Below are 102,572 nucleotides of genomic sequence, written 5' to 3' on the forward strand. Positions count from 1 at the left end.
TGACTTACCCCCAAAAGTCACTTAACCCTTATTGTTCTTCTGCCTTGGAACTGAAACTATTGATTCTAAGACAGAAAGAAAGGTGGTTTTTTTTTTTTTAATTTTTAAAATAAAATTAAAATTTGTAAGGAAGGGAGGGAGAAATTTTTTTAAATATAAAAAAAATTGAATAAAAAAAATTTAAATAGCATTTAGATCCCCACACTTTAGAGAAACTCTCAGGGAATAAGAGATACAACCAAGAAACAAGGATGCCCATTATCACCTCTACTATTTAACATTGTACTAGAAATACTAGCAGTAGCAATTAGAGAAGAAAAAGAAATTGAAGGCATCAAAATAGGCAAGGAGGCGACCAAGAGATCTTTGCAGATGACATGATGGTCTACTTAAAGAATCCTAGAGATTCAACCAAAATGCTAATCGAAATAATCAACAACTTTAGCAAAGTCACAGGATACAAAATAAACTCACATAAGTCATCAGCATTTCTATATATCTCCAACACAGCTCAGCAGCAAAAACTAGAAAGAGAAATCCCATTCAAAATCACCTTAGACAAAATAAAATACCTAGGAATCTATCTCCCGAGACAAACAGGAACTATATAAACATACCTACAAAACACTCTCCACACAACTAAAACTAGACTTGAGCAATTGGAAAGACATTAACTGCTCATGGGTAGGACGAGCCAATATAATAAAATGAACATCCTACCCAAACTTATTTATCTATTTAGTGCCATACCCATTGAACTTCCAAAAAATTTCTTTACTGATTTAGAAAAAAACATAACAGAGTTCATTTGGAAGAACAAAGGATCAAGGATATCCAGGGAAATAATGAAAAAGAAAAATACAAAGGAAGGGGACCTTGCAGTCCCAGATCTCAAACTATATTACAAAGCAGCAGTCATCAAAACAATTTGGTACTGGCTAAGACACAGAAAGGAGGATCAGTGGAATAGACTTGGGGCAAGTGACCTCAACAAGACAATATATGATAAACCCAAAGATCCCAGCTTTTGGGACAAAAATCCACTATTCGATAAAAACTGCTGGGAAAATTGGAAGACAGTGTGGGAGAGATTAGGTTTGGATCAACGCCTCACACCCTACACCAAGATAAATTCAAAATGGGTAAATGACTTGAACATAAAGAAGGAAACCATAAGTAAATTAGGCAAACACAGAATAGTATACATGTCAGACCTTTGGGATGGGAAAGACTTTAAAACCAAGCAAGACATAGAAAGAGTCACTAAATGTAAAATAAATAATTTCAACTACATCAAATTAAAAAGCTTTTGTACAAACAAAACCAATATAACTAAAATCAGAAGGGAAGCAACAAATTGGGAAACAATCTTCATAAAAACCTCTGACAAAGGTTTAATTATTCAAATTTACAAAGAGCTAAATCAATTGTACAAAAAATCAAGCCATTCTCCAATTGATAAATGGGCAAGGGACATGAATAGGCAGTTCTCAGCCAAAATAATCAAAACTATTAATAAGCACATGAAAAAGTGTTCTAAATCTCTTATAATCAGAGAGATGCAAATCAAAACAACTCTGAGGTATCACCTCACACCTAGCAGATTGGCTAACATGACAGCAGAAGAAAGCAGTGAATGCTGGAAGGAATGTGGCAAAGTAGGGACATTAATTCATTGCTGGTGGAGTTGTGAATTGATCCAACCATTCTGGAGGGCAATTTGGAACTATACCCGAAGGGTGATAAAAGACTGTCTGCCCTTTGATCCAGCCATAGCACTGCTGGGTTTGTACCCCAAAGAGATAATAAGGAAAAAGACTTGTACAAGAATAGCTGCACTCTTTGTGGTGGCCAAAAATTGAAAATGAGAGGATGCCCTTCAATTGGAGAATGGATGAACAAATTGTGGTATATGTTGGTGATGGAATACTATTGTGCTCAAAGGAATAATAAAGTGGAGGAATTCCATGGAGACTGGAACAACCTCCAGGAAGTGATGCAGAGCAAAAGGAGCAGAACCAGGAAAACATTGTACACAGAGACTGATACACTGTGGTACAATCGAAGGTAATGGACTTCTCCATTAGGGTCAATGCAATGTCCCTGAACAATTTGCAGGGATCTAAAAAAACCCTATCCACAAGCAGAGGACAAACTGGGAGTAAAAACACCAAGGAAAAGCAACTGCTTGACTACAGGCTTTGAGGGGATATGACTGAGGAGAGACTCAAAATGAACACTCTAGTGCAAATACCAACAACATGGAAATGGGTTCAAATCAAGAACACATGTGATACCCAGTGGAATCATGCATCGGCTATTGGAGAGGTGATGGGAGGGGGTTGGGGGGAGGAAAAGAAAATGATCATTGTTTCCAATGAATAATGTTTGGAAATGACCAAATAAAATAATGTTTTTTTTAAATTTTATAATATTTTATTTGATCATTTCCAAGCATTATTCATTAAAGACAAAGATAATTTTCTTTTCCTCCATCCCCACCCCCCATAGCCTATGCATGATTCCACTGGGTATCACATGTGTTCTTGATTCGAACCCATTGCCATGTTGTTAATATAAAATAATGTTAAAAAAAGAGAGAGAGAGATATACAACCAAGAAACAATTCCTAACCAGTCCATTTAATTTTTCTTTTTAAGAAAAATCCAGAGACATATAGGGCTATAGCCAGAAAAAAACAACAACTTAGAAATGATCTTGTACTATAAACTGATAGAAAGTGAGGACCAGGAGAACATTATATGCAGTAACAGTAATATTTTACAATGATAAACTGTGAATAGCTTTAACTATTATCAGCAATGCAAGGACCCAAGACAACTCCAAGAGATTCATGATGAGAAATGCAATCCACTGCCATAGAAGGAACAGATAGAGTCTGAATACAGATCAAAACATGTAGTTTTTCACTTTATTTTGTAAGGGGAAAAAGGGATTACTTTTAAAAGGGTTTGACTGGATTATTTAAGAGTGTGGTAATCAGAAATTTAGTTTATTCCAAAGAGGTTTATTTATAAAATGTAGAAAGAGTAAAGAAGTAAGAAAATCAGAGAAAAGATAAGGTAAGACATTTAAGTCTCTCTCAAGAGGTAAGTCTCTCCTGAGGTTAGTTTTTTTTTTTTTTTTTTAGGAAATCCAGCAGTTAAGAGTCAGCTTTTCAGGGGGCAGCTGGGTGGCTCAGTGGATTGAGAGTCAGGCCTAGAGATGGGAGGTCCTAGGTTCAAATCTGGCCTCAGACACTTCCCAGCTGTGTGACCCTGGGCAAGTCACTTAACCCCAATTGCCTGGCCCTTACTGCTCTTCTGCCTTGGAGCCAATACATAATATTGACTCCAAGATGGAAGTTAAGGGTTAAAAAAAAAAGGCAGCTTTTCATTTACCACATGTCAGTTCAAAGGAAGAGATTTTAGAACAACCTCGCCAGGAACAGGGTCTTGGGTCCAGCCTCCACTCCAAAGAATGAAGAATTGTTTCCAGGCTCCACTTCCAAAGAATGAAGAACTCACTCTCACAGGAAGTGACAGCTCCTTTTAAAGATGCTTCTTTTGCATCACTACCTGTGTCTTCCCCTACTTTTACATCTACCAATCACAGTTGAAGCTTTGCTTTAGGACTACCCAGGGGCAGTTAGTTTAATTCTGATTTGTCACCCACTATTGCACCTGTGGGTCACAGACCTCCCACTTAATGATTAAGTGGGATGTTTATACTTTTGGTGATTAGATCTCAAAATGGGCAGATCTCCATACTCAACTTTTAAATGGGGTGTTTACACTTTTAGTGATTAAATCTAAAAAAATAGGCAGGGGTTACAATTTTAGTCTTCATAATCAGGGGAGACTTGATTTTAATCTTCACAATCCCCCTGATGATCATTGGGAGACTAGTCTCCCCACTGATCATTTAACATAATCATCTTGTACCCCTAAACATTTCTAACTATAGATGTATACTATATTTCACCTTCTAAGAGGAAACTACAATAGTTAGAGATAAGAGGGAAATAGAAGAGAGAGAAAGCAAAACCAATATTTTGCTAGGCACATTGACAAAAAGCTAATTAGGGGGCAGTCACATTTGGCATAAAAGTGTGCATTTACAATAAATGTTCAACCCCCTTTAGTTTAATCTTATACTCAAAAGTTCATTCTGGATCTTTTTGATGCAGTGTAGGTTTCTGCAGGCATCCTTCTCCAAATAGTTCATTCTCTGGATTCAAGGAGTTAGCAAACTTCTTTTCCTGAAATTTTTCTTGAACAAAATTTTAAATCTTGGATTTTTTATAAAAATACAATACAATCCTCCCTGAAGAGGATGTTCACCACCACCCAGATCAGCTCAAAGTGGTTGAGTTGTGGGGTGTACGAGTCAATTATCAAAAGAAAAACCAAAAACATAAAAAAGAAAAATAAATAAAAGAAAAAAATAAACTTTGGGGGAAATAAAAAATTCAAAATCAGAATCAAAATATCAAAAACTATGTATATAAAATTTCTGAATAAAACAAGAATAAATTAATAACAGGCCCTTGTATTATGGTCCAATTAAAGAAAATTTCTGTCTCACAAATCTGTAGGGAAAAAAATATGCAGAAATATTCTATTTACCCATTATAAGTCAGGACTATAGGAAGTTGCCATACTAGAAGAGAGAAAAAAAGATTAGATTTTTATGTAAAAGGGAAGTGTCATTCCCTGGTCTGATCTTTCATCATTTCTCAGGGATAGGGGAGCCAGGACAGCCAATCATTAGGCATTTTCATAGAAATTATTTCACAAGGAGTGTAGTTCAAGGAGTCCTGCATCTTAACATATGTCAAGTGCTGAGTTTCACACTAGGTTCAAGTCCTTTCATATTGGTGTAGAAGTTCATCAATCCCACCTAGATTGGTTTCTTTTTTTTACCTGTGTTCTTTTTCTTTGGCACTATTCAGGTTAAGTCTGTATTTCTATGGCACTGTATAGATGAAGTCTGTGCTCTTTTTTGGATCCCATTTCCTAGAATCAGACACAAACTTTAAACACAGTTCCATAATATTTAGCAATAAATGGCAGGTTTTCATAGTCTAAAGCTTTTGGGTATGCATTTATATTGTGAAGAATGTATTTGGCTCTTCCCTGATTGTAACAATGAAGGTATTTAGCTTTTCCTTGCCTGTGAAAATTAAATTGTAATCCTCTGTCTATTTTTAGATTTTAATCCCCCAAAATGTAAGCATAGTTCTTAAAGTTGAGTATGGAGATTTACTCATTTTGGATTTTAACCACAAAAAGATGTGAACACCCATTTCATACATGAAGAGGGAGGTCTGTGACCCACCTGTGAAAGAGTGGGCAGTCCTGGAGTGGAGTGTCAGCTGTGATTGGTAGACGTAAAAATTTAGGGGAAATGACACAAGAGCAAAAGGTCTATAAAAGTGGAAATAGAGATACACACACACATACACACATACACACACACACACACACACACACACACACACACACACGAAGGGAGTCACTTGGAGTGAAGAGGGACACTTGGAGTTTGAGACATACTTGGAGTGGAGCCTGATGGAGTCGAGGCCCAGAGGAAGCATTTGTTGAAACCAAGAGTAGATCATTTATATATTTATTATGTCCCCAACACTCTCACTACATTCACTGAGCCAATGGAATTGCAATCTGAATCAGGTGTACTCTTTAATACAGACCTGGAAGCTCCAGTGTCCAAAAGACAATCATAATAGGTGTTACCAACCTTTAAGGTAACATGGGGCTCATCAGTATGGGGGAGGGGGTAGTGGATAGGGACAATGGGCAGTAAGACATCAGGGTCCAGAAAATCAAAGGTTGTATCCTCTGATTCCTATGCCCCACCCCTCCATTCCTCATATACCTTCATAATATTTGGGAAGTTCCTTGGGTTCCCCCCTGAAGGGCATTAGCACCCTGAGTATTTTTTGGGTGAGCTCCACTTAAGTTATACTGTTGTGGAGTTAGTTGGTTTGAGTTATCATTTTTCCAATTTCTACTCCTAGAATTTTCATTTCTACAATTGTGATTCCTATAATCATTATTATAGTTATTTCTATCAGTCCTAAAGTTGTAATTTCTATGATCATTATTATGGTCATTTCTATAGTTATTATTTCTATAGTTATTAAACTGCATATTATTTTTGATTGCCTTGAATAAATTTCTACAGTTCATCATTTTGTGGCCCTTCTCACAGAAGTGGCAGGTAATAGATCAATAGTTAGATTCTCGGAGAGGGGCAAGTGCCATTGATTGATATCATTCCCTTTTCCTGTATATCAATCTTATCTCTTAAATATTTCAATTCTTTCCAAAATTTTTCCATGAAATCATTAATCTCTTCCTTTTTTCTTTGTTGCCTTTAGAAACATAAACAATAGTTTTTCTTAATTCATCAAGATCCATTTCAGGCCACCTTGGGCAATGAGTCTTAAAATAATTCCTGATCACTTTGTAAGAGTTATTGATAAAATGTCTTCTAATTTGTCTTATGTCATTTTCTTTAGAAAGATCAAAGTCTAGGTAAAGACCTCCAAACTCAATGAGCCTGTCCATGAATCTGGTGGGTGTCTCATCATCTTATTGCTTAAGTTTTTCAAATTCTATCCATCTCTCTGTGGTTTCAGAGCACTCTCTCATTGCAGTTAGAATGGCCTTCCTACAAAGATATAATTGTAAATAATTTTCAGATTTGTTATAGTCCCATCCAGGATTCTGTGATGGCCAGTGTGCTGCCTTGCTCCCCTGAACTTTATTAATATGATAAATTATTTTATTTTATTTCTCTCATGTTCCATTAGGAAAGCCTGGAGTAGATTTTCAAAATCTTTGTAAGACAGATTATACTGAAAAAATGTCAGCCATCTTTTTTGTTATCACAAAGGGATCTTCATATGTGGGTACATTTTGTGTCAATTCATTTATGTCTTGGGCAGTAAAAGGTATATGGTGTCTTAGGATCACCACATCCCCATTGTGTCATATTTTGGGCACTTCCCTTAAGGGGAAATAGAATTTATTTTAATTGGGTAATGAGTTTTTTCTTGTATATGCAATTTGTGTCTTCTTTTGCAACATGAACAATGTGGGAATATGTATTTCATGATGGCAAATATGAAACTTGCCATCTTGGGGAGGAAAAAAGGAGGGAGATAAACTGGATTGCAAAATGTCTGAAAATAAATGTTAAAAATTGTCTTTACATGTAATTGAGGAAAAAATACAATAAATTATAAGGTTGAAAAAAGAAGAAAGAAAGAAATTATCTAGTCCAATCTCTCATTCTGATAAGGAAAAGGGAAACAAATTGCCCAAGTGATTCAACAATTGCGTAAATTGAGAATAGACCAATGAGAGAGTAATACAAAGTAGAGACAAGCTGTTTGTCTATTCTGGAGGTAAGATATGATTATTGTGCTTCTGGAGTGTTACTCTCATCCAGAGGCCGTCTTCATCATAATAACTGCAACTTATCCACCATAAATTCACATGTATTTGTGGACTCATTGGCATTAAAAATATGTGCTTTAATTTTTAAAAAAAGATAGTATTAAAAAGTGTCTCTTATTTTGCCTGTGTGCTGTGTCAAAAATAGTTGCTTGTCCCTAGTCCAAGCTCTGCACAGACTTGAGAATCCTTCAATATAGGATAATTATCTATCTACTACAATCCTTTTTGGGTTACAGAAAATGTTTAATGGACCCCTCTTTGTTCTAGTAATAATAATACTAATGATGATGATAAACAGCCTGCCTTTACATTTTAAGTTTGCTGATGTTTTAAATATATTCTCATCTGATCTTCACAGCAACTCAGAGGTAGGTGCTATAATTATTTTATTATTATTATTTATTGAATTAATCTTTAAAATATTCCCATTTAACAAATGAGGAAACTAAGACTGAGAAAGGAACCATGATTCATCTAGAATCACAGAACTAGTAAGTGTTTAAGATAGGATTCAAACCCAGGTCTCTCTAGATCCAAATCTAGCACTATTCATTATTGTGGTTTTTTTTTTAATAACCCTTACCTTTCTACTTAGAATCAATACTGAGTATTGGTTCCAAGACAGAAAAGTGGTAAGGGCTAGGTAATTGGGGTGTGACTTGTCCAAGGTGAGCAGTTATGAAGTGTCTGAGTCAGATTGGAACCCCAGAACCTTCGGTCTCTAGGCTTGATGCTCTATCCAGAGCCACTGTAATAAGGAAATTGTTTAAATGGTAAATGATAACTAAAGATTAGGCTTTGCCAATTTCTCTCTTCCACACCACCTAGCTGCTCCAACAACTTCTGAATGTCATTTTTTAAAACATTATTTTATTTGGTCTTTTCCAAACATTATTCATTGGAGACAAAGATCATTTTCTCCCCCCCCCCCCCCAGCCGATGCGCGATTCCACCGGGTATCACATGTGTTCTTGATTCGAACCCATTTCCATGTTGTTGGTATTTGCATTAGAGTGTTCATTTAGAGTCTCTCCTCAGACATGTCCCCTCAAACCCTGTAGTCAAGCAGTTGCTTTTCCTTGGTGTTTTTACTCCCAGTTTGTCCTCTGCTTGTGGATAGTGTTTTTTCTCCTAGATCCCTGCAGATTGTTCAGGGACATTGCATTGACCCTAATGGAGAAGTCCATTACCTTCGATTGTACCACAGTGTATCAGTCTCTGTGTACAATGTTTTCCTCATTCTGCTCCTCTCACTCTGCATCAGTTCCTGGAGGTTGTTCCAGTCTCCATGGAATTCCTCCACTTTATTATTCCTTTGAGCACAATAGTATTCCATCATCAACATATACCACAATTTGTTCAGCCATTCTCCAATTGAAGGGCATCCCCTCATTTTCTAATTTTTGGCCACCACAAAGAGCGCAGCTATGAATCTGAATGTCATTTTTTAAGTCAATGATATTCTAAGAAACTAAAGAAATTTATTCATGCAGCAAATAATATTTATCCAGTATATAAGATGTGTAAGACACTCAGGTAGGTCTGAAACCAGGGACCTTGTATCAGACCTAGTTATATTCTTATAAGGATAGAAATTGGACCATAAAATTAACTTCCAAGCTTGAGGGAAGGGAATTGTAAGAGAGATTGTAGCCAGTGTTGAGTGAGAAAGCCCAAGAAGTCCATGAAGGGCTGGAGGGACAACCCCCAAACACACACATACACACACTCAAACATACCAGAGAGGCCACTATTCTCTTATCTCCAGTGGACAGAATAGCTGTAGGTTTATTACTGGTTGCCTTCTCATCCCCATTTGCTGACCATATCATCCAAGCCTCTGGAACTGAGGTCTATTATCTAGCCCCTATTTCTGTCTTAGGGCACCCATTTCTCTGAGAAAGCATTCTGATATAGACACTCCCCATGGCTTGCCTACTTTTTTACTTCTCCTTTCTCCTACTCCCATTCATCCCTCTGATTTCATCAGGTAAGTAGAGACCTGAGAGGCAGAGACTTGAAAATGTTTAGAGGATTAGGAGATTTACACTTTTCTTTCAATGAAGGGTGGGGAAGGAGGGGTTAGTGTGTTATTGTGGGGGGGTCTTCACTGCCACAGCAACAAAAGACAAGCCCCCACTGCTACTACCACTCCCCACATCTAGTGATAAAATCAGGTCGAGGAAGCTGTGGAAACAATCCTGGGGATAACCATTCTGATCCAAGAAGAGTAGGAGGGACTGCCTAGGAGCAGAGCTGGGGAAAGAAAGAGAGCAACTCAAATTTCTTTATCTTCCATTCCCTGGCAAATTCCTCACCAGTGATGACTCTCTTTAAGTTTCTTTTAGTTCACTCATCCAGTGTTTTCAGGCTGCTTTTGGAAAAAAGTCTTGAAAGGAAAAATCTGAATCGGGTTTGGCCCTTTTCCCTATTTTTTCCCAGTCTCTTTGCATAATTCTATTCTTGGGAAAGGGAGGTAAGAGAGGAAAATCCATCAATTCTTCCCTTTCCAGCTAGAACTTGGTTATATCCCCCCTGACATCTTTACTCTTATATAAGGAAGAAACTTTTCTATTCTCTCTTCTAAGTCCATCCTACAGCTTGAGGCATACTGTCCCACAGGTAATAATAATAATAATAATAACAACAACAATATTAAGCTAATATTTAAATAGTACTCAATATGTGCCAGAAATTGTGCTAAATTAGCACTTTACAATTATGACCTCATTTGATCCTTGCAACAGCTCTGGGAGATTATCTTCATTTTACAGATGAACTGAGTAAACTGAGTCAAACAGAAGTTAAATTGACTCATTCATAACTAGTAAGTGTCTGAAACAAGATTTGAACTTAGTTCTTGATAAATCCAGACCCAGTGCTCTGTGATACCTGGAACAACAAAGACTAGTAAGGAGAAAAAGAAAAGAAGTGGGTCAGTCAGGTAGGGGTGGGATGAGGTCTGTTCCCACTTCTTGGACTAATCTCTAAGATACCTTCTTCTTACACAGATAATATCCTGTCCTCCTATGTGGCCCTCAGGGAGACTGTGGAACTCTCATGCCCTGAACCACCCACCTTGTATGGAGATGAGATGTTATCATGGTTCCGAAGCCCAGTGTCTGGATCCCCTACCATCCCAGTCATCCGTGTCCCTGTGACCAACAGAGGTCCCGAAGCTAGGAAGATCTTGAAGGAAGTCAGGCTAAGTCTGCTGGGGAATAATTCCTTATGGCTAGAAGGGGCTAAGGAAGAAGATGCAGGACGGTACTGGTGCGCTGTGCTTGGCGACTATGCCCAGTATCAGAATTGGAGGGTGTATGACCTCTCTGTGATCAAAGGTAAAAGGGATTGAGCAAGTGTATTGGGGATGGGAAGAAGAGAGGATGCAGACGGCCAAGGGAGTCTCAGAGGAAACGGAGAGAGGGAGAGGATAGAGAATGAGATCATGAAGATCCTCTGTCATCACAGTGATCCCTTTCCCTGGGAACCTTGGACTCTGAAGATGATGAAGAAATCCAGGCAAAAACTGCTGGCTGCCTGGGTTGTTCACTGTGGCTGCAGGGGCTTGTTGAATACAGGGGGTTCTTTGTTTTGTTTTGTTTTGTTTTTCCCCAACAGGCTCCCAGCTATCAGCAAAGACTACAGATGGTTCTCTCTGTTCAATCCTGGTATGTTCGGTAGTCTCAGCAAGATTCCTGGACTCTGTGATTTGGCTGGAAGGGAAAGGGAAAGTCAAGGGGAAGGTGGAGACTTTCAAAGGAAAGGATGCCTCCCTTCTCATGGTGTGTCCTCTGGAGGGGCCCTCAGAGTCTCGTATGCGAAGGGCCAGGAGCATCCGTTGTATTTTCCCCCAGAATAAGGGCATCAGTTTCAACTTGACAGGTGAATTTGGGGAATGGGAATAAAATAATAAAATAAAATAATCGTTCCCATTTGTATGGGAATCTCTAATCTCTAAGATTAAAAAAAAACAACTTTCCTCTCAAGAATTGTGTATAGTAGTGATATAGAATTGTATTATTACTGATTTTATTATTGTCCAAATAACCCATTTATAAGAGTATTGTTGGGTCATTTCAGTCACGTCTGAATTTCTGACCCTATTTTGGGTTTTCTTAGCAAAGATATTGGAATGTTTTGTCATTTCCTTCCCCACTTCATTTTTACAAACAAGGAACTTTGGCAGAGTTAGTGTCTGAGGTTGGATTTGAATTCATGAAGATGAGTCTTCCTGATTTGGAGCCTCAGTGCTCTATCCACTGTGCTACCTAGCTGCCCATTATAGAGTAAAAACTGGAATTATGACCCTGGGCAAGTCATTTAAATCTCAGAGTCTGTTTCCTCATCAATAAAACAAGGATAGTAATATCTGTACTTCCCATCTTCCAAAATATGAGTTATTATTAGGAGAATAACTCATAGAGGGGAGAGGATGATGAAATCCAAGTACTTTTTAGTGGAAAAGTCTGAAATCTGAAATTATCAAATGCAATGCATTTTTGAAAGAGGAGTAGAAAAGGAAGAAAATAACCCCCAAAATATTTTCAGGTGGAATTGCTGTCAAAGAAAGAATATGTGTTCACTGAGACTAGAATGGCAGAAAAGAGTGATGTCATGAGGTTGTTAAGTGTGGCACGATCCATTTCCAGGGACTGAAGAGGGACCATGGAAAGGAAAAAGAAACCTGCCACATATTTCAGGAAGAAATTACAGAAAGTTTTCAATGGGATAGTGTGAGATAGGGGGAAAGGCAAAATTAGTTTTCATATACTTATGAAAAGAATTGGCCCCTGTTATTAAGAAGTTAGGAAATAATAGGGTTTTTCTCTTTGAGATTGAGGAGCAAACAGTAGAATGTGTGGAAACAGGTTGTTCTAGTCACACCTGCAATTTCACAGATGGTAGAAGTTTTCTGTTGTGAGAGGAAAAATAAGGTAGTGGAAAAAAATATGACCAGGGATCCTAACTAGCTGTTGTGACCTCACGTAAGTTATTTTGTCTTTCTGATCTCCTCTGTAAAAAGACAGGATTGGAATAAATGAAAAGATCTCTGCCAGTACAAGAATTCTATAAATCTATGCTATTTAGGTGAGCAATTCCCTATCCAAAATGACCTATTTATAGGAAATATAATTTGGAATGAGGATGAAGACCTTTCCATTGGCTTCCACACATCCCTGCCTGACCCCCACACTCCTCATCCTCATCCTGAGTTCACATTCCACCTCAAACACTTAATAACTATTCAATCCTGGGTAAATCACTTAACCCCTTTCAGCCTCAGTTCCTCTATCTATAAAATGGGGGTAGAAATAACACTTACAATGCTGTGGTTAACTGGGAAGAGGGATGCACATACATACATACATACCTGGGAAGGGGGAGGAAGTAAGAAGGTGACATTAAAGGACAGAGAGAAGGAGACTAAGGAGCAAAGAGAAATTGAAGGAAAGAAAAGGGCCAAGAGAAAGAAAGACTGAGAAGGCAAAGAGAAGAACTGAAGAGATTAAGAAATAGATGGATAAGACAGAAATAACACCAAATAGAAAAAATGTGAGGTTGCTGTAAGGATCAAATGAGAATGATGTAAAGTACTTTGTAAATCTTATGGAGACAAAGAAAATTATTATTTTCTTTCTAATTGCAGCCTCCCCAGATTCCCTTCCTGCCCACTGTGTGGTCTCCCCGACTTGGGATATCCAAAAGATCCTGTTGCTGCTTTGTGTTCTGGGGCAGGGGGTTGCCATCTTGGCCCTGGGAATAGTTCTCTGGAGACGTTGGAACCAGTACAGAGGTTTGTCCACTTTCTCCAGTATATACATGAACAGACACAGACACTCATGCACAATGAGATATTGGCAGAAAAGGAAGAAGGAAATTAGACAAAGCTATAGAAAAGGTTCTGGAACCCCAACTTTTTTTTTTTTGTTGTTCCTTAGCCTCTAAACTCCCCTTAATGTCTGATTGTAGGAGAGAGTGGGCAGTAAGTGGTGAACAGGAGTACATTTCTGATATGTGTGTGTATAAAATCCTTCTGTCATTTCTTTATACTCCTTTTTCCCAGATGGCGCTACTCATTTCAAGCCAGAAACCCAAATTTATGAAAATATCCACTTGTCTATCCCCAGGTAAGGAAGGAACTGGAAGGCGTGATATATTAGTCCCTAATATAATGGGATGAAGAGACAAAGACACCAGGTATCTGAAAACAGAGGATATGTTAGTAGTTCATTTCTCTATTTTTCTTACCCATCTTTTTTATCCTTCCCCTATCTCTCAGCCCACCTGCCCCCAGGACCATGTGATATCGATGAGAAGGGATCTGGAGGTCTCCTTGGAAACCCAAGATGAAAGGAAGCCCTGTTACCTCATCAAAAACATGGGGGCTTGAGAGATTGTACAATCAACCTTCTTGTCTCCTCTGGAGAGAGCTGTTGAAGGGAGGGAAGAGAGGGAAAAGGATCTGTTCCACAAATGAAATGATGTTGTCATTTATCTCTTAGTGTACATCCAAGCCAGTCTCAACATGTTGGGGAATGCCATGCAGTGGTTACCTGGGAAGGGGGTGGCACATAATGCAGCAGTCAGTAGGTGATATTAAAGGACAGAAAGAAGGAGACTATGGAGCAAAGGGAAGAATAAAACTGAAGGAAAGAAAGGGGCTAAGAGAAGAACTGAAGAAATTAAGGAAACTGAGAGAGGGAAACTAATGGGCAGATTGAAAAGAAAAACTTAAAGGTGGACACATCTCCCATTGTCTCATCTTCCAAAAGTGAATTATGAGAGAAAGCAAAATTATCAGGGACCTGCTAATCTCCTAATATTATATATCTAGAGAGAAGTAGAAGAACAACTGTCATTTTATGAGAAGGACGAATGAATTCAAGCCATAGAGATCTTTAGCAAGAAAAATCCCACCAGTCTCGTCCACAATCTCATTTTCTACATACTCAAATACACAAAAATATACATACATAAACATATACCTACATGTAAACATCACTTTAATTTTCCCAGAAAGAAAAGTCCAAATCACAGTTTCTAGAACTGGTATTATCCAGACCCTCTCCATTGCCCATGAATCTCCCAGTCTCCTATCATGTGTCCTCACTCTTCTTGCCACCACATCTCTTGAGGACTTGTGGACCCAGGGATTGGATGCTGTGGTCACTCTTTTAAACATTCAGGCTTGAGAGGACAATTTATCCCCTTCCCCCTAGGACTTTAAGGGCTATAGGGATAGTTGGCCACTTGTCAGCATTGAGGTTAGCCCAGGCTCCTAAGACATTATCCCCACCCTGCTGGCTCCCTTTCCAAAGACAACTCCCTCATATTTCTTTTCCCCTCCTCCTTCAATGGAAAAACTTGGACTGGAAGTTTGGGGTAGGGTGTGGGGAGTGTGATATCCACCTTCTCTATCCCCTGAGGACCTTTAGAAAAGAAGATATGTGTAGAAAGTGAAACTCCCCCTATCTCAAGATCTCACACCTTGGAAAAGCTCTAATTGCTTTGATTTAAATTCTGTCCTGAGAGAGAAGGGGAGGAAGATACTCAATGACTGGATCTTGCCCCCCTCACCATTTGGGGTCCACAGTTTAGGACTTTAGGGTCTTTTATGGGTCTCTGTATTCCTTGACTTTCAGTATACTTTCCCATACTCCTTCCTATTCAATTTAGAAGGAAATAAATTCTAGTGTTTAGCATACATGTCATATACAGGAGAAATAAAGTAGATTAATTTTGATGATATGATATAGTTACCTACCTATATTCCCCATACCCCTTGAACAAGCTTCTCCCATGCCACTGCGGGTACACACACCCCAGATTTAGTTTCTTTCACCTTCATCACCTTACTCCCTCTTCCCCAGCTTCCAAGTTACTTAATCCCACAGGATGTTATTAGAATGAGGGAAAAGGGACAATGAGGTCCCTTTGAATTGAAATCTCTGGAACTGGAGAAGAGAAAGGAATTGGATTGTGATATCCTCCCCTTTTTTCAACATATTCTCAATCCCTTTCCTGCTCCCTGGAAAAAAAATCATCTCCAGCTACTGAGAGTTCTGCTAGCTGCATCAAGACCAGAAGTCATTTACCCTTCTGCAAGCTTCCTCGTGATATCTATGATATGGCAGCACCCTCTCTCCTTTTCTTTCTCCTGCTCAAATCTTCCCATTACTACCCTCCAAACCTCATCTTGGCTCTCTACCTTTATATATTGCTCAAATGGATTGAGGAAGTGATTGAAGAATTGATGTCTTTAGAAATAGCAATAGAAATAGAAAGGGTGCAGAGTAATTCTAGGTTTCTGAGGGGACACCCTTAAGGATATCAAGTCTCAAGAAGTGCTTTAGCTATTCTAAGGTCCACAAGGTTATATAGGGGGATACTACTGCCTAGAATAGGGTGGCTGAAACTTGGACCAAAGGGGCTGAAGCTGAACATGGCTCAGTTCAGCTCTAGTCCTTGGCAGCACTGGTGACCACAAGTTATATAGAAATTCCCTTCCCAATAAATAGCATGTAGTCTGAGAAAGCAGCCCAATATCTCTATCTTTAGAAGCACAAAGGGAGTGTGGATCAAAACTAGAAGAGAAAAGGGGGAAACTGAGCAAAGTATGGATTGAGGGCAGAGGGAGTCCCTGGGGGCAGGGTTGAGCAAGGTTGGCTGCCTATGCTCACTTCTCCCACAGAATCTGAGCAAAGCTTCAAGTCTAACAGTGGAGCCATTGAGCAGGTAGAATAGAGAATTCAATTGGGAGAGTAGGTTTCAGACTACACAGGACAGAGAAACAGATAGAGGGTTGTGAGAGAGACAAACACAACCGAAATATAGAAAGGAAGAGAAAGACTTACAGGGGAAAGAAACAGACAGAAGTTCATCAATAGAAAGTCATCAATAGAATCTGACGATTTAAAGATGGAAGGGATCACTGGAGATCATTTAGGCCTAGCTCCTCATTTTCAAATGAGTTATTCGAGGGTGTGGGGTTTTCCTTAATGGACTTCCCTGACCAGCAGGGTCCCACAAGGGAAGGGGCTCACCTTTGTGATGGGACCCGAGGAGAGGTAGGAACCGGGAACCAGGGTGGAAATGAAAGACACGGACAAATCAGTGATTGGATAGGGCAGGCAATCCCTATGATTTTCCTTAAGGCGGAAAATGAGGATAATGGAATACAAGGTGGTTGAGGAGATTAAGATAGAGAATGCAGGCCGAGATGGTTACAGCCTCGGGGAAGGAGAAGGTCATAGAGAACAATTGAGAGGGAGGAAAAGGAGAGAGAGAAGAAGGAGAGAGAAAGAGGGTAAGAGAAGAGATGTCAAGGAGGGAAGGAGGAAAAGGAAAGAGAGAAAGAGGAGAGAAGGGAAGAGATGTCAAGGAGGGAAGAGGAAAAGAAGAGAGAGTGAGAGAAGGGAAGAGATGTCAAGGAGGAAAGGAAGAAAAGAAAGAGAAAGAAGATATCAGAGAAACTAAGAAGGATACAGAGATAGAGAGCGAGACAAAGACTTTGAGATACAGAGAGACACAGGCAGAAAGAATAGAGAAAGACATCTGAGCCATGACAATTTTATTAACATTTTATCTATAACTTGGAACTGGGGAGAGCCAAATCCAATCTTCACAGAACTTAATAACTAGATTTTATATAGCACTTTATTTTCTTTGAAATTTTTATTTAATTAATTTAGAATATTTTTCCATGGTTACAAGATTCATGTTCTTTCCCTTACCTCTCCCAACCCCCCTCCCATAGCCAATGAACAATTCCTCTAGGTTTTACATGTGTCATTGATCAAGACCTATTTCCATTTATATAGCACTTTAAAGCATTGTGCATATTATCTCATTTGATCCTTTAAAAAACCCTGCGAGATTTTCTCTATTTCTCTACCAGCTCACCTTCCTTCCCAACACAAGCATGAGGGTGACTATGCACAGACACCCATTCATCTCCTAATTCTCACATCTCACCGTCACCTACTTCCTGCTTACTTAAATAATCCTGGCCTAAAATCCCTCTCCCCTCTTCCAATGCTACTCACACCCATCATTCCAAAGATCTCCAGGTTCATTGCTCTACAGCTAGAGGAAGCTGGGGAGGGGAGAGACTAGTGGTATATATGGAAACAATATGGCTCAGCTCTCACCCACTCTTTCAACAAAAATGAAGAAAGAGCACTGAACCCAGCAGTGATCTAGTATTTCTAAGGAGAAACCACTATAGGTCATTTTTCCAGCTCATGTCACCATAAGGAGACAGCCAAAGGCCTAACAGGCACTAGGAAAGGAATCTAGCCAGGAAGATCCTTACAAAACTTTCTAGCTTCTTGACCTGAGTTGTCTCTGAGGTCCTTGAAGAATGCAGCATTCAGTGTATGGGGGAAAAAAGAGAAACAGAACCCAGAGAATCTAGAACAGGAACACAAATAAGATCCTAACATTCTCTCCAAAAATGGGGAGAGGCTAGCCCTAGTACAAAGTTCCAAGGAAGGAAGGAAAAGAAAGAAAAAAAAAGAGAAAGAAAAAAGGAAGGAACGAACAAAGGAGCAAAGAAAGAAAAAAGAGAAACATAATAGAGAGCTATCATGGAGCCAGGGATGCCCAAGTTAATTTAATTTAATTTAATTTAAAAAAAATAAGAAAGGAGAACACTAAAGTGCTTAGTAATAGACTCCCTAAAAAATTAGAATGCACCGAAGAAATTGATAACTACATGAAAAATAAGATTAGAACAAAGTCCAAAGATCGAAAAAAAAAGTCCAATTGGTCCATAAAATGGTTCAGAGAAAATTTCATAAAATATTGAACTACTTTGAAAGCCACAATCAATCCCCACCTATGCTTTTTTAAAAATTAAAATAAAATAAAAAGCCTGAGTACCACAGGTCAAGAAATCATGACTGAAACTCCAGGATAAAGTGAAAATACAATGAAAACCACCACTTACCTCCTGAAAGAAACCTTAAAATGAAAATTCCAATGAATATCATAGCCCAAACCCAAAGCTTCAAGGTCAAAGAAAAAAATTTGCAGTCATCCCAAAAGATTTCAAGTATCTGAGAGATCACACAAGATTTGGCAGCTACCACCAAAAACAAGAGGGAAGGGAGGGGAATTTCAGAGGTCAGAATAAGAAATCCCTGAGTCTGATAGTAGTGTATCATTCTGTGTCCTAGGATCCTCAAAACTTGAAAAGTCACTGGGTTACATTGGGAGGAACAGACAGATAAGCCTTGTCAGGGTATCTGGGAGAGAAAGAGCCTAGTGTTTCCCACATTGCTGTTCCTCTTAACCTGGGCAAGCCCTTTTCCCTCCCTCTATACTATATATTCTATAATATAGTCTATATTCCTCTTTCCTCTAGTCTTTTACTCTAATGATAATGTCTCCTTTTCACTTTATCTGTCCACCTCAGGTATAAGTATTTTTTCTTTCTTTATCTGTCATTTTTATCTTCATTTTCCTTCCCTTTGTCTTTCTAATTCTATTCTTTCTCTCTCCTCTTCTCTATTTCTTCTTTCCTCTTATCTATTACATTTCTTTCTTTCCCATCTTGCTTCTTTTTCATTTTTCCTCATTTTTTTCATTTTCCTTCCTTCATCATTCTTTCCTTTTATTTTATTTACTCACCATTCTTATCTCATCTTACCCTCTTTTCATCTTTTCCCTTTTTTATTCTTTTTCCTTGCCCATTTCCCTTATCTTCTTCTCTATTTTTCTTCTCCCTTTTTCTTTCCTCTATCCTCCCTATACTTTCCCCTTTCCTCTCTTTACTCTTCCTTTCTAATCTCTTGCTGTTCTTTCTTTCCTCCAGCTTTTATTTTCTCTTCTCATTTTGTCTTACCTAATACTCATATCTCCTCTTTATTAATATTTTCCCCTTTCTCATGTTATAATTATCTTTGCATCCTCCTTCCATCTCTCCTCTATTTTTTCTCCCTCCCTCTCTTAATATATTGGTACTTCCATTAATATTTTTCTCACACTGAATTGAGATGCCCCCCCAAGTTTCTCTAACCTAAAGATATATGTGAAGAATGTGGGAACCTTTGGGAAGGTCATTAGGGTGTGTGAGGTGGGGTAGGGAAATGACCCCACCCAGCCTCAGTTTCCTTTGATTCATTGGAGCTTCTATGTTTCTAAGCTAAGCTATAATTACTCCCTCCCAGTTTTACTACTATGAAAGAAAGAGTTAAATCATTGTTTTGTTTGGGGGAGATGGAGTTTGTAGAGAGAATAAGTAGAAGGATACAGAACATGGAAAGCCTAGGAGACCCAGTCAAAAGATACTGAAATCTCTTTTGGGATTGAGAAGGGAGGTTCCATTGGAAATCAAGAGTCAGGGAAGGCAGGGGCTTACAGTGCCTAGCACATAGTAAGCATTTAATAAATCCTTCATCTAAAAAAAAAAAGGTTAGGGAAGAGGCATGACTTTTTAGCAGAAGGATGTGAGGTGGGGGAACCCTGAGATCTCTGGGAGACAAAGAGCTATCTGGAAAGGATTGGGGTGGGTGTCATAGGGGCTTTAGAAGTTGCTGAGGTCTCCTTCAAGTGATTAGAGGCCCCACCCAAACCCTACCAGAGGCCCCCTGGCATGATGAGGTGAGGCATGACTCTTTTTTTTATTGCCCTGTAAAGCCCAGCACCAGGGGTATGTATATAAGCCACTTGCTTTGGCGTGGGGGGTGGGAGGGAGAGAGGAAGAGAGACTAGAGGAAAAGTAACAGGATGAACTCTGAAATCCTCTGGATCCTGCTGTGTATGCTGTTGGGGAAGACCCTAGGTGAGGAGGGAGACCCAAGGATGATCTGGTTCTCCCAACCCCCTACTCCACCTCTTTCCATCTCTCTGTCCCTCCTCTTTTCTCAAGGACCGGGGTAGTTGATTCCCTAGCCCACCTTTTCCCTGTCTTTGGGTCAGGCAATCGAATGCGGTGTTATGACTGTAGTCCAGATGGTCCCTGCTCTGAAACCATAAGGATGTGTGGGGAGGGCGAGCGCTGTGGATTCCTGGAGCAGAGACTCCACCAAGAGAAGGAGCAGATCAAGTTTCCAGGGAACCGTGAGTCTGGCAATCCACCCATAGGAGAAGGAACCCAACTTCTAATTATCCATCTTCCCTTGAAGATCTAAGCATTCTTATTTTTATTCTCCAAGATCCCACTGCCTTTCCCTTCCCTTCAAAAAGGGAAGGATATGATGAATTCATGTAGACCTATTAGAATTCAATCTTTCCCAAGAGATATGGGGGTTGGGATGGAGGGGGGACTAGTCAAATTTTAATGGGGGCAAATCCTTAAGCTAAATGAATTAATAATCTGACATGGGAATTTCAGGCATAAGATAGAAAATAAGGCAGACTTTGGGGGTGGACTATAACAGGACTTTCAAACTACCCTTGAAATCACCCCAAGTAGACAATCCATCCATTTCACCTATTAAATCATTCTGTAGCCACTTGTAAAAAAATAGTCTGGAGCCAGTTTATCTCTCTATCTTCTTTTCCTCAAAATTAAATCTCCCAGCTCCAAACAGTGCTTGTTTTGTCCTACAGCCACAGTCACCCTGGTCCACCACCGCCCTACCTGTGTAGCAGTCCATCGATGTGAACAGGAGCAAATAGAGTTGGTGGGTGGTGTGCCCTACACCTCCCACAGTAGCTGTTGCCTCGGTGATCTCTGCAATGGTGCTGCAGCTACAATGGTTCCTAGCATGGCCTTGTCTACTTTGGTGGTCAGCACCCTGGCCTGGATCCTTCCAGGACTATGGGGAGGATAGCGCATTGCTCTATGGGCAAAGGAGTGAGTGGGGCTGGGATGTCTATTTCCAATGTCTATTAAACTCTAATGACTGACTTACAGCTGAGTCAAAAATTCACATTTTGTGATAGAGGTCGGGGAGAAATTTGAGGGAAGAAAATGGAAATGGGCCAGGGGGCCTCGAAAAATGGTCATATCTCAGCATCCAGAGACCCTAAGAGATGATGAAGGCACCTAGAAGGTCTCAGACTTCCTGAAACAAGTTATGTGAATGGTAAGAGAGACTCTGAGTGCTCAGTGAGGGTGATCAGGCCTCCCTAGAGCAATTAATCTGTGTGTCTTCTTACATCAACCCCCATACATACCTTAATGAGGCAAGGTTGTTTGGAACTCAAGGAAGACAAAAGCAGATTGAAGGGGCTTCTATTTAGGAGGTATTTCCCAGGTCTGAGACCTTCTCCTAAAAAAACTAAGCCAAAGTCTCAGTTAATGAAAAAAGAGGTGGTACTGGGGAGAACTTTCTACCAGATTCCAAAGGGATAGCAGGGGATTGCCCCAACCTCATTCTAATCCTTCCTACCCAGCTGAAATATCAGGCCATCCCCTGAAGCTCTAGGTGGATAGTTCTCCATGGGTGTGGTCCCCATATGGTGTGTACAACATGTTCCCCCAAAACATTAGGTCCTTTGTGCCAAATCTCTAGGTGATGTATGGAGGAATAGGCCAGAAAAACTTGTCAGTCCAGCTCCTCCCTTCTCCACCCCAATCAGAGAAATTCCCTGAGGGAGCATCAGGGATAAACACTTGGGTGCCCCAAGGTTATCAGAAGTCCTAGGTATGAGGTGGTAATGCCAATGCTTAGGGGAGGGAACACCTGAATCTGTGGACAATAAAGCACGAGATTCTTTTGGAAATAGACATTTATTCCAAAGGAGCTGGGCAGGAGTGAGGTGAAGAGACCTGTTGCCAGGGTTCAGGGAATCAGACCCTACCAAGAAGGTACCTGGAATCTATATTGAGGACTGAATAAGAACTCCCATTTCAGATTCAGACTTCAGCCTCCCAGCTGAAGAAATCCTGATAAGGAAGAGTCCTAGGTAGATGAATGGAGGTAGGTGAGGGGGAGAGGTAAGAAATTGGAGAAAGACAATTCTGGGAAACTGGGGAAGATCAGGGAGACATACTGTAATAGAAGAAAAGATGAACTGAATTTCTTGATTCGAGATAATCCCTCAGAGCCATTACAGCTTTAGCATTCTACAGTTCACTGACCATGAGAAAAGATTAGGAGAAAATTATCATGAAAGAAAGGAGTCCAAAGAAAAGTCATTAATGGGATTACATGAATCATAGTATTTAAAGATGGGAAAGACCTTAGAAATTATCTAGTCCTGCCCTCTCACTTTTACAAAGGAGCCCGAGGCTCTGAGAGTCCAAATAACTTGTCCTAGGACACACCATTGTGTGTTTTTCGTTTGTTTATTTCTTTGGTTTTGTTTTGTTTTGTTTTTTAAACCCTTACCTACCCTCTTGGAATCAATACTGTGTACTAGTTCCAAGGCAGAAAAGTGTTTAGGGCTAGGCAACGGGGGTCAAGTGACTTGCCCGGGGTCCCACAGCTGGGAAGTATCTGAGGTCAGATTTGAACCTAGGACCTCCCGTCTCTAGGCCTGGCTCTCAATCCACTGAGCTACCCAGCTACCCAGCTACCCAGCTACCCATCCCCCCACCCCAACCCATTGTTAAGTAGTAGAGAACCAGGACCTCTCACTCCAAATCCAGTGCTATTTCTACAACCCTAGAATACAGGGAGGGACTCTAATGGAAACAGAGATAGGAAGGGGCTAACAACAGGATTAAGTGAGAATAGGATATGGGGCTGGGCAAACTCGAGATTTTCAGTTTAGGAGCCAGATGCCAAAACCAGCAAAAAGGATGAGGAAGCTGAAGTTCTGGAATGGAGAAGAGTGAGGTGCAAAACCGTTGCAGGAGTCTCTCCTGCAGCAAGTGGTGTTGTAGGTTAGATCATTGGTTTTGTTAATACCCTCTCTGCAGGGTTTCTTCTCTGAACCACAGTCAAAGCTGGAGTAAATCCACATCCTACCTGGGGGGAGAAAGATACAGAGGATCAGCCAGAAAAGACTTTCATGCTACTCCCACCTCCTTTACCCTCTTGAACTCAGACTCAAAGTTCTGCCTTTCACTCTCCATCTCTCTCCTTTTCCCTCTCTTCTCCCTATTGTTCCTAACTAGTTCTTTCTGTTATCTCCTGTAGTCTGATATCAGCCTCTTCTCTTCTCTTTTGCCATTTACCATTCATCCCACCTCCACTCTCTTTTCCCTCTCAAGGGAGTCCTTTTTTTTACCTAGATAAACATTTGTGCTCAAACACTGGTGTCCTTCCTCCAATTTACAGGATTTTCGATCCACACAGCCAATCATAGGGAACTTGTAGCAGGAATGACAACGAATATCAGCTGAGAAGATAGAAAGAAAGAAAGGTTCTGGGGAAACCAAACTCAGGTTCCTGAAGGGAATGGGAAGCTAAAGAGAGGCAAATCATGCCCTGAGAACTCTACTGTGAATTCCTCATCCTGCCTGTGCCTGTGAGATAGAGCCTACAAAATTGATTAGGGAAGGGTTCTCAGTAGGTGTAGGGTGGAGTTGGCTCCTTCTGAAAAGATCTATGCCTCCTTCTTATTAGCATCTGTCCCCTTACCTCCACCCCTGCCCTAGTGGCTTAGTCAGAAGAGGGATAGTATTGCCAAGGAAAACAGAAACCAAGGGAGGAAGAAACAGAATGAAGGCTCACCATCAGGGAGAATGGGACCGGACAAAGAAACCTGGAAAGTGACAGGAGAGGGGGCATGAGAAGAGAGGGAAAGATGGGACTGGACACTAGGAGAAGAAAATAGGATGGAAATTAGAGTAAGGAGGGGATAGAAGGAGAAAAGGAAGAATTGAAATGTGGGATACTATAAAGAAAAACTAGAGGGAATTGGGAAGGATCATTATGGAAAATAAGAGTTGCAGAAAGAACTCAGAAATTGGTCTAAGTGATGATTGTCTTCTCTGGACAGTCAAGGGAACTATGTCTGGGAGTTGCCAGGAGAAAAGGGAGAACAGCTACCTTCAAATTCCTCATTCTGAACCAATAACCCACAATCTGAAGAAGGGAATTGAATGGAGGCACCTAAGCAGTCCCTCAGAACATTCTAGAAATGGAAACAGTAAACTCAAAAATCTTTGCCCAAGCTCTATTTCTCAGCTAATTTGAGACTTCTGGTGAGAAATTACCTCATTGGGGTGGGGTATTTGGGAATCTGATGCTTAGAGAGGCTGACCACCTGGATCCCAAGCTGAGCAGGGAGTATGTGAAATGAAAGCCCATTTGCTCCCCACCCAAAATGCCCCACCCATAGAATGATTTGATTCAGGTATCCCCCTCCACAACAACTATGACAATATTATCCAGAAGGTTCCTAGGGATTCTTCTGGAGGTGTCTGAGAATCTAAGAGTTACCTCGAAGGTCCTTTTAGCCCCAGTATGGAGATAGAGTTGCCCCAAACATAGGCTTTTGAAAAAGTGTAGGGGTGAGTTCCAAAGGGGAGAAGGGGCTACAGGGGAAATAGTAACAGTTAGGAGAACCATATATCTTGACCCCTAAAAAAGTAGTTGCTGGTTCAGGAAAGAGGGAGAAAGGAGAGCAAAGAAGAGAAATAATGCTAAATACCTGAGAACTAAAATAAACAGAAGAACTGAAGAACTTGGTCCTTGAGGAATGAGAGTTTGGAAGAGGGAGGATGAGATTTGAGAACACCAGGGAACTAAAATATAAGATAACTGGAGCAACTGGGTTGCTCAGTGGATTGAGTCAAGCCTAGAGATGGGAGGTCCTGGATTCAAATCTAGCCTCAGACCCTTCCCAGCAGTGTGACCCTGGGAAAGTCACTTAACCCCCCTAGCCTTTACCACTCTTCTGCCTTGGAGCCAATACATAGTATTGACTCCAAGATGGAAAGTAAGGGTTTAAATATATGTATGTATACATATATAAGATACCTAAGTCTTTAAGAGGCGTGTATGCTAGAAGTTGGTCAGGAGAGCAAAGGGTTTGACAGGGCTTGATACTTGAAAAGAGTACTAGAGGAAGGGGATGGAGATCAGGAATCTGAGAAGTTCAATGCCTAGTTTCCTAAGCAGAGAGGAATGTGGGAGCTAGGGATGGAAGCGAGTTAGACACCTGGGTCCCCATAGAACTCACCTGAAACCCAGCAGATCAGAGCTGAGAAGGTGAGAAGCAAAAAGACATTCATTGTAGTGTTGTTGGAGATGACAGAAGCAGATAAAGATTTCCAAGGATCTCTTGGAAGGGAGAGAAACATTTGGGATTTATAGTTATAAAGGCCCCTCCCCTCCTGACCCAAGCAGCACCTCCTTTCTCAGTTTCACCTGATTGGGGAGAGAGAGTGTAGGATGGAGAAATTTGAAGACTGAAGGAATGAGGAAGCCCTTCTCACTCCAAAAAAAGATTTGAGGGTCCAGAGTGGACAAAATCTATCTACAATTCTGGAATGTCTGCCCCCCCCCCAACCATCCTTTTATCTTTTCAAGAGAAAGAAATAAAGGGGGACTGTGGCATCATCAAAACCCATTGTGATGTCATAGTTCCTGGGGCAGTATAGGCTTTGGAACAACACCCAACAGGGTGCTGCTGACAGGTGAAGGAGTGAATCCAGCCCATCTCCCCTTGACCCAGCTGCTCCCTCCAGCTCCTAGGGTCCACATCAATTCTGATGTGGACATCTCCCCATGTGGGAAGCTCTAGGGTTTGCAGGGAGGGTGAGGAAGGCAGCAGTGAGGGCTGAGCCTGAGAGATGAAGAAGAACGTTAGGCTACCAAAATTCCCTTTGGGATTTGATGTCCAGGAGACTTAATCCCCGCCCAGTCTCCTTATCAGTGTCCCCCAACCCAGCAACTGCTCCCTGTCTCTAGCCAACTTCCCTCCGGTCTCTCTTGATGACTCAGCTCCCCCATTTCTGTCCCACCAGATGCCCGACCATGATCCTAGTTCTGGGACTGTTGCTGCTGCTCTCAGGGACTGGAGGGAACTTGGGGGGTGAGCGGGGGTGGGGTAAGAAAGGTGAGGATCGGGAAGGGAAATAAGGAATGGAGTCCCGGGTCATCCCCTGAATCCTAGGAACAATCCAAAAACGGGGAAGGGAGAGGGAGAAATGCCCGAGTTCTCAATGAGAACGGGGTTTCGGGAGAAAGGCTTTTGGTAGAAGGTGGAACTCTGAGTCCCACCCTCACCCTAACTTTCCGCAGTTCTTTTGGAGGGACGCCCAGGAGATCGGGTGACTCTTTCTTGCACCGGGGTCTCCAGCGCAACTCGCTGGGCTTGGGCTCCTAGCTTCCCCGCCTGTGTAGGCTTGCTTCGGGGCCGCCGCCCTGTCTTCTGGGCCTCCTCCTCGGGAACTCCCACTCCAGCCTCCACCTCGCCCTTTGCTGGCCGCCTGCGTACAATGGACCCCAAAGGCATTCAACAGCTGGAGCTGCTCCTAGCGCGAGGAGATTCCGGGACCTTCTACTGCACAGGAATCGGAGGCCGACGGGTCTTTGAGAGCCGTACCTCGCTAAAGGTGTTTGGGGACTCGACTGCATGCGGACCCACAGTCCCCACCTCTGGTGAGTTGGGGACAGAGTGACCACACCACGGTTTGTTGTGAGAACGATCTGATCCTCCCCGGTGGGAAAAATTATTTGTTTTGTCTGGTTGTGTATCCCCTGCACCTGGCGCAGGGTCAGGCACATAACGATTGGTTAGAATGGATAGAGATGGCATTGGTCCGGATGTGTGTTGGTTGGGAATAAAAGAAGGGCTGCTTGTAAAGGGGACTTCTAAAAGCCTTCTTTCGATTCTTCCCCCCCTTTTTAGGGTCCTCGTATACTCTGCTCCTGTATGCTATGCTTGGCGTCGGGTTGACTTTAGGATTGGTGGGGTTGGGGATGGCTTGGAGACTTCGTCAGTAAGTGCCAGGAACCAGGGGGTGGGAAAGCCAAAAAGGGCAAGAGGCAGCCCTGGAGGTGAAGAGCTTAAAAACTGAAGGGTGGGGTTACCCCAAAGTGAGGAGGTGGAAGTGGACAAAAGGGGCGGGGTAAAAACTGAGAGGCGTTAGACTGGTGAGTCAGAGGTTAAAGCTTGCCTGGGGATGGAGGAGTGGGAAGGACCGAGGGGGAATCTCTGACCAAACAATCAAAAGAAATTTATTAAGAGAACTGTGGGTTGGAGGAGGTGACATGTTAGATAGCAGGAGCCTTCGTTTTGAGATTTTGTGCAAGAAATTTAAGGAGATGGCTGGGAAATGGGTTGGCTAAAGATAAAATATATGTTGGTCAAAGCCCCAGATTTCCCTTACCCATTCTTTTCTAGGATACCCCTTTCTAAGCCAACCGGAACCATTCCAGTATACGGTGAGAATAGTCCCTCTCCCCAGTCCTCAGCTCTGCCCCCATCACCCCCCACAAAAACTCCTCCCGTGAACACAGAAACCCAGAGTCTATCGAAAGAAGAGCCCCGGGAAAGAGGGGAATCGGATGTTGAACGGGTAAGGAGTGAGCTCAGAAGGTGGTACAGGGAGGGCACTGGAAAAAAAAAAAGGTGGGTTGAAGGGAATGTGCATGAAAACGGTCAGACGCCTGGGTCCCCCAGGGGAGGATAACTAGATGATGCATCCCTGTTCTGTATCTTGTCCTCTTTTCTCTAGAACCTTCTCTACGCGGATCTGGACCATATTCCCCTCAGAAATCCTAGATGGTTGCGCACCACAGTCCCCAAGGAAACTGCCACCATCTATGCCGTCGTGGTTTGAGAAGACCTCATCCCAACACATCCATTGTGGTACTCCCAACTTTCCCTGCTACCTGCCACTTTCTCACCCCCAAAGAGTCATCTGGAGCGAATCTTGAACCCACCTGTGCCTTGGACACTCCCTGTTCCCTACAGCTCTCGAAGATAGACCTGAAACCTAAATTCCACCCTTTCCCCAAAACGGCCCTCCGGGGGCCAATCCAGACTCCTCCTACCTTGAGTCATCCCACCCCACCCCACCTTGAGTCATTCCACTCCACGGACAAGACTTGTTCCTACTAGCCCCGCACCCAATCCCATCTTCCCTAATCAGACACTAACACACAGTGAATTCTAAAAGGTTAGTTCCATTTTATTCTCGGGGAGAGGACCAGCGCCTTCCCTTTTCCCTCTGTCCCACCCCAAACCCTTGCTCCTACCTCCTACCTAGCTTCTATGCATCATCCTACGAGTAAGCTAACCCTCCTTTCTATTCTCTCCATTTTCCTGTTCCCTCATTTGGGGGTCTCTTAGCTGTGGGGGCGGGTGCTGAGGACGAGGCAAAGGGAGCTGAGCCCTGCCCCAGCCTTCTCTAGCTCCGAGCAGGACACAGGTACGAGAGTTACATCTGGTAGTTTCTGCAGCACCTAGGGGAAAGAGGTGGGTTTAACGACACGCCCCGCCTACCCCTTTCCCTGTCAGGCCCAAAACTCCTGCCTTCCACATCCTAGCAATTCCAGAAATCCCACCCCTCTATTACGAGACTTGGGAATTTATTCCTGTTTATCACTTTCCTCGAGCCCAAGAAATGTTCCCTTCCTTTCGGGCTTCTGAAAAAATGCCACTTTCTCACCTCCTGGCTGTTGGGCAAATCTCCACTCCCACGGTGCAGCAAGAATGGGGAAGCCCCAGGGAGGCCAGACCGCAGAAACAAGCAATCCGCCGCGGCGTCGTCTGGGAGAGTCAGTGAGGCGTAGGGGTGATCCGTCAGCGCTGCCATTGCCTAGGAGGCAAAAGGAAAAAGGATATGGAATTTGGTCCCTAAATTACCAGGCTTTCCATCCCCGACAACAGCCAAAGAACAGGTGGTCTGGGTTATTTTCTGCAATTTCATATTTGTGTCCGCTACACGCATCCACATCCCGGTATACAAGGTTTTTCATTCTTCCAATAGGCTCCGCTCCGAATCCTCAATTCCCGCCCACCTGTTGTTCCCAGTCCCTCCTCCTCACCCTCACAGCTTTCTGGGCAGCTTCGCTACTGCCAGCTACAACAGTGCGGGGCCCCCCCATCCCGCAGAATCCCCGCAAATGGGAGGGACCTGAAACCGGTACTGTGGAGACTGCAAAGTCCTAGGGAGACAGATACAGGGGGAAATATGTATTAGAAAGGTAGGACGATAAACCGAGTCCTCCCCAAACCCTAAGAGAGAGCGGAATATTCCGCTTCTGTTCCCCTCCGCCTCATCACTGCTCCTCCTAACCCCTCCCCCTGGTCTCCGCTCTTCTTCAGATTATCAATCCTTTCACTTCATGCATCAGCCCTCCAACCTCCAACTCTCCAGTTTCATAGCCCTTAGACCCACAACCCCCGGGGACTTTGGTTTGGGGATTAATCAATTCCTCTCACTCGGAATGTGTCGGCCACAATTTCGGCTCCTCGGTGGTTGGTCCACTTAGAGAGGCCCACGAAAAACTCACGGCCTGGAAGGAAGAATTCAAAGGAGAAATCTATTTCTCAGCTCCACTCCATAAGAACTTTGGTGTCCCAGAACCCTGCTCTCCAGGGCACCCAAGCATACTGTCCTTCCTCTCCCCAGTCCCTCCAACTTCCACCTGTGAACAACACATCTGTCCCATCCAGTGTGGCATTCTCGTCTTTGATCTCCATAATCCGAAGCCCCAGATCCTGTAGGGTTTTTCGGACCCCATCGACCTGGGAGTAGGGGAAGAGAATTTCAGCTTTAAAACCCTGGTGTTCCTGACCCCACCCCTGCCCTCCTGAAAACTCTACACCTCGACTTCTTGTTCCCCCTTTCCCAATCCACTCTTCCTTTCCAGCACTCACTTCTGGCCGCCTGGCAGGACTCCAGGGTCTAGTGATGAGGGCTGTATCCCCGTGCACCACAGCTATATCTCCTAGCAGGGGTCCAAAAGGCAGTTGCTCCTCGGGGGGCAATTCCAATAGCTGAAGTCCCAGGCGCTGCCTCAGTTTTCCTCCCAGCACCCCATGCTCTCGCTGTGCCTTCGCCAGGTCCAGGGGTGGGAGATCAACCGCCACTCCTTCCCCCTCTCTGCCCAGACTTCCTGGGACCCCCCGGATCAGAGCATGGGAACAGCGGCCCAGCCCCTCCCCCGGGGTCCCCATCCTCACTACACACTCCTGCTGTCTCGCTCTTTAATCGTTTTTCTTTAATTTCACCTGCCAGAAGGGAGAGAGAACCAATTGAGAAAGATAGGGTAGGGTAGGGATTTAAGGATTTCTGGGTCTCCAGCCACCCCCTCCTGGCTTTCCATCTGTCATCTTAATTCCACTTTGATCCGATAGAGCCTGCACTTGGGAGAAAACTGCGACCTCTTCCTCAGTCCTCGACCCCCAAACACCTGTTGTCTTTTCCTCAGTGCCTTCAAAAACCGCTCCCCTCCCGCCCCCTTCATATTGTACTCCTCTCCATTAGCCTCTCCCCTCCCTGTCACCGCTAGGATGCGCTCACTCCCTAAATATGAAACGGACCCACCCCCTTAACCCTCCGTTATTCGGAGATGATGGGGAGACTCCAAGATCAAGATGCTTAGGATTCAGAGGGAAGTAAGGGCTGCGCGGGGCGCCGAAGGGGAAGAGGAAAGGAAAGGCAGATGAGTTGGATGAGTTAAGGAAAGCGAAGACTAGAGGAAGGAAAGGAGCAATTGGAGGTTATGGAGTTAATCTACCCCAAGGGCCGGTTATGCACCCCTTAGTGGACCCAGTATAAATCAGTCCCCCGGGATTGGGAGAGGTCCGGAGTGAAACTAGAAAGGGCGGAGAAAGTGGGGGTGGGGAGAAAGCAGTTATAGACAATGATACTTAGTACTCCCCTTGATCGACCCCTCCAACAAATTTTCTCCATAAGAATCTTCCCTTTCCAGTCCTAGGATTTTAGGCTTTCGGCCTCCCGACCTGGCTTATGCCCATTCCCTTCGGGACCCCAGATGTCCGCCCCTTCCTCCCCCCCGCCCCCCAAGACCAACGTTTTCCTTAAGATCCCAGTAAGTACTTACCCTCCCACCCACAGCCCTGCTAGTCAGGTCACTCACCGCTGGCTGCCTCACCCCGCCCCTTCTCCCTTCCGACAAGGTTTGGGGGTCCCCTCCCCCCCACCGAGTGCAGGGAGTGAGGGGGAGGGGAATTCAAGTCTGTAGGTGTTGGGAGGGCTGGGGTCCAGAATCGGGGTGAGGGTCCCCGAAGGCTCACGGGGAGCAGAGGGGTGGGGGCGCGGCGGGCTGGCGGCTTCGGGGCATTGTCTGATCGGGGACGGGCTGGACTCCGAGAGGCCACGCCCCTACCGCCCCTCTAGACCACACCCACTCCTCTGGGGCTTCCTTCGCTCCAGCCCATAGCCACACCCCTTCCCTTTCTGGATTTCTCCTTTGGCCCCCGTGGAGCTCTCCCCAGATTCTTCTAGATTTGGAAAAAGTCATCCCCCATCCCAGGTTTCCTCATGCCCCTGCTTTGTTTACCACACGACTGCAAATACAACCAGAACAAGAGAGATGAGAAATTGTTTCTCCCCTTCACAAACTTTTGGCCCTCCTAGCTTTTACTTCAAAATGCCCTTCTGGAACTCAAGGGTTCTGCGCCTCCCAACTCTCACAAATAACAATTTCACTCCTTGAATCTGTATTGACCTTCCTCAAAACACATTCACAACCGTCCTCTCCTACCTGATCCCGGTTTCCAATCTCTCAGTGCCCAGTTAGGAAAAATATCACTATATTTTGCTTCTGTTTTATTAATGAAATACATTTTCATCCTATCCCCTTCAAAAAAACAAAATACCACTCATTTTCCTTCTCATCCTACCCCCAACAACCTTCTCTGCCCATCTATACTTTATTTCAAAATTCACTGTCCAGTGGCTATTTTGAAGTGTGTTCATTGGGCAGCCATCTCTAAACCAATTCCATGGAGTGGTTCTGTCAAGCCATTTGTGAAAGCAGGAGTGGGGTAGGGAAGGAAAGAAGCTCTGTCCATGGTTACTTTAGGGCTTTGGCTACTAGCTCATAGGCCAGCTCAATCTCCTCTGCATCTGGACAAGTAGAGGCAAACTCTTCTCTGGCATAAGCATTACGTAGGTATCTTTGCAACCCTCTGAACTCTTCTGGGATAGAAAATCCCCGATATTTCTTACATACAACCTGATGGGAAAAGAGAGAACAGATGGTTTTCAGTATTGATAATGGAGGTCCATTGTAGATTTCTCTTATTGCTGTAACACTCTGAAATGTTTAATATCTCTTATAGAATTCACTCCAAGCTCTACCACCTGACCCTCTTCTTCACTACCTCCTTGCCCAACCTTCCACCCATGTCAAAGTAGTATCTACAAGGAGTCCACTCACTATCCTGACTTACTCACATAATTTACTTAAAGTGCCTTCCCATATTTTTTTCCCTTCCATGCTATCGACCTAATTCCTACACTTTATGGCCCTGCTAAGTAAGACTTCACTATGAAATTTGTGTAAGCTCAATTAAAAATGAGATGTTCTCTGAACTCCATCCCTAACACTCATTTAATATTTCTAGCAAATTGCTCTTTGTGTGAATGTTCTATCTCAACTAAATTGTAAGATCTTTGATGGCAAATACAGATGTGATTAATACATCAACTTATACATACATTAACTTATATTTGTCAACTGATATTGGGCTTCTCTTTTAAGGAGTCCAATACTATTGAAGATTACAACAAAAAAAGAATGTCATTCATATTCCACCAGGGGGAGTAGATTGATATTGCTAAGGGAAAGATGGAGATTAGACCTCAGAGTGGAGAAGTTTCCAGAAAGAAAAGATATCGTCCATTTATTTAACAGAATGAAGGGTAGTCCTATACAAGGGAACACAAGACAACTTCAGTGGTGATCACAGGACTGATGAATCTTTTTTATGAGGTTTTAGAAGGTTGGGCCCCTCCTCAGAAATGTAAATGCATAAAATAAAAACACAACAACAATTTTACAAAGGAAACAATTATAATAGTATCAAAACATATGAAGATTTGTGCAACATCTTATTTGTTTATCTCATAATACTGTAAGGTAGGTAGGTATTCTCATTCCCATTTTACAGATGAGAAAACAGGCTTGAGAAAATAGATTTGAGACTTGCTCTGGATCACATAGCTGAGCTATCTCAATTGAGCAGAAATAAGAAATGAACAACAAAGCATACTGAGTCATATATACCATTATCAGCTATTCTGGCAAGTCATCAAAAAGGAGATACCTTGCTGGAGAAGAGAGGGGATGTGGTCCTTATGAAGATAGTTGTGCTGAGAGTTCACCAAAGAAAAGTTACCTTAGTAACTTCTTCCTTCCCCTGGCAACCTACCTGTACAATGTGGAGCTTGGGCAGCAGGTTGCAATCAGCCAATGTGAGCTCATCACCATCCAGAAACTTTCTGTGGGAAACACCCTCATCTTCTGCACTGGTCTCATCAATTTCCTCAGGAAGTGGTGATATCAGATAGTTGTCCAGAACTTTCAGTGCTTTCAACAACCCTTTCTCCAGGTCTATTGAAGAATTAGGACCAAAATGGTGAGGAAGTTCTCTCAGAAACAATGAGGACAGAAAATAATATGGGCCAGAAGAAAAATAATCGACTACCAATCAGAAGAGGCCAGAAAGTAGTCCAGAGAATGAAGCAGTTGATTATAGTCAATTAACTTGGTCCAAATGCCTAATTATGGAATGAACCATTAAACATAGGTTGGGACCAATAGAACAAGGAGGCCTGGGGTAACAAGCATGGAAATTCAAAGAGTTGAACTAATGAAAATGGAAGGAGAGACAGGTACCTCTAACAAAGAGATTTTATAACACAAAGTTAGGAGCAGAATGTTAGTCAATCACTGCTTCCTTAACTTATAAATCATTAGTACCCTTTTTCTTCTTCTATCCTGTTTCCCAACCTTTGTTCTCTTGAGGTATCTAGGTTCTCCCAGACCCCGACATCATCCATCCAGTTCCCACATTCCAACCAGAACCCAGGCCTCTGAGGGCCCTTTGGACTTACTCGCATTGAGTGCTGGGTTTGAATTCTTGATATAGGCAGAAAATTTGGCAAAGACATCCAGGCCAGCTGTGTTGGATTCTGGGTTCTTAGCTGCCAACTTGGGATACCTGAGATCAGGTGGGAGATGAAACAATAAGATGTCCAGACAACCTGGGGGCCACTCCCATCCCAGACATTTCAGATTCTCACTACTTCTCTCCACATTCCCCTGAATGTTCTGCTCTTTTCCAACCCAGGTACTCCATACATACCTAGGGGGGCTCAGCACTGCCTCCAGAAACTCTTCAATCTTGTTAGTGTCTGTGTGCACTTCTGTGCCATACAGTAAAAATGGAAGCTGACCTCCAGGACACAACTTCTGTACTGTTTCTGTTCTCCTGCAGTAGGAACCCAGTCATCAGGGGAATGGGGAGGTGGCTCAGGTTTGTCAGAAAATCAAAGACTTAAGATGGGGAAGAAACTAGAAATAAGAGAACAAGGGGAGGGGGGAAGGTAAGAGGAGTGGGGAAATCAAGTCTGGGAAAGAGAGAAGATTTTATAGTAGGAAGTTACTTCCCAGAGGGAAATTCAGCATAGCAAAGAGGGGAGAAGAGTGAAATGAGATATAGAAAAGGAAGAATAGAGAGTAGAGCTAGAGAAAGGCCTAAAAGGGATGAAAGAAAGGGTTAGGTAGGCATGGATAGAAGTAGGCTCTCACCTTTTGGTGTCTACAGTGGTGACATTGAAGGTGACACCCTTAAGCCAGAGCACCATGAAAAGTCTTTGGGAGAAGGGGCAGTTCCCAATCTTGGCACCATCACTGCCAGCCTGAAATATACCCCCCCAAAGTCAGAAAGGGCTCCTTTAGAAGAGCCAGGACAAGGTATGGGCAACAAAAGCTATGCATGAGGGACACTCTTAAATATTACTCTTAATAAATACACATTTTCTCAGCACATATTGATTAATCTTATGATAAGTTTTTATATGGATTATAGTGAAGGCTCATAAATATCTGGTAGATTGTCATCAGGGAGAGAGGTAGATGTTGACTAGGATGACGTTGTTTTCAAACATCCTAGCTGTTTCAAATGTCCTAACATCACAAAATGTTATAGCTGGAAGGAACCTCAGATTACTTAGAGCAAGTCCTTCCCTTGAGGGGAAATGACCTGTCTAAGGTCATAGAACTAGAAAATACCAGAGCTGGAACATGAATCTAAGCCTTCTGAGTCTTTAAGTCCAGTAGTCTTTCTACTATACCATGCTTCTTTCTAATATAAATACTGTTTCATCTCTGCCTCCAATTGTCTTCTGTCCAATGACTCCACAGCCCCCTACCCAAACCACACCAAACTCTTGGAAGCAGTTCCCTTGCCATTTCTGGGAGAGGATCTAGGATTGGGAAAGTACTATTTCATAGAGGACACCTAATTCCTGAAAGAAACTTGAGATTTGGAAGGGGTAGTGGTCAGAATGATTAGCTATCCAGGAGCAGGATTAGAAGAATGATCATTGGATTCCATATGCAAGGGAAGCAGGTGATGACTGTATTATAAGGGGAAGAATGTTGAGATAGTAGATTTGATTCTCAAGGAAGCAGGGAATGGGAAAAGGAGAGCACGTCCCAACTTGGTGCCCAATGCCTAGTTTTCTATAACTCTTTTATGCAGCTGGGTGTGGAAGAAGGGGTCCCAGTTCTGCACTAGGGATGGGCGAATATGGAGAGGCCATCCAAACGGGCAGTACCCTCTGATTGGCAAGTGGTGACCTCATCCCCCAGGGACTCCCCCCTCCCCACTAGTCTGAGGGTGATTCATTTCTCTATGTCTCCGGTCTGAGCCCACTTCCTTCCTGGAAGGGAGGGAAAATAGCATAGTTTCTGAAGTCTTGGTAGCCTAAGGCTCGTGTGACAGTACTTCTCTTTCACTAATTTTCACTATATTTCTTTTTTTTTAAACACCACATAGGATCCCTTAAGTCTCCATATCTACTGTCCTGGGGACATCTAGATACTTGCTTCTCCCATAGTAGTTTCAACCAGATCTCAGGCTGAAAATAGCCCCTGAGGGTGGTATGAAAATAGGGAGGTAGGGACCACGCCTAAGCCAGCACTTCACCCTTCATTTGGAGATGAGGTCGAGGAAAGACACAGAAACTGAGGCACAGACACTGAAAAGAGGGGGAGGGGGCAAAAACAAAAAGAGGAAGTGGGGAGATGGAGGAAGGAAAGACAAAAGAGAAGGAATGTATGAGGCAGCAGAAAATCAAATGAAAGAGACAGGTCACCTATAAGAGACAGAAGGCCAGGTTGGAGGGAAGGTGGGTTATGGAGAAAGGGTGGGAAGAAGCAGGAAGGAGAGACTAGATGAAAAGGGGGAGGGGGAGGAAAAGAAGAAAAAAAATAGAGAGAAGGAGAGACTACCTGGGGAGTGACACAGAAATGACAAAGAGAAGTGCGTAGGGGAAGTAGGTGGGGAAGACATTGTGAGAGAACCCCAGGGTGGGGTAAATGGGGAGACAGATCAGATGAAGAGGAAGAATTAGGAGACATATTAGTAATGGAAATAGCCCAAAGTCCAATCCTCACCTTGATACTCAAACCTTGGATACTATAGGGGGAAGGGGGGGAGAGGGAAGAACTTTCTTAAATTACTAAACCTCTAACTTCACAGGGAAGGGAGAAAATGAGAGTGAAGTCTTTTCTGAACTTCTCTTCATCTATCACCCTAATTTCTCCCTTTTTTATTGTCCCATACCTCACCTCCTCCCTCCTTTCTCCATAAGACTATTCCCCTAAATTCTTTGCCCTCCAGCAAGGAATTTTATCACCCCCTTTCCTTTTACTCCTCAATTTCCATAATCGCTGTCACCTATTCCTACTTTCCATTTCTCCCAGGTCCTTTCCCTCCCCAAACCTATTTCCTATTAATCCCTTCCTCCACTCTGTCTGGTTCTTCTTCTCCAACCTTTGCCAAGCCTAAAGCCCTCATTGCTTGCTTCAGTCTCCCCACCCCATGCACTCCTATTTCCTCTTCCCAACCCTTCATATCCTTTCTAACTTCTAACCTTTAGGAATATGGGGGCGGGTTGGGAAGGTATATTCCCATCTATACTGCTGAATGTTCTCTTCCCCCCCACAATCCCCAGGCGCCCCAAAGAGCACCTCTTTCCTTGGAGCCCAGATTTGCTGTCTACCTCCCATCATGTCTGTCCTCCCAACTCTCCTTCACTCTCACGTTTCCGGAAAATCTCCACTTTTACAAACTTTTTAGTTTGTTGATGAACCAGAGGGACCCAAGACTTCCCAGTGCCACTCTCCATTCTCTACCCCACCCCTCAAAAAACCCAGCCCCAGAGGCTCCCGGCCTCAAGGCAAGCCCAGACAGGGATTGGAAGGAAAAGAGAGCGAATGGACCTGGAGAGGGGGAGTGGGAGAGAATGGGAAAGGGCAGAGTTGAATTCCTTGACATGTGTGAGGAACAGAAGGACAATACACGATGTTCTTACCTTGACGAACAACTCAACCTGTGCCTGTTCTTCAGCCATGGCTGCAACTGGGACCAGGAAGCTGTGGGTGCTGGGGAACTGGGAGGGGCCGAGGTTGGAGGGAAGGTGGGTTGTGAAGTTTGGGGAGTTTTTTCCCCCTAAAGTCCTGGGACTCTCCCCCTCCCCCTTAGCTCACCAGGAAAGACACACACACAAACACACACACGGACACACCAGCTAGGTCCAGATCCTCCCCCACCCCCCATTCACCCCCCAGCTCCTCCTTTACCTTTCCCCCGCCCAGACTAGAGCTTGGAGCTGATGACTCATCAGCCAACCCCGCCCAGGAGAAGGGGAGGGGATGACTCCCGAGTCCGGGGAATTCGTAGGGAGGGGAATCCAGCTCCCAGAGAGGGTCTCGCTTGGGGGAAAGGAAGCCTGTGGCTAGCCACTGGGAGATCCTTTGCTCCTGGGACCTCAACCCCTAGACCCCTTATTTCTTGTCTCATTTCCCAGACTAGTGAAAAGGAGAGAAATCTTGCTTTTCTCCTACTCCATACATGTAACCTGACACCTTGAATTAGGGAGGCTAGGAGAACCCCAGGAGAAGCGTTTTAGGAAGTGAAAGGGGAGATTCTTTCCACCACATCCCTACACCTGTCTCAGCGCTGGGTGTCTAGGACTGTAGTCTGTGTCATAGAAGTTAGAACAAGATACAGGGTTGAGCAAGACTGGCAGAAAGGTAAAGCATTCCTGCAGAGTGGGATGGAAACAATCGGGCACCCTGTGTTGAGGGAATCAGGCAGTTGAACCAAGGGGCCCCATCCTAGGGAGAGGATTGCCTCAGAGATCTCATCCTCTTCCCTTCTCTGCTGCTCAATCAGTAATCCTTAGTGTTGACTGGTTGCCCAGGGAGAAAGGATAATGGAGTGGATAGAGTATATAATTGCTTGTGTTGTAAAAGTGTACCTGAATCCTGGAGTTTGCTTGACTGATTGCACGCTGGGTCAAAGGAAAAAATCAGACAGATAAAATGAGAAAAGATAACAGTGAAGAAGAGAGAAGAAAGATCTTTTTCCATCAAAGTATACCAATGGGATATTTGGGAGTAGGGTAGGAGGGTGACGATGGTGACAGTTTACATCCTTTTGAAATAGACTATTTCACTGTTGACCCAGAGTCTGTCTTCCTAGTATATGCTCCCCAGCCACCATCCTGGGATCCCAGACCTTGGAGCTCCTTTCCCTCTTGCTACTTTCGGCTAGTCATTCCATTTCCGTTCTCAGTGCTCCTTCCCTAAGTGAGAAGCTCACTCTAGGAAGGAAGAAAAGGGGCTAGAGGAAGAAGGAACAGAGGAGACAGGGAGAAATGTGAATATATCAAACAAGAAACCAACAGCTGGTGACTTCTTCTGCTTTAAAGATGTCCCTTCCCTGTTTTTCCTATTCCTGAAGAGCACTTTGTATTTTTTTTACCAGTCAGAAAGAATGTGTCCCTGGGTTGTTGTTCTAAATTAAAGGCACAGAGACCAACCACACTGTTTTAGAATATGGTTTAAACTGCTTGTGGATGATGCCCAAAGCTTGCATTTCTTTCCCAAAAAGGTAAAATCAGATGTTCTTTACTCTTAGGTATTTGTTGTCCAATAGATGACCCCTGTTAGGGGCAGTGAGGGAGTGGCAAATGAATGGGGCCCGAACTCTGGGCTAAAACAGGTCCAAGGGCCTCTTTCATTTCCCTTTCTCCATCCTAGTCTACCCCACCTCCAACTAGCAAAGGAGCTTCTGCTGTCTTTATCTTCAGTGTGGTCTTTGACCTGTAGCCTTGAGCTACTAAACCTCTTCTCCCAGAGAGGCAAGTAACTACCATTTCTCCTTTAAAGTTTCATGAATTTGAGAGTAGAAGGCTTCCCCTTTATATTATGCCATCAGAGACAAATCTATTTCCCACCTTTCTGGACACATCTGTTCCCACTTCCTTTTTTCCTTATTTCTCCTATGTTTTTATCTATCTCTCTCTGCCTCTGTCTGTCTGTCTCCAATTCTCTGCCTCTTATCTGTCTGACTTCTTCCCCCTGATAGAGAAGCAACTACCACCCTCTCCTTGGACCATCCATCAAAGTGCCATGAATTTGAGGGTAGTGTGTTTCATCTCTAAACTGTGCCATCAGAGGCAAATCTCATTTCTCAGGTTTCTGGACATATCTCTTCTCTCCCCCCCACCCCCTTATTTCTCCCATGTCTTTGTGTCTCTCTGTACATTTTTCTGTTTCTCTTTCTGTTTCTTCGCCTGTCTCTTTTTCTATCTCACAAACGATTTAAAAAATGTTTTCCCCTTTCCTTTCTCAGTTCTCTCCCAGTTTCTACTCTTCCCTTTCCTTACCATTCTATAAATCAGTACTAGTAACTGTAAACCAGTCCTTAATCTATCCTCACCCCCTTTGAATTAATCTGCCAAAGTGTGGCTCTCTGCCCATTCCCCCCCATTTGACACTCCTTAACTCTGGTGCAGCCTCCCACGTGTTTCCACAGTGTTATTATTGCTCCATAACTCAAGAAGGGTAACCATTAACCCAAGTCTCCTTACTCCCACCCCTCTCCCTCAAAGGGATTTTCCTACCACTAGATTTTTTCCTTTAGGCATGTCAGATTACCTAAACCCTCACACTCTTTCCTAATCTCCATCCCTTTCTTTGTGGCTCATTTTGGTAAACTATTTTTAAAATTAATTTTTATTAATATCTTTTGTTTATACAATACCAAAATTTCTCAAAAAATCTCAATAAAATCAATAAAATAACTAACTAGTATCATTTGCAGATTTCTACGGTGTAAATGCTGACACTGAAAATTAATCAGCTCTTAGGCTAGTTCCAGCACACTAGTGTACTTCACTCAGAGTATAGGGTAGTTATTTTGGGAAGGATTATCTCGGAGGAGTGGAAGGGATTTTGGGGACCCCAATTTACAGTTTAGCTTTAAGGTTGTTTTCTAGGGAAGAGGTGTGTGATGTGCTCTGTATTGGAAAGGGACATCATGTTAATGGTAAAAATGGGAGATTTGAAGCAGATACTTACTTTCATAACTCATCTAACCTTGTCTGTCAGAGGGGATGATCTTGCTTTTGGAATGGGTTTAATTTAGCTCTCATTCATAAAGACCAAGCTTGGACCTAAAGTAGAAACTTCTTTGTTCAAGAAATTTGGCAGTATTACCTATAGAACCAGACTCTGTTCGTGGGTTATTTCATTCTTTCAAGCTGCTTTTTCAAAAAGTATTTCTTTAAAGTTAAAGAAATTACATTTCCTTTTTATTATAAGGGATGGCTCTCTGGGTAGAGATGAGGAGAGGGACATATTTGGACATGATAGCACAGTAAAACAAATTATGTCAATAAACAATAAAAAGAATGGCAAACTCATTTCTAAGGTAAATTTAACATTGTTATAAACAAGAAGCCAAAATCATGTGCCTTCTTTTTTTTGTTATTGTTTCTATTACTTTTTTAAAATTAAGAAACCTTTATTTTTCCTCCTCACCACTGACTCTCCCTTAGGAAAAAACCAAAAACCTTAGAACACATATACACAGTCAAGGGAAAAAAATTCTCAGGTCCATATATATACATATCCTTCTGAGCATCTTAAGAGTCCATTAGCTCTCTGACAACAGGCAGGAAGATACTTAACATGCTTCATTCATTGATGTTCTTGAATTGTAGGAATTGTAGTTGGTCCCTGCTTTGATCAGAGTTCTCAAGTCTATCAAAGTTGTCTGTCTTTCTAGTATTGTGTATTTATAAATTGTTCTGCATTAATTCATACAAATCTTCCCAACTTTCTCTCAAATCATTCCCTTCACCATTTCTTATAGCACAATAATTCACATACCATCATTTACTAAGTCACCTCCAATTGATGGGGACCCTCTTAATTCACTTCTTTGTCACAAGTATTTTTTTTTCCTACATAGAGGTCCTTTCTTTGATCTCTGAGGTATAGGCCTTATATTGGTATTGGCTGGTTAAAAGGGTATGCACAGTTTAATGACTTTGAAGACATCAAGGTTTACATTTTAATAAACTCAGGAACACTCATTCATTAATTTATTACCTGATTAATTAATGTATATATGTATTGTTTATCTATTTGCCACAGGAGTTTCCTCCCTTCCCAGGGGCCTCTGCCCCTTTAAGAATCCTCCGCCCCCTCCTCAGTTTTCTCGGCCACCACGTACATCCTCCATTCCAAATCCAAGCAACTCCCTTTCTCCACCTCCCTTCACCTCGAAAAGGCGGGAAGTTCGAAAGCTGAGCCCGGCCCCCGAATGCAGATTATCCAATCAGCTTTTGACCTTGGGTCACGCGCCTCCGTCTCCAAGCCTAGGAAGGCAAGAACGACCTCTTCCCACCTCCGCCCGGCCCAGAGAGCTTCCGCTCAGACTCACCCCACCCAGCAGGCCCGTCCCTCATTTACCCCCACCCTTGTCCCGAGTGAGCTGCGCATGCGCAGTGGGCCATAGTGCTAGTTAGCCGGAGGGGACCCCTTCTCTCTGAAGGTTCAGATAAGCTTGTGGGTGTGGTCGATACCCGGAGGAAGGGTGGGGAGGTCGTGAAGAAGAAAGAGAAGGGTGATTCTTACGTGTTACTTTGCTCCACTTAATATCTCCAATCCCCTTTATTCGCCAACTCCCTAAAATAAACAGATTCCAAAGTTAGCACCCCAGGGCGGGGCTGGAGAGGGGCGCTGCGATTTTGCCCTAAAGCCCTGGAGTAAATCCTCCTCCTCCCGAGAGCTCCCTCCCCTCCGTGCCATTCCTTCCCGTTCACCTCCCGAAAGATCTGAATGCCAACTCCAGCCCACTGTGCTGTAGCTGGTCAAAGGGTCTGGAGTTGGCGTTTGTTGTGTGACCCTGGGCAAGTCAATCAACTGTTCTGAACCTTTTTTCCTAAAGCTGTAAAATTGAGGGGCTTGAACTAGATGAAGGCTTTAAGTTTCCTTTCATCTTGAAATCTAGGATCCTCAATTCAGGATACATCCAACATTTAGTACCTGCTGTATACTAAGGGGTTCAATGCCAGGTTGGGGGAGGAAAAAGAAGATACAAAAATAAAGGTGACTTGCTCCCGGGCCTCTGAGCTGGTACAATAGTTCACACTTTTGAGTGTTTCCTCATGCAAATCCACATTGTCACAAAGAGAGGTTTTGTCCTGGGGGACTTTTGGAGAGGGGGGGGTAAAGGGAGTGGGCAAGAAAAGGAAGCCCCAGTCCTGCTCTTTTATCTTTTTCTAGACCCCCGAGCACCATGGCTTTGTTGGAAGCCCGAGTCAGCGCCAGCCCCCAAGAGCAGAAGGCATCTTCTGCTCCACTCTGCCCTTCAATCTTCATGCAGGATGGAGAGGAAGAAGAGGAAGAACAAGCAGAGGTATTTGGGAGGAGAGGAGGAAGGGGGAGCCCAGGCAGAGGGATCAGAGGGAACCAGGGGCCTGTATTCCCCAGAGGAGAGTAGGACTGTGGAGATGACCATGGGCCCTTCTCTGACAGACCTACCTGTGTGTGCTGTGGAATTCTGGATGCCTGGGCATAGCCTACTATGACACTGCTGATTCCACCATCTATTTCTTGCCAGACACTCCTGACTGTGATAACCTCAAACTTCTCCAGAGAGGTGGGAACAGCTCTCTGGAGATGCTAAGACTGCACCCATATTCATGTATACATGATAATACCTGCCCCATTCTGTTGTTACCTTCCTGTGTAATGTATTGTAGGAATTCTCCTGGGAGGATCTCCACCCAGATAACTTTACTGCCTTCCCTCCCCATGTTCCCAGTTCCTGGCTCCTGCCCAAGTCTCAACATTTAACTGGGCTCTTGGGGGTGGCAAGTAAGAGTTGAGCACTTTGGCAGAGAGTGAGTGGGAGGGTCTCTAGGCTACACTGAAGAGTGAAGGTACACTTATTAACCAAGTCTTCTTTCTTCAAACAAGTTGTGAATGAAATCAACCCAAGATCCATCATTACAAGTGCCAAGCAGGATGAAAGCATGGCTCAGTTTCTGGGGGGCCTGGGTAAGGGCTAGGGGGAGAACTTTGAGTTTATATGGAAAGGGCTCTGTTGTCTAGGAGAGCTGAGGTTTTGGGGGAGTGCTAGTGGTGGTGTCTAAGAAAGGACTGATGTATCTGGGAGACAACTAGATATATCTAGGAAGAGTTGACAGAATCTCTGGGGGAGGCCGAAGGTGTCTTGCCAGGATTAAGGGGAAAGAGACAAACTGTGTACCTCAAGCTGAAGGCACCTTTCTCTACCTCTCCTGCAGTCTCATCTGACCACAAGGAGCAGGAGACCCCTGAAACTGTACTGTTGCCCAGTGTGGATTTTGGTATCAGCCCACCCACAACTTTTGTCTTGCCTCAATATCTGCCACCTCCACCCTCATTCTTGAGCTTTTCTTATCCTCTCACTGTCACCTGGGGTCCCTACCTCCTTCCCTCAGCCCCAGGACCAGTCCTAAAAAGAAAGCGTTGGATTAAATAATCTCTAAAAACACTGTCAGCTTTGACATTTTATAATTTGGCTCTCCAATCACCCCTATTCCCACAGGTCTAGAGATCAGCAAACAGCGGATCCTCTCTGGTAACTTTTCCTTCATGCCAGAATCCTTGACGTGCACTGAGAAAATCCTCTTCCTCTCTTCCATCATCCCATTTGATTGTCCTCTCATGGTTAGGAGGATCCTTGAAGTGGGGGAGAAAGGAAAGGTGGTCTGGGAGGAAGAAAACTGCCCTGGGGCCATGGGGAACCTAACCAGTCCCCAGGAAACTCCTCTTTGGTATATGCCTAGCTTTCATACATCTCTCCACCATGACCTCCCTGGGAACTTGACACACCTCTCCCCATGCCAATCCTGCTCTTACTAGGTACGAGCCCTTGGAGGGCTGTTCAAGTTTCTGAATCGGAGAAGAGTCAATGTGGAACTGGAAGATAATAGTGTCAGTGTGCCAATTCTGGGCTTCAAGAAATTTGTCTTGTAGGTAATCCACCAAAGTAGGGGTAGGGAAGGAGCAAAAGACTTGGGGAAGGTGACAGATGACAGGATTATAGAATCTTAAGAGTTGCAAGGGATCTCAGAATCAACCTGTAACCACTTCTCCCTGAGCAGAAATCCCCTGTACCACCCCAAAACAAGTGTGATCCATCCCCTCATTAAAAGCCTCCAATGATGGGTGGCTCATTATTTCATAATGCCACCACCTTTTCCACCTTTCCATAGCTTCTAACTTTTAGGGAGTTTTCCTGCATAGGCTTTGTGAAGGATAACAACACAAGGGCAACACTGAGAACACATAGATGATGAAAGAAAAACAGGGTGCACATAAGGGCTAGAAAGTGAGGCTTTTGGCTAAGATGACATTGAGAGAAATTGAAGTCCCTCCAGTCTCACTTGTCTTCTTTCTGCTTTCTTTCCTATCTTCAGGACAGATCTAGTGAGCATAGACCAGGACACGTATAGGTGAGGAGGGACAGAAGGATCTTAAGGGAAGGAAAAAAGGAGGATTAAGTCTCTAATGCTCTAAGAAACCTAATGAAGCTCCTTCTCTAACCCTGGGTCTGTCTGGAGGAGGAGGGGGGGTGGGCAGAAGGGATTTATGGGGAGTAAACAAGTGTATCTTTTCATCTTTTCCATAAGGGAAAAGAAGGATCCCTGGGATCATTGTCCCATCCCCACCTATATAGAGCTTTCAGCCTCTTAGATTTTTACTTTCCCCACAGTGTCCTACAAATATTTAAGAGTGAGATCCACCCATCTGTGTACAAAATGGCCAGTGGACTGAAGGAAGGACTCAGTCTGTTTGGTAGGTGGAGGCTCTTTCATTCTCTTCCCAACCTCAGGGCATTCATTCATTCACTTCCCCCACCAAGGTTTTGTCTGCTCTGTGTTTGTGTGCACAAGTCTAGTGCCTAGCAGCTAGCTGGGTGCCATTTGCAAGTCGCTCATTATGTTTAGCAATCAATTACTGGTCTCCTTTTGTAGGAGTGCTCCTGTACTGGTACCTCTCCAGATTTTGTGTTTCTTTGATGGAGGGAGGCAATAACCTTGTGTTTGGTTTATATTCGTCCCTTCATCATCTTTACTTTTTTATTTACCTCCTTCTGGTAATATATTCTTATTTTCTTATATCTGTGTTCCTTCTCTGTATAGAGCTCTACCAGTTATGCATTTGCTATCTTTACCAAATATGTGAAATTCTGTGATTGTGTTCATGTGTACACACTGCCCCTTTCCAACACTCTGTAATCCTGGCTCTGGATGTGGCCTTGCACCTGGCACTAGCTCCCTTTGTCTCTTAAATCCGGGAACGCCCCTGAGCATGCCTCACCACCACCAGGGCCTCAGGCACTGATGCCCCAGCCCTAATCTCCCTGCTGGGTCATGCCCCTGCTTGGTCTGACACACCCACTCCTCTTTCTCAGGAATTCTCAACCGCTGCAGATCCAAGGGGGGTGAGAAACTGCTCCGGTGAGTCTGTAGAATCTACGTGCCGTTTAGCCTCACAATTTACAAAACACAGTCACATCCACTATCATATTTTTTTGAAGTTAAAAAATGTTCATTTCTTTGGGGGAAAAAAGTGACCAACTCTAGAAAGTTACCCACTGAAAGGCCCCAAAGGGCAGTCTGGGAAAGGAGCTCCAGTCTCCTCCAGCTGTGCTGATCCCCAAATCCAGCACCCACAGAAAGCAGAAAGGGTGGGAGAGACCTCACCACCTCAGCTATAGTTTCTGGGCATGGTGAAGGCTATTGGGCAAACAATGTACATAGAGCTAGGAAGGGCAAGATTATTATCCCTATTTTTTAAATAAACAAACCATGACCTAGAAATTTCCACTGACTTTTAATAATCATCAAGGCTGGTACTGGAATGTAGGCTTCCATCTCTTCAGTGATACACTGAACTACCTTACATACAAACACAAACCATACTACTGTATATATGCCACACCATAATATACCTACTGAGCATTTACAAGTACAAAATGCACAAATACATATAGAACATGCCCCCCCAAACACCAACATGAACAGACACAAACATATAAATAATATCATGCATAAATACAAACATGGTTTATACTAGTGACACACTCATCCTTGCACCCTGACTTATACTATCCACCCACAAATGGTTACCTATTTCTTCATCTGTACAATGAGGAAATTTAGCAAATCTTTATAGTTTCTTAGATCATTGGACTACTGGATAACACTCCTTACTTTCTGCCTTTGAATCTATAATCTATTTTGGTTCCAAGATAGAGGAGTGGTAAGGGCTAGTCAATGGGGGTTAAGTGACTTGCCCAGGGTCACACAGCTAGGAAGTGCCTGAGGTCAGATTTGAACCAAGGACTTTCTATCTCTAGGCTTGGCTCTCCATCAATTGAGCCACCTAGCTGCCCTCTCTTACTCCTTAAATCTTAAACAGGATTGGGTTTAACTCCCACTTGAAGTAGATTGTCTATTGTTAGCCTGAGACCAGTGAAGTAGAACCTTCCCTCAGGGAGAAAACTCTCCTATGACAAGGTCAAAACCTGGGGTTTCTACCTCCAAACTAAATAAACTGGGGACTTCTAAATTCCATGTTGACAGGACTTTTACTTCCAATTCCTCTAGTTCCTCAGCACTCTTCTGTTCTACCCTTCCTGCTTTGTTTACTTTTGAAATAGCCCTGAAAAGACCAAAGATGGAAAAATTAAAAAGAAGCAGATAGACCCCTGTCCTCATTTTTAGGGGACAGACCTGGCTTCCCTCCCCCAGGAGATCAAGCTGTTTATGCAGATAACAAACTGGTTTCTGCTTAGCTTGGGTGGTAGGAGACAAAGAGGAATTTCAGGAATGTCAAAGGGTCAGCGAACTAACATTTGACTAAGTAAAGATAAACTCTCCTTGGATAACAGCCCCCTTGTAAATCTAAGGGTTGCCTCATCTCAGATCCCAGATTCCTGTATTAAGGTTTGTTTTGTTGTCAGATAAGAACCTGTAAAGTATATAAGCTGTCTCTTTATGTCAAACCAACACAGTTTTCTGTTAGGGAATTCTGTCCCAGCTGGTAGATTCTTTATCTCTCTCTTTTATTAATAAATTATGGTTCCAATAATCAAAATTCTAGGTGTTTGAACTCATTTGTGAAGTGTACCACTTCACTTTCCTCTTCCTTCCCAGTCTTAATGCCTGCGTGAACCAGATCAGTTCTCCACTGTCCTTTACCCTTAAAGTCCCTCATTTCCTTGTCCTGTCACTGACTATACCTTGTCAGATCTCAACCCTGGATTATTCCTGCAATCTACCTCCTTCATTCTTACTTTCCTGGATAAAATGAGAGGAAATCAAGAATGTGATGAACATAGTCCATTTGAAATTTATATTATCTTGTCTCAACTGGGCCTCCATTACAGCAGGCCAGTCCCACTACTACTTGATAATTGATTCCTTATCCTACTCATTACAGTGGCTACCCCAAACATTTTCTTTTCTTTTCAAACCTCTAATAACACTTCCTAACCAAACCCTCCCTGATGAAGACCTAGCTTCTAAAAAATAAATAAAATTTTAAAAATATCTCTTCGTACTTTAATGAAAAAATTGAGACCATTCATGGAAAGGTTCCTCTTCATTTTATATCCTTCCAACATGCCTCAATTATCTCCTTCACTTTAGTCTCTGAGCCCTTATATTCTTGGTCTCCTACATCTTCTACACTTTATTTCTATCCACACAATCTCCTTTCTCTCCTGAAGCTTTAATGCTTCCCTATATACTGATTACTTTCCTGTGGCCCAAAACACCCCAAATATCTCCCAGTCATCAAAAAACAACAACAACAACAACAACAACAAAACTCTCCATGCTTGATGTGGTAATCCTATGTCTCTCCTCTCCTAAATTCCTTTTAAAAAATGCATCTGCAATTGGTGCCTCCACATCCTCCCTCTCACTCTCATCTAATTCCTCTTCAGTCTGACTTGTAGCATCATCATTCAACTGAAACTGCCCTCTCCAAAGTTACCAACAGTCTCCTAATTGTCAATCTAATGGCCTTTTCTGCTATTTCAGACTGAATGTCCAATGATCATCTCAAATCCAGCACATCCAAAACAGAACTCTGTAATTCTCTGTAACCCTATCCCTCTTCCCTATTACTATTGAGGATACCACTCTCCTACCAGTCTCACTCCTCTTTGAAATTTTGGTATCTTCCTCTGATTTTTTCTGTTGAACATATCATGTATAAAATTAGTTGTCATATCTTGTCATTTAAGAAAAAATGTTCCCTTCTATTTTAGAATTGACATTAAGTATCATTTCCAAGGCACAAGATTAGTGAAGGCTAGGCAATTGAGGTTAAGTGACTTGCCCAGGGTCACCCAGTTAGGCAGTATCTGAGGTCAGATTTGAACCCAAGACCTCCCAACTACAGACCTGGCTCTCTACCCACTGTGCTACATGACTACCCCTTCCTTATAATTTCTTTCTTTACAATATCTCCCCAATATATTCCTTTCTGTCTATTCACACTGGCATCGCTCTAATCCAACCTCTCCTCATATCCTGCCTGGATTACTACAGCAGCCATATAATTGGATTCCCTGCCCCAAGACATTCCGTAACTCAATTCATCCACCATATTGTTGCCAAAGTGAGATGGCTAAAGTACAGTTTTGAGTGCAGATTTGATTATACCTTTCTCCCTGTCCCCTTCCCTATTCCATATACTGCCGTGGCTCCCTATTACCTTGAGGATCACATATAAACATATGGTGTATAAAAGCCATCTGTTTCCATTTAAAGCTCTTTCCAACCTGGCCCCTTCCTGCCTTACAAATCTATCTTACTGTCTTTCCCACACATTCTATGATTCAGCCATACGCACCTACTTTCTGTCCTTCACACATTCCACTCCATCTCCCATCTCCATTCCCTAATCCTGAAATATTCTCCCTCCTCCACTCTTAAGCCTTAGAATATCTAGTTCCCTTTAAGACTCAGTTCTAGTACCATCTCCTCCAGGTCCTTTTTTTTTTTTAAATCCTTATCTTTTGCTTTCCAATCAATACTAAGTATCAGATCTCAGGCACAAGAGCAGTAAGGGCTAGGCAATTGGGGTTAAGTGACTTGCCCAGGATCACACAGCTAGGAAGTGCAGGAGGCCTTTCTTGATTCCTACAACTGCTTGGGCTTCCTCTCATCTATTTTGCATTTATCTGACTTATGGAGAAGCATCCTGGCCCAGTGTATAGAGAGCTGGCTGGGAAAACCTGATTTCAAGTTCATTCAAGTCCTGTCTCCACCACCTAGTAAGTATATGATTCTGGACAGGCCACTGAACCTTTAGAGCTCCAGGCAACTCAGAGTTCAGAGAAGTTGCTGACCTGCATTGTTAGAAGTAGTTTCCTCACCTAAGAATTCACAATATCAATTAAACCACAAGCCTCAGGCCCCATCCTTTATGCTGATTTTAAAAAGTTATTTTTAAAAAATTATTTTAAAAAATGTTACTCCCCCTATAATAGAATGGAAGCTCCTTGAGAAAATAAATATTTTCACTTATTTGTATCCTCTGTGCCTATAGGTCAATGCCCAACAGATAGTAATTACTAAATAAGTGCCTGTTGATTGAGATAATGGTAAATGCCACCCACAATAATCCACAGAAAGACATAGATTCTTAGACCTTGGTCCATAAAGATACAGAGTGATACACACTTGTACAAATGTAGATTGACAGTATGACAGAAATAGGTCAAGATACTGCTATAGAAGTATATTTGGGGGGGAGCAGGCCTGCAGTAGGGAAGACCTGGATTCAAATCTGGCCTCAGACACTTCCTAGTTGTATGACCCAGGGCAAGGACTAATCCTAGTCATCTAACCCTAACTTCTCTTTTGCCTTGAAACTGATATTTAGGATCGATTCTAAGACAGAAGATATGGGGTTTAAAAAGAAGTATATATGACCTGCCAGAGCTTGCAGCATTTACACAAACACAACACACAGAGCACTATATGATGTTCAGTCTCAGTTTCCTCACCTAGTCCGGCATCTCTGTCCTCTTTAGCTCCAAATCTATACTGCTAGGATACATATACACTGCCCCACATGTGTTGGCAACTATATTACAGGGTTGCTACAAGGAAAGCTTTATAAATGCTAAATTAGGATTTAATTATGAGTAGCTGTCCATTGTAGTATTTCCTTTGCTTCTTGGAAATTGCAGTCTTGCCAGCTAGGTGCCTCAGTGGATATATTGGTAGGCCTGGAGTCAAGAGGATTAGAGTTCAAATCTTACCTCAGACACTTGCTAGCTGTGTGATGCTTGGCAAGTCATTTAACTTCACTTTTCTCGGTTGTAAAATGTGGAGCATAACAGCACCTACCTCACAGGCTTGTTGGGAGAATCAAATGAGAATATTTGGAAAGACCACGTAGCTTGGTGCCTGGCACCTAGTAGGTGCTAGATAGGTTCTTTCTTTTCCCACTGGGAATATTACAGAACCATGAAAATATTCTTTAGTACATTGTCACAGTGACACACACTTTTGTAACATTTGCCTTTTGAGCAAGTTGAGAGAGAAAAAAGATACACCTGGCCTCTCTCCTGCCTGCCCCAGGCTGTGGCTGATGCGGCCAACCCAAGACCTGGAGGAACTGAATTCCCGTCTGGACGTTATCCAGTTTTTCCTGCTGCCCCAGAACCTAGAGATGGCACTGACCCTGCATGGACTCCTGAGCCACATCAAGAACGTGCCTGTAAGTCTGAGTGCAGAACAAAGCACGCCACCTTCCACTTTATTTCCTCCATGAGTTTTGGGTTTTTTTACTATATGTGTCTTCTGTCATGACATGAGCAATATGGGAAAATGTATTGCAAGAAAGCCCTGATATAGCCTATATAACAGACTATTTACTACCTCAGGGAGGGAGAAAATCCAAATCCTAAAATGTCGGGCTTTTCTGCCTTGGAACCAATGCATAGTATTGATTCTAAGACAGAAGGTAAGGGTTTAAAAACATTGTCTCTCTATATAACTGAGATAATTAATTAAGTAATTTTTGAAAATGTGCCTATAAGCCAGGCTGCTAAGGGAGAGGAGGAGAAAGCAGCTTAAGGGCCGAGGCTAGAGCTGCCCTAGGAGTGTGGGTACAGGGGTCCCTTTGAGGAGAGGACAATGACAGGCACCTGGGTTTGTCTGTAGCTCATCCTGAGGCGCATGCTCCTATCACACACCAAGGTCAGTGACTGGAGGATTCTCTACAAGGTAAGGATCCTGCCCCCCCCCCCCCCTGGGTCACTCTATGCTCCCACCTCATCCCCCACTGCGAGGGTCTGGAGAAGGTGACAGGCTGAGCCCTCCTGCCTTCCCTAAATGCTCTGTTCATTCCTGTTTCACACTGTTGTTCATGCTCTTGTATTGGAGTTGAAATGCCCTCATTTGCCTATTCAAATCCTCACCAACCTTCCAGGCCTTGTTCAGGTTTTTCCCCCATGAAGTTTTCCTCAACCACCCCAGTTTATGCAGATTAAAGGAATATGGGCTAGGAAAGGCCATCTAGTCCAATTCTTTCATTTAACAAATGAGGAAACTGAGGCCTTGAGAGAGGAAGAAACTTCAAAAAGGCTCCTAAGGTCTCCTTTTCTTTCCATTTGATTTCTTGTTGCATTGATTATACCACATGGTGTAGTAACCCATTGTTCTGGGCTTCATATACTAAGATCCTGCTCCCATGCCTCACCTAACTGGGTTCATACAGGCATTGCCAGTGAAGCACAAGCCCTGGCAGGTCATATCAAGCTAGATACCAGGCTAGATTTGCCTAGATTCTCTCCAGAGGCTTCTGTATCTCTCCTAGAAGTGATCCTTTCTAGAATGTACTCTGTGTCTACTGTTTGAGGGTCAGTGTAGCAAAATTTAGAGGTGCCTTTTCAGCCATAGAAATTGTCTAAGATTGTTTATTGAATCATTGCAGGGAACACCCATACTAAGGATAAAATCCTTAAATATATTTAAATATTCATGTATATCATTAGTTGCATTTCTCCAGCCAAAATGTAAGGTCCTTGGAGGCAGGGATTATTTTACACTCTCTCCCTCAGACCCCTTAGTAGGAGGAGCTCTTTAAATATTTATCCCAAATTGCTGTCTTCAAGCCTTTCATCTTTGTAGCTCTTCCTTACTTAAATTCAATTTCTACCAATCTCTGATCTCCTTGGCATCACTTCCCTTCTTCCCTACCTCATCCTAACCACAGCTCACTCTTTATTTATTTTTGAGTATATATCTTTCTTCATGGCTTGTTTCTTCTTCTTTTCTCCAACCTGGTCACACTATTTTTTTCTCAGTATCTCTCTTCTCCCAATCTCCTTTGCAGACAGCATATAGTGCTCTGGGCCTTAGAGATACCTGTCGATCTCTACCTCAGTCCATTCGGCTTTTCCGGGATATTGCCCAGGAATTTTCTGATGATCTCCACCACATTGCCTGCCTCATCAATAAAGTAGTGAGGGAAAAGATTAAAGGAGGATAGGGGAGAGCAAGGCAGAGGGTTAGGATTGAATGATGGCATAAGAGAAGAATAATGACAGGAAGTGAGGCAGGATATTAAGGATGAGTTTGTGGGGACAGGGGAGGATATGGGCTAATGAGAAGGGATGGGAAGTCAAGCAAGGAAACTAGGGGATGAAGAGCAAAAGTGGAAATAGAATGGGATTGGAAGAAGGGAGGGATGGATTACAGAATATTGGGATTCATACAGAGGATGGAGAAGAGGGGCAAATCTAGGAAGGCCTGAGGCCTGGGAATGGGGGGTGGGATGTTTAGTAGGGTTGGGGCTGCCATGACCAGAATATATTTCCTCATCCAGGTGGACTTGGAAAGCAGTATTGCTGAAAATAGATTCACTGTCCGACCCAACATTGATCCTGATATTGATGAGAGTGAGTTTTGAGTGAAAGGGGGGCTCCATCCTTCTTGAAACAGATATGCTTCCATCACAGGATATTTATTTTTCTTGGAAAGCTCCCTCCCTCTCCCTCTCCCATACTGTGGATATTATGGTCCTTTAGGGGGAAACCTGAAGAAGGATATACAGAGAAGAAATAAGTATTTGTTTTTTGCAACAGCAAACACTAGTATTAAGTACCTAAGATGTGCAGAGCTTTGTGCTAGATGCTGGAAAGGGATATTCAGATTAGATAAAACAAGGTCTCTGTCCTTATAAAGTGTATAGCTCTAGTATTCATATCATAGAAGATACATGGTAAGAACATCTGGGCCATTTGCTTGTCACTATTTTCTTTAGAGAAAAGGAAGCTGATGGGACTCCCCAGTTTCCTCACAGAGGTTGCCAGGAAAGAGCTAGAGACTCTGGACAGCCGAATTCCTTCATGCTGTGTTCTCTACATCCCCTTGGTGAGAGAATGAGGATTATGGCATCTTTATAATCATCTTGACACTCTCCAAGTGGGAAAAGATACACCAACACACTGTTCAGTTTAATCTATATTACTGACATTTTCTCCATTACTTTTTAAAGTCTTAAAACAATCAACAAAACAGTAAATCATGCCCTGATTTGTAGTGTTTGCCATTTTCTGAACAGTAAATGTAGCTTATGTTATTTCAAGATGGCTCTAGTACAACTCTGCTTTTGTGGGACATAGGACTTCTGGTGGATTATAGATGGACCCAAAGGCCTCTGGGGGAACCTAGTGAATACTGGAGGAAACATTAGAGTCTCTAGGGGAGTCACGGAAGATAGAAGTCCTTGGAGTCCACCTTGGAGAGCTAGGAGGGTCAAGCCCTAGAATAACCTCTAAATTTATTTGTTTCATGGTATAACCTCTGTCACACTATTTACCACCTCAGGGAAAAGGAGAGGAGGGAGGGAAGGAGAGAATCTGACTCACAAAATGTCAGAAAGCAATTGTTGAAAAGTATTTTTGCATATAATTTTAAAAAAATTTGTCCTCATTTACCCCTCCAGATTGGCTTCCTTCTCTCTATCCCTCGCCTGCCCACTATGATAGATCCAAGTGACTTTGAGATTGTTGGTCTAGATTTCATGGTGAGAACCTAGTTCTGTTTGGGATAAGAATGGGATGAAAGAGGTGAATTAGGGACCAAGGCAGTCCTGTTTCTCAGCCTCAGCCCCAGGTGGTGGACCTCCAAGCCCGAATTTTGTAAGCTCTAGAACAAAAGGAAGAAAAAAAAATGTGGGAGAGACAGAGGATGTTTGGGAAAAGGAGGAAGGAGATGGGAGAAGGGAAGGAAGTAGAAAAGAGAAGGGGAGCCCTTTGAGAGAAGGGATGTGAGTACTGCTGCAGGTCCAAGCCACAGTCTCCATAGTTTTTGTCTGAAGAGAAGCTACACTATCGAAGTGCCCGTACCAAGGAATTGGACTCTATCCTGGGGGACCTTCACTGTGAGATAAGAGGTGAGCAAAGGAGTGACTTAGGAAATCCTCCTCTCTCCCTTAATTGGTTTCTTCTGCCATCAACTCTTCTCCTATCTGACCCTGTGTTTCCATGCTTCCCTTCTCTGTTTCTCTTGGTCTTCCTCACTCTCCTCTATCCCTTTATCCTGCCCTCTTTGGCTCCTGTTCCCCACCCAGATGGAGAGACTATACTGATGCATCAGCTGCAGTGCCAGGTGCTGTCCAGGGGGGCAGTGTTGAACCGAGTGATAGATCTTGCTTCTCGCCTGGATGTCCTACTGGCCCTGGCTGGGGCTGCCCGAGATTATGGGTATTCACGGCCCCAGTATTCCCCTAAAATCCTTGGGGTGAGAATACAAGATGGCAGGTCAGTACTAGATGTTGAAGGAGTCAAGATGGTGTCACAGGGATGATTGGGCATAAAGGCTTCCACATCACTGCCCCATGCACATCTGGAATAAAGCAAGAAATAGGCAAGATAATTAATATTGCTCTGGCTGCCACCAGACACCCACTGATGGAGCTGTGTTCCCGAACTTTTGTACCAAACTCTACTCAGAGTGGTGAGGAGGGAGGAAGGATCAAGGTCATCACAGGACCCAACTCATCAGGAAAAAGCATCTACCTTAAACAGGTGGGGGGATTCCTGCCTTATGATCAACCACCACCACCATGCTCACAAATATGTCTTAGAGCTTTCCTTTTCTGTGCCCTGATCTGGTTCTGGTTCTCTTTTTTGTTGGCTTTAATTACTATCACCTAGTTCTCCTGAGTACACCTTACTCCTTGACTTTAGAGTGTCACAAGGATATTAGGTCAGGGCTCTTGGGCCTGGGGTAAGGGAATGGGAACAGACTGTTTAGTTCCTCCCAACAACACTTTAAAACTTTGTCCATTTTTTATAATTCCCATATCACCCCTAAATCCCTCAGCTCACAGACCCTGTTCTATTTCATCCTCATTCCTCTATTTTTCTACCCATCTACTGTCCCTGCTACACTTCTTTCTTCTCCACCATCCAGATAGGTCTGATTACATTCATGGCACTAGTGGGGAGCTTTGTGCCAGCAGGCAAGGCTGAGGTTGGAGCTGTGGATGCCATTTTCACCCGAATCCATAGCAGAGAGTCTGTCTCCCTTGGTCTCTCCACATTCATGATTGATCTCAACCAGGTCAGAGGGAGCAAAGGAGGGGGAGGGAATCTCCTCCCTGACAAAACCATTCAGTATATGAGAGACATCCTCTCTGACTGAGCTCAAGGGAGGGATGGACTTTCTGAATGCAGAGTCTGGAGAATGGATGAAATGAATCTTCTCATCTCCATCTCTATTGTCAGGTGGCAAAAGCTGTGAACAATGCTACAGAGAGGTCCCTGGTCCTCATTGATGAGTTTGGGAAAGGAACTAACACGGTGAGGCAGGGGTGACTGGAAATAAGGGAGGAAGAGGAGGAATTGGGAGGAAGTGAATGGGAAAAAGAAGGAAACAGAAAGCCACATAGAAGTGAAAGGAAACAGTTTCCAAGAAAAAGGAGAATAAAGGAAGTTGAAGTTGGGGCTGGGGAAAGACTGAGACCAAAGCAGGTTAGAGAAACAAGGAGTATAGATCTAGACATGACCTTTTATTACTATTATTCTATCCTATATTTCTTCCCAGGTGGATGGACTGGCACTCCTGGCCTCTGTTCTCAGACATTGGGTGTCCCAAGGGTCCAGCTGCCCCCAGATCTTTGTTGCCACCAACTTTCTGAGCCTCATTCAGCTGCAGCTGCTGCCCCCTGGGTCCCTTGTACAGTATCTGGTGAGAATACCAATCTTACCCTTCAGATGAAAGAAAACATCTTCTAAATCTAAAATTTAGAACCCTAATTTGGGAGCTTTCTAAGAGCAATGATCATCATTAAGGCAACTAGATGATAGTGGATAGAGAGCCAGGCCTGAAGTTGTGAAGATCTGGGTTTCTTATGTGGCCTTAGACACTTCCTAGCTTTGTGACCCTGGGCAAGTCACTTTTAAAAAAATATATTTTACTTTCCCAATTACATGTAATAATAAATTCCAACATATGCTTTCCCCAATAAGAACTAAATTATTTCCTTCCTTCCTCCCCTCCTGGAGATGGTAAGCAATTTGATAAGTGGTTATCTATGTACTATCATGCAAAATATACTTCCATACTGCTCATTGTTATAAGAGAATACTCATATAAAGCCCACACCTCCAAAAAAAACACAAAGTGAGAAATAGTATGCTTTGATCTTCATTCCACCACCAACAGTTCTTTCTCTAGAGATACATTAGCATTCTTTGTCATAGATCCTTCAGAATTGTCCTAGATCATTGTATTGCTGAGACTAACTTGAGTCACAGTGGAACATCCTAAAATATTGCTCTTGCTGTGTTCAATGTTCTCCTGGATCTGTTTACTTCACTCTCCATCAGTTTATGTAGATCTTAACAGGTTTTTCTAAAATCATCTTGCTCATCATTTCTTATAGCACAATTGTATTCTATCACCATGTACCCCATTCCCCAATTGATGGACATCTCCTCAATTTCCAATTCTTTGCTATCACAAAAAAGAATTACTATAAATATTTTTATATAAGTGGGTCCTTTCCCGCACCCCACTCCCACTTTTTTTATCCCTTTGGGATACAGACCTAGTAATGAATCAAAGTGTATGCACTACTGTATAGCTCTTTGGACATAGTTCTAAATTTGGACATATCATTTAACCTCAATTGTCTAGCCCTTAAGGCTTTTCTGCCTTGAAATCAGTACTTAGTATCAATTCTAAGACAGAAGGTAAGGATTTTAAAACAAAAAACTCATCCAGAACACTCAGAAAAATAAAGTATACTAGAGATTTTCCATTTTTCTTTTCCATAAGACCATGGAGACCTGTGAGGATGGAAATGAGCTCATCTTCTTCTATCAGGTCCGAGAAGGTGTGGCAAATGCCAGTCATGCCTCCCACACAGCAGCCCAGGCTGGACTCCCAGTTAAACTCATCACTCGTGGAGTGGAGGTAATGGAACATAGCATCCAGCTCCTTCATCTATAGCTGTCTGCACTCCTTTCTGGGACCCAGGCATCCAGTCTCTAAAATCTTTGGCTCCTGCCTCCTAACCACCCTATCTTTCTCCTTTCCATTTCCAGGTCTCAGAGTTGATCCGAAATGGAAAACCTATCAAGCCTGACAAAGGATTGTTAAAGGAGAATCAGATGGAAAAGTGAGCATCTAACCCCAGCTTCCGTGTTCCTCAGCTTTCTCTCCCCTAGGAAACCCACATACTCTTCCTCCAACATTCTCTCCTCTTTAGTTGCCAGGCCTTGGTGGATAAGTTCCTGAAATTGGATTTAGAAGATCCCAAATTGGACTTGAGCATTTTCATGAGTCAGCAAGTTCTACCTACAGCCTCCTCCATCCTGTGATCAGCCCTCCTTTCTCCTGGATATCAAGTGCTCTTCTATCCCTTCTCAACTCTGGACTCCCATGCCCCTAACTCTGGCATTGTTTCCTGGGGAAGAACTATGAGCTGGAGAATAAAATGGATAATTTGTAAAAGGCATTGCTTTCCTAGACCCTCCGAAAACAAGAGGACAGGCAGGAATGGAAGCACCCTACTAGAGAAGTAGGCCCTTGTCCCGGATCCCCCAAATCCTAGAACAATAACAAATTCCTTTTGATTGGCCATATGGATAACTTGGGAGAGACCTAGCAATAAAATATCACTTCCTAGAGGTCTGAAGATAAGACATTGCTGGGAATCTGTTCATTGGTGCTTTTGGCTCAAATCAAACCCAGTAGTTGGTTATTTGGTAAGTAGGACAGGCATATGGTTTAGTGGGGAAATCTCCAGGCCCCAAAATGAAGAAATCTGGGCTCAGGCCCTGGTTCTCTCGCTGACTGTGTAACCATGAGCCAGTTGTTCCCTTCTCCATACCTCAGTTTCTTTATCTGTAAATGATTTCTTAGGTTCATTCCAACTCCAATATTCTGTAATTCTATGAGATCCTTCCAATTCTAAAGCAGAATGGCCCCCAAAGAAACAGAAAGCTACAAGGGAGGGCAGGTACAGGCAAAGGGAAAGAATGAGAGACAAAGGGGAGGGCTGTGTGGAGGCAGGGTGGTAGGAGGGCTGTGCCCTCTGGTGGGTGGGGCTGGGCCCTGGGCTGCCATGTGAGTGCTGGTCTCTGACCTCCATCTGCCAAAGGCCATGGGGAGTCAGGAGCTTGGAGGCTCCAGGGTCTCCGTGCAAACTCCTTATACTGTCTTGTTGCTGCCACTGGAGACCACCCGACAGGATCCTGGAGCACTGAGCTTCTTCCTTTGGGTGAGGTAGGGGAATGAATGGGGAAGGAAGTCATCCCTCTCAGGGACCCAGACATCCTGCCTTTTCAGGTTTCACTGAGCCCGTGGTACCTAAAGGAGCCTTCCTTGCCCCTAGAGCTGGCTCTCCTACTCAGTAGCCAAAAAATGAACACATCTGAGGACGGGGACAAAGAGTGATGCCCAAGGGCCTACCCTGACCCCCCCAATCCAGAAGGGAGCCCAGGAAGCTTGAGGGCAAGGGTCCTGCTGGGGAAGGTTGGTGACCCTCTTGTACCCCTGCCCTCCCATAGCTTCAGGGGATGCGTGCCATAGAGAGAGAGCAGGATGCTCTGTGGCAGGGGCTGGAGCTTCTGGAAAAGAGCCAAGCCTGGTACAGAGGGAGTCTAAAGGAGGCTCAAAGGTGGCAGCTGCATCTGGGAACACTCGGTGAGGTATGAGGGCCATAGGAAAGAGGAGGAAGAAGCCTCCGGAAGATTCCTGGAAAGGAAGAAGTTAAGGGTGCTCTGAAGGGGATTAGACCAGGGTACACAGCAGGGAAGTGAGGGTGGTTAAGATTGGTCAATTGGGTGGGGGATGGGAGCGTATTAGGCTAGTCCATTGGCATGGGGGACGTTGGGCTATTCCATTATCCTGGGGCAGTCAACTGAGATACCCTCAGGAGAGTGTGTGTGGGGAGAGGATAGGCTGGGCTTCTATGGGGTCAAAGCTGAAGGAGGGTGTCCCGAATGAAGAGAGAGTGGAGAAATAAAATGCTGAAAATGTGGAAGTAGGGGAGAGGGCTGGGGGATTGGTTCCCCCGGACTGTTTCTTTGTGACTGGGATGGGAGACAATGGACTGGAATATTTTACCCTGAAGTGAGGAAGGGGGGAGGAGGGGGAATGTGCCATCTTTCTCTCTCTCCTCCCCTCCTAGAATTTCCATTCAGAGTCCAGGGCCTCCCTCTTGGCCCAGATCCAGAAAATGAACAACTGCCTGAAGAGTCTGATACAGGGGAAGGTGAATTAGGCTTTTCTTTCCTTGGGAGACTTGGCTAGGAGACAGTTGAAGCTGATTTTCCCCAATTTTCTGTACTTTCTCTTATTTTTTTCCCCACCCCGGGCTCAGGCTCCGATTGTTCTGGCCTGAGATGGGCTGGAAAGAGATGCTGACTGTACAGAAGTGGGGCTGCTTCTGAGAAAATGAATACAAGTGGCCAGGGGCAAAATCTCCAGTTAGTGGGAGCTGGGCAATGGGGAGAAGGTACTGGTTACCTGTGACCCCCCCCCAACACACACACACACACACACACACACACACACACTCCAGAACCTTCACACCTTATTCTCCACCTTCTTCATCTCTTTTCCAGAACCATCGAAGACATCAAGAACATACACGGGTGGCCCAGCTTTCCCAGGGAGAAGAAGCTATTCAGTTAGAGCAGATGAGAAGGCAGAGGGGTCCTACCCTAGTCTAAGGCCCTCCTCCATCCCTTCTAGGACTTAAGGTCCCTACTTTGCTTTCTGAGAAGACAGATGGCTGGAAACCCACTACTTCCTCTATCCCAGAATCTTGTCCAAGTTTAAATGACTGTAATCCTACATCTCAGGCCTCACATGGGAAAGAAAAATAAAGTTTCTTCCTAAACCCTCTCAGAAGCTTGATTTCTCTTAAATCTTCCCAGCATACTCTACCCACCATCCCCAAAGAAAGCAATATTACTTATTGAGTTTAGATCATTTATTTATTTAAATTATTAATTAAAATTAAATTAATTTATTTTATATAATTATTTTAAATTATTAATATCCTGTCATTTTTTCCTACAAAAAATAAAACAGAAACCAATTCAGGCCCCAAATTAAAACTTCCATAACAAACAGTCCCTGGGTTAGAAAGAAGATAAGGGTTAGAGAGAAAGAGAAGATAGAATAAGGTAACAACACTACAGTAATTTTCTCCAAAAATAAGTCTTTGGATTGTTTCCCCAAAAAAGGTTGCAGCAGGGAGGGAAAAATAGTGCATTATGGGGAAAATCTTTCTTCACTCTGGTTACCCCTTCCTGCCCAACTCTCACCTGAAAAGAAACCAAGTGAATGCTACAATTTGAAGGAGAAACTCCCACCTCTGAGAGGTAGAGGAGAGGAATGGTTTAGGCCCCCTCCTCACTAACAGAGTCACGGATGGAGCCTCCCTTCCCTTCCCAGTACCATGCCTGGGGGTGTGGGCAGGAAGGTATCACCAGGCAGCTATGCCAAACACCAGCAGCAGCACGATCACTGGCCCCCACCAAAGGCCAGCTGCCATGCTTCCCTCGCTCCCACCCCTTTGGGGCCCCAGAGTGGAGCTATACAGGTTTGACCTGGAGATATTCTGAGTTGGCCTGGAGGAAGGGCCAGGGTCATCCAGCTGCTCCTGGAAAGAAAGAAAAGAGGAGAAAATAGGCAGGACAGAAGGAAACGGATAGGGTGAAAAAGTCAGAATGGAACTGAGCTTCCTTCCCATTCACTCAAAGCTGAAATCTAATCCTTTGTGGTTGCTTTGTGGCTTCAAACCATCCAAAGGGCTGGTAGGTCTCACCGGTTGGGAGGGAGCCTGCACCAAGAGCTGGAGGAAAGCATGTGCCCGTGCCTGGGGAGCCGGATTGTTGGCCTCAGCTTCTGCTGTCACTGTCACTGTCACTAAGGAGTCCAGTGTGGCTGAGACCGGAACCTGTAGCCACAATTGGCCCCAGGCTGACTCATTCTGCCCCATGTTAACCCTGTAAAATTAGAAGTGTTTTGTTCATTGGTCCTTGTTTGTCTGTTTTTTTTTAACCCTTCCTTATCTTTCTGTTTTAGTAACAACGTTAAGACCGGAAATTGAGGGCTCAGCAAATGGGGTTAAGTGATTTGCCCAGGGTCACCCAGCTAGGAAATATCTGAGGTCAAATTTGAACCCAAGTCTTCCCAACTCCAGACCTGGCTCTCTATGCCTTGGGCCACCTAGCTGCCCTGCTCATTGCTCTTTTAAAGAAATCCTAGGGAATATGGAAATACATTTTGCATGAAAGCACTGGGATAATCTATATCTTACTATTTGGCCCCTGAAGGAGGGAAAAGAAGGAAGGAAGGGAGGGAGGGAGGGAGAGAATCTGAATCACAAAATATCAGAAAATAATTGTGAAAAATGGAAAATGTAATAATAATTAAAAAAAAGAAAATAGAGAGGGGGGGGAGAGAGAGAGAGACAGAGAGAGACAGAGAGATTCTGGGGGTTCCTTAATAAAAGCAACCCAAACAGAGAGATGGAAGCTCAGATGGGAGGGCTCTGTGGCCCAATGAGCAGACCAGAGTCAGGGAGTGATGTGTAGGGCTAACTCTTCGGGGGCAGATAGTTACCTAGAAAGGTTGGAGGTGAAGGGGAAGTTGGGGCTGACAGAAGCTGTGATGATGAGTTCCCAGGGTCCTGAGAAGCTAGCGATGTGGAGGCTGAGCAGAGCCTGGTGGCCTGGGCTAAGAGGGTCAGAAGGACCACTGAGCTGGAGAAGGGAAGGGAGCAGGGCTGGGTTATGGATGGATCCACATCTTCCCCTCCTCCAAAAATTCAGTTCATAAATTCATCACTAGAGCTGGACAGGACGTTAGAAATCAAGTCCGATCCTCTCCTTTCAGAGATGAGAGATCATCCAGAAAGGGAAGTTACCCCGTTCAATTCACAAGCGCTTATTCATCGTCTCCTATGGGCAAGACACCACTCTAGGAAACGAGGATGAAAAGTGGCAGTTCCCTCTGTCTTCCTTCCTTCCTTTCCCTCCAAAGCTCACCTCGAGAAGGACTGGGGCCACAGAACAAGGCTGAGGGGCTACTCTCTGAAGCCTGGATTGCCTATCGTCCTGGCCAATCAACTGCAGGAAGAAAGGTCTCTGGGTGAGGAGAAGCTTGGGGTCCAAGAGAGCAGTGAAAACTCCCCGTTCAGGGGCCCCCGTTGGCTCTAGGGCCACGTGGCCCAACTCTTCATTCTCTTGGTCTCCCCGAAGGATAACATGAGAGAGATTCACATTAGGAATGCCAGAAACCAATCCTATCACTTCGACTAGAAGCACGGTATGGAGACCTGGGGTGGGAACAAGAGCAGAAGGGGGTGTGAAGAGAGAAGAAAGGAAGATGACTCTAGTTTTAATGAGTCTCTGAAGCCTGAAATAGGAGGAGAATAAATGTCACACCTGCAACTGGTTGGCTTAGGGGATAAAGGCCAGGATGGGGTCCATTCTCAATGGGAATCCCAAAATGGAAGAGGAAATCCAAGGAAGTCTTAGCTACAGGAGGAGAGAAGGATGTGAGATACTCTTTTTTTTTTTTTTAAGTCTTTACCTTCTGACTTAAAATCAATAATTGTGTATTGGCTCCAAGGCAGAAGAGAGATAAACGCTAGGTAATGGGGGTTAAGTGACTTGCCCAGGGTCACACAGCTGGGAAGTATCTGAGGCCAGATTTGAACCCAGGACCTCCCATCTCTAGGCCTGGCTCTTCATCCACGGATCCACCCAGCTGCCCCAGACCCCTACTTCTTACCCACTGTTTCAATCATCTCCAGAGGCTCCCATGTTTCCTGCAGCCCCTCCCCATAACCTTTTCCTTACCTTTCACTCTTACTCCAGGTATCCCCTGCGCTGTGATTGCTATCTCCCAGGCCCCTACCTGAGGGGGGTCATTTAGATTCACTGTCCAGAACTGACCAAAGCTTTGAATATGACCCAGAGGCCCCCAAGCCTGATGGATATCCTGAGAAATACCTGGAGGGCACAGTTAGGAGACAATTTATTTCTATCTCATATACAATACAACCTCTGTCTATAAAGGGAAAGCAATAAGGCCTTCCAACCTTTCTTTATCACCCTGAGTCAAGACATTCTCCAACCCAGGTCTGTACCCACTTATCTCCCAGGCCTCGCCTCTGCCTTCCCCACGAGTACCCGTGGGGCCTGATATCCTGAAGGCGCTTATCTCTCCATGGAGGTGGATGATGAGTCCGTGAAGCAGCTTGTCCACATGGAACACGAGAGGCCTCTGGGTGGGCAGGACAGAAGGCACCAGGGCTAATGTCACCTTGAGGTGGTGAGGGAGGAACATCCAGAGGGATCCATAGAACAGGGAGGGAGAAGAACAGAGAGACTGAGTGACAGATGAAGAAAGGGGTGGCGCTAGGACACAAAAAGAGGAGTAAGAGATATGAAGAAGAAAGGGGAGGGATGATGCACAGGAATTTATGAGGTTAGATTGTCCCCAATCTTATAAAGTGGCTTCACTTTCAATGAACACCCCTTGAGCAAGAGATAGAAGAGGGGGCAGCTAGGTGGCTCAGTGGATGGAGAGCCAGGCCTAGAGATGGGAGGTCCTGGGTTCAAATCTGACCTCAAGACACTTCCCAGTTGTTTGACCCTGGGCAAGTTACTTGACCCCCATTGCCTAGCCCTTACCATTCTTTTGCCTTGAAACCAATGCACAGTATTGACTCCAAGACAGAAGGTAAGGGTAAAAAAAAAAAGAGATGGTAGACCAAAATGGTTGTTATTTTTATGGTGGGTGGAAATTGGGAACTTCTAGAAGAATCCAGATGGCTCTGTATAAAGTCTTTCTGCTGTGTAAACCTCAAAATTTCTTAGACTTATAAATGTTGGAAATTTCACCATTGGGAAATTTCATACTTGAAAAATTTCCTATTGATAGTGGGAACTCTATTGGAATGTGAACCCCATTGGCATGGGAGATTCCTCCTCCTCCCTTCTTAAGATTACTTTAGGACAGAAACCTTTTGCTGAACAATGGAAAGGACTTTGACCTATGCTTAAGCATAGAACAGGAATTTCTTTGAGTCATGATTGATTCCAAGTATCTCCAGTGTATCAATTCTAAAATCAATCATGACTCAAAGAAATTCCTGTTCTATGCTTAAGCATAGGTCAAAGTCCTTTCCATTGTTCAGCAAAAGGTTTCTGTCCTAAAGTAATCTTAAGAAGGGAGGAGGAGAAAACTCTCATGCCAATGGGGTTCACATTCCAATAGAGTTCCCACTATCAATAGGAAATTTTTCAAGTATGAAATTTCCCAATGGTGAAATTTCCAACATTTATAAGTCTAAGAAATTTTGAGGTTTACAGCTGGGGTCAGCTAGGTGGCTCAGTGGATTAAGAGATTGGAGATCCAGGGTTCAAATCTGATCTCAGACACTTCCTAGCTTTGTGTGTGTGTGTGTGTGACCCTGGGCAAGTCACTTAACTCCCCTTGCCTAGCCCTTACCACTCTTCTGCTTTGGAGCCAATAGACAGTATTGATTCCAAGACAGAAGGTAAGGGTTTAAAAAAAAAAAAGAGTATCTCACATGCTTCTCTCCTCCTGTAGCTAAGACTTCCCTGGATTTCCTCCAAGACAGAAAGTAAGGGTATTTAAAAAAATATATTTTTTTTCTTGTCTTCAAGCTTCTAAATGGCAGTATTTTCGAGGGGATCTAATGTTTTTACATGTTTTAATAATGAAAAGAAATGGGAGATCTGGAGGGAGACCATGAAACAATACTCCCCTCACACAGGATTTATTTTGTTTCCCTCACTCTCACTTCCTGTAAGCGTTATCAGGCCTCTATTTCCCTGTGTCCGGTATTCTGAGGCTACTCACCATATCCATCATGCTCTCCCCGACCACACTTGCCACGCTCTGAATGTACTGGTCCTTGGTAAAAATGACTTCTCCTCCTGAAGCCACGGCTATTGCCCGATAAGGCTCAAACCGCTTTGGGGACAGGACCTCTCTTCGAACCCTCCTCGATGGGTCCTCTGTCACCAAGAACGTCACCTGTGCTCAGAGAGGCATCAAGTGAGTAGGCACACCATTAGAGCGCTTGCTCCTATGGACCCAAACTCTGGAAAGCCTGTAGACTATCGCCTAAGCTAGGGTAGGGTATCACGGCTCTTGCGCTGTTGACCTGTTACTAGAGTTTTTCATCTGCCAGCGATGCTGAGGAGGAGTTTGAGACTTCAGCCTTATGGCACTGGAAACTCTCATGCTCTAAAACCATGCATTGTTGTTGCTTAATTCTCTTGGTGTATTCTTTTTTCTTTTTTTTTTAAATCCTTACCTTCTGTCTTGGAATCAATACTATGTATTGGTTCAAAGGCACAAGAGAGGTAAGAGCTAGGCAATGGGGGAGGGGGGGAGGTCAAGTGACTTGTCCAGAGTCACATAGCTGGGAAGTATCTGAGACCAGATTTGAACCCAGGACTTCCTGTCTCTAGGTCTGGCTCTCAATCCACTGAGCTACCCAGCTGCCCCCTTGGTATATTTTTATGGTAAGGTCCAGGCACAATATCTCCCAAGTTCCTTAAGGCTATAGACCATGTCTTCTATTGTCATAAACTCCCCCCAGTTTTCATAGTTTCACACACACATACCCTCACACTTTCTCCAGCTTCCCACACTGATTACGTGATGGGAAAGGCTTATCTTTGGGTGCTTTCTGAGGGGTTGATTTTTCTATTCTTAAATTAATGCAATGAACTTTAATTGTATGGGATGGTTCTTTCTATTTCGTCCCTTGGCTGGAGGAAGGAGAAATATCCAGCTAGTGGAGGGATAACTCATTAAGATGGGGGGAACATCAATGAACAGTCATTGAATCAGGAAGCTTTCCCCATTGGCCAAGTGTTAGCCCAGGACTGCAGAAAAGTCTAGTGAGCTTTATATCCAACACACTACTCTAAAGCAGATCCAGGGGACTGTGGCTTCATAGAACAGATTAAGGTTTTTCGGCATTTTAAAGCATCAAATTTGTTGGTTTTCTTTAAATGCTATTTTAAATTATATTTCCTTGGGATATAACTTCTGAATTTATATGGCTGCTTTTCCCTGGGAAAGAAACTCTGGAAAACAGACTCTGGAGCTTGAGGTGGGGTGAAAGAGGGAAAGGGAATAGATATCAGAAAGAGAGTTAATGTCACAATCAGGGTCATGGAAGAATAGAAAAGGCCATTTCAGTTTGAGTAGAAGAGATTTCTGAACCCCCAAAGCCAAGGAAGCTCAAGTATATTTGGGATCCAGTAACAAAAGTAAAAGGCCCAGGAGCAAAGGGGAAGTTTTAGTATCAGCTTCTGAGAAGAGCTGGTCCTCAGAGAAGTTGACACATCAGTCAGTGGCAAGGTAGTAGAGCCAAGGGTGGGTTTCTCACAGTTTAGTTACAGGATGTAGCATAGGATGAGTCTTTAGTACATGTTAAGAGTATATGCTTCAGGGGCATCTGGGTGGCTCAGTGGATAGAAAGCCAGGCTCCAAGTTGGAAAGTCCTGGGTTCCAATCTGGCCTCAGATACTTCCTTAGTAGTATGACCTTGGGCAAGTCACTTAATTCCCACTGTTGAATCCTTAGTGCTCTTCTGCCTCAGATAGTCTGAGTCTAAATCTAGTCTAATATCTAGTCTAAGACAGAAAGTAAGGATTAAAAAAAAGAAGGCAAACATACTTCTTGATATTTTTTGCTGTTTCTAAGTCTCCTGCCAGTCTCATTTCCCCAAGTGGGTTATTAACATGGGGTCTCTCATTGCTTAGGGGGTACCTACCCTGCAGTGTTGCTTCTGGCTCAGGGCCTCTACACGATTGGTGAGATAGGCATCCTTGGGGGAGGCATCAGTGAAGACAAAGATGTCTGAGAACTGGGGTGTGTGGAGCAGGGCCAGCTGGGATGGGGAAGAGGGAGAGCAAAGAATTAAAAATCGAGTAGGAGAGAAAAGCTAGAACCCTTTCCACCCAAGGAAGAAGCAAATCACTAAGCAAAGAACAAAGGACTGAGTTAATAGAGAAGGATTCTTGTTCCCAAGGTGGAGAAGGAGGAGAGAAGAAGGAAGGAGAGCTTTAAGGATAAGGATGGAGAGGAAGGAGGAGGCAGGAGTGGGAGAAACTTAAAGAGGGAAGGACCTCCAGGGCTGACAGACACATCTCAGGCTCATCTCCACCCCCCAGAGCATGGATCTCATTAATCTGTTTCCAGAAGGCATCAGAGTCACTGGTCTTAAAGACAGGCCCAAATCCTGAAAAGAAGAGGAGGGAGGATGAAGTAAGTGAAGGAAGGCAGCTGTCCCAACCCTATTTAAATATTTTCACAGTAATTCCTTATCCTCAACTAAAAAGCCCTCTTTGTGCCTGGAATGAGGAGAAAATACAAATTGGAAAATGCTACCATTTTGAAATCATGTTAGCACTAACATCTCAAATATATGTAGTGCTTTATACTCCTCAAAGAACTTGTATCTCATTTAATCTTCATATGACAATTCCAGGAGGGAGACTGGGTAGCTATCATCACCTTTATTTTACAAATAACCAAAATATGATTTGGGGAATTGGATCATTTATTTGTCTGGGGTCACAAGTTGTTGGTGGAACGGGACTAGCTCTCTCAGAGTCCCAATAGAGAACTGTAATGGGGAGGAGCTGATGACCGCTGCTACCCCTCAGAAATCTGCCAACGCTCCACAGCAGATTCCACTCCAGTTCCCCAAACTGAGCAAACTGGAAATGATTGGTTGTCATTTAATCCCCTTCTCCTCTCCCAAGACAAGTCCCTGCTGGCCTCATACCATCTAGGTGCTCACTCTCCTAAGGATATGCTGCCATTTTGGAAAGAAGGGGAAGAGTACTCACTACTCTTGGGCTGCCACAGAAAGGGCTGCTATTTTAGAAGCAAAAAAATGGGAGGTGGAGGTATAACCCAGGATCCCTGCCCTCTGCCCTGGGGCCACTGTTACCAGGATCATGGAAAGGCACAAGAATGTAGTGGGTAGGCTCCATGGGGCCACCACGACGTTGATCAATGATTCTCCGAGCCTGTATTTTGGCTGCATTAATTTCTTCCCCCATACTGCCTGTAGTGTCCAGGACAAAGCTCAGGCTGGAGGCTGGGGAGATTTGCATGAGCCTGGAGGGTGAGGAGGCCCCAATGAGGGTTCTAGTCCTCTGACCCTCCCCCTTGACAGCTCTCACCTCCCAAGATGACTCAGATATTCAAGTCACCTCCCCACACCCCAATGCTGCTCACCTGGAAAACCCAGAATCCCCTAGGCGGCCCCGGAGAAGGTTCAGAGCCTGGATAGAGGCCTGGAGAGCAAGCTGAGCTGCTTGGGGGTGCAAATCATGGTGGGGTGAGAAAGCTGGAGAAGTGCTATCCTTATTGATGCCCCCTCGAGGGGGATCATGGCTGCTCTGGTCAAAATGACCCCCGTGGCTACATTTCCCTAAATTGAGGGAAAAGGTCAGAGAGATAAAGATAAGGTTGGGAACATCAAAGCCTTTGGAGAAGGAAGCCCATTCCCTGCATCTAGCCCTACTTCAAACTCCTCAGGGGTCAGGAATTTTATTATTTTATTAGTACAGCCCTTTTGTGGAGTCCAAACAAGACGTGAGAGGATTGGTATCACTCCAGTAATCCTGAGGCATCCCCTCATCACCCTACTCTACCTCATCAACATTGTGAGCAATAAAAAGCTACTCCCAGGAAGATGCTGCATGATTTTGAGAAGCCAGAGCAGGAAGGGGACTGTCACCCCTCTGCACTCTCCATCCCTTTTATTTTCATTCATCAGTCACCCACCTTCCCCCATGGCAACTCTAAAATTCTCCTTCTAATGTTTACAGAGAAAGTGGCACCTTACTGAGGCTAGTAATAGGAAGTGAGTCTTTGGAGAAAATGGGGCCCCTTTGGGTAGTTATACCTGGAGGTTTGGGGGGCTCTGTCCCAAAATAGCCAGAAGTGAGGAACATGGAACCCAGCAAATTTCCAGGGCAGCTCAGCTTTTCACAGTCAGAACACATCGAGTCCCCAACTAAGAAGAAAGGTTTGCCATAGTGGGGAGGGTGAGTGGTGATGGGACAGAATGAACTCCTTAGGTCCCCAATATTTTTGCCCTTCCCCTATTTGTCTAGTCTCCTCTCTCCCACTTTCCAAGAAAAGGAAAAAAAAAACAACTGACGGGAAGCTTAATTGGTGCCTCCATATTCTTATTGGCTGGGCAAGAGATGAACCTGGGGATGGGATTCAAGGTAATTTCTCCTCTCCCCTTGGTCTCCCAACCCTCAAAGAAACAGAAAGAGACATAAGTGAGAGGCAACATGGTGGGATGGAAAGACTGGTGACTTCAAACAAGTCAAGTCTCCTTTCTCTGAGTCTCAGTGATGAGAGACGTTTGCCAGGTAGTCAAGTTAACCAAAGTGACTCTCGAGACTTACTACCCCAGTCCAGGTGGTATGGCTTGTACCCATACCCTGTGCCAAATTCTTGAGCTTCCGTCCAGGCCACAGGAGATCAGGGTGGGGCTGCTGTTCTCCCAGCTCCACCCAGTTGCTATGACTGTAGAAATCCTGGTGGTAGAAAGAAGTCAATTGTGGCCCATTTCCTTCTCCCCTGATTTTAAATTCTGTCCTTCCTCTCGATCCATCTCCTGCCCCATCTTATTGCTCCTGTTGGCCATGAGTATGCCACAGGGACAATTCCCAACCAATCTCATCAGTGACTTTCAATTTTCCAATTCCTCTGATGATAAACCTCTCTTGGGAAGTGCCACCATCTTGGATAAGGGGATATAGGAAGAGGCCTCAACTCTCTCCCTCATTCTGAGTTTCTCTTCACTCATATTAATTTCTAGCATAATCTTTCTCTTCCTTGGTCTCCAGCCTACCTGCAAGGCATGCAGCATGGCTCCTAGGTGTTTGCGGGCCAGAGGGTATTCCAGGGCACTGGCAGCACTGAGAGCTTGACGAAGGCTCCCCACAAGGTGGGCCCGACTCCCAACCAGCTGTTCTGAATCAAAGTGCATCTCCGGGTCATGCTTAGTCACTGAGAGGAAGTCCTGGGCTGCATTTGCACGAGCCACCTCACCCAGGGCTGCCCTGAAGCGTCGAGATAGGGTCCCAAGCCCAAAGTAAGCAGCAAAGAGGTCATCAGCCAGCAGTGTCCGACCCTGAAAAGAAGGAAAGTATCTGGGGTTTGCGGATCTAGAAAGAACCCCACTGTAGAGCACAAGAGGGTGTGACAAGCATTCTAAACAAATAATGTATAGACAGAGCTCTGTTCTAAACCATGAAAACAGGAAGGCTATTTCCTAGAAATCAGGGCTTCTCAAATTACCTTTAGTTTACTTCTCTTTGTCTTCCTGAGTACTCTTTGAGGGTAGGGCTTATTTTATCTTTATGTGGTCAGTCAGTCAGTATACATTTATTAAACTCCTACTATGTGCCAGGCACTGTGCTAAGTAAAAAGGCAAAAATTGCCTCTGCCCTCCAGGTGCTCACAATCTAGTGGGGGACACACTATGCATGCAAAGAGCTGTATACAAAGAAGCTATATTCATGATAAAAGGGAAGGCAATAGAATGAAGAGATGGGGAAAGGCTTTCTTGTAGAGGGTGAGATTTTAGCTAGAATGTAAAGGAAGCCAGAGATATCAAGAGGTAGAGATGAAGAGGAAGAAAATTCCAGCTTTAGGGGAGAGCCAGTGAAAATGCCCAGTCTCTGTTTAAGGAGGCCAGTGCTGCTATGTGTGGTGGGGTATGGTTCCCCACCCCCAACCTAATACATTGAAAACTTTGGGGCTCAAGAATATGATCAGATATTTAGAGCAGGAAATAGATATTAGATGTCATCTCATATGTGGCTTTTTTTTTTTAGTTCAAATCATTCAGAAAATTTATTATATACATAGCATACATCTGTTTAGTTAATCCTTTTCTGTAAAAATTCAGAACAGACCAAATTTTGCAAGTGTTGAAAAAGTAGGATTCATATTTTTCCCCTTAAAATACAACTGCAAAATTATTCAACCAAATGCACGAAGCTACAGCCTTTCTATTTTGACCTCATTCACTGTAAAGAGGAACACGTTTTAATCTTAGTTCTCAGAGAAAAGCATCAATATCCTTTTCTTCCTCTGAATCTTGATCTGGTATCCAACATTGACCTTTTGCATTCAAAAAATGCAAAAGTCACACAGTTGGCCAGGAGGGGATTTGAATTCAGGTCCAGACTCTAAATTTTGTATTGTTTCCATTTAGTGGGGATGCTTCCCCTCCCCCCCCCATAAATGTTTGTTGAAAGGAACTGAGGGTTCTGCTGCAAATGGGAACAAATGGAGACTTACCTGGAAGTCCTCCAGGCGGAGAGGATTCCTGCCAGGGGGTGGCCTTTCCAAGAAGAGCTGCAGGGTGACATTGAGAGCAGCTTCCTCCGTCAGGTCCTGGTGAGTGATGGAACTGGGGGCGGCCACCAGGCTCCAGATGTTGGGGAAGAAGCCAGATGCTGGGGGAAGCCATGGTAACAGCAAGAGTAGGAGTATGGAGCCCAGGCAGGGGCAAGGCACTTTGACAGGGACCATGGCTGAGACATGGACCTGGGGGAGGTCAGGGTAGGGGACAAAGACACGGGATGAGGTGTGTCTGTGGGGTCCAGCACCAAATGCCCAAATTCCTGAGGAAAGGGACAGTTGGAGCAGAAAGCCAGGCTGAAGAAGCTCTTTCCTCTATGGCCAGCTCTAGGTCTGTTTCTGTCTCCTGGGCACCTGCTTCCCCCCCTCCCCTCTCACCTCATTTATCTACCCCAGTTTGACTCCTCTGCCTGGTCACCAGGACAACCACAGGATTATCGGGAAACAGACTGGATAGCTTGGACAAACACACCTTCGGGGAACTGGCCTCCTAGGAGCTCTCTGCTCCTCTGGGACACAGGCGTCTAGGCTTTCCTTTCCTTCCTCCCAGGGACTCGACAATCCCAGGGTCTGCTCTCTGGGTCCCTTTCCCGGAAGGGGCCAGATGCCGGACCTCACCCTCCCAGGTGCTGCCTTCCTCCATTTTCCACTCTCAAGGACCCCAGCCCCCTGCCCCCACCCCAAGTCTCTCCTCAGGCCCCCAGCCTTACCTGGTGCCTGGGGTCTTCTCCAGGACAGGAACCCAGGTCAAGAGGCAAGCAGTGGTAAACCCGTCCAGGACTTTAGGTCAGAGTTATATTTAACCCGGGGAGGGGGTGGGGCAAATCAAGGAGCAGACATAGGCCCAGGCGCCCAGAGTCCCGATTGCACTGCTCCCCAAATCGAAGGAAGCCCAGATGGGAGCTGCCCCTCCTGGACCCACCCTGCTGCAGTGCAGAGATGAATTGAGCCCAAAGAGCACGAGTCAGGACTGGAGCCTGGCCAGGCCTGGACCAAGTTGTACCAGCTTCACTCCCCTCCCCCTCGGGTGACCCAGACTTCTGCTCCTCAGCCTCTAGAGGAGACACCACCTGGCCCCGCCCTCATTATCCTTCAGGGACAAAAGCATCCGGTTCCCCAGGAGCTCCTCCAGCCATCAGGCTGTAGGCAGCATCCCTCCTGCTTCAGGGAATTAGGTATCTGCTCCCTGCTCCCTCCGGGGACCTCATTCCTCATTACACAAAGAATACAGGTTTGTGCCAAAATATTTTATTGCTGCAGCGTCACCCCAACTCCACCCAATCATGGGAGGTTAGGATGGTGGGGAGATGTCTCCAGGTCTCACAGCATCTTCTCAAACAGGGCGATGGCTTCATCTACCTTCTTCAGTTCTGCCTCTGTCTGCTGGAGCTGGGGAGGGGAAGGGGAAAGAGCAATGGGTGAAAGCCCCAAGAACCAAAGGAGATTTCCCTGGTCTCCAAAATGCAGGCAAACCCCCTAGCCCTGGGAGGATTCAGGGAGAAGCTGAAGAGAAAATAAAAACACCAAGAGAAATAGTACAGGGACCAAACCTTGTACTCATGTTCCCAGCAGCTTGGGCTTTCCCATGATTAATTTCCTGTCCCTTTTTTTAGGTCTAACCCCAATTATTGATCTCTGTGGAGCCTCACCTGCTATCCTGTCCCAGTTTTCTCTTCACTGTCCCCTACACCCTCCCCACCCCCCACAGCTCTCAGAGATAGCTCCTTGAAGGAAAAAAGTAGGACTTCCAACCTCACCACTTCCCTCCATATCAGACACAATCTGTTCAGGTGCATATCATGCCTTTAATACATCTGCATAAGGGAAGCCACCTGAGTCAGGGGGGCCCAAGTGACTGGGAACTGGGGTTTCTCGTGGGAAGATAGAGATAGGTGCCTCCCCTATGTTCCACAGACAGGGACTGCCTTCTTTTCTTTCTGCTTTCTGTTTATATTACCTCCCCAAGTAGATTATCATCGTCCAAAGGGTACCCATGCAGAGAAGCTAAGGTATCCTGCTCTCCCCAGCCCCACGGTGTAGGTCAGCACCCTCATAACTCCTACCAAGTCTCTCATATCCCAATGTTGGGCCTCCTTTAGAAACAGAGACACAGCACTGGGCTAACTCTGTCAGTGTTGGCTTCCCTGTAACCTTGATGAAGTGCTGAGCCTTCAGGTTCCTTATCCATAAAGCCAGCATAGTTCTTTGAACTTAACTTCCCAGAGGGCTGAGTTGTAGAAAGGGGACTTACTACTATTGTTGTTGAAATATTTTCCTTGTCTAGACATATTTCCTCATCTATAACGTGAGGGATCCTTTCTAGAGCAGATCTTTTACTGTATGTATTAGATGTTAGTGCAAGAGCCCAGGCAGGAAGAGAAGGTCTAGAAACCTCCTAGGACTGTCCTCAGGACACTAGATCAAGGTTGGGAAGACAATCTTCCCAGTTCTCTTACAGTTACTGGCAGTAAAAAAATCCCTTAGGAACTGAAAAGGAGCTATGTGTTTGCTTATGTTACAGGAAAGATGGGAAAAACTTTGGAAACTGCATCCTTATTCTACTATGGGCCCTGAAGGGGAGAGACTTGAGTACAAAAATAGGTGTTGGTAGCTAGGAGGTAGCAGACAGGCCAAGAATAGGGCCAGGGGCCTTTTACCAAGAGGGAATCTAAGATAAATGGCCTTGAACCCTGAAGTGGGGATTAATGTGGGGTGGAAAAGTGCCACCAAAGACCCACACACCTTAGCCTCCTCAGACTCCTGGACTTGGGAGGGAACCTTGGTGGCATAGTCGGGAACAGCCCGACGCTCCCGAAGCCTTTGGGCCTGACGTTCAGCTTCCCCTCGTTTGGCCCGAAGCTTTGCCAACTCTCGGGTGGGATCCACCAGCCCCTGAAGTTGCAGGTGGACAGAGCATCGGTCAGAGGCCAGGCCCACGGCACAGCCTTGTGGGGCAGGGGACCCAGGAAGAAGGACATTCACAGCCCCAGTGTTGGAGAGAGCTTGCACATAGCCTGACACTGCAGAAGCCTGTGTTCCTGTTGCTTCATCTGCCACTTCCAGGAAACCTGTGATGGGAGAAAGAGGGAAGAGGTGAGGCCAGATACTTGCACATTTAGTCAGAGGGACATGAGCAGGAGCTGGCAGAGGGACCAAGAAAGGATGCCTCAGGGGTTGGACACCCTAAAGTAGTAGGGAGCACTACTAGTAGATGAGATGGGTACCAGGGGCCCTAGAAGTGACAGAGGTGGAGGAAAATATGTTGGGTCTCTCACACTCAGGCTGGCTCCGGGTGAGGTTGTAATCAGCTCGGAGAGAACGCACAGCCCGAGTAATGCTGAGTGCCAGCTCGAAGGCAGCCTCAGCCTCAGGATCCTTCCAGGAAAGCTATAAGGGAAAAAATATTCATGAGACAGAAAATAGAAGATAAGCCTTCAGCTCTCCATGACAGATCCCCTTCATGCTCCCACACCAGGCTCCCAACTCCCTCTCGGGCTCTGGAGTCAGTTTGAACCTCATCAGGCTCTGGGTAGGGGGTGACACAGAGGCTGGGTGGTGCCTGGGGCCCCCGGCGGGGCAGCCGCTGATACAACTCCTCAGTCACAAAGGGCATGAAGGGCGAGAGGAGTCTCAGGCCCACATCCAGGCAAGTGTAGAGGGTCTGCCGGGCACTCTCTGCTGCAACTTGGTCCTTCCCAGAGAGCACAGGTTTCAGGCACTCCTGGGGAACAAAATTGACCAATGAGAGCCTGTCAGATTTGGAAGGATCTCAGAGATTACCTAGTCAAGCATTTTCACTTTAAATATGAGAAATTAGGGACAGTTAGTTGGCTCAGTGGATAGAGAGCCAAGTCTAGAGATGGGAGGTCCTAGGTTCAATGTGGTCACAGACACTTCCTAGCAGCGTGACCCTGGGCAAAGTAACCCCATCTAGCCCTTACTGTTCTGGTTTAGAAACAATACTTAGTATTCATTCTAAGATGGAAAGTATAAGAATGGTCAGAGTTTTAAATAAGTAAGAGAAACTTGAATAATAGTGAGAGGAAGGGATTTCTCGAGGTTCATGGTGAGCTATGTCTCCTGATATGCAGGCTCTTCCTATCACATACTATGTCACACATGTCACCTGTGAAACCCTGAGCTCCCAAATAAGCCTCCAAGAACAATGAAGATGTCTTGGTGAGAGCCAGTTATAGCTTTCCTTCACCTGGGATCCCAATTTAGCATTGGTCCAGTCCAAAACCCCTTTTCTCTCTTGTCCCCTCTTCCCTTAACCACCTCTAACTGTTTTTTTAAATCCTCACCTTCCATCTTAGAATCAATACTTCTGTATTAGTTACAAGGCAGAACAATAAGGACTGGGCAATTGGGGTAAGTGACTTGCCCAGAGTCACCCAGCTTGGTGGAAGTATCTGAATCCAGATTTGAACCCAGGATCTCTGCCTCTACCCTGAGCCACCTAGTTGTTCCCTGTCCTTTTACTTTTGTAGGTCTAGGTACCAGGGAAAGATACCTTCTGAGGTCTGATGAGGCCTGGAACACCCCCAAATGGTGTTCTGGGAGGTAACACATCCCACTCTCCCAATCAAGATACATCCCAGAACCCCATCCTTACCAGGTAGACATTACAGAGGTCATAGAGCCAAAAGCTGTACTGGGCAGTGGTGATGGTAGGGAAGTCATAGGCCTGGAAACCCTGATGGCTCAGCCCTACAGCTTCACTCAGACGGCTCCTGATCCAGCGGTCAGCCAAGCTCTCTTGACTGCTGGCCTGCATGGAGTGATGGTGGGGAGTTGAGCAGAAAGAATGCCGGTCTCAGGGACAGAGAAAGTGTCAGAACAGTACATGCATTGGGCTGCTAGCACCTGCTAAAACTGCTATATTTGGGGTCAATCCTTCACAGAACCTCATCCCATTTAATTCTGGCCTATAGAAGATTCTACCTAGTTTGAGGTAAGGAACCACATAGACTCATAGAATCTTAAGGAATTGGTTTCAGTGGTTTAAGGTGAGTTGAAAGATTAGCTCATGAGCAGTCTGGCTGTCCTGTATTCTTGTTTTCAGAAACCCCAACACACCCAAGTATGACCTAGTATGGATTCAGCTTTATTTGAGGAGAGCCCCCTGAGGTCCCTTACTTGGGGAGTAGGTGAGGGCACAAATCCATCTCCCAGTGCCCTAAGGGCAAACTTGGTGGCATTCCAGAGCTTGTTACAGAAATGACGATATCCAAGGATTCGGTTCACATCCAGGTTAATGTCCCGGCCTGGGGAGACAGAAAAGAATGAGCAAAGGAGAAATTGGGATTCGGTGCTCCCCCCCCCCCAAGGTTTTCTGTCCATCATCCCCCACCCCCACTGCTAGGGCCCCAGAGAAGACTGCAGGAGGTCCACGGGCAAACCTAAATCACATTCTGGGAGGGCAGGGAGGGCTGGCCAGGTTGGTGAGGTCATACCCTGAGAAGTGTAAGCACAAAGTCCAAATCTGAGAGCATCTGTGCCGCACTCAGGGATTCCATTGGGAAAATCAGCCTTCTACAACGGGAGATCAGATTGTCAAGAGAGAACGGATATCCTCCTGCAAAAAGCTCTCATTTCTTCTTCTATCTCAAAGTGATTATAGATTCAGAGAGGAAAGGAAAACTGGCCTTCACTGTGCCTCACCCTGGACCCTCTATCTTTAACTGCCCCTCAATTCTGCAATGTCCCTCCATCTCAGAGCATCACTTCAAAATTTCAATTTAAATAGCACCTACACTAAGTCTTTTCTGATTTCCTCTCCCAAATACCTTGTCTTTTATTCTGTGATATTGATTTGTATTCTCATCTATGTAACGGCTATCTACCTGATTGGAAGGTAAGCTCCTTAGACAGGGATTGTTTGACTTTTTGTATCTGTATCACCAATGTCCACCCAGTACACAGTAGGTATGACTGGATGGCTGACTAGAGGCTATCTAGTCCATCCCCTTCATTTCCTAGAGGTTACATGACTTGTGCTCTTGTTCATAAGGCCAGTAAATATTTACATGGAGTTTGTCATTATCTGTTTCTTTTAGCCACAAGAGCCAACATGCAGGAAGGGCCCATAGACATAAGGGGGTTTATCCAAAGATAAAAGGCAGAGGCTGAGTCTCATTCCATTGAATGATCAGTACCCAACCCCTTTAGATTCCAAAGTCAGCACTCTATAGATCCAGTATAACACTCTCCTTCTTCTACCCCTTTTTTCCTCCTAGGGTTTAATACTCTCAAGTTCCTTCCCCATTTCTACTCCCTAACCCTTTGTTTCCTGTATCTCCTCAGAAGATTACAGATATATCCATCCCCACCCCACTCCCAAATTTTTCAGCAGGCACATGCTCTCTTCCCCATCCTCTAAGACCCCATACCTGCCCTTCCTTGGCTTTCTCCATTTCACTGGGGTCAAGATTGCTGTTCAGTAACTGGTCATGAAGTCCCTAGGTAGAGATGACAGAGAGTGATCAAAGAAACTTGGCACAGAGGGTACAGGAATTCCCTAGAATAGGGATCTTAACCTATCATTTGTCATTGATTCCTCTGGCAGTCTGGTGAAGCTTATGGACCCCTTCTCAGAATAGTTTTTAAATAAAATTAAAAAAAAAAAATAAAATACCTACAGGGCAACTAGGTGGCTCAGTGGTTTGATAGCCAGGTCCAGAGACAGGAGGTCCTGGGTTCAAAACTGGCCTCAAGACACTTCCTAGTTGTGTGATGCTGGGAAAGTCACTTAAACCCTGCTGCCCCACAATATTGGTTCTAAGACAGAAGGTAAGGGTTTTAAAAAAAAATAGCCAGTATACTACAAGGAGACAAATGAAACTGAAATGCAGTTATCTATCTATATGTATGTGCATATACACAGACACACATCTACTTATTTAGGTACTAGCCAACTAGTTAAACCAATTCAGACTCTAAATTGAGAGATTTTTCCCTAGGTTCTCTAAAATCCTATGCACTCCATTTTCCAGGCCCTTAAATCCTACCTGCAGGGAGAGCCCACTGATGACATCCAGGGGGTCAATGACATTGCCAAGTGATTTACTCATTTTCCGTCCATGGGCATCTCTGACGAGGGCATGAAGATAAACCTGTGGGGACATTGGAAAAGGGTAAGAGAAGGGAGGTAGTAAGGAGTCCCTTGAGTCAGATGGCTTTTTTCTTCCTACTCCTAACAGTCTTAAAGGATAGAAACACTCTACCCCCATGATCCTTGACTCAGTTCTCCATGCAGCCTAGCTTACTTCTCCATAAGCTTCTGGTAGTCTACTCTCTGGCTTAACCTTCAGACCCCATCCTTTCCCAAGAATCAGGTAGATGGTTTGGAGATTCTGGGGGTCATGGTGCCAAGTGTCCCAATGGAAGTCCTCGAAGCAGATGTCAAACATTTTAGAAATATCCTTTGTGGAATGGTATTTGTGGGGGAGAAGGGTAATGCTGGCACTGAGGGTTAACCTAGGTTAAAGATGGAACTCCCTAGTGGTGGGCAGAGTTGGGGGAGGTGGGGGGGTAGGGTGGGGGGTAAGGGACCTAGTGCCAGAAGCTCCAATTTAACCTAGAAAAGACTCATTGTTCCTACCTCTTTGAAGGGCAGCTTCCCTGTTAGCTTCAGACCTAGCATCACCATGCGGGCTACCCAGAAGAATAAGATGTCATGTCCTGTCTCTAGCAGGGTTCCTGGGTAGAAAATACTCAGGTCCTCTGTCTGAAGGGAAGGTAGAACACAACAGGGTCCAAGGTTTCTGAGGTGCAAAGGTCAAGGACAAAGACATCTGGTTCCCCTGTCTATTTCCCTCATAACCAGTACCTACCCTTCCATTCTTACCAACCTATGCCCCAACTTTTCAAGTCCCAAGTTCCTTTTACCAGAAGCCACTATTTTCCCCTATAAGTCCTTTGGGGCCATGTTTCAGACCTTAATTTTCCATACCTGGTTGGGCCATCCTAATATGGAAAAAGGAAAGAGGCCAGAGGAGAACCATGTGTCTAAGACATCCTCATCTGGAAAGAAGAAATCAAGGTCAATAATCAAACTAGAAAAAGGAAGTCTGGCTCTACCATAGTCCTCCCCTTCAGGATCCCCCGTATTCCCCCTTACCCTGTGAGAGGCTAATTTTGTCTGGGGGCACTCCAAACTCCTTGGCTGCCTTCTCCCTTGCCTCCTCCTCGTTTCGGCCACTCACCCAATACCGACCATCAGGATCCTAGCCCCAGAGTAAGAAGAAATGTTACTCTGATACTCTCAGTACCTGACTTTCCTTAGATGATACTCATTCTCCATTCCTTCACTGGAATGTGGGAAACTGCCCTGCCCCAGCTATGGGAACCCCAGACTTCATCCCATCTCCCTCCCCCATGTTTTCATTCTCCTCAAGGACCTTGAAATATAGATTTTTGTTTCCCTAATTCTTCTCCCAAAAGGATCCGTTTCCACTTTGTCAGCTCCCCTTCGACTTCCCTCCCCCTTGCTTGTCTCCTCCCCACCCCCAGAATCTAGAAGGCTGTCTCTGGGTACATATGTCAGAATCTAGTTCCCTAGTCTCAGACTTTCCTTGCCCAAAAAATTCTTCCCTCTCCTCTCCCTCAAGAAACCCCAAGTCCAAGTCTTTCACCTCCCCAGGGGGCACTGCAGGGTCATTAACAGTGACAAAGTAGGCTGGAATTCGGTGACCCCACCATAGCTGCCGGGAGATACACCAGTCTCTGTGGAGAGAAAGAGGGAAGGAGGGAGAAAGTGCAGTCAGAAGGAGGGGCTCCTTTCCTGACTAAATCTTTTCCCCTTCCCCTCCTCTAGTTCTCCCTCGCACAAACCTGATGTTGTCCATCCAGATATGCCATATTTTCTGATGGACCTCAGGCAGTATCTTAAGGTCACCTCGTGTTACAGCTGCACTGGCTGCCTGGGCCATCTCCCCACATCTCACATACCACTGGGGCTTAAGGAGGGGTTCAACTACATCCTTGGATCGGCTACAGAAAGGAGATAAATGCCACATGAGGAGAGATCCTTTTTCCTGGAGATCTGCCCTTCCTTTCCCAACCTCTAGCTGAAAGCTTCTCTCTTACTTGCACAAAGGTACCACCATTGGATTGTCCTTCACTTCCCGGAACAGTCCCTTGTCTTTTAGGGCTGCTAACACTGCCTTCCTTGCCTCAAACCGAGGCAGGCCCTACAAGGGGGGAGAAAGGTCACATTCAGGAGTCCTAGGAGGAGGCACCCCTTCCACAGCCCACAGGGTTCTAACAGCCCTCATCCCCAAACTTAACCTTCCTTTATGTCTAGCCACACACTTAGGGGGCTTTCTTCTCTTCTCCCTTTCTCCCTATGGTTCCTACTCTGTTAAGACTTGCCACCCTACCCCCAGTCATGCCACTCCTCAACCTTCCTCACCAGAAAGGGAGGAGGAACATTAATGAGGTTGCCTCGATGGTCCATGATGCTCACTGCCTCAAGTTTGTGCCTTTGACCAACCTCATAGTCATTCTGATCATGGGCTGGTGTGATTTTTACAGCACCTAGTGACAGGGGAAAACATTGGCATCACTGGATCAGTTGCCAAGAATCAGAGGGTCCTAGTCCCAAACAATTGTAGCTACCCGTACTCTCAGAAGAGACACTGAAAGAAGAGCCTTCTACAAATCTCCATGAAAGCTCCTGCTCTAAACAAATCTATTTTCTCTATTCTCTGGAGAAACAGGGAATGGAGGAATATCATGGGTGCCCATTCCCTTAATCCACAAACATATATTACACATTAGAATCAGTAATGTATATTCGTTACAAAGCAGGAGTGATAATACCCAAAACACATAAAGAAGGCCTTCTATCACCCTTGTTGCTGAAGAAGATTGGAGAAAAAACCATCTATTCCTCCCTAGTTCTCCCCAAACTTACCAGTGCCAAACTCCATGTCCACAAACTCATCAAAGATAATAGGAAGGCTTCGAAGGAGGAATGGGTGCATAACACTCTTTCCCCGGAGGTGCTGAGAGCCAAGGGAGCAGGAGAGAAAAGATCAGCAATACCACCCAGGCTTGGTCCCAAGGTCCCTCCAGCCCAGAAGCCTGAGGGGGAGTCCAAGAGAACATAGGTATCCCTCTCTAATGTAGGCCTCAGACTGGGACTGTCCCTAAATCCCCAAAGGACTTCTAGAGAATGGATCTATATCCTTAGTCAACATTCTCAGCCTTTTTCATGTCTAGGGAAAATTCTACTCTGTCCATCTTTCTTAGAACCTCCTCCAGGTCTGTCTTGGGTCCACTGAGAAGTAAGCAGCTTTGGGTTTTATGTGAATCTTCTCCTCTGAACTCCTCCTACCCACAGCTCCCTCTTCTTGAGATAAATTCATTCCAATTGCTTCTGAAGAACAGGGATTATTGTGCTTCTACCTTGTTCAGGTGGCCTAGCTAACACAGAGGTTGCACTTAATAGAGAAGTTAGGAGTGAGTTGGTGAGAAAATCTGCCCTTTACCTGGTATCTAGGATCATTAGGGTGTACTGCCACAGCTACATCTCCCAACATAGTCTCAATACGAGTAGTTGCTACCACGACCTCCTCATTGCTCTCTGGAAAAAGAAGATGAAGGAAGATTTAGGCTCTGCATTTTATGTTGGGACAGAGAACCCTGGTGTTCCTGGACCCTACCTGAATCTTCTATCTTGTAGGCAAAAGAAACAATGACCCCAAATTCCACCTTCTCCTCATAGCCTGGGACAGAAAGCAGGGTTCGGCCTGACAGCTCCTTCTTATCTACCTGTAGAAAAACCAGGGTAAAGATGGGAGCAATTAGAAAAGTAGCTTGACATAATAGGAAATTGACTGAATGGACAAATGAGGGCAATGAAAGGGAGCCAGGAGCTAGCCTGGAGAGAATCAGAAATCTTCCTGGGAATACCACGCACTTCAATGTCAGAGATAGCAGAGTTGAGACTACAGGACCAGTTGACGAGGCGGGTACTCCGATAAATGACACCATCATTATGGAGGCGGACAAAAGCTTCTGTCACAGCTGCTGAGAGTTTCTAGAAAAGGATGAAATGGGAACACAAGAATTAAGGAGAAGAATCCTTTCCTTCTAGGGAGAAGGTGAGGGAGGGAACCCTGTAGAAGGGAAAAAGAAAACTCTGTTGGGGATCTGGCTACTCCCACATATGCTTAGAGTTGACGTCTTCTTTACTTTATGGGCAATGGATTTCAGCTTTACTCTGGGACACAAATCACCTATCCCCATCTGTAAGGCTACAACAAGAATGGCTAGAATGAGAGAAGTGTGTATTTCCTAGAGCAGCAATGATTCTATCTGCACATAACAGTGCAATACTGTTTAAAGAATACATTTGATGTCTTAGGGACACTGAGGAGCCCAGCCTGACAAGAAAAGGTACTGAGACCTGGAACCAGGAGACATGAGTGGATTCCTGACTTTGCCCTTCTTTGGGCCATGAACAAATTTCATTTAATCTCCCTGAGCCTTAGTTTCTTCATCTGTAAAATGTGGGGATTGGATAAAATGGCCAGTAAGATCCCTTCCAGTTCTAAATCTATGATCCTGTAATTTCTCTGGGCTTCAATTTCCTCATATATCAAATGAAGCAGGTAGACCAGATGATCTCTGAGTTCTCTTCCAATTCTAAATTTTACAATCCCAGGAGGAATGGAAGACAAAGGCAGGTCCTTGAAAACCAGGCAGAAGAGTCTGGACTTGATGCTACTGCCAAAAAAAAAAAAAAACCCAACCCATGAAAAAAGGCAAATCTGGGGAAACCCCTAGAGTACCATGGTGCTGTGGGAGAACCCAGATTGCAGTCGTTTTGACCATGATTAAAGACACTTTGTTATAAAGACCTTGTGTTATTGTTATTTATTTATTCATTTTAAAAAGAAATATCTTTATAGGCTAACATTGCACTGTCCCTTACTATTTCCACTGTACCTGCAGGCTCCTTCAGGAAACCCCATGAATAAGAATACAAGAGGTTGTATCTAATAAATAATACCTATGGGTAGATGGGTTGGTTGGCAAGAGACTGTGCCTTTTCCTTGGTATCGGGGATCATTAGGGTGCACAGCCACAGCTACATGTCCCAACATGGTTGCCACTGCCACCACCTCCCCTTACCGTGGGTTCTTTGTAAGATCCTTAAAAGCAGGGATAGTATCTCCATTTTTCTCTCCCTGCAGTTAGCTCACAGTGCTGAAGGCAACAGAAAGCAGGACTGAACATAATTAAGGACTGAATGATACACTAATGATGCTGTTGGGTTATCAAACCTAGGGAATTCTTAGTTCCTGATCCTAATCCTCCAGGGACAACCTCTATACTCACAGGGTCCATGGTGAAACAAGCTCGATCCCAGTCCAAGGAGCCCCCAAGCTTCTTTAGCTGATGGTAAATTCTGTCTCCCTTCCTAGGAATAAATGAAGAAAAAAGCTTTGGAAAAAAGGTTGGTCACTGCCCCACCTTAATTCTTGATAAATCCTCATGTCTTCTCTGGCTGCAGAGAACTAACATATTCTCTCTCCCTCTCTCTCTGTCTCTCATACACATTTTCTCTCTCTCCATCTCTCTTCCTCTCTCCTGCCTTCTCTCTCTCCTTTTCATTCTCCCTGTCTCTCTCTCAAACTTTTTCTCTCCACCTCTCTCCCTCTCTATCTCTCACCTCCTTCTCTCTCTCTCTCTCTCTCTCTCTCTCTCTCTCTCTCTCTCACACACACACACACACACACACACACAAACACACATTTTCTCTCTCTTTCCCCCTCCCACATGCCTCTCCATTCTCCATCATGAAATCAATAACAACCTAGTCCCCATATCATTGACTTGAAGTAGGGAGAACTCAGGTCATCAAAGTTCTTCTATGGAAAGAATATGGAGGCTGATACTCCTCCCTGACCCTGACACTCCATCTGTGCAAAGAAATGGATGAGTGTTGTGCACTCACTCATTTTTCCATTTCCAGACCTCTCGAAGGAAGGCCTCTCTACCAAGCTGGTGGCGGCTCATCCCACGTTCCCGCCATAGCTTCTTCTCTACTACCACCTGTGTGGCGATACCAGCATGGTCACAGCCTGGATTCCACAAAGTTGTCTCTCCTCTCATTCGGTGCCTAGAAGAGTTAGGGTAGAATGTGGGATGTGATGTTTTAGCAATTGTATGGCCTCATTAAGAATGAAAAGAATCAAGAGTCCAATAAAGAAACTTGGTAATATTGACAAGGCAGGGAAGCCCAGAAATAGAAGGCAAGTGGACCAAATAGAAAAAAAAGGGAATCAGAGGTTGAAGGAATGGCCAGACTGTATCAATACCTGTCACAGAAGGGACCCTCTAAACTACTAAGAAAACAAAGAAGCCTATTATAAAGATCCCCAAGGCTATTCCAAGAGGCATAAATTAGAACTAAATTATAAGATCAACAAGGGAAGGAAAAGGAGACAATGGACAAAGAAAGAGTCTTTGGAGGTAAGAGAAGGGACTCACCATCGGGTCAGTGAGTCCTGGATGGCATTAGTGAGGGCATGACCAAGGTGCAGGGATCCTGTCACGTTGGGAGGAGGTATGCACATCATGAAGGTACCCCGAGGATTAGGCTCCGTCAGACTAGCACGCTAAGGGGGATAGGAAGGGATATGCTACCTTCAGATTTTCTAGCCTTCCTAGGCTCTGGCTATCCCCCAGCTAATACTCACCTTTTTGATCCCAATATCTAACCCCACAGCCCTCTGTTCTCTCTTGGCCTTCCATTTTAGCCCACATTCCTCTGAAGGAAACAATATTCAGCCATATGCTTACCCCATACTCTGGTTTGAAGAATCCTTTATTCTCCCACCATGAGTACCATGCAGCCTCAACATACTGGGGGCTATAGGAGTCAGGCATGGGGCCACTGACATCTAAGGGGGAAGAAGAGAGTCAGAAAGGTCACAGAGCAACAGGGGATAGTGATAAGGATAGGGATAAAGGATGAAACTCTTCTGATTTCAGTGCTATAGGAACACTCTCCTACTAGCAATGCAAGTCAGCAGCCTCTCTGCAACGTATAGGCTTATGAGAGCTGCCTAGAGCAGCAATAGGTAAAATGCCTGGCCCAGGATCATGTACCCAGTATGTGTCCAGGGCAGGCCTTGAATCCAGTCTTCCTGAATCTGAGTCCAACTGTCTCTACACTATGACATGCTACTTCTCTTTATCCCCAGATAAAAGGCATATAGTAAAAGAGAGATATTAGTTTAGGAGTCACAGGGAAGGACAGCATCAAAAAGATCAAGCAGGGATGTTGCTATGTCTTTCTCCTCCCCCTGCTCAATACCTTTCTTCTCCCCTGGTGGGGTGGGGATGTCATAAGTTATGACCCCAGGGTCCCGTTTCTCTTTCTTCTCAATTTTCAGCTTTTTCTGTATGGAAAAGAAAAGATGATTTAGACTCTGTCTCAGGGCACCCTCCCCTCCCCCACCTCCATCTTCTACCTCCTTTTCTCCCAACTCCTCACCTCCCCAGGGGGTGGCTGATGTAGCTGGTTCTTTTGCTTCTGTTGAAATTTCTCTAGTTTCTCCCGCTTCTTTGCTTCCTTTTTCAGCTGGGCTGCAGTCTTGGGGGGCCCAGAAGCCTCAGTGCCTGAGAAAAGGGTTCAACCCTCTGAGAGCCTCTACCGAAAGTAGCTTCTTATTTCAGAAAATGTCAGCTTATTATAGTGATGGCGAATCTATCGCATGGGTGCCAAGGATGGCATACAGAGTGCTTGCTCTCTGTGGACACTCAGCCACCCTACTCCCCACTCCAGGGTTCATTACTAAAAAGGCAGAGCTGCTCCCCTCCCCCTCTCCATTATGCCTGATGACATTTTTTTCACGCCCAGCAGTCCAATTGGAGTACACAAGGGGTAAGGTGAGTGGCTCACAGGTGGCAGAGCTAGAGGGGAGTAGAGTCCTCAGGTCCCTCCCCTCCCCCTCTCTACACAAGCTGAGGACATTCCAATGCCAGTAGCCCAATGGGACTGCATCCTCCCTCCCAAGTGGTCTAGGGGGTTGAGACAGGGGCAGGGCTTGGCACTCTGACTCTAAAAGGTTCACAGTCAGTGGCCTAATACCATCTTGATCATCACTTCCTCCTCTATGCCTTGACTATTTCACCTCTTGCTCAATCACTGACCTTGAATCTTTTTTTTAAATCTTTACTTTCTATCTTAGTATCAATTCTAAGACAGAAGAATGGCAAAGGTGAGGCAATTAGGGTTAAGTGACCTGCCCAGTGTCTCACAGGAAATGTGTGAATCCAGATTTGAACACAGATCTTTCTGACTCCAGGCCTGGTGCTATCTACTAAGTCACTTGGATGCCCTTATCCATGAATTTTCACACCACTTCTCTCCTCCCTGAATCTTTACACGACTTCTCTCCTCATCCTCTGCAGGGGTCCCCAAACTGTGGCCCCCTGAGGTCATTTATCTGACCCCCCACTGTACTTCCAGAAGGGGCACCACTTTCATTGGTGATCAGTGGTCATTGGCGAATGCATCCTGTGCTCCTGGAGTACTATATGTGGTGGCACTGCAAAGCGTGGTGTCGCTCAGGTATAGTACTACTTCCAGTGACTTAATCCTTTGTGTGGCACCTTATTCGGAGAGTAATTGAATGAGAAACGAGGCGCCATGCAAAGGATTATGTGGCTGCACAATGGCGTCAGCATGGTGAATGGTGATCTGGAGGAAGGGAATTCCGTACTGTGTATACTGCTGCCAGTGATGGGCCTGTGCAAGGTTTGACAGGCCCATCGAAGCCAGCGCTGTAGCCTCCGCTATCCCAGACAGCAATATACAGTGTCACAGGCCCAGAACCACCTCCAGTAGTGTGCACAGGGATTTGTTCATAGTTTTTTTTATAGTTTGGCCCTCCAATGGTCTGAGGGACAGTGAACTAGACCCCTGTGTAAAAAAGTTTGGGGACCCCAGCTTTAGAGCTCCAGTTCTCTACAATTCCTTTCCCATTTATAAATCAAAGATAGAAAGTGAGCTTTATAGAAGATGGGAACTGGGTATCCTTGAGAAAGCTACATAGAATAGTAGAGAGAACAACAGATTTTGAATCATAGGGCTTTTACTTAATCTCAATCGGCCTAAGTTTCCTCACTTGTAAAATGAGTTAGGCTAAATAGCTTCCAAGATCCTTTCTAACTCTAAATATGATTCTATGATTCTTTGCTCTACTTGGCTTCTCCCTCTGCTATCCTTACCTGGTTGCTGTGGGATAGGCCGTATCCCTGAGCACAGGGACACTTCCCCTAACACAGCTCGAAATTCTGGTTGCTGGACACATGTCATGAACCAGCGGCTCACATTACCCCAAGCCCATCGAGCAGGAGGGTCTAGAACCTAGGTAGGAAAAGGTATAGAGGGATGGATGAAAGAAGGTACAGCATACCCCTCTACTCAGACTACACAGAAATTCCCCTCCTTAGTCTCTATCCACTGCTCTGACACTTGATTTTTTTATTCCACTCCCTCCTAAGTCTGGTTCCTCCCTTTCAACCATTCCTTTTCCTTGGCCCACCCCAGGGCGGCTTACATAGCGGAATGGAAGTAGAAGGGCTGTAACAGCTGCCAGGTCAGCCAAAGTGGGGGCTTCCCCTGCCAAGTAGGTATGCAATCTCAGTCTCTCCTCCAATGGGCCCAGTGCCCGTCCTAGGGCTCCCAAAGCTGCCTGAGAAGAAGAAACAAACAGGAGGTGAAAAGGGAGGTAGTCAAAAGAAATTTGAGTTCAAATCCCATTCAGAATACCTCAAGACCACTGTTCAGTCTGGTGACTTTTTAGTCTCATCCAACTCTTCATGACCTCATTTGGGTTTGGTTTTCTTGGCAAAGATATTATTAATGATTTGCCATTTCTTTCTTTAGCTCATCTGACAGATGAGGCAACTGAGGCAAACAGGGTTAAGTGACTTGTCCAGGGTCAAATAGCTAATAAGTGAGACCTGATTTGAACTCAGGAAGAGCAAACTTCTTGACTTCAGGTCCAGCACTCTATCTACCCCAAGTACTCAATCCATTGCACCATGTAGCTATCCTCTTGACCACAGGCAAGTCATTAGCTGCTTTAATGTTTACTCTAGGTAAAATGGGCCTAATAATAGATTAAAGTACCTAGCTTACAACACTGTTGTGAAAACCAACTGAGATAATGTGAAATGTTGAAACACTGAAATGCCACAATAAGCTATTATTATTTTCCTTCTCTCCTCCAAGGATTCACCCCCATTTTAGTCTCTGCTATTAATTCCTTTCTTAATGCTCTCCAGAAATCACTTTTCTAATTTCTCATTCTGATCTTGGTACCTCCTCCCCATTTAATTTTTCTTTTCTCCATAACTCCCTCATCACTTAGTCTCTCCCCTCATTCTTCAAATTAAGGTTTACTCATGATTTTCAATTTGTCTGTCCTCTTTTGTCTAATTCTAAAATTCCATTAACAAGCCACAATAATAGTAACTATGACTAAAAGTTTGTTCAACTGCGTTAGTGTATGGAATTTCTACACCAGGCGTATCTGGCCCAAATGAAATCATAAGTCTTGGCAAAAAAAAATTGTTTTTATGGTTTCTATTTGTAGAAGATTTTGAGGCTTATAAAGCAAGTTTGTACATATGTGTGTGCACACATACACATAAATGTAATATCCTTTGGGCCTCAAAATAATCCTATAAATCCTCTATAAGTACCACCACTTGAATAATCTCTGTCTCAGAAAGGTGAGATAATGTTTGAGGTCACACCATTATCTTACCCTGAGCAGGGAGAAATGGCAGTTCTGGGACTCCCTAAATCTTCCAATTCCAAATCCAGCATTCTTTTCACTCCACTTGACTTACCATCTCCTGTTCTTTCCATGACCCACCTCTAGTTCTTTAAATTTTCTTATTTCCCTATCATATCCCCAATTTCCTCCCATGATCCCTCTTCACCTGAGGATCTTGAGTTGGATTCCGAAGTCCTAAAGCAGGCAGTGTGGCCCCACAGGCAGCAGGCACAAGCTCTCCATCAGCATAGCTGACCCACTGCTGGACAAGAGTAGCTCCCCGGCTCCCTCCAGGACCTCCCATCCCTGCAGGCCACAGCAGCTGAGCAACAGCTGCTGCTCCCCACACTCTTAGGCCCCCTGGTCCTTGTTCTAGGACTGGCAGACGAGGTGGGGGGATGCAACTTCCACTGGTAGGGGGTGGCTGGAGGCAAACCCGAGGAGGGGGCCCTCCCCACCCAGGGCCAGGGCCAGATTCTCCATATCGAGCAGCAATAAGGGCCCGGAGGCTAGGGAAGGCATCAGGGTGAGGAGAGACATATAGGATGGACATCGTCCCTGTATGTGGCAGGATCCTCTGCCACACTAGGAGAGACCTGGGAAAAGATAAAGAAATAAGACTTAAGGGGAGGGCAGAATACAAGGGGATTTCAAAGAAAACAGAATGGAGACCTACCAAGTAAATGCCAGACAAAACTAAGCCTAAAGGCTATCCTACTCAGCAGACCTTATTGCCAACTTCCCATCTCGTACAGATAAATGAAAAAGAAAAAGGATGTGATATTGGAGGAGGTGCAGATAATGAAACAGTAGGCATGAGGGGGGGAAAAACCGGTTTTGACTAAAGATTCTGAGTGTCAGATATCAAGGATCCATCCTATCCTATACTTCCTTATGGGTCCCAACTGCCCCTAGTAATAGAGATGGTGATGTTGGAAGAAGAGACTTAAATCCCATCTCTGTATTACCTTGACAGAGAAAGGTTTAGAGGGGAAAGGATGGATAATAAGTCTTTGTGATGAACACAAAATGAAGTGGGGTGAGGGTAGGAGTCAGGATGGTGATCACTTCTCTGGAGGAACCAAGTGTTGGGAAATTGGGACTATTTAGCGTCCAGGCAACGAAGGGAGGAGGGGAGGAGGAGAGGAGGGGAGGAGGGGAGACTATTCGGCGATAATATGGTCATCAGTTGGGTCAGGGATAAGGGAAAGAAGGGGATGACAACTTCATCTCTGGACCATGGGGAGGGTGGGCAAGGGGATGAGGGTGGATGGGTGCGCAGGGTGGCCCACAACTTCCCAGCTGTCTAGGCTGGAGAAGGGCCTTAGGAGAAAGGAAGCGGCTGACCATGAGCTTCAGGGATGGTAGAGCCGTACCCTGTGGGGGCGCGGCGGCAATAGCCCGGGGTCCTCCCCGGCTACTAGGGAACACCAGCTCCGGCCCAAGCAGCGACTTCCTCCACGTGTCTCGTCGCCTTTGTGACAGACCAGCACTTCCGGAATCTTTGGAGGACCCCTGGGTTCATAGCTGTTTGATCTGGTGCCTGATGGAAAAGAGAACAAAGATCCTGGTAGGATGGGGATGGGGATGGGGCAGGGATGGCGGTGGTGAATAGGACTGGTGCCTAGAAGGGGACCCGACCCACGTTGGGGTGCTCGGGGATTGTTTGAGGCAGAGGTAGGGGAGTGGGACGGGCGTCGGGTCCTGAGGGTGAGGCTCGGGATCCGGCGGCCTCCAGAACAGCACAAGCCTCAAGGTGTTGGAGGGGGTGGGGCGCTCATTCAACAATCGCCGGAGGCTGGGGCTTAGACCTGCCCTTGTGTTTCGTGAGTCCCTCTTTCAGCCAGAGTTGTGGGCCTTTGTCTAGGTCGACCCCCTGGACCTACACCAGCCCCCTGGCCTATAGTATACCCTCCTACGGGGGCAGGTTTTGGATTTCCTGGTCGCACAACTGGACTCCCACTATAGGGAGAATTATTAAGTAAAGCTCAAGCAGATAAATCAACAAGAATTCATTAAGTGCCTGACATGAGACACTTTAGGTATACAAATAAAAAATGAGAGCAGAGTACAGAGAGACAAACAAAAAAGAAGATATTATATACAAAATAAGTGTACAGCGATGAGGGAGTGGAGGAGGCCTGGGATGGGAGTAGCACTACTGGAGAATCAGAGAGGTCTCTTGAAGGAGGCAGTACTTGAGCTGAGAGACTTGAAGGGAGTTTGATGGAATCGAGAAAGGAGGTCATCTCTACCAGGATGCGGGGCATCTAGTGCAAAAGTATTGAGTAGCTCAAGGAGGGAGTGACCCAGGAATGTCACCTAGGACAGTTTTGACTGAAATGCTGAGTGCACGGGTGTGGAAATAATGTGTTATCAGCATGGCAGAAAGGAGTTGTTACCAGATCGTGGAAGGCTTTAAATACAGAGAAAGAATTTTCTCCTACAGTTGTTGGGGAAGACATTGATTTCTTGAGCACCCACTTAACATATGATCCTTTGGAGTTTTCAGTTTGACAGCTGTGTGGAAGATATACTGAAGTGAGACTGTATATCAGGGCCAATTAGGCTATTGGAATTGTCCAGATTTTAAAAAGACTGGCTGTCTGAAAGGGGAGGGTCAAGAAGCATTTATTAAGGGACAGGTAGGTGGTTCAATGGATAGAAAGCTAAGTCAGGAGAAAAGTGCATGTAAAATCCTCTACTACTCTCTTTTTATGAGTATAATAGTATTAGTCTTTATGATAACACAGGTAATAGTTTGCTTCATATGAATTATAAACATTAGCTTAAGAAAATACAGTTTAAGGGTGGTATCAAATCTTGCTGATAAGCTTTTTGACATTAAACCCAAAAGTTCCAAACAAGCCCACCATCTCCTGTTGCAAGATCCTAAGACAGGAGGTAGAGGGGCTGCTCTTGGGTCCAAATGTATCTCTGGTACAAATGCCGGTCATGTCATCCATCTAACTGTTGTCAGCAGATAATAATAGCCATAAAGTTATCACCTATGGTGATTTAAAAAAATACTTATTCAATATGACTTATTCAGCACTTGCAAAATCTATCCATGTAAAAAATTTTATATTCAAGTCTGCCTTTTAAGACAGATTGCTATGTATAATTTGGCCTTTTTAGGCCATCTCCTGAGGCTCAGGGTCTCTGGTTCTGATCTTGACCAGGGTCTGGCTTGATTGGGAGACTGGCCTCCTCTCAATAAACCTATTATTTAGCTAAGTTTTGTAATAGTGTGATAAATTTTCACCACAAAGGTGATCCTGGGTTCAAATGTGGCCTCAAATATTTCCTAGTTGTATGACCCTGGGCAAGTCACTTAACACCAATCACCTAGCCCTTACAACTCTTCTGCCTTGGAAATGATACTAAAGTATCTTTTTTTTTTAAAGCATCTACCATTTGTACTTGGCTAAGGTCTAGGGATACAAAGGAAGGCAAAGTCATTGTTCTCAAGAAGCTGTCTTGGGGGTGAAGAGGAAGACTACAGGCAAATCTCAGAGAAAGGTACTTGAGAAGCCTAAGGAAAGGTTTCTTGCAGATGATGGGACTTTAGCTAAGGCTTGAAAGAAAGAGAAGCTAAGAGGCAAAGATTAGCAAGAAAAGAGTGCATGGGAGACAACCAGACAAATGCCAAGAGTTGGGAGATGGAGTGTTATATTCAGAACAGAAAAAAAGCCTTCATCGTGGATCACAGAGTTTAGTTGTTTTTCAGTTGTGTCCAACACTACAATCCCTTTTGAGGTTTCCTTGGCAAAGATATTGGAATGGTTTGCCATTTCTTTCTCCAGTTAATTTTACAGATGAGGAAACTGAGGCAAATAAGATTAAGTGACTTCCCCAGGGTCAGACAACTAGGAAGTATCTGAGGCTGGATTTAAACTCTTCTTGACTCCAGGCCCATGTTGTCAACTTGAAAAAACGCAGAACTATTAAATAGTCAAAAATCACTCTTTAATCAAGGGAAAAGGGTTTAGCGCTACTAATGCGACAACAGAGCTGTTTCCCAAGACTGCACAGAGTCAAGACGCCCTGGTCACTAGCCCCTGGGAGTGCCAAGGACTCAGGATGGACTCCAAGGAACAAAAGAACTTGGGGAACCTATATACCACTCTAGATGACCTGGGGGCTTTAGGATTAGAGGGACAGTTGATTGACTTTACTATGGTGAGAAAGGAAAATGAGGAGTTCCAGACAGGAATAAGAGTGAGGGGCTGGTGCCCTCAAATGGACACAAAAGGGAAAGACCAAACCCAGGGCTGGGCCACCTTGGTAATGGACATTAGCCTAGGGGAAGAAACCATTGGGACAAAAGGGATGCTTAATATTGGATGGGATTAGCTGTTTGCACCCAAACTACCAGGAAGTTCACTGTCTGGTGAAGAGGGACCTTCCCTCAGGGGGAAACCTCTCCTGTGACAAGGTCAAAACCTGAGGTTTCTATACTCAAACTAAATAAACTGGGGATCTCTATATTTCCATGTTGACAATGTCAACTGGGTTTTTAGGAACTCCAAGTTTGCCCCTGTCCCTTGGGGAAAATACCGTAAGTGGAATCCCAGACTGACCTTTGTGAACTTGAAAATCTGGAAACCCCAATTTTGTAGCAGCTTAATGTAGGGTTTCAGTTATAAACGAATCATTAATGTATTAAAGATGTATTCAAAAGCTGACTCTAATGAGCAAAGTGCTAATGGACCAGACTTATGGATATATTTCTAATATTTCACATGATTGATTTCTGAATCCTTAAATTGGTTGGGTCTTAAATTTTGTGAAACTTAGAAATTAAACTTCAACTTTTATCTGCAATTTGTAAGCTAGCTGACTAGTTCTAAAATTGCTTTGTAATGTCAAAGACTTACATTTGCATCTGGATAAGCTGGTGCCAGAAAGGAAAAGGGTTCTGTCCCAGATACCTGGTGATCTATTGTGTTATCATCTGCTCTTTTGACTTTGACATTAACTTGTTAAAACTTCTGATGTGCTGACTGTTTTTGATTGACATTCTGCAACCTCCATTCCTACAGTCCTCAATAAAATCAGTTCAGCTCAGTCAAGCTCTCTCTCTCTGACCATCTAAGGAGGAAGAGCCGACTGCTGACATAGCAAGACCACACTAAAGTTTTGTCCTTTTGTTCCTTTTCTCTCTTTCTACTCCTTCTATGGCTTACTTTCTCTAGCCTGTAAGTTTAACCCATAACTTTCCAGCTTCTAGCTTCCCTCCACCGGTGATTCAAACCCACTTGAGAATTATATGCAGAGCTGTATCTCTACACTTGAAATCTAGAGACCCCAAATTTGCCTGTTCCCTTGAGAATTCTCTGGGAGGTTTCTGACTTAGCCATTTCAGATTGAATAATAGACTTTAAGGATTTAGAGGTTCTAGTTAGTGGAACTAGCAGACCCTTTTGTCCTGGTAATTTCTCCCTTTGTGTTAAAGCCCTTTCCCAGGAAGCTGAGCCCTTGGTGAACTCTTTATTATCTATTGTAAAGCATCAGCCTCTCCCTGATAATCCTGTGTTGGATTTCTCATTTCCTTCTAGCCATTGTAAAGCCAATCAATTATACATCCTAGTCCTTAGTTCCCCAAAGGTATATAAGTCCCCAAGTTCTATTGTTCTTTGGGGAATCATTTAGAGGGTGATTCTCTCAGAGACAGTCCCCAGCGTTTGACTGCTTGGCTCTGTGTGGTGGCTGTGGTTATTTTTATTTATTTATTTTTTAAAAACCCTTACTTTCTTCTTGGAATCAATACTGTGTATTGGTTCTGTATTTTAATAAAAATCCAAGATTTCAAAATTTTGTTCAAGAAAGATCTTCAAGGAAGAAGCTTGCTAACTCCTAAATCCAGAGAACGCACTATTGCAGAAAGATGCCAGAAAACCTACACTACATCAAGATCAAGAATGAACTTTGGGTATGGTTGATTGAACTGAAGTTTGATTGAACATTTATTGTAAATGTACACTTTTATGCCAAAGGGGACTGCCCCTAATTTGGCTTTTTGTCAGTGTGCCTAGCAAAACATTGATTTTGCTTTCTCTCTTTTCTATTCCTCCCTAACTATTGTAATTTTCTCTTAGAAATTGAATATTGTATACATCTGTAGTTAGAAGTATTTTAGGACTACAAGTTGATTATGTTAAATGATCAATGGGAAGACTAGTCTCCCAATGATCATGAGGGGGATTGTGAAGATTTGATTTACCTACCTCCTGATTGTAACAATGGAGATACTTGCTCTGACAGAATCAGGAATGTCTTGTGAACTTTACATAAGTCAAGCTAAGCCACCATTGGTACAGATAAGATGCAGGAAAGTGATGTAAAACCATCTATATAGGGTGCATCACTTCCTTTCTTTAGTCTCTTTCCCCGGAGAGATGGTTCTGGCTGGTAACTTCCTATGAGTAGGCCTGGGTGCCAGCTTGATCCTAGAACTTGAGCCTGGAGGAACTCCCTCAGACAGCTTGAGACAGTCACATGGTGAGTGATAAGACTGACTCCTTTTTCCTCGACTCAGGGGAGGTCCCCTTGGCCAAGGCCTTGACTTCCTGCCTGGCTCAGCCTCAGCTGGAGCAGTTAAATTAACTCTTTCCTCTCTCTCTCTCTCTCTCTCTCTCTTTCTTAATTTCTTTCCTCTATATTAATTAAAATCACCATAATTTCCAGCTGACTTAGGTATTTTATTATTTGGGATATCCCATGGCAACCAATAACTAAATATATTTAGGTCACAACGCTAAAATTATCCTTACAGTTCTAAGGCAGAAGAGTGGTAAGGGCTAGGCCAGTGATGGGCAAACTTTTGAGCTTGGTGTGTCAAGATTCACCAAAAAACCCAGCATAACTCAGTTGATGTGTCACTTCGAGAAAAAAACCCATAATTTCATGATATTTATAGTTTAAACAACAAAAATGTATAATTGTAATATATAACTGTATTTAATAAACCAAAAACTAATTACTAATTTACCTGCTTAGTGACTTCTTTGTTCATCAGTCTGTTTGTTAGTCTTGATATTACTTAACTTGTGTGGGGTGCCATGAACTAAGATAAGTGAGGGGGGAGGGGGAATTCTTTAACTAACCTTCCTATTAGTGACTTTTTTATTGCTGAATTTCATTGACTAAATCTTCAATTGAAGGATAGGATTTTGTACACTTCAAGTCCAAGCAAGCCCTACTAACTTCATCTGTCAATCTGTTTCTTTTATTGGTTTTGATATTACTTAATGCTGAGAATAAGGTCTCACAAAAGTACATAGAGGAAAAATTGTGAGTACACCATTGCTATATTTTTGAGGGTGTCTGGTAATGGGTTCCAGGCACACCTTCATTGCACCTGGGCTGGAGCCCTGCCCAGTCTTCCACCAGTCCAAACTTGCCCTGTCCCTCCCCAGCCACTGGAGAGGGTGGGGTAGGGTGGGGCCACCCATCAGCCTGGTGCCAGAGTGCTCCTACTCCCTGCACCAGCGGGAGCCCCACGTGCCCCAGCAGCCTGGTGCTTATTCACCTGCTGTCCCCTCCTTCCCCTTCAGCCAGTGGGTAGAGCATCCCCCCCCCCAGGCGTGCTGAATCCACATGAGGCCACATGTCCTTGAAAATGGCTACCCATGTCAGTGCTGACACACATCATAGGTTCACTATCAAGGGGCTAGGCAATGGGGGTTAAGTGACTTGCCCAGGGTCACACAGCTGGGAAGGGTCTGAGGCCAGATTTGAATCCAGGACCTCCTGTCTGTAGGCCTGGCTCTCAAATCCACTGAGCTACCCAGCTGCCCCCAGATGGCTATTAAGGTTATTAACAAGGTTAATTAACAAGGTTATTAAGGACCTGTCTTTTTCCTGATTAATGACTTGGTTTTGCTAACTACTTTAGTGCTTCTGTGTTTTTTCCAAGTCAACACCCAGCACTATCCACTGTGCCATGAAGCTGCTCCAGATCACAGAACTGTAGCAGGGGAGAATAAACTGTAAGAAGATTGGAAAATGCAGAGGGGTCAGGTCAGGAAGGTCATCAAAAGGCAGAACGTTATAATTTGATCCTGGAATTGCCTGAATTGGCAATCCTCCCCTCCCGCCATCAGGGGAGGAGCAGTTCATGTGAACAGACCTGCGTTTTAGAAAGTTCAATATGACAATTAAGTGGAAGGTAGATTGGAATAGAGAGAGCAGAAATAGTAAGATCAGCCAGCAGGCTACTGTAGTAGTCCAAGCAGCAGGTGAAGGCCCATACCAGGAGAATTGTAATGTCAGAGGGGAAAAGTGTGGGGAGGATAAAGTGAAGAGTTAAGGATGACACTAGGGTCAAAGCCTGAGGATGGGAGACTGGTAGTACCTTGGACAGTAACTGGGAAGTTAGGAAGAGGGGAGAGTGGGGCTAGAAAGGTAGTAAGTTCTGGACATCATGAGCCTATGGTATCTATAGGACATCTATGTTGAGTGACAGATAAGAACTAAAAGTCAGGAAAAGTTAGGGCTGAATGACTAGATCTGGTAATCAATAGAGTTAATTATAGAAATCCTAGATCTGATAAGAACACCAAAGTAAATTATATGGAGACAAGAGAGAAGAGGGTCTAGGATGAAGCCTTAGGTGCAGCAGGGATTGGATAAATCATTGAGAAAGTGGACTTTAACAAAAACTTAACTCTCTGGATATGGTGGGTGAATATGAAAAGCTGAGGATCACTCCTAAGTTTCAAACCCAGGGAGTGAAAAATGGTGGTATTTTTGACAGAACTAGGGAAGTTAAGAGGAATAGCTTTGGGAGAAAGATGAGTTCTGTTTTGGACATATTGAGTAGAAAATGCTATGAGAAATCAGTGAAGATGTCAAATTAGTGGTTGGAGATTCATAGACTGGAATTGGGGACAAAGACGAGTACTGAAGTGATTTTGAGTCATAGATATAGAAAGTAATAGTTGAGGACACTTCCGGGGGCAGAGCCAAGATGGTGGAGTAAACCAGAGCAACTCTTGTCACAACAGAGTGTCCTTTCCAAGCAAGGTTGAAATATTGCCACAAAATGAATTCAGGAGTGAAAACCAACAAGGAGACAGAGTGAAACAACTTTCAAGAAAAGGAAAACCCAAAAGGTAGGCAGAGAACATCTGGGGCAGAGCCAGCAAGAGGCTGTAGGGAAGAGCAAGCCAAGAACAAGCTATACACCCCCACCCCACATTTACTGTCACAGGTTCAGAATCCAAAACCAAGCCAAAATATTCAGACCCTGAGATCCTGCCCGGGAAAATAGTGGTACAAGTCAACCCATACTCCTTGAAATTTCAAATCTGTGGAGAAGTCCAGAGTTCCAGCTCATGGCAGTCTGAGCAGAAGTAGGCTGATCCTTGTGTAGCCAGAGTGAAGCCAGGAATCCCAGTATGGGCTTGGTATGAGGACAAAGTTCCCAGTTTGGGGTGAGGACAGTTCACAGGCCTCCCTCCCCCATCTTTTTGCCCAAAACTAAGGGCAGAGTTCCAGGAGCAATCAAGGGCACAAGGGTGTACCTGACTGGATCAAGTACACAGTGAGACCAAAAAAATTGAGCCTACCCCTGGGGCTTGAATTTGATCATCCCCTAACCTGATCAAGTTCAGAGTGAGATCAAAAGCTTTTGCTCAAACCTGAGGCAAGTCTTTAAGCTATCAGCATTTCAAGGGTCAATTGAATCAGCAGAGGGAAAGGGCTCTCAGTCTTCAGATCATTACATCATCCTCCAAGAACTGAAACTGGTAAAACCCCAGAAAATAAGCTGAGAATAACATCAAGGAAGGACTGAAGTTTAGGGGGCACCCAAACTTCCCAGAAAACAGAGCTGACCTATAATTAGACAGGAAAAATGAGCAAACAAAAAAAAGCACCCAACTCTAAAGTTTGATGGAGACAAAGAGCAAGGTACATACACAGAAGGGGACACATGCAAAGTCCAAAAGAAAAATACAGATTGGACATAGATTCTGGAAAAGCTCAAAAAAGACTTCAAAGACCAATTAAGAGAGGCAGAGGAAAAATGGGGAAGACAAATGAAAGTGATGCAAGGAGAAATGAAAATGATACAAGAAATGGGCCAATTGAAAAAGGAGAACCAAGAAAGTGATACTCTAAAAGCATTATGTGCAAGGCATTGTTGCTATGCTCTAAGGATACAAATACAAACTTGACATTTCCATCCTCAAGAGGCTTGGAATGTAATGTGCAAGGGAAGGGGAATGATACATCCATTTATTGGTGTTCAGTCTTCTCAGTTGTGTCTGACTCTTTGTGACCCTATTTGGATTTTCTCAGCAAAGATACTGGAGTGACTTGCCATTTCCTTCTCCAGTTCATTTTACAGATGAAGAAACAGAAGCAAATAAGTGACTTGCCCAGGGTCACACAACTAAGGTTGGGTTTAAACTCAGGTCTTCGTCTCCAGGGTTAGTGCTTTATCCACCCTGCCACCTAACTGCTCCAAAAATACCCATAGTAGAGCAAAACATGATTAAGCCTCCAGGAGACCTAGGGTTTAAAAAGTAGAAAAGTAAACAAAGCATTATCACTGAAAATTGGGAATTGGGGAACTGAGTATTCAAAAGAAGGTGGTAGCCAACAGGGTCAAATGTTAAAGTTCAAGTATGAAAACTGAAAAAGGGGACTATTGGATTTAGCAATCAAGAAATGTTTGATAACTGGAGGCAGCAGTTTTAGTCTCCAAGTCGGATTACAACGTGAAACCTTAATTGGAAATAATGTGTAGCCAGTTTTTTCTGAGTTTGACTGTCAAAAGAAGATATAGGGTACTGCTTGAAGGGATAGTTTTTTAAGAATGAGGCAGACTTGGGGTTCTTTTTAGGTTGCTAGCAGAAGAGTCAGCAGATAAAGTGAGGTTAAAAAGATAAAATACAAGCTATTAAGATGAGAAATCAAAGACAGATGCAGAGGGTTTGGTATTGGCAAGGACCACTTTAGCTTCTGAGACTACTGGCAAAGGACAGAAGAGAGATGATGCCATGCTGACATGAAGGATTTGGGGAAAGGGAGCTTTCATCACCCCAAACCAATGGCTGGTTGCTTGAGCAGATAGATAACTGGGAAAAAATCTCTGCAACAAGTTTTTCCTATAAAGGATTCCTATCCAAGATATATGAAGAATCGAGTCAAATTTATAAGAACCCAAATCATTCCCCAAATGATAAATGGTCAAAGGCGATGACGTTTTCAGATGAAGAAATCAAAGCTATATATAATCTCATGAAAAAAAACTTCAAATTGCTTTTGACTGTTGAAATAACAAATTAAAACAACCCTGAGGTACCGCCTTATACCTATCAGATTTGCTAATATGACAGAAAAGGAAAATAATAAATGCTGAAGAGAATGTAGCAAAATTGGGACACTAATGCCTTGCAAGTGGAGTTGTGAACTGATCCAAACATTCTGGAGATCAATTTGGAACTATGTCCAAAGGACTTTAAAACTATGCATACCCTTCAATCTTGCAATAGCACTACTTGGTCTATATCCCAAAGAGATTTTTTTTTTAAAGGGGGAAAAGGACCCATTTTTGCAAAAATATTTATAGCAGCATTTTTGTGGTGGCAAAGGAAAAGGATGTCCATCATTTGGGGAATAGCTGAACAAGTTGTGGTATATGATTGTAATGGACTACTACTGTGATAAAACAAATAATATGAAAGATGACTTAAGATCAGAGGACCTTTGTGAACTGCTGCAAAGTGAAGTGAGAAGAACCAGGACATTGTATACAGTAACAGCAATATTATATGATGAACATGTATAAATGACTTCACTATTCCTAGCAATATACCAATCCAAGAAAATCCTCATGAACTCATCATAAAAAATGCCATCTGCCTCCAGAGAAAG

General features: G+C 44.3%; 9 protein-coding genes across 29 annotated transcripts; 4 read left to right on the forward strand and 5 right to left on the reverse strand.

Annotated features, from left to right (window-relative positions):
- Positions 1 to 9,365: 9,365 nt before the first annotated feature.
- LY6G6F (lymphocyte antigen 6 family member G6F) lies at positions 9,366 to 15,217 on the forward strand. The gene is made up of 6 exons (XM_007483552.3): positions 9,366 to 9,477; positions 10,499 to 10,828; positions 11,109 to 11,372; positions 13,138 to 13,284; positions 13,555 to 13,618; positions 13,771 to 15,217. The coding sequence occupies exons 1-6, from the start codon at positions 9,414 to 9,416 to the stop codon at positions 13,793 to 13,795; spliced, it is 894 nt and encodes a 297-aa protein (XP_007483614.2). The 5' UTR covers positions 9,366 to 9,413; the 3' UTR covers positions 13,796 to 15,217.
- Positions 15,218 to 19,672: 4,455 nt separating this feature from the next.
- Positions 19,673 to 21,520, forward strand: LY6G6D (lymphocyte antigen 6 family member G6D). The gene is made up of 3 exons (XM_007483553.3): positions 19,673 to 20,277; positions 20,415 to 20,555; positions 21,048 to 21,520. The coding sequence occupies exons 1-3, from the start codon at positions 20,223 to 20,225 to the stop codon at positions 21,269 to 21,271; spliced, it is 420 nt and encodes a 139-aa protein (XP_007483615.2). The 5' UTR covers positions 19,673 to 20,222; the 3' UTR covers positions 21,272 to 21,520.
- A 634-nt stretch (positions 21,521 to 22,154) lies between these two features.
- Positions 22,155 to 25,813, reverse strand: LY6G6C (lymphocyte antigen 6 family member G6C). The gene is made up of 4 exons (XM_001376141.4): positions 25,706 to 25,813; positions 25,518 to 25,618; positions 23,619 to 23,729; positions 22,155 to 23,356 (listed from the first exon to the last, which is right to left on the reverse strand). Exons 2-4 carry the CDS (start codon positions 25,567 to 25,569, stop codon positions 23,151 to 23,153), a joined length of 369 nt encoding a protein of 122 aa, XP_001376178.1. The 5' UTR covers positions 25,570 to 25,618; positions 25,706 to 25,813; the 3' UTR covers positions 22,155 to 23,150.
- Positions 25,814 to 25,923: 110 nt separating this feature from the next.
- On the forward strand, positions 25,924 to 29,201 carry MPIG6B (megakaryocyte and platelet inhibitory receptor G6b). Of its 10 annotated transcripts, none has more exons than XM_056817910.1 (7): positions 25,924 to 26,941; positions 27,192 to 27,213; positions 27,687 to 27,727; positions 27,803 to 27,861; positions 28,021 to 28,154; positions 28,638 to 28,763; positions 28,904 to 29,201. In XM_056817910.1, exons 1-5 carry the CDS (start codon positions 26,779 to 26,781, stop codon positions 28,123 to 28,125), a joined length of 390 nt encoding a protein of 129 aa, XP_056673888.1. In that variant the 5' UTR covers positions 25,924 to 26,778; the 3' UTR covers positions 28,126 to 28,154; positions 28,638 to 28,763; positions 28,904 to 29,201. The 10 variants fall into 10 exon arrangements, with proteins under 10 accessions (XP_056673888.1, XP_056673889.1, XP_056673887.1 ...); XM_056817909.1 differs by having other exon boundaries at positions 25,944 to 26,941; positions 27,192 to 27,282; XM_056817908.1 differs by having other exon boundaries at positions 25,947 to 26,941; positions 27,687 to 27,861.
- DDAH2 (dimethylarginine dimethylaminohydrolase 2) lies at positions 28,456 to 31,677 on the reverse strand. Of its 2 annotated transcripts, none has more exons than XM_001368791.4 (7): positions 31,397 to 31,677; positions 30,171 to 30,524; positions 29,939 to 30,038; positions 29,733 to 29,806; positions 29,336 to 29,455; positions 28,957 to 29,106; positions 28,456 to 28,750 (listed from the first exon to the last, which is right to left on the reverse strand). In XM_001368791.4, the coding sequence occupies exons 2-7, from the start codon at positions 30,468 to 30,470 to the stop codon at positions 28,634 to 28,636; spliced, it is 861 nt and encodes a 286-aa protein (XP_001368828.1). In that variant the 5' UTR covers positions 30,471 to 30,524; positions 31,397 to 31,677; the 3' UTR covers positions 28,456 to 28,633. The 2 variants fall into 2 exon arrangements, with proteins under 2 accessions (XP_001368828.1, XP_007483616.1); XM_007483554.3 differs by having other exon boundaries at positions 31,361 to 31,667.
- A 398-nt stretch (positions 31,678 to 32,075) lies between these two features.
- CLIC1 (chloride intracellular channel 1) lies at positions 32,076 to 38,553 on the reverse strand. The gene is made up of 7 exons (XM_007483561.3): positions 38,138 to 38,553; positions 37,870 to 37,947; positions 35,078 to 35,187; positions 34,632 to 34,757; positions 34,381 to 34,487; positions 33,696 to 33,877; positions 32,076 to 32,497 (listed from the first exon to the last, which is right to left on the reverse strand). The coding sequence occupies exons 2-7, from the start codon at positions 37,906 to 37,908 to the stop codon at positions 32,336 to 32,338; spliced, it is 726 nt and encodes a 241-aa protein (XP_007483623.1). The 5' UTR covers positions 37,909 to 37,947; positions 38,138 to 38,553; the 3' UTR covers positions 32,076 to 32,335.
- A 3,822-nt stretch (positions 38,554 to 42,375) lies between these two features.
- On the forward strand, positions 42,376 to 61,305 carry MSH5 (mutS homolog 5). 7 transcript variants are annotated; one of them, XM_056817896.1, is made up of 28 exons: positions 42,376 to 42,476; positions 43,139 to 43,271; positions 43,391 to 43,514; positions 43,835 to 43,915; positions 44,164 to 44,226; positions 44,448 to 44,569; positions 44,765 to 44,874; positions 45,322 to 45,357; positions 45,618 to 45,700; positions 46,320 to 46,365; positions 51,514 to 51,652; positions 52,099 to 52,161; positions 53,273 to 53,401; positions 53,765 to 53,837; positions 54,203 to 54,312; positions 54,887 to 54,967; positions 55,249 to 55,336; positions 55,514 to 55,703; positions 55,844 to 55,970; positions 56,359 to 56,508; positions 56,673 to 56,747; positions 56,992 to 57,135; positions 58,228 to 58,365; positions 58,497 to 58,570; positions 58,661 to 59,413; positions 59,633 to 59,679; positions 59,964 to 60,104; positions 61,023 to 61,305. In XM_056817896.1, exons 2-25 carry the CDS (start codon positions 43,152 to 43,154, stop codon positions 58,770 to 58,772), a joined length of 2,478 nt encoding a protein of 825 aa, XP_056673874.1. In that variant the 5' UTR covers positions 42,376 to 42,476; positions 43,139 to 43,151; the 3' UTR covers positions 58,773 to 59,413; positions 59,633 to 59,679; positions 59,964 to 60,104; positions 61,023 to 61,305. The 7 variants fall into 7 exon arrangements, with proteins under 7 accessions (XP_056673874.1, XP_056673875.1, XP_003340425.2 ...); XM_056817897.1 differs by having other exon boundaries at positions 59,633 to 59,674; XM_003340377.4 differs by lacking the exon at positions 59,633 to 59,679.
- A 70-nt stretch (positions 61,306 to 61,375) lies between these two features.
- VWA7 (von Willebrand factor A domain containing 7) lies at positions 61,376 to 74,089 on the reverse strand. 3 transcript variants are annotated; one of them, XM_056817893.1, is made up of 17 exons: positions 73,581 to 74,089; positions 72,808 to 73,056; positions 71,351 to 71,632; positions 70,937 to 71,033; positions 70,388 to 70,498; positions 69,715 to 69,910; positions 69,425 to 69,594; positions 68,595 to 68,707; positions 68,240 to 68,356; positions 66,307 to 66,483; positions 64,608 to 64,740; positions 64,275 to 64,427; positions 63,858 to 63,950; positions 63,459 to 63,748; positions 63,034 to 63,173; positions 62,234 to 62,414; positions 61,376 to 62,068 (listed from the first exon to the last, which is right to left on the reverse strand). In XM_056817893.1, exons 2-17 carry the CDS (start codon positions 73,039 to 73,041, stop codon positions 61,892 to 61,894), a joined length of 2,664 nt encoding a protein of 887 aa, XP_056673871.1. In that variant the 5' UTR covers positions 73,042 to 73,056; positions 73,581 to 74,089; the 3' UTR covers positions 61,376 to 61,891. The 3 variants fall into 3 exon arrangements, with proteins under 3 accessions (XP_056673871.1, XP_056673872.1, XP_056673873.1); XM_056817894.1 differs by lacking the exons at positions 69,425 to 69,594; positions 69,715 to 69,910 and having other exon boundaries at positions 73,581 to 74,085; XM_056817895.1 differs by lacking the exons at positions 61,376 to 62,068; positions 63,034 to 63,173 and having other exon boundaries at positions 62,282 to 62,414.
- Positions 74,090 to 74,102: 13 nt separating this feature from the next.
- VARS1 (valyl-tRNA synthetase 1) lies at positions 74,103 to 97,667 on the reverse strand. 3 transcript variants are annotated; one of them, XM_007483565.3, is made up of 30 exons: positions 92,060 to 97,667; positions 90,850 to 91,279; positions 89,457 to 89,591; positions 89,125 to 89,263; positions 87,386 to 87,510; positions 87,206 to 87,290; positions 86,689 to 86,789; positions 86,377 to 86,504; positions 85,841 to 86,005; positions 85,222 to 85,303; positions 83,798 to 83,917; positions 83,541 to 83,649; positions 83,367 to 83,461; positions 82,790 to 82,880; positions 82,286 to 82,410; positions 81,961 to 82,064; positions 81,706 to 81,864; positions 81,507 to 81,597; positions 80,993 to 81,098; positions 80,825 to 80,895; positions 80,474 to 80,599; positions 79,881 to 79,985; positions 79,263 to 79,331; positions 78,327 to 78,405; positions 78,010 to 78,137; positions 77,486 to 77,641; positions 76,385 to 76,591; positions 76,146 to 76,257; positions 75,613 to 75,938; positions 74,103 to 74,259 (listed from the first exon to the last, which is right to left on the reverse strand). In XM_007483565.3, exons 2-30 carry the CDS (start codon positions 91,234 to 91,236, stop codon positions 74,191 to 74,193), a joined length of 3,795 nt encoding a protein of 1,264 aa, XP_007483627.1. In that variant the 5' UTR covers positions 91,237 to 91,279; positions 92,060 to 97,667; the 3' UTR covers positions 74,103 to 74,190. The 3 variants fall into 3 exon arrangements, with proteins under 3 accessions (XP_007483627.1, XP_016286449.1, XP_001368890.1); XM_016430963.2 differs by having other exon boundaries at positions 92,031 to 97,667; XM_001368853.4 differs by lacking the exon at positions 92,060 to 97,667 and adding an exon at positions 91,360 to 91,937.
- Between the last annotated feature and the right edge of the window lie 4,905 nt (positions 97,668 to 102,572).

The sequence above is a fragment of the Monodelphis domestica genome, chromosome 2 (assembly GCF_027887165.1).
Source record: "Monodelphis domestica isolate mMonDom1 chromosome 2, mMonDom1.pri, whole genome shotgun sequence".
Lineage (NCBI taxonomy): Eukaryota > Metazoa > Chordata > Mammalia > Didelphimorphia > Didelphidae > Monodelphis > Monodelphis domestica.

Coding starts and splice junctions, on each gene's coding strand:
- LY6G6D (XM_007483553.3), top strand. CDS start 20,223: ATGAACTCTGAAATCCTCTGGATCCTGCTGTGTATGCTGTTGGGGAAG. Junction 20,278..20,414: donor GCTGTTGGGGAAGACCCTAG/GTGAGGAGGGAG, acceptor TCTTTGGGTCAG/GCAATCGAATGCGGTGTTAT. Junction 20,556..21,047: donor GATCAAGTTTCCAGGGAACC/GTGAGTCTGGCA, acceptor TTTGTCCTACAG/CCACAGTCACCCTGGTCCAC.
- LY6G6C (XM_001376141.4), bottom strand. CDS start 25,569: ATGAATGTCTTTTTGCTTCTCACCTTCTCAGCTCTGATCTGCTGGGTT. Junction 23,730..25,517: donor TCTGATCTGCTGGGTTTCAG/GTGAGTTCTATG, acceptor CTATCTTCTCAG/CTGATATTCGTTGTCATTCC. Junction 23,357..23,618: donor GAGCACAAATGTTTATCTAG/GTAAAAAAAAGG, acceptor TTCTCCCCCCAG/GTAGGATGTGGATTTACTCC.
- MPIG6B (XM_056817905.1), top strand. CDS start 26,779: ATGGACCCCAAAGGCATTCAACAGCTGGAGCTGCTCCTAGCGCGAGGA. Junction 27,283..27,686: donor ATGGCTTGGAGACTTCGTCA/GTAAGTGCCAGG, acceptor ATTCTTTTCTAG/GATACCCCTTTCTAAGCCAA. Junction 27,862..28,020: donor GGGAATCGGATGTTGAACGG/GTAAGGAGTGAG, acceptor TCTTTTCTCTAG/AACCTTCTCTACGCGGATCT.
- LY6G6F (XM_007483552.3), top strand. CDS start 9,414: ATGGCTTGCCTACTTTTTTACTTCTCCTTTCTCCTACTCCCATTCATC. Junction 9,478..10,498: donor CATCCCTCTGATTTCATCAG/GTAAGTAGAGAC, acceptor CTTCTTACACAG/ATAATATCCTGTCCTCCTAT. Junction 13,619..13,770: donor ATCCACTTGTCTATCCCCAG/GTAAGGAAGGAA, acceptor CCTATCTCTCAG/CCCACCTGCCCCCAGGACCA.
- MSH5 (XM_056817896.1), top strand. CDS start 43,152: ATGGCTTTGTTGGAAGCCCGAGTCAGCGCCAGCCCCCAAGAGCAGAAG. Junction 45,358..45,617: donor ATAGACCAGGACACGTATAG/GTGAGGAGGGAC, acceptor CTTTCCCCACAG/TGTCCTACAAATATTTAAGA. Junction 58,571..58,660: donor AAGGAGAATCAGATGGAAAA/GTGAGCATCTAA, acceptor TCTCCTCTTTAG/TTGCCAGGCCTTGGTGGATA.
- VARS1 (XM_007483565.3), bottom strand. CDS start 91,236: ATGTCCATCCTATATGTCTCTCCTCACCCTGATGCCTTCCCTAGCCTC. Junction 85,304..85,840: donor GTCTGGAAATGGAAAAATGA/GTGAGTGCACAA, acceptor ATTTATTCCTAG/GAAGGGAGACAGAATTTACC. Junction 75,939..76,145: donor CACCCGGAGCCAGCCTGAGT/GTGAGAGACCCA, acceptor CTCCCATCACAG/GTTTCCTGGAAGTGGCAGAT.
- CLIC1 (XM_007483561.3), bottom strand. CDS start 37,908: ATGGCTGAAGAACAGGCACAGGTTGAGTTGTTCGTCAAG. Junction 34,488..34,631: donor GCAGTGCTGAGCCCCCCTAG/GTATGTATGGAG, acceptor ACCTGATCTCAG/GTATCCCAAGTTGGCAGCTA. Junction 33,878..34,380: donor AAACCCAGCACTCAATGCGA/GTAAGTCCAAAG, acceptor ATTCTTCAATAG/ACCTGGAGAAAGGGTTGTTG.
- DDAH2 (XM_001368791.4), bottom strand. CDS start 30,470: ATGGGGACCCCGGGGGAGGGGCTGGGCCGCTGTTCCCATGCTCTGATC. Junction 29,456..29,732: donor TTGTGGCCGACACATTCCGA/GTGAGAGGAATT, acceptor CTGTCTCCCTAG/GACTTTGCAGTCTCCACAGT. Junction 29,107..29,335: donor CTGCCCAGAAAGCTGTGAGG/GTGAGGAGGAGG, acceptor TTTGCCTCCTAG/GCAATGGCAGCGCTGACGGA.
- VWA7 (XM_056817893.1), bottom strand. CDS start 73,041: ATGGTCCCTGTCAAAGTGCCTTGCCCCTGCCTGGGCTCCATACTCCTA. Junction 69,911..70,387: donor AGAGCCCCCCAAACCTCCAG/GTATAACTACCC, acceptor CCCTCAATTTAG/GGAAATGTAGCCACGGGGGT. Junction 63,749..63,857: donor CCTAAGCCAACCAGTTGCAG/GTGTGACATTTA, acceptor TTCCCACCCCAG/GTCTCCATACCGTGCTTCTA.